The sequence below is a fragment of the Engystomops pustulosus genome, chromosome 3, assembly GCF_040894005.1.
Source record: "Engystomops pustulosus chromosome 3, aEngPut4.maternal, whole genome shotgun sequence".
NCBI lineage: Eukaryota > Metazoa > Chordata > Amphibia > Anura > Leptodactylidae > Engystomops > Engystomops pustulosus.
Window position 1 is genome coordinate 24,841,664 of NC_092413.1, and position 144,179 is coordinate 24,985,842.

The 144,179-nt window shown below is 44.0% G+C and overlaps 2 protein-coding genes across 3 annotated transcripts; one reads left to right on the forward strand and one right to left on the reverse strand.

The window, feature by feature from the left end:
• Nucleotides 1-23,794: 23,794 nt before the first annotated feature.
• On the forward strand, nt 23,795-36,368 carry MSH6 (mutS homolog 6). Its single transcript, XM_072140314.1, has 10 exons — nt 23,795-24,074; nt 26,280-26,482; nt 26,840-27,003; nt 27,858-30,381; nt 30,537-30,802; nt 30,981-31,098; nt 31,846-31,935; nt 32,203-32,357; nt 32,432-32,631; nt 36,195-36,368. The coding sequence occupies exons 1-10, from the start codon at nt 23,896-23,898 to the stop codon at nt 36,265-36,267; spliced, it is 3,972 nt and encodes a 1,323-aa protein (XP_071996415.1). The 5' UTR covers nt 23,795-23,895; the 3' UTR covers nt 36,268-36,368.
• FBXO11 (F-box protein 11) lies at nt 36,294-88,438 on the reverse strand. 2 transcript variants are annotated; one of them, XM_072140316.1, is made up of 23 exons: nt 88,037-88,438; nt 64,201-64,325; nt 58,169-58,250; nt 57,560-57,704; nt 55,821-55,950; nt 54,126-54,209; nt 53,924-54,056; nt 53,176-53,282; nt 51,416-51,527; nt 51,206-51,312; nt 50,982-51,119; nt 48,858-49,075; nt 45,483-45,568; nt 45,282-45,376; nt 42,938-43,060; nt 42,756-42,841; nt 42,227-42,303; nt 42,005-42,148; nt 41,714-41,824; nt 41,065-41,172; nt 40,299-40,407; nt 38,033-38,131; nt 36,294-37,936 (listed from the first exon to the last, which is right to left on the reverse strand). In XM_072140316.1, the coding sequence occupies exons 1-23, from the start codon at nt 88,125-88,127 to the stop codon at nt 37,807-37,809; spliced, it is 2,640 nt and encodes an 879-aa protein (XP_071996417.1). In that variant the 5' UTR covers nt 88,128-88,438; the 3' UTR covers nt 36,294-37,806. The 2 variants fall into 2 exon arrangements, with proteins under 2 accessions (XP_071996417.1, XP_071996418.1); XM_072140317.1 differs by lacking the exons at nt 50,982-51,119; nt 88,037-88,438.
• Nucleotides 88,439-144,179: the final 55,741 nt, after the last annotated feature.

Here is a 144,179-nt window from a genome sequence, read left to right on the forward strand (position 1 = left end):
TATGTGGACCCACTGTACTACAGAATGGACTATTTTAGCGGTATTCACCTTCTCTGTCTGTCTCCCTGTACATGACTGTCTCTGACTGTCACTGTGTGTCTCTCTGTAAATGACTGTCTCTGACAGTCACTGTCTGTCTCTCTGTACCAGACTGTCTCTGGCTGTCTCTCTGTCTGTCTCTCTGTAAGTGACTGTCTCTGACTCTCTCTCTGTACGTAAGTGTCCCTGACTGTCGATCTTTCTGTCTCTCTATATGTGACTGTCTTTGACTGTCTCTCTATATGTGACTGTCTATGACTGTCTCTCTGTCTATCTCTGTATCTGACAGTCTCTCTGTACATGAGTGTCCCTGACTGTTGCTCTGTCTGTCTCTCTGTAAGTGACTGTCTCTCTTGTCTGTATCTGACTGCCTCTCTGTACCTTACTATCTCTCTATCTGTCTCTGGACTGTCTCTCTTTCTGTCTCCACACTGTCTCTCTGAAAAATTTTGGTTCAAAACCGCCGCCTCAGGCACCCGCTAAAGATCAGTCATTGATACCTATAGTTAACAACAAAATGTCAAAAAGCTAAGTGGAAATACATAGCAGCATATACATATACACTTGTGACAATTGTATAAGACTGAAGGATGGTGACGCTTTATATCAATATCACACATCCACATAAACAGCTGCTCTGGTTTGCTGATCAGAGATTTTCCTATGTGAGCCTGAAGATAAGAGGCAAATGTCAGTGTTAAGATGTAATAAGTAGCTGACATTTGCAAAGCGCAGATGATATGGAGAATTGTATTAGAAGTAGTTATTCCACAGTATTCAAGACAAAGTGGATCCTTCCTGTCAATAGATGGGACATTATGAAGAATTAAATATTCTACTCTGTCCAGTCTTAATAGGGCAGATTTACTTACCCCCTCAAAAAGCAATGCCCCCTACAGTGGCCCCATTGCAATGCCCTTGCAATGCCCTCTGCAATGCCCCTATTTCAAAGCCCCAATGTCCCCTGCAATGCCCCCATTGTAGTTTCCCCATTGTAACCCCCCCTTGCAATTCCCCCATTGTAATGCCCCCTGCAATGCCCCCTCAAAAATTAAAAAAACTCTTTACTCACCTCTGATGCTCCTCTTCTCCCTGCATCTCCAGGTTATTCTTTCCCCTGGACTTCCTGGCATGAGGCACTTTTAAAATGATGCTAATGAGCATCAGCTAATGTTACCCTAACCCCTCTATGCTGAAGCTTCACAAGCTGTTACAGTGTGCAGGAGCACTTCCTCCTTCCACTCTGTTAGGTTCCAGTAGGCAGGGGGAGGGGAAAGTACTGATGAGGGGGATGGTGATACAGTGTAACAGCCTGTGAAGCCAGAAGATGGAGTGGCTCTGGCAATGCAAACAGAGACCTTGTGGCTCCTTAGCATAATTGAAAAGTTGATTTTAGAAGGAAGGAGGCCATGTATAACAAATATAAGAAGATACCACAGTCACGGTGTCTGGATCTATGAGTAATGTCCCTGGTTTATCATGATGGATTCTGATGGTAAATTTCCTTTAATGATCTTGAATTTTATTCTTCCCTTGATCTTTTTTCTTTAACATTACACTGGGTAGGAGTAGGGATATATTATTTTTTTTGGTGGTAAAAAAAACTTAATGGTAAAAACTTAATCCTTGGTGGTCTACGGCACTGAAAGCATTGCTAAAGACTTGCCTAAAGGTCGTAAAGCTTAACGTATTAGTATAATATTGAATGGCTGATGGTATAGGGTAGTAAGGAGGTCTGTATCTGGTTGTAAATTAGGGAGTTAATGTAGATCCTCTGGTGGTCTTGAGTAGTGATGGGGTTCATGGTAAAGATCATGGTTGTTTTCAGATTTTTATACCTAATGTCCAGTGATATCTCTCCAGTGTATAGTAATGTTCAGGGTCTCTAGATGATGATCACATACAACTCCCTCACATCTGGACTTTACAGATCATAGGGATCGGACCCCGGGTGGACGACAAGGGAGAACTCTGCAGTGATAGCACAGTCCTCTCTATGGTCAGATACATTTACAATGCGTTGTGAATCATTTCCTAATTACACGGCTGAGACGGCGCTACATCTTCTACTAGGCAAAGACTTATTAGAGAAAATGTCATTTTCAGCCAAATCATATTTCACTTTGATCATAGTTAATCCAATTACTGAAATGTTAATAAACATGAATAATTAATATATCCAGCAGTCAAATTGAAGAGAAGAAACGAAAACCTGTAATTTACTGATACAAAAAAAAAAAGCGCCCTGCAATTTATAACATATGTGAAGCTATAAATCGCCTGCATGAAACTGATAAACGCGTCGCACATTAAGTAATGGCATTTTTTATAATGTAAGGGCAGTATGGGACCATTGTCTTCATTATTTTAATATATAACTAACAATTAAAGAATTTTAAACAATTTGATGGTATATGCGATGTGTCATAATATCATGGCAAGGCAAACTATGGATTGCATGGGTGTAATGCTACATTTCACCTGTAGTGGCCACTGCAGGGAAGTTGTGTGGCTGGATAAGACTTTCCAGGGTGGTAATAGCCGATCACAGCCGAGCAGGGACCAGAGAACCTTATTTTACATAAAGGCTGTTATCATGAGCCCCGATTTGTCTAATGACAATGTAAAAGGGAAAAATAAACATTTGGCAACCAAGAACTGGTTATGTTCATGCTCTAGATAGAAAAATCCAATCTATGATGTGTGTACATAATGAGGAATAGGAGTTGGGCTGATTACCAGAAAAAAATTGTGATTGGCAGAGGTACAGTCATGTTGCTGAACTGACAGCTGCTAATCAGGGCCGGCGCCAGCACTGGGCATACCTGGGTAAGTGTCAGGGCCCAGAGCTGCTGGGGGGGGGCACATAAGGCTGTACATGAGGAATCCATGGTGGAGAAGGAGGCTGTATCTAATGAATTCATAAGGTGTGATAGGGGCTTTATATAAAATAACCATGAGGGGGTATTTGGGATGATAAACTAGGGAGTAGGAGACTGTTTTAGTTTCTAAATTTTGCCACGTGAGTTTACTGCAAAGGGGCCCACCAAGGCTCTGTCGCCCAGGGGCCTACTGAAACCTGGAGCTGACCCTGATGAACACTAATGGGTCCAGAATATCTATTCCTTGAGATGGAGACAGACCATGCAACACCTGTGGTTCAATAGTTACCTACATAGAAAGTTGCAACAACAATTGCATGTTCCGTGGTCCATGGTGCTGATAATAGAGCTGAAGATACTGGATCCAAAAATTATGAACCTCCATGAGAATCTCTGTGTTGATAATTTTTTGAACCAAAACAAATATTACAGATCTGATTACGGCGATCGATGGCAGAGACAATTCTGCTTTACTTTGATATGTTACACGACCCCCTTCCCTTGATCCAATATGTTGGCTTTGAATATGACGGCTATGTTCCGGACATAACCTAAAAGTTAGACCCCATTACTTTTCTCTTTCGTTTCAGAAAGAAACATTTCTGCCATTCATCTGAAAAACTACCAAGAACACCTGCATTTATCCAATGGACACAATTCTAAGAAAATTTCCTAGATCTTAATAAACCATGTCGCCCCGGAGGACGGCCGTAGTTATTAGGGAAGCCGGTCATGTCCCCTCACCACCAGGTTTACACCAGACATCAGAGAAAATTCTTTACTTCATTATTATATTGCAGGTTGTATTCCGAGAGGAGAAGGTGTAGAGTGGACTTGCTCATTGTGTGCAATAAATTTTAATGGATTTGTCTTGTAGCAATTCCTTGGGTAAATTAGGTGTTTCTTAGCAGGTCAAGCCTTAGAAATGCAGCTGAGCACCGCGCTTCAATAGAATCACTGGATAAGCCCTGCGGCACTTCACTTTTCACTAAGTCAGGTTGAACCCTGCAGATATATCTTCCCTTTCAACCCAATTTGCTATGGAACTTGTGTAAATGTACTTTTAGAACTCAAGATCTTCTATGAATGATCTATTACAGCTCAATCTCTGGATATACTGCAGAGGAGAAACTGGGAGCTCCTGAGATGCTCCCTAATGCTGCAAAAGGGTGGGATATAGATATACAGGCGGTCCCCTACTTAAGAACACCCGACTTACAGAGGACCCCTAGTTACAAACGGACCTCTGGAGGTCAGTAACTTACTGTACTTTATCCTTTGGCTACAATAATCAGCTGTTACAGTTATCACAGGTGTCTGTAATAAAGCTTTAGTGTTAATCCTGGTTCTTATGACAACCCAACATTTTTAAAATCCAATTGTCACAGAGACCAAAAAAAAAAAATAGTCTGGAGCTACAATTATAAAATATACAGTTTCGACTTACATACAAATTCAACTTAAGAACAAACCTACAGAACCTATCTTGTACGTAACCCATGGGACTGCCTATATAGAGGATGGATAGAGAGGTAGATATGAGATAAGTAGAGAGATAAACCGAGAAAATGGGAGCACTCCAAATACTTCCATAAAAAATGGTCATTTTTATGTGACATTCAGGTATGGAATAAAAAAAGAACAATAATTTATGGAGTTATTTGGAGAGCTGCTACTTTCTTTGTTACTTTTGCCAGGCACCCACAGTGCTATATAGCTGTGCTGCATGGACTTTCCACAAGAAGATAGATAGATATAAGATGAATAAATAAATACCGTATATACTCGTGTATAAGCCGAGTTTTTCAGCACAAAAAATGTGCTGAAAAAACTCCCCTCGGCTTATACTACATTGGGTGGCTGCCTGGCTGTATACTACATTGGGTGGCTGCCTGGCTGTATACTACAATGGGTGGCTGGCTGGCTGTATGCTACATGGGGCTGGCTGGCTGCATACTACACCCTCGGCTTATACTCAAGTCAATAGGTTTTCCCAGTTTTTTTGTGGTAGAATTAGGGGTCTCGGCTTATACTTGGGTCGGCATATACTCGAGTATATACGGTAGATAATATATGAAAGATAGATAAATAGATAGGTGATAGATAGATAGATAGATAGATAGATAGATAGATAGATAGATATGAGATGATAGATAGATATGAGATAGATAGATAGGAGATACATAGATAGATATGAGATAGATAGATAGATAGATAGATATGAGATAGATAGATATGAGATAGATAGATAGATAGATAGATAGATAGATAGATAGATAGATATGAGATGATAGATAGATATGAGATAGATAGATAGATAGATAGATAGATAGATATGAGATGATAGATAGATATGAGATAGATAGATAGATGATAGATAATAGAAAGATGATCGATAGATGACAGATAGATATGAGATAGATAGTAAATAGATAGATAGATAGATATTAGATAGATAGATAGATATATAGATAGAAAGATGATAGATAGATAGATAGATAGATAGATAGATAGATACAGGCTCGGACTGGCTCACCAATGGACCAGTGGATCTGTCGGTGGGCCCTGACAGTAATACTAACAGTGTTTGATGTGGCCATATCTTAAAAACCCAGATACCATTGACACAGAGAGGGAGACACAACCGGGAGCTTTGCTTTCTCCTGCACACATCACACTCTGACCCAGGATGGGGGTCGCGGGGTTGCAGATCTTTCATTCCATCCCGACTCTTAATGCAGAAAGAAGCCAGGAAGAGGACGTGGGGGCGCAAGCCCGGTAAGTACATTTATTTTACTAACCACAGCTCATAAAGTAACATGGGGGGGCACTTATATATAATAACATCTATAGGAAGGGCACTATGTGAATTGATACTTTGGATGGAGATTCATATTATGGGATATGGATATGTAATCAATTAATCTAATAAAATGGGGGCACTTTTTTGTAAAATAATAAATTGTACTGTCCCTAAAATAAAAGCGATGAAAATTGCAGCTCGACCCTCAAGAACGACTCCTTACACAGGTTTATAAAAAAAAGTATGAAAAATTTATTGGCCTCAGAATATGAGGATACGGGTACAGATAGATATAGGATACATAATGGATTGGGGCATCTAAACTAGCAGGATGTTCCTATTCTGCTTAGATTAAGTGCCCGAAAACTGATGACCCCAGTAGATATTACAACATACTTCAATATTTCACCTCTTTTTGCTATATTTTACAAAACAGGAAGAAAAAAAACAATTACAATTACCGGTAAATGCTGCAAATCGCAGAGAAAACTAATGGTTTGAGTTACAAAGGCTTCTCGCAGCCACAGGGATGTGAGTAATGATTTCTGGAATAGTTACTACACTTTCTACAGCTGGAAATACTTCAGAGGATCCCGCAGCAGAGAAAGACAAGTCATCTATCCCGCCAGCGCTTCTCCGGAGATCAGACGGGGGAGTGCGCTTCATGTAACGTAACTACCACCTACTGGCAGGATGAGACCGCCGCACCCGAGGGCACCGGCCCTGCGCAACAGAGGCTTAGATATTGTTATCGTGATGATTTATTTATTTATTTTTTTCAAATTCAGTTTTTATTGAGATTTTCAAGTATATTCCAAACAAAGATAACGAGATGTAGGATACACACTGGGGCTCATGCTGATGTCTGAATTGTAATTAAGAAACAAAACGTCCATTTCATATTTCAAAGCTTCTTATTTTGACTTGTACTATTGATCTTTGCAAAGTTTGTTGAAAAGTAACAAAAATAAAAAAGTAACAATAGGACCCGATACAATTAAGAATAAGGAGGGGTTTTTTATATGCTGGAATATCAGGAAGCCCAGGTACCAGCCCACTCTGCCCCCGGGCACCCCCCTCACGTGGCATGGAGCTGGCGAATGGAGAAAATAGGCACAAGAATTACTTCTATTTCAGGGCTTGAAATCCAGAAAATTGGGGATAAATCTATGTACAATATAATATCCTTCAAAGAGCTGAATTACTAAAGCATTATTGTCCGCATTATTGTCCAGGTATACAAAGAGTTAATCATAAGCCTCCTTATCTGTTTGAAGGAGCTCAGAAGACTTTTAGGTAGACTGCTCACTACAGGACAAAGAAGAAGAAACAAGGCACAGAGAAGCTGCTTTCAGAAATCCTCTATCTGTCTGAAGGAGCTCTGAAGACTTTTAGATACACTGCTCGCTACAGGACAAAGAAGAAGAAACGAGGCACAGAGAAGCTGCTTTTAGAAATCCTCTATCTGTCTGAAGGAGCTCTGAAGACTTTTAGATACACTGCTCACTACAGGACAAAGAAGAAGAAACGAGGCACAGAGAAGCTGCTTTTAGAAATCCTCTATCTGTCTGAAGGAGCTCTGAAGACTTTTAGATACACTGCTCACTACAGGACAAAGAAGAAGAAACGAGGCACAGAGAAGCTGCTTTTAGAAATCCTCTATCTGTCTGAAGGAGCTCTGAAGACTTTTAGATACACTGCTCACTACAGGACAAAGAAGAAGAAACAAGGCACAGAGAAGCTACTTTTAGAAAGTCTCTTTATCTGTCTGAAGGAGCTCTAAAAACTTTTAGATACACTGCTCACTACAGGACAAAGGAGCAGAAACAAAGCACAGAGAAGCTGCTTTTAACATGAAGTATATTATAAAGTTTACTATTATCACCTACTCTATTCATTTTTTAAATAAATAAAAAAAGAAATGCTTCAAAGGTTTAGTTACTCTTTCATCTATTGAGCCCGAATACAAAATGTGATCTGGGTACCCCACTAATGTATTGTTTATAGCCCTAGTAACTTCATATTAGGATAAGACACCTGACATGCTCGTATGGCTCCTGGGTGTGACTGCACTCCCTTAAAGAGGTTTTCCATAAGTGTAAAGCCAGGTCAGGGCTGGGACTGTGGGGGGAAAAAAATGCATATTTAGCCTTTTCAAGCTGAAGGTTCCTGCGTTTCTCCGGTACTTCTAGTTTTTGAACCCTTGAAGGTTCCAGGGTTTGTGAGATCTGCTTCGGCCAATGAAAGGCCTCCAAAGGAGGTGACATCCTGTTTTGAGAGGAAGTGGCTTAAGCAGGTCACGTAACCATACAACACTTCCAGTTGGGTACATTGCCATAAAAACGGAAACGGTAACCGTGAAGCACCAGACTGGAGTTGGTCTAAAGGGTCATTTGTCAGGCCCTCGGGGGTCACAATGGATACAAACCCCTTAGACAAGCAATGGTGCCCCCTTACCCTTTTTTTGGCAAAACGGCTTAATTAGAAACTGTATCTCTGTGGTCTTCCTGATATAGAATATGGATACATATTTATGCTATATCTACAATGAATCTAAAGAACCCTTGTAAAGAGCAGCCATCATAGAAGATGATTCACAGAGGACATGTCTGAGAAATAATAGATTCCCATCTCCACCTTTGATGCAGAGGGCACCGCTCGCATGGATGGACAGCGGGCAGATAGGTCAGGTCGTCTCCACATCTATGGCCTCTAAGACTCTGAGAAGAGATCTAGGCTCTACATACATCACACATAGAAAATAAGAAGTGACCCTCATTAGTGAGACAGCGCCCCCTCCCCCCCCCCCCCCCGCCTGTGAGTTACACTGCCCTGTGTGTGTACCAGGAGCACCATTACCCGAGCGCTGACATTTAAAGGGTTTTATTTGTGATGTGCACATTCATTAACCATAGCAATAATTGTTGTGTTTATGGACACTTTCCAAACTGCAAATGGTAATGTCTCCCTTATGTTTACTCCCACACTGAATGATGAACATACTGCGCCGCTGACTGCCCTTCCATTCAGTCATAGGGTAATCAGATCCCAATTAAAGGAACAGAGTCTTTAAGGGATGCTATAGAAGAAACATACTGATTATCACTCCGAATTACCAACATTAAAAGACATTTGCCACCAGGATGAAGGATTGTAAACCAAGCACACTGACACCAGGATGAAGGATTGTAAACCAAGCACACTGACACCAGGATGAAGGATTGTAAACCAAGCACACTGACATACTGGTGTGTGACCCCTCTGGCAGGATCTGCTATTCTTTTAGCTTCTTATGCCCTTGTTTTGGGCAAAAAAAGGTGAAAATTATGAAAAGTATGCATATATTATTATGAACATTATGCAAATGAGTCTCAGGAGCTCCAGGCTCCATAGTTGTTAATTGAAGCTTGAGCTCCTCAGGCTCATTTGAATAATTTTTAAAGCCTTTTTGTAAAAACAAAAACATAAGAAGCTAAAAGAAGAGCAGATACTGCCAGAGAGGGCACAAACCAGCATGTCAGTGTGCTTGGTTTACAATCCTTCATCCTGGTGGTAGATTTCCGTTAAGCTCATTTACAATACTAAATCTTAGGTCAGACCCGTAGTCGAGTGGGGGGGGGAAGTGTTACAAACATTTTTCTTATATACTTCAAAAAGAAGTTCTGCTTAGCATGTAAAGAAACAAACAGACTAAAATGGTCTCTATCTCCTCTCTTCTCCTGTTGTTTACACAGCTGCGAGTGTGTATTAACCCTTTCTGTCCTCTCCCTGGCTGTAGTATGCTATAATAAAGCATGGAGCTGAAAGTAAAGGGGTTAATCATGTTCACCACATTCCCCCACACACAATATTAAAAATTATCTCAAATGACAGTTATACTTTAAGGAGCTTACAAGGACCTATAAAGGTCCTGGAAAGGCTTTTGTATACATGTGTGTTAAAAGCAGGCACAAATGTATTCGGGATTTAAGGGCTGGAGATCCATCTCTGCATTATCTTTACAGAGCGGTATCAAATTTGGGTGGGTAGTTTGTGTGTCCATGGTGTCCTAGAACCTTTGGGCCAACACAATAAGGAAATATTCAGACTGTTTTAAAGGGGTTGTAACAGGACTGTTTGTTATTCCCAATCCCCAAATTCATTAGTGGGACCCCCACCGATCACAAGAACAGAGTCCCCAGCAATCCAGAGAAAAGGTTCCCGTTCTCAGTGATGAGATGAGTGGCAGGTCGAGCATACATACTGCCACTCCATTTAATACAGGGGAGTGTAGTAAATTGCAGAGCACAGCGCTTTGGTATCTCCAGCACTATCACATACAATGATACCCGAATCATGGGCTTGGCAATTTCCAATGCTCCCATAATATTGAATGGAGTGGCAGTATGTATACTCGACCTGCGCCTCCATCAATTAGGGAAATGAGAGCCCCTGTTCTCCTGGTCGGGGGGGGGGGGGTAGGCGGGTTGTCCATTCTGTCAGATCTGACTGTTACTTATTCTGTGGATAGGAGTCTCTTCCAGGGTTGTCAGCACGGCTGGGACCTGTGGTGCCTCTTTTGGTCAGTCAGGGCTGATTTCCTCTGGAACACGATCAGTTCTGCTTATTCACTTTATATTAAAATTTTTATAACCTCAATAGATATTTCCTTGGAGCATAAACTCTGTATCACAAAAATAACACTCAAGGTCCATTCTTCTGAAGAGCGGGGACTCCATGTGAATTTATTACTATTTTATATAGAACCGTGTGCACTTGCTTGGAAGAAAGCACAGACAAATCGGAAACGCTGTAGAGCGCCGCTGCGATTATATTCCTTCAAGGGCACCGCTGCTGATTCAGGGGGGAAGGATATACAAGGCGAAATCCAGGGAAAGCACACATTGCGCTTCACTCATTGTATTACATGGAGAGTTAATGCGAGCTTTTAAAACAAAAGCAAATGGAAAAGACAGAGACGTAACTTGAGTGGGTGCAGAGGGTTTGATTGCACCCAGGAGCAGGTGCATTGCTGAAGCCAGTACTATAAGTAATGCATTGTAGTTGGGCCTGGTACAGATTTTGTATTGGAGTCCAGCAGTTTCAAATTAAGCCTCAGGTAGATGGCGCAGGTTCTCTGTTCTATAAGTGAATTGCACCATTAACTAGGGTTGTAATTGTGACTGCTTACCCACTATTTTCAATGTTAGGTCATTAAAGTGATGCACATACAGTTCAATAGAGGCTGCTTTACAGATGCTGGGGCACTTAGAATTTGCTTTCTAGCCCCCACGGTTGCTGATGTATCAGTCCCGGTATCTGACAATTATAATCCTCTGCACTGTCAGAGAAGAGGTTCTGGAGCAGAGGAGGAGGGGGTGTTAGGATAATTTTCTCAGTGTCAGAGAAATGAATAATTTATTTCATATCCTACCTCAGGGGCCTAGTAGTATATTGGGATAAAATTTGGTGCCAGAATCCCTTTAAAGGGAACCTACCACCACGGATCTACCTATTAACGTAGATCGGGTGGTAGTTGCCTCTTTTGAACATGAGGATAGCCCTGTTAAGGGCTAATCCTCCTGTCCCCCTGTATTTTTTTTTACGTTTATTGCCCTAAAATGCGAATTTTTCAAAGAGGCTACTGGGGCGTGGAGTAGCCGGAGCTGAGGTTACACGTCGCGGCAACTCCACGCCCCAGTAGCCTCTTTGATCCCCCTACCGGCATATCTTCAGCGCGCAGCTACAAGGAACTACGTGCCCTCGTCCGCGAAGCTGCTTTTCTGCGCATATATATGTTATTCCTGCCGTTGAACCTCATAATGGAAAATAGCGCCCAAAAGTCCGAAAGGAAACTTTTTTGCCATTCTGCAACATATAAAAAATGTAAAAAAAAAGTGATCAAGGGTTGTACAGTCATCAAAATGGTAGCAATGAAAATAGTTCAACTCTCAAAAAGTGACACCTTTCACAGCTCCGTACAGCGGAGTATGAAAAAGTTATTGGCGTCATGAGATGGCGAAACTAAAATGTTTTTTTTTTTTTAGCACACAAGGTTTTAATTTTTTTAAATGTATTAAAACACAAAAAAACCTGTATAAATTTGGAATCTCCGTGATCCTACAGAACCAAAGAAAACGGCGCAAAGGCGTTTATTTACAGATTTCACCGCATTTGTAATTTTTGGTATAATAACTACCATCAACAAAAAGTGCAATTTGTTAAAGGGGTATTCCGGGAATATGAATGTCTGACACAAAAACCCATGATGATATACATAAATAAATACAACAATACTCAATGTCATTAGTCACAAAATGGAGCTTAAATAGTTTGATTTTATGATTCACAACATTTTATGGCCTCTCTAAAGTAGGTGGAGTTATCACAAAGATGGCCGCCACTGGAAACTACAAGTTCCATGATCCTTTAGTTCTCAGTAACTCCTCCTACCTCTCAGGCTCTGCTCCCAGTGATGATGTAACAGGTTTTCTTGCTCTGTTACCATAGTAATGATGTGTAACTGCCATCACCACAACACTGGCCATACTGGATGCACTGCAACCAACCGACTACAGCCAAACATAGTGGTGATCACATGACCTGCCCAGGCAGCTACAGGACATGTGATGTGGACATGTGACCAGCAGCCATCTTCTGTCCTGCAACGGACCGCGCGGAGGAAATTAACGGACTGATTAAAGGGCCAGTAGCATTTTAATTCTTCATTACAGTCTATGTCATCAGCATTTTCTGCTAAGGGGAGCAAAATTTTAAATAACAACTAATTACACATTAGCTTATATTTTAGGTGCCCACTTGTATATGAATTATGCTGATTCCTGGAATACCCCTTTAAGCAGAAATGAAGTCCTCAAACAGCTTTGTACATAGAAAATTGAAAATGTTTTTTTTTATTTTTGTAGGTGGGGAGCAAAAAATTTACGAAAAATGTACAAAAAAAAGGCTGCATACTGAACCTAATTAGCTACTATAGGTCTTATTGACAGAACTTTCCCATAGAAGTTTGATATATGCAAAGAGAGGCACTCTGGCCACTCCCCCTCTTTCTCTGCCTCTCCACCCCTTCACTCCCATTTGACTTTAAGTCAAACTACGGAAAGAGAGGGGGGTATGCATAACCATACGACGGTGGCGGCGAAGACATAGTATTAGTGGAAGGAAAGTGCTGCCAATATCCAGAGAGCAAATACCGCTACTGCTGCGCATGTGCCGGCCGCCGTGGTTTGACTTCAAATCAAAGGGGAGGAGAGACAGAGGCGGAGAGGGAGAGCCTCCTCTATGCATAAATTTCCATTTCAACAAGTAATGGATATTGTTTGCATAATGAAAAGTTATACAAATTTCCAATACACTTTCTGTATGAATTCCTCTTGGTTTTCTAGATCTCTGCTTGCTGTCATTCTATAGAAAGCTTCATTGTTTATTTCCAGCGGACAGAAATCTATGATACTAATGAGCCGTGCACCTATATGACCATGGTCAGATCTCTGTCCGCTGGAAATAAACAATGAAGCTTTTGAAAGAAGGACAGCAAGCAGAGATCTAGAAAACAGTGGGGAATTGATAAAGAAAGTGTATTTGAAAATTGTATACATTTTCATCACACAAACAATAACATTAATTTTCCAAAGTGAGAATACCCCTTTAAAGGGGTTTTCCCACGAACAAAAGTTAGGCCCTATCCATGGGATAGGGCCTAACTTGCTGATCAGTGGGGGTCTCAGTGCTGAGACCCCCACAGATCATGAAAACAAGGGGTCCAATGGGTGCCCATGTACCTCAGTCGGACCCCTCGTTGCTCCATCAGACTAATGGAGCAGACAGCCACCCATGACCATTCTGCTCCATTAATCTCTATGAAGCTGACGGAGATCGGTGAGCGCTGTGCTCAGCAATTTCTGTCAACTCCATAGAGATTAATAAAGCAGAACGGTCATGCCCGGCCGTCTGCTCCGTTAGTCTGCGGAACGGTGAGGGGTCGGTCGGACCCCTTATTTTCATGATCTGTGGGGGTCTCAGCACTGATCAGCAAGTTAGGCCTTATCCATAACTTTTGTTTGTAAGAAAACCCCCTTAAGTTATAAAAGATGTATAAAACACAAGGACATCTGTGGAATACGGTTCGGTTATGTAGAGAATGGGCTTTCTTTCTCGGTGACAGGAGTCCTTTACCAGCCCCAGGCAAATCTACATGAATAGAAAAGTGAGATATTTCTTTTTGATGTCCTGAGACGACTGAGACACAACCACCAACGCTTCTTGCTCAAATATCTGGAAATACACTCAAATAATAGCAAAAGCTTCTGTAAGGGAGAATAATCTGCATAAATACGTATTGTAGCTAATGGGGCTCATTTACTAAGGGTCTGACCGGCGCACTTTCGTCGTTTCGTCGTTTCTAGAATATTTGCGTTTTGCACGAATTGCCCTGGGATTTTGGCGCACGTGATCAGATTTTGGCGCATCGGCGCCGGCTTGCATGCGACAGAAATCGGATAGGGTGGCCGTCGGACAACCCGAAGGATTCAGACAAACCAAAAATTTTAAAAAGGAAATGTGTCGCAAGATCAAGCACTCACATGCACCAGGAAGAAGCAGGTCAACTCCGGCAGACCTCAATGCAGAAGCAACGGATGCAGGAACTTGGGCGCACGATCTTATTGAATCGCGCCGGACCCGAATCCTCGACAGACAATGCGCCACGGAATTGCGACGGGACCGGGAAACTAAATCTGCCCCAATGTGTCTTCTGTGGGAGAAACAGAATATAAGAGGGTTTTGTCTGTTTTGCTGATGTTTGAGAATATTGTATAATGTCTTTGTAGTTTGCTGGGGGGGGGGGTTATTGGGTGCAGTAAAACGATAACTGCATTTTTTGCTTCTAGAGACTTTTTAGAATTTCAAAAGAAAAACTTGTGTAATTATCTGGAATTGTTACTCTGTCACCAGGAGTGAAGAGGAAGCTTGTCACACAGGCTCTTCATACATTGTAATAGCCGTTGGGCTTTACGTCCGGTCTCCTACGATGGAGTACTTTAAAGGGAGTGCTTAGGTATTGACCCTGGAGATCTGTGTAACCATACTTTATGTGTGTGTGTTGTTAGTAGCAACATGACTGTGAAAAATGCATTTACATTCCAAGATTGTAGCTGGATTTGGAGCACTCTGGTTCACTGGTGTGTGAGATCTCCCCCTGATCACGGCACAGAGCCCTCCCAACCCTGTGAGTCACTGCTATAGCAAGTATTACAGCAAATACTAAGGGGAGGGGTAGCAGTACATTGAAAAAATCTAACATACCGGTGAACCAAGTCCAGCTACAATCCTGGAATATAAATGTGTTTTTGTCAAAGTCTTGCTTCTAATAACAGCACACACGAAGATATGATTACACAGCTCCTACAGTGACAAAACATTACACTGTCTGCAGCTTTGTGTGCTCAAAACTGCTGTAGACTAATTTAAGAACAGTAGATTTTAAAGGGAACCTGTCACCAGGAGACCCATTTTTAGCACTCCCCCAGTCCCCACAGATCATAGTACATACACTGCCAAAGTGTTTTGGTATAAAAAATAGGTTTTACAGAAAAAAAGATATGTTATATTGTACCTTTCATTAGCATCTGCTGTGTGACTAGGCAGTTGCCAAATGGGAGGGGCTGGAAAGGAGCAGTTACCCCCCACTCTTGGGAAACAGCTTCTCCATGTGACCTTTTCAAATATATGAAAACACCCATCACTTGGCTTAGCGACGCCCCCTGCTCCTCTACAGCCAATCCTGAGTGTGGGGAGTAATTCATATATTTGAAAAGGTCACATGTTTCCCAAGGTTGGGGGGGGGGACTGCTCCTTTCCAGCCCCTCCCAATTGGCAACTGCCTAGTCACACAGCAGATGCTAATGAAAGGTACAATATAACATATCTTTTTTTCTGTAAAACCTATTTTTTATACAAAAACACTTTGGCAGTGTATGTACTATGCTCTGTGGGGACTGGGGGAGTGCTAAAAATGGGTCTCCTGGTGACAGGTTCCCTTTAAAGAGAACCTACCACCACGAATCTACCTATAAAGGTAGATCGGGTGGTAGGTGGATGTAAGGGACGTGAGGAGAGCTCTTTTTAGAGCTAATCCTCACGCCCCCGCTAACTTTTGGGAAACTTTATTGACCGAATATGTAAATTTCGTTATGCGGCTACTGGGGCGTGGAGTAGCCGGCACGAGGTTACACAGCGCGGCTACTCCACGCCCCAGTAGCCACATTACTCCTCCTACCCTGTTGTGTGCGGCGCGCAGCTCCTCGTAGCTGCGTGCCCTCGTCCGTCATGATGGCGTTCTGCGCATGAGCAGTCCCAGCTCCGAGGCCAGAGCTACTGCGCATGCGCAGTAGCCGGCTTGTCAGACGAGGGCGCGCAGCTACGAGGAGCTGCGCGCCACACGCAACAGGGTAGGAGGAGTAATGTGGCTACTGGGGCGTGGAGTAGCCGCGCTGTGTAGCCTCGTGCCGGCTACTCCACGCCCCAGTAGCCGCATAACAACATTTACATATTTGGTTAATAAAGTTTCACAAAAGTTAGCGGGGACGTGAGGATTAGCTCTAAAAAGAGCTCTCCTCACGTCCCTTACATCCACCTACCACCCGATCTACCTTTATAGGTAGATTCGTGGTGGTAGGTTCCCTTTAAGTAATGCCTGTATTGCATAGTCTCACAGGATTCTACATCTACTAGAAGCCTCGGACCCTGCTAAGATGTCTCCAGGTGGGAAATGATGAGTAGAAAGCAGTAGGGCTCTTGGGTTTCTGTACCAGCAGAAGGTATAACCTCGCCTAATAGCTGGGCAGAGGGGGACTCACCATTGCCTCTACTGGGAGACATCCCAGTTGGCCACTCATGTCATGGGAGTATTCGATGGGCTAGTGGTGACCTCTGATGTGCAGATTCGTCAGAGCTCTCACATCAGAAGCAAAACAGACACCAGCAATACACAATCCAGACCACATCGTATCTTCATAGCCCAAGGGGGAGATGACAGCCATACTTGGTAAAGTCCACCAAAGATAAGAGGATCCTCCGGTGGGCCCTGGCTCAACCCAATACTGAACCCCAGAGGTCCATCAGAAAACACCACAATTTGGAGGCTGCTTGAGTATATTTCCTGGGGGATAATGAAGTGGGCCCCCAAATTGATTTTCTCTGGTGGACCTAAGGAAACCTAGTCCGACACTGCTTGTGTCCTCTTGACGTTGTGTCGACCCTGACCGCCTATTGGAACGCTACTATATTTATACAGTGTCTGTTAGGGGCACTTTAAGGTCTCAATCCTCAACTAGCGCTTCATGAATACTGTCATACGGTCCTGGCAGGGTGATTACTCATGGACATTTAGAGATATCATGATACTTGATCTCAAATAGATCTCATAGAGGCAACTGACTTGGTGGTTACAAAGACACACGAGGGGCAACTGGCTTAGACGTTGTAAAACTGACTTTAATGAGGACACAACTTACAGAGTCCTTGTGGCAAAGACCATGGCTGTTCTCACTTACATTGTAGCAGCCAGTGATATGGGGGGCCTTGAATATTCTTTCTCTCACCACCAGGGCGGCAACGTCTGGTCACTATCAGTCTCCCTGAACAGGCCAATCATCATCTGTCATACAGGGTCTCTCATAGTGCTGTAGCTTTAGGGTCACTACATGCTTTTCCTCCACTACACGGCTATGGCAGATTTTGATATCAGTTTTAGGGAAATTATAACTGCAATCTTATATCTCCTGCCATAAATACCAATGATAATTGTACCTGCACCTGCTACAGAACAGATGCCGCATGGTAGTAGGATCCAGATTTTGGGCATTTCTTCAAATACTCTCATTCAATAAATATTAACGTTTAGAACCCTGGAAATGTGAGCAGATGGTAAAAATGTATTCATATAGAAAAAGAAGGATATTTTAAGTTAGTCAATACTATAAACATGGGGACATTTCCAGGGAAAACAATTTCCAGGAAAATCAATGGCTAAATGTGAGATTTGACAAGAGCTGACAGGTTTATGTGATCAATTGTAACCCGGCTCTTATGAGGCGGCTTTGTCAATTTAGTGTAAATTACCTCGTTTTATACTAGAACAGCAATGAGACAATATTTAAAGGGGTATTTTGGGGACACTTGGGGACTCCCAAATCAATCTAGTCATTGGTCTCTGGGTGTTTCTGATTTTATCCAAAATTTAGCCTTGAAAGGGCAATAGAAATCTGCTTCCCTGGTAATCATTAATATACATTTTCCTTTTTCCTTGGTGGTCATGATCAGGGCCGCATCTGTCATGAGGCGGGATGAATATTTCACCTCAGGCGGCAGATACGGAGCCCTGAAGGAGGCGGCAAAACAGCTGTGGCCAATTTAGGCACTCGCCCAAATCATTCATGATGGATAAAGCATGGCAGTTCAGTCCCGGTGTGCAGCGTTCAGGCTGGGAGATCTGGGTAGCATGCGTTGCGAGTGTGATGCAAGTTCACTCGCAAGTGTGGAAGGGGCCATAATTAGAGGGTGAGCTGATGGTGGGGGTGGTAAGAGGTGGAGCTTGGGGGGCACAATAAGAGTGGGAGCTGCTGCAGTGGCAAAATAAGAGTGGGAGCTGCTGGGAGGGAAGAATAAGAGGGAGCTTTAATATGAGGGGGAGATGAGGGCATAATATAAAATAGGGAGATGAAGGGCACTACATGGGAAATTATACTGTGTGGGGGTGGGATTAGGGGCGGAGCAAAAGGTGTGGTTTAGGGAAAAAAATTTTTGAGGGCGCACATATAACATAGAGACCCACATTTATCAAAAACAGTGCAGTGTGTACTATGTGCAGTTTGTCTGTGTAATGTGCATGGGCGCAGAATTGTGCAAAAACAGGCGCAGACACTTTATAAACACATGTGCGAGCAGTGCGCACGTTATTTCTAGTGCAAAGTCAGACAGAAAACTGGTGCAAACACTGTAATAAATGTGGGGCTGTGTTCCCAGCTTGTAATGCAGAAAAAAACAAAAAAAGAGCGCAATAGATTTCTTAGGCTTTGGCGCCCTCTTGTGGAAACTCAAACAAACTGCCTTTTGAAAAAAATAAAATAACACATCTCCTTGCGTACGTTATATATCAGGGACGGGACAACAGCCGTAGCAGCTGGTTTATCATGATGGATAGTGATAGTAGCTTCCCTATAAAAGCCTGGTTTGTGCTGACCACTGCATTTAATGGCTTAACACAAGCAACTGGAGCTCACTCTGTCCATGGGTGTTACATGGGGATGCAAGCTAAGAGGCCCCATTCACACGTTGCGTTTTAGTTGCGTTTTGAAACGCATAACAACAGCTGAGGAGGTGTGATTTGCCTAATTACATAACTGTTAAGATGTGTGTTTACAAAACACAATGTAAACTTAATGTTAACACGTATGTTTTGCATGTTTCACTAGCTGCACACTACACTAGTGTTGCGTTTCCTGCGTTTGGTATGGGGACATATTATTTGTGGAATGAGATACAATGTATAGATCATTAATTTTGGGGGTCTATAGCTTTTTCATGAGATTTTATTAACTATTTCAAGGAGGACACAAACAAAATCATCAATTTTTATTTAGGATTTTTAGCACTTTTTTTTCCCCCGCTCGCCATAACATCAAAATAATATTATATCTTTAGTCTCTGGATCACTACCATTGCGGTGATCCCTCATTTATATAGTTTTTCTTATCGTTGCTCAATTTTACTGAGCAAAACCAATATTGGAGAAAATCACATTTTTTTTTACTATCAACAACTTTTCAGGGCCATAACTTCTGTTGTCAGATCTGGTTGAGGGCTTATTTTTTGCGAAAAGAGTGTTTGATGAAAGATTGTATATTACGGGAAGTTTTTTGTGTTTTTTTTTTACGTCGTTCCCTAAGCGGGATTTATCTTCTCCATGCGATCTGCCGGCGGGCGCACACTATGATGCGGCGGTGTCGCTGCTGATGACATCATAGCTAGAGAAGAAAGAAGAAGAAAGAAGAGAGAAGAGGAGCTGCCGTCGCCGGGAACCATGCTGAGAATCGGGAGCTTCACGCTGAAGATCGGGACCCGCGCCATAAGTCCGGACACCGGAGGGTGAGTATTACGTTTTTTTTATTTTTTATGTGCTTGGCAGGGGGCTGGCTGTATACTACATGGGGGCTGGCTGTATACTACTTGGTGCGGTCTGTATACTACATGGGGGCAGGCTGTATACTACAGGGGGCTGGCTGTATACTACAAGGGGGCTGACTGGCTGTATACTACATGGGGGCTGGCTAGCTGTATACTACATCCTCGGCTTATACTTGAGTCAACAGGTTTTCCCAGGTTTTGGTGGTAAAATTAGGGGGGTCGGCTTATACTCGGGTCGGCTTATACTCGAGTATATACGGTATTTATTTAATCATATTATAAAATGACTTAATCTTTTTTTTACTTTTTTACATTTTCTACTTCTTGGCTTGAACAAGCATTCATCCGATCACTTGTTCAAGCTTTTACACTGTAAAACACACAGTGCTGCGCATGCACAGTTACATACAGCTAGGTCCTGCCAGGACCCCAGGGCTGTGGCAGGAGGGATCGGATCCCCAGTTAAGTACACCGGGGAGGGGGGGGGTTGGGTTTGTCCGATCCACGATGGGGACACTTAGATGCCGCGGCATGTAAGGGGTTAAACACCCGGTATCGGAGTTTTTCCGATCCCGGGTGTTAGTGCCGCGTCTGGGCTGTGATATCACAGCCCGACACCAGCACCAGCTAAACCCGATGTCCTGATATCTTCTTCTGACGTGTCGCCGTAGAAAGCCGTCACGTCAGAAGAAGTACCCTTAATGACCGCCGTAGAATCCAGATAGGGCGGTCATTAAGAGGTTAATAGATCAGGTTTATCTTAATAGATATACAGGTTTCTAAGCAGCCAAACGCATGATAAACGGTCAAAGACAGACTGAAAACATATGCTATAAAATGGACCAAAAACGCCATGTGTGGCATCACCCTAAACCGGATCTACAAGAAATCAATATTATGCACTGTCCCTGACACAGGGATCAGTCTGGGCGCCTTCCCACATGGTGTTTTTTTTTGTGTTTTTAACCCCTTAATGACCGCCCTATCGGGAATCTACGTCGGTCATTAAGGGTACTTCTTCTGATGCGACGCCTTTCTACGGCGGCGCATCAGAAGAAGTTTTCGGGACACCGGGTCTCGCTGGTGCCGGTGTCGGGCTGTGATATCACAGCCCAGACCCGGCACTAACACCCGGGATCGGAAAAACTCCGATCCCGGGTGTTTAACCCCTTGCACGCCGCGGTCAAGCATGACCGCGGCGTGCAAGTGTGTCCCCCGTGGATCGGACCCCCCCGGTGTGCTTACCGGGGGATCCGATCCCTCCTGCCGCTGCCCCGGGTTCCGACGAGTGACCCGGGGCTGTCGGCTCCTCTTCTCACCGGGTCCTGCCTTCCTGGCAGGACCCGGCTGTAAGTAACTGAGCATGCGCAGCATGCTCAGTTACTTTCACTATACACTGCAATACAAGTGTATTGCAGTGTAAAGGCTTGAATAAGCGATCGGATGATCGCTTATTCAAGCCAAGAAGTAGAAAATGTAAAAAAGTAAAAAAAAAAAAAAATTAAATCTTTTGATAATATAATTAAATAAATAAATAAAATAAAAGTCCCATAATCTCCCCAGTAACACATAAAATGCAAATAAAGTATATAAAACACAAAACACGTACATATTTGGTATCACCACGTCCGTATTAATCTGTACAATAAATCTAAATCAATATTGAACCCGCTCGGTGAACTACGTAAAAAAAAAAACTCGAAAAACTTCCCATAATATACAATTTTTCATCAAACACCATCACAAAAAATGTTCTAAAAAGTGATCAAAAAAAGTTACGGTACCTAATATGATACGACTGAAAAGAACAACTGTTTTCGCAAAAAATAAGCCCTCAACCAGATCTGACAACAGAAAAATACAGAAGTTATGGCCCTGAAAAGTTGTCAATAGTAAAAACAATGCGATTTTCTCCAATATTGGTTTTGCTCAGGAAAATTGAGCAAAATAAGAAAAACTATATAAATGAGGTAACACCGCAATCGTAGTGAACCAGAGAATAAAGATAAAATATTATTTTTACGTTATGGTGAGCGGGGGGGGGGGGGGGGGGAATGCTCACAATCCAAAATAAAAATTGATGATTTTGTTTGTGTCCCCCTTGAAATAGTTAATAAAATCTCATGAATAAGCTTTAGACTCCCAAAATAAATTATTTATACATAGTATCTCATCCCATAAAAAATAAGCCCTCATATGATCGCATTACCAAAAAAAATAAAAATTTATAGGTCGTACAATGTGACAATACAAATCTGCAGTGAATGGCGCCTCCATTCATTCTATACTTGGCCGTGCGCCCGTACAGAAGTTTACCACCACATATGGGGTATCAGTACACTCGGGAGGAATTGGGCATCAAGCGTTGCAGTGCGTTTCATCATTTAATTTATTCTGAAAATGTCAGTTTTGGCCTAAATGAATGTATTTCCAAAAAAATTCCATAGTTTCTAAATCGCAGGTCCATATTTTTTAACCCATGTGAAACACTTAAAGGGTTAATGGACTTAATAGAAGTTGTTTTACATATGTTGAGGGGTGAACTTTCTATAGTGGGGTAATTTATGAGGTTTTACTATTATTTAGGCCTCTCAAAGTCACTTGAAAGCTGAGTTATCCCTCAAAATGTGAGTTTTGGCAATTTTCATGAAAATAAGAAAAATCGCACCTAAAGTTCTGCGCCTCATAACATCCTAGAAAAATGACCGGAAGCATAAAATATCACCCCAACATAAAGCAGATATTCTGTAAATGTTAATTATCAAACTTTTTGGGTAGTTTTACTTCCTGTCTGGAAACCAGAACATTTCAAACTTGGAAAATGAAGAATTTTTACAAACTTTTGCCAAATTTTCACTTTTTTTCAGAACGAAACGCAAAACTTATCACTTAAATTTTATAACTAACATGAAGTATAATGTGTCACGAGAAAACATTCTCAAAATCACCAGGATATGTTAAAGCGTTCCGAAGTTATAACCAATTATCGTGAGACATGTCAGATTTGAAAAATCGAGTCTGGTCATTGAGCTGAAAACTAGTGTCGGTGATAAGGGGTTAAACACATCCAAAATGAAAGTGGGAGGGGGTTTGACCAAAACGCATATGCGTTTATAGGCAAACCCCCTCCCACTTGTGTTTTGGAAGGCGCCCAGACTGATCACTGTAGTCCATTACAGTGAATCCAGACTAAGAGTCATTTTGACAGACACAAGAGAAGAAACAGAATTTACGGACGTCACGCGCGGTTTCTTTAGCCCTGAGGCCTGTGCACCTGTGTTGTCATACACAACGTCTATAACCACATTTAAATCATTGCTCCCCTTATAGAAAGTTTAGAGAGGTGAAATTTCCCCTCGGTCACAAACTAGAACACGCTGTGGTTTGTCTATGCAAATTAGGGATTCACTTTTTTTTTACAGATTTGATGTGACAAGAGCCAGGATCGGGATGTGCAACATGTTATCACATAACAGTGAGGGCGCATTCATATGATGATGTGTGATGTCACACATGGCGCTTTGAACGCGTTTTTGGTCCGTTTTTAAGAAGTCCGTAAAAAAACGCAACCGTTTTTGACAGGCTTTACCAATTATCTTGATTAAAAATGGTCATAAACGGATACGTTTTTTAAAGGGCTGCTTAAAAACGGACTCAAAACGCCAAGTGTGGCATCACTCTTAAAACAAATGCTTTAAAACGGACCAAAAACGCAGCGTGCAAAATAATGTAAAATAGAAAACTAGCAGGGCCGCAAGAGGTGAATCACGTGATCGCCCGCCTCAGTAACACGGTCCCTCCCGTCACCATGACGACGAGAAAGGCTCCACACGTGCTCGACTCAGCGTCCCCGCCCCCTCCGCCATCCTCTCCTCTCATTGGCTGGCTGTGGCGCCGCGTACTTCCGCCCTGTGACGTGTCTCTCTGGGAGAAGGATTTTCCCGCCAGCAGTTCCCGTGCTGCTGCTGATGCTGAGCCGGAGCCGCCATGTCCCGGCAGAGCACTCTGTTCAACTTCTTCGCCAAGTCTCCCCCCGCCAGCAGCTCCTGCAAGAAGAGCGGCAGCAGCGGCGCCGCCTCGTCCCCCACAGAGGGAGATGTGCCCCCCGCACCCGGGCACAAGGCGGGCTCCTCTCCCAAAGAGTCAGCGGGAGGGAAGACCCCCAGGTACCGCTGCTGTGCATGCTGGGAGTTGTAGTCCAGAACATGAGTTTTCTTAACTGAATTACTCTATACCGCATCGCGCAGGGCCGTGTTCACACCTACCGCTAATTTCTAATGCGGTTTCACAACTAAAAACTTGCAGAACGGTTCCTTTTTATGGTGGTTAAAAAAAACAAAAACTGCAAACCTTCAGGTGTGAGTAAACGCTGACATTGCAGTGCAGTATACAGCCCTGTATAGACACTTCTCATAGTGTAACGGGCACCCAGCTTTCCCAGGAGCAGATCACCCTGGCATTCACTTTAGAGAGAAGTTTTTCTGTATTGATGTTGTTGTATTTTTGCATCTCTTACAACTGTGTGTAGGTGACAACATCCAGATTGATATGTGAACCTCTTAAAGGGGTGTTTGCAAGTAATATTGATACTGCTGGGACCCCCGCACCCATCACAAGAACTGGGGTCCCGTTCTTACTCATGAATGGAGCGGAAGGTGTAGCATATGTCCTGCTGCTCCTTTCAATAGTAAGGGCAGTTAGTTTGTAGAGCACAGCGCTGAGTTATCTCCAGCTCTCGTATACTGAATAGAGCAGTAGGATAAATGCTCCTGCTGCCGTGCTATACATTAGTGAGAATCGGACCCCTGTCCTCTAGATTTCTTGGGGGTCCTGTTCTCCTAATCATTGGGGGTTACAGCAGTGGGACCTCCACCAATCAGTGTTTTCCCCTATCCTCTGTATAAGGGGTAACAATAATACTTTTAAGGTGCCAGGACATCATTTTGGTGACTACAGATGGAACTGTTGTATGTACCGTACTTAGATTACCTGGAATCTGCTGATGCATCCTTGGGATGGATGAGGGTGTGTGATGCTTGCACTTCTGCCCGTGCTTGGGGTCTGCAGCTGGAAGGAAGATGCAATAGAACAAGTAAAACATCCTTTGGCGCCATGTTTAGGGAGGTCGCACCAGACAAGGCTTCTTGGAAGTCAGGTAATAATATATGCGGTGCTACCTTCCTAAACACCCGGCTGTAGGTGCTCTGCGTCCTGTACATCTGGTGAAGATGCGGCGCCTCTTTTCCCCTGGTGCCCCCCATTATACAGACGTACAGCAGGATATCTGTATTTTCACTCTTTAATATAGTCTGTACAAAGGCCTCTGACCTACTAACTTACTGTAACTTATTTTATTAAGCTGTAATTATTTATTTTTTTTTTTTTAAAGGAAATCTACCACCAGGATGAAGGATTGTAAACCAAGCACACTGACATACTGGTGTGTTCCCCCTCTGCTTGGATAGACTCATCATTTAGCTTCTTATGCCCTTGATTTTAAGAAAAAAAAACGTTAACAATTATGCAAATGAGCTTGAGGGGCTCCAGACTCCACTCACAGCTGTGAAGTTTGGAGCCCCTCAGCCTTATCTGCAGAATTTTAAAGCTTTTTTTTTTTTTTTTTTTTTTTTTTTTGTAAAAACCAATGAATAAGAAGCTAAAAGCAGAGCAGATCCTGCCAGAGGGGGCACACACCAGTATGTCAGTGGGCTTGATTTACAATCCTTTATCCTTGTGGTAGATGTCCTTCAAGTTACATTGTATTAGTTTGGTGTCTGTGCTTTCTGGAAAAGCCTCTCATCTATCCACTACAAATCGCTTCTCTTTATTTATGGGTGGTCCATTGGTTCACTTAAAGGGATCAACCAACTTCACTGGAAAATCCCTGGGGTGCATGGCGTAGGGTAAAACATTAAAGGACATCTACCACCAAGATGAAAGACCATATGCAAATGAGACTGAGGGGCTCCATTAACACCTATGGAGCCTGGAGCCCCTCAGAGTCATATGCATACAATCCCACGTACAAACTTCTTGGGGGCTGACACTCTCTTTTTGGTAAATTTGTATTTTCTCCCTCCTTTTTTTCTTAAAGGGAGTGGAACTACTTTTTGTTTTGATGGTCTGCGTGTGTCATTGTCGTGTCATCTCTTCCAAGTCCCAGGCAAAAGAGCAGATTTAGTACATACAAATACATACATGATCTGCATGTGCCGCACCCCCGATCTTCTAGTGGACAGTACAGATCTCTGTATCTAGCTCTGCTGCCGCCTCTTCTTGTATGTCACATAATAGCAATAGTCATTCTAACATATAACTGTATATGCAAGAAATATCATAAACAACCCTCCCTTATTTTCTTTTTATTTCAGCGTTGCCTGTGAATTTACCCCTGGAGATTTGGTATGGGCCAAGATTCCGGGTCACCCCTGGTGGCCCTCCTTAGTGTACAACCATCCCAGAGAAGACACACATCTCCGAGGGAAGGGTAAATCCCTCCATATACATGTGCAGTTCTTTGATGACACTCCAACCAGAGGATGGGTAGGAGCCAAATATACAAAGAATTATTCAGGTATGTTTACAAGGAAGTCCTTCAGCGTAAACCGAACTCCCTGTGACAGTATAATATAATGCATTTACTTTCCTGCACCTTCTGCTACTCACCAGACTCCATCTTGGATTTTACATTTTCTATTTCTCTTCTGTATTTTAATTTTGGTCTCCTGAAGCCTCAGCACATAGGCAGCTATAGCCAGTACCATGTCTGCCTGCTGGGAGGACAGTGTGCTTATCTTACCCAAGTGTTCTTGCCAATAGGTGGTGGGCTATGAGATACACTAATACTATACACATTTGCTTTTTGGGAAGTGTTGGATAGTGGCCATTTATTGCACAGGTTTCAGAATCTTTTCTGCTTCTTGGTTTTTAGGTTCAAAAGCTACGGAAGCCCAAAAGGGAGGGATGTTTTTCAGCACCAGAACCGAGATAATTAGAGCCATGAAAATGGCAGATGAGGCAATGACAACGGAGAGGGAGAAGAGACTGTCGCTGGCGGTGTGCACCGAGCCTTCAGATTCAGAAGAAGAGATGGAGGTAAAAGCTCTGCAGGAATGGCGGCTCAGTGCACTTAGGGTAATGTGCTGAGCTTGTAGTTCTGTTCACATGTAGCAGATTCCTACCAGGTTTTTCAGGTAGATTTATAGCAAGTAACTTTTTTTATGTGCATTACAAAGAAAAGTTAAATGGATAAGATTTTAATAAATCTTCTACAGATGATGCTGAATAGTCTGCATAGAAATTGGCCAATGGTTTCTGTATCTGTTTTCTAGATCTCTGCTTGCTGTCGTTCTATATTAAGCTTCATTCTTTACTCCAGTGGATGAAAATCTATCCCTGGTCACGTGATGTCACACAGGTGCACAGCTCATTATATATCCCTGTTCATGTGACCAGGGCTATATAAAGCCATGCACCTGTATGACATAGTGTGACCAGGGATATAACGAGCCATGCACCTGTAACCTCACGTGACCTGGGATATAATCAGCTGTGCATCAGTGTGACATCCCGTGACCAAGGATAACCAATATACTTTCTGCCACTATTCCTCGTGATTTTCTAGATCTCCACTTGCTGTCATTCAACAGGAAGCTTTATTGTTCACCCAATCTGTCCATGGTCATGTGATGTCACACAGTTGCATGGCTCGTTGTGTGAGTAATCTGAGCCGTGCACCTGTGTGACATCACATGACCACGGACCAGTTTTTATCCACAGGAAGTAAACCAGAATTGATACAGAAAATATATTGGAAACATTTTTCACAAACCATAACATTTTATTTTTTGAAACTGAAAACCCCTTTTTAATAGGATTATAGTGTAAAGTGTGTACATAAACCCTGAGGCAGAAAGTCTCATTGAGAGTTGCCTTTTTGTTTTAATCAGGTGGAAGATGAATCTGTAAGCGATGATCCAGTTCCTGACCGTAAAAACGGTAGACCTATGCGTCAGGCTAGACGTAATGGAAAGGCAAAGAGAAGGAGAATTATGGAGTCGGACAGTGACGAGGAGGGATCGGACGATGAGTTCAAGCCCGATACTAAGGACTCTGTGAGCAGTGATGAAGCGGGCAGCAGTGGGGTAGATGAGGATGACGTGTCTGCCCCAGAGACTGAAGAGGACAGCCCTGTAAAGGTTCCTACTAAGCGCAAGAGAGGAGGCAGCGCCTCAAAGCCTCCCGCAAAGAATCTGAAGAATGAACTTCCAGAAACCCCAAAAAGAGCAGTTGCTGTGTCCGCAGAAGCCAAGCTCAAGCTGTCCTCGTTTTCTGCCCCCGAAGCCTTTGAATCACAGGCGAGCACTGGAGGTGCCGGTGCCGTGTCTGTGTGGGATCATGAGAAGTTTGAGTGGCTTCAAGATGGGAGGAGAAAAGATGTCAGACGAAGGAAGCAGAATGAGGAGGATTATGACCCCGGCACCCTGTATGTCCCAGATGATTTCCTGAATAAATGCACCCCCGGCATGAGAAAGTGGTGGCAGCTAAAGTCTCAGCACTTTGACACGGTTATATTCTATAAGGTGGGGAAGTTTTATGAACTTTACCACATGGATGCAGTTATAGGAGTGAATGAGTTGGGGCTGATGTTCATGAAAGGAACATGGGCGCACTCTGGGTTCCCCGAGATCGCCTTTGGTCGCTTCTCAGATGTCCTAGTTCAGAAGGGATATAAAGTAGCCAGAGTAGAGCAGACGGAAACCCCAGAGATGATGGAAGCGCGTTGCAAGTCCATGTCCCATCCTACAAAGTTTGACAAAGTGGTGAGAAGGGAAATCTGCAGGATCATTACTAAAGGAACTCAGACGTACAGCGTGTTAGACGGGAGTCCTTCTGAGAGTCATAGTAAGTACCTGCTGACATTGAAGGAGAAGGTGAACGACTCATCTGGTCAGCAGAGAACGTACGGCGTCTGCTTTGTTGACACGTCGGTAGGAAAATTCTACGTTGGGCAATTTCACGATGACCGCCATTGTTCGAGATTCAGAACCTTGGTTGCCCACTATCCCCCAGTACAGATCTTGTTTGAGAAGAGTAATCCATCTGTAGATACTAAGAAAGTCCTCAAAAGCTGCCTCTCCACCTCCATTCAGGAAGGGTTAAATTCTTCCTCTCAGTTCTGGGATGCAACAAGAACACTAAAGATCTTGGCAGAAGAAGGTTATTTTGTGAAAGACTCTAAGGAAGACCAGGACGGTGGCACCTTGCCCCCAGTTCTGAAAGCCATGACTTCAGACAGTGACTCTTTAGGACTGACCCCGGGTGAGGGGCATGACCTTGCTCTTTCAGCATTGGGGGCTTGTATTTTTTATCTTAAGAAATGTCTCATCGATCAGGAGCTGCTCTCCATGGCAAATTTTGAAGAGTACGTTCCAGTCGATGTCGACATCGAAAGGGCTCAAACGTCAACCAGTTTCTTTGCTAAAACTAGCCAGCGCATGGTTCTGGACGGTGTCACGTTGACGAACCTGGAGATACTTCAGAACGGGACGAATGGCTCCACAGAAGGGACACTGCTGGAGAGACTGGACACCTGCTTCACTCCTTTTGGCAAGCGTCTGTTAAAGCAGTGGCTCTGTGCTCCGCTCTGCAACCCCTTCTCCATTAATGATCGGCTGAATGCAGTAGAAGATCTCATGGCTATTCCAGGGAAAGTGTCAGAGGTTGGGGAACTGTTAAAAAAACTTCCAGATCTCGAAAGACTTCTGAGTAAGATTCATAGCATCGGCTCTCCGCTCAAAAGCCAAAATCACCCAGACAGCAGAGCCGTCATGTATGAGGAGACCACCTACAGCAAGAAGAAGATCGCAGACTTCCTTTCCACTCTGGAAGGCTTTAAGGTGATGCGTGAAGTTATCACAATCATGGATGATGCTTTGGAAGATTTTAAGTCTAATATTCTAAAACAAATCCTCAGTCTTAAAGATAAAAATCCCAAAGGACGCTTTCCAGATCTGTCTGCTGAGCTAAAGCGATGGGATACTTCATTTGACCACGAGAAGGCCAGAAAGACCGGAGTGATCACTCCTAAAGCTGGTTTTGATCCGGATTACGATGAAGCCCTAAGAGACCTTAAGACGGCGGAGCAGAATCTGACCGATTACTTGGAAAAGCAACGCAAGAGACTGGGGTGCAAGAGTATTGTCTATTGGGGGACTGCAAAGAATCGCTTCCAAATGGAGATCCCTGAGAGCGTCACCGAACGCAATTTACCAGAAGAGTATGAACTCAAGTCCACAAAGAAGGGCTACAAGAGATACTGGACAAAGGCCATAGAAAATATGTTCGGTGACTTGGCGAATGCAGAAGAGCGCAGAGATGCCGCCCTAAAAGACTGTATGAGGCGGCTCTTCTATAACTTTGATAAAAATTACAAAGAGTGGCAAACAGCGGTGGAGTGCTTTGCGGTTCTGGGTGAGTACATCAATACGGATCTGATTTTACACCAATGATGCATCCTACTGTATGTCCTTAGTAAGCAGTAGAGGTTGGTTTCTGCACTTCCATGTTCTCCTGCTCTAGTAGTTGGAGGTGAAAGCATCAGCTGAACATAACCCTTTATGTCATAGATGTCCTAATGTGCCTGGCGCAGTACAGCCGGGGTGGGGATGGACCAGTTTGTAGGCCGGACATCTCATTGCCCGATGACACTGCACCGTTTTTGGAGCTCCGTGGATCCCGTCACCCTTGCATCACAAAAACCTTTTTCGGAGATGACTTCATCCCAAACGATATTGTTATCGGTTGCAAGGACGAGGACGCGGATGATGGCGATGCCCACTGTGTACTTGTCACAGGCCCGAACATGGGAGGCAAATCAACTCTGCTGAGACAGGTAAGTCTGTACTTTGGCTAAGCTGCTTGGATGATGTTGCAGAGCTCCAACCGAGAGCTGATTTCTCTTTACAGGCCATTAATGTTACATATATTTGTAAAATGGTCCATTCGCAGATCAATGAATGTGGCTGACCAGTACCAAGAACCATCAAGTAAACCTAGATCTATTATTTCAGGCTGGTCTTATGGTAGTCATGGCACAGCTGGGATGTTACGTGCCTGCAGAAGTATGCAAGCTGACGCCTATGGACCGAGTCTTTACAAGACTAGGAGCATCCGATAGAATCATGGCAGGTAACACAACTTCTCATACTATGTGTGACTACAGGTTTCGAGAGCTGCATACATGCAAAATTTCTATGAAAGTTCTGGCACTGGGTTATTCCCATCCTAGATGTCCTGTATATATGGTCCTATATGTGTTGGAGATTGGCACTACCTCACATGCCATATACATCGGCCTGGTCACTACAGAGGATGGAGCCTTTGCTTTCGGTTCATTCTTTTGAATGAGTCCAGTTGCTAGTACAGAGTCTGTGAAGGGTCCGTGAGTTGCAATTCCTTACAGACATGTACACCGCCATTTTAGCTAAGATCTGTTTTAATGTGCACAGATGTGTAGTATCCCCATATACTGCCATACTTTAGAATACTTTAGTATGGCAGTATCTGGTAGGATCAATAAAGACAACCTAGGGGTAAACTGCCCTAGGGGTCAAAAAAATTGAATTAAAAATTTAAATAGCCTTCCCCCCTTTCCCTAGAACTGATAAAAATAAGCAGAAAAATAAACATTTTTGGTATCCTGCATCCCAAAATGTCAGATTCTATAAAAATAACGGTTATTTCCAGTGTTGAACCGGAAAATAGCGCTCAAATGTTGAAGACTCCACTTTTTAGCCATTTCACAACATATAAAAATATTTAAGTGATCAAAAGGCTGTACAGTCCCCAAAATGGTAGCAATACAAACTAGATACATGCACTTCACAGCCTTTGATCCTTTATTTTATATTTTACATTTTTATTTTTTTTTATTAGGTGAAAGCACATTTTTTGTGGAATTAAGCGAAACCTCGAGCATCCTACAACATGCGACTGAACATTCCCTTGTTCTGCTGGATGAGCTGGGTAGGTTTATGGGCAGAACACGGTACAGCAAGGTTCTGTTCATATTGGGACAGAGTATCTGTTTTGCAACAGATATTGGTCCAAAGGGGTTGTACAATGATTGCATCTAATCCGCTGTCCACAGGATCCCCCCATTCTCCGGAATGGTGGAGGTCCGAGCAGTAGGTCGCTCATCGCCTTAGGATGGGGGGGATAACATGCAAACTTGGTACAAACCCCTTAAAATTTGTGAATGTAAAATATCTTGCACTGCGGTCTCTCCCCTAGGCAGAGGCACGGCCACGTTTGATGGGACGGCGATAGCCAGTGCTGTGGTGAAAGAGCTCTCAGAGAGGATCAAGTGCCGCACGCTGTTCTCCACACATTACCACTCCTTAGTGGAGGATTACTCTCACACTGCGGCTGTGCGCCTGGGGCATATGGTAAGTGATCGCCCCCAATGTTTGGGGTGTTGCTGTAGTCGCTAGATCTTATATTATATGTCTGTACTTCTCAGGCTTGTATGGTGGAAAATGAATGTGAAGATCCAAGCCAGGAGACCATCACTTTTCTATACAAGTTTATTAAGGGCGCCTGCCCAAAAAGCTACGGTTTCAATGCAGCGAGACTGGCCAACATTCCCGATGACATTATCCAGACCGGACACAAGAAAGCGCAAGAGTTTGAAAGGAACATTGTGTCTGTGAAGATATTCAGGTGGGTCGTCTGATTATACTATAGTTATATTATGCATCGCCTACGAGAACCTCCTGTTTTAGGGCAAAGTTATCAGGACAGGTCCATTACAACTGACTTCCCGAACCCTGTGATTAGAGGCAAGACTTCTCTTTACAGAGACTGCCACTTAAAGCCGTCGTGTGGAGACTTATAGCCATTGACGCTCCACTAGAGGATCCTGGGAAAAATATGTTTTCCAGGATGTAATAAGTAAAACCACACCTCTAGTAATGCAAGGTAGCTAAGTGATGGGGGAGAAGAACATCGGGCTGTGTAACTTCCATACATGTATAGTTGCTCTTTCCCCTATTACTTTTTATGTGTAGTGTAGTATTATTGCTGTAGTATTCATACTACTTGTAGGGGGTTCAGCTTCTGCTATAGTGCATATACCTGCACTCCGCTGCTAGGATGCGTTCACACTTGGCGTTAATGCATGCATTTTGTAAAGTCAATGTTGACAGCAATATACCGTAATTGGAAATTGCATATCTCCTCTTCTGACCTATTGTGGTGCATTTGAAAAAGCAAATGCAATCGGCTGTGGGTCACCGCAGAGCGTTTTAATTCCATTACAAAACCAAATCAAAATGCAAATGTGTTACAGTGCACTAATGGTGTCTTTGGTCGATCACCATTAGGGTGTGTTTTTGACAGAAGCCATTTTGCCTTATGGACACATTGGTTTTCTCTTCCTTCAGCGATTTTACACGGATGCCTTACTGGACCATTGTTTTAACTTTTTTTTTTTTCCTTTTCCACTGATCCCATGTTATTGGTGAACATAAAACAATTTAAAAAAAAAAATGTTCTTAAAGGAACACTAACTAAAGTTACTGATAAAAAAAAAAAAAAAAAAAAATATTAAAGGTCCTGTGCAGTTGTGCTGACATACCTGTATCATGCTGCTGGCTTCTTGCTAGCCCAAGATATATTTGGTATATTTTGACATTAGATTCAGCTATTCCTGATATGGATGGGCACTTCCAGGTTGTGACATCAGCTCAGGGCACTGAAGCCAGAACAGGGCGTCATGTGTGTAATTGGCTGGCCTGAAATGTGATGAGTCACATGCATGTGACATCACTGAAGGTCCTTTGCATTACACAAAGTATTTTCAAATGATGCCGGTTAGTTTGTTGGTAACTGGCCGACCTGAAGCATGTGATATTACTACAGTCTCTCAACAAGCCTCTTGTCATCTCTAGCTGTGCTATATGGTTTCCCATGGCAAATAGAAATTAGCTGGGGGGGGCGGCAAGGTAAAAACCTCTAAACAGCTGCAAATAGGAAATTAGAAAGCTGCTTAGCACAGCCAAGCAAAAGTTTTTATACTTTACAGTTGTACTTGAAGTGTGGAAAAGTCCATAGAAAATAATGATTCCGGAAGGCATCACTGAAGCCAGAAAAAGAAATTAAATCTGTACATGTCCATAAGCCAAAATAGCTTCAGTAAGAAAAAGCCACCAAAACACAAGTAAATGTGCCCTGAGAAAGTGATATCGCCTTGCGTAAGGAACCAGCTTATATTGAAAACAAATGGTTAAACTTAATGGTAATGTGGGGCCCATCCTTAGGTTTATTCAGTAAGATTAAATTCACACTAGTGTTGGAAGCTCTGTTTACATATTTGGAGTATATACTCACAATCCTAGACTATGAGAAAGGTTAATATATATTCTATGCCAGATACTGCTTGGTGTAGAATAGAGCTGTAACCTTCACTTAAATAGGGACAGGTTATACTTGTTGCGTAGGACGGGAACGGCCCTTCCCTTGCACCTATTTGCCGTGGACATGGCCCAAGTGGGTAGGTTGTAACACCGGACACTTTGCCAGGAATGATCCGGCTTTGATCAGTCTCCCACATTGAGATCTTTAGAGTTTTAACTTTTGCAAATTCTTATTGTACAGCACAGTGTGAACATGTCCTAATTACACACCTAGGTCTAAAGGAACAAAGGCCCAAAAAAAAAGCAGTTCCTACGTTTCCTGTGCTCCTTTTAATACAATGGTGGTCAGGCCTCTGCTCTATTTGCTGCAGAAGATGTACATAAATTCTAGCACCATGCAATGCCCACACAGGAAGGAGTAAGAATTGTCAAAAATAAGGCATCTACCACCAGGATGAGGAACAGTATGCAAATGAGCCCGAGGGGCTCCAGGTTCCATAGTTGTTAATACAGACTGGAGCCCCTCAGGCTCTAGTAGACTTGTTGTCCCTATGAGGAATATCCAGAAGGGGGCACTACAGCATACAAATGCATCAATTGAGAGCAGAGACCTTAGGCCAGTGATGGCGAACCTTTTAGAGCCTCAGTGCCTGAACTTTAACCAAAAGCCACTTATTTATTGCAAAGTGCCAGCGCAGCAATTTAAGCAGTAATTTATTTCTCCTTGTTCTTTGACAACTTTTAATCCTTCAGCCTCCTAAGGACACCAAAGCAGTTGAAATGAGGAGGCCAAATTCATCTATCATTGTAGGAAGATTCTTTGAGCCCTGTCTGGTGAAGTTCATACTGAGGTGATGGCCTGGGTGCCCACAGAGTGCCGCCTCTGGCACCTGTGCCATAGGTTTGCCACCACTGCCTTAGGCTATCTGCAGACAGTGCAATACCGAAGCATTAAAGCGAATCCCTTAGAAAAGGAATTTACACAATAGGGGGGGAATTTAACAATGTATTTCAGGTTCCTCAAGTCTTGTTGTAGCAGAAACCCCATTCTGGTGCAGCACAAGACTGTTTGTTCCTACTGTTAGTTGATCTAAACTGCACCAAAATTTTGGGTACAGTGAGGAAATACCCCTTTCATGCAAGGACACGCTCCTTTAGTTAGACAAGTCTTAACCACACGAAAGGCTAATTAAGCACTTTTTTTTTTTTTGGTGCAAAACCACCAGAATTGTGGTACTAGTGTTAAAGGGGGTTGCTTAAGACTTTCCAGAAGTACTTGTTTGTTTTATAAGCAGCCCACTCCCAGCCTCAAACTACCCACAATGTGTGTGTGTGGGGGGGGGGGGGGGGGGGGTTTGTGTGAATGAAGCTTCCTATAGCATGACAGCACGCAGATCTATAAATTGTAACTTTTCAAAAAGCAATTATTTGTTGAACACTTACAACTCATTCAAACACATGCCATCCCTATGCACTTTGTTTGGTATACGCTTCCTAGCAATATTTAAGAAACAATTGACATCTGTATAAAATGTCTGGGGGGGGAGGGGGAGGGACTGGTCTCAAATCAGAGGGTCACTCCTAATGTCATTTCAGTCTACAAAACACAAGTAGCATACTGTCTGAACAGAACCTTAGACTTTATCTTTGAATAACTGCAAGACATCTTGAATTTATCACCACTTTGTTTCAGTTGAGACATTCAATACAATGATCCAAACTGTGGTGATAAATCCGCCTCACAAAGTTTTACATAGAATACAAACTTTAGTTTCCACCGTGTTTTAGCGTTAAATTCCGGAGTAGATAAGATAAAGCTCCTGATTTTAATGTCACCACCCGTGTAATTTCCTGTTTCTTACTACACAGGGCGCTCTATGGGTTACTGGACAGCGGAGCAATGGACCATCAAGCATTGAAGAAGCTCCTGGCAATGATGTAAAAAGAACTTAAAAAAAAAAATACAACTGTGGTTTTTGGTGTTTATTCACAAGGCTGGTTTTCACACATTATGATCTAATAAACTTTATTTTTTAAAAATGACCATATTTCCATTTTTGTCTTTCCTAGGAAATTAAACCCCATTTTTTTTTGTTTTTAATTCATACCTACCCTCTACATAATGGTTATTGAATACTCCACAATATATTAAGTCTAGATGTTATGGTACATGCATACACTTTCAGGCTGTTTTTTTTTTTTTTTTTGATTACCCACTGTCACCAATACATATAAATGGGGTGGGGGGGGGGGGGGAGGAAGGGATAGAGAGAAACCAAAAAAAAAAAAAAAAATTAAAAATAAACCATAATAAAAACAAAAGCTATGAAACTTTTATATATGCTCGTCTCAGCTTCATAAAGCGGGAAATCTCACAAATTTCCAGCATTGTACAAGTTCCAGGCTGTTCAAACAAAAAATGAACAGTAACATTACAGGAGGCGCTCGGAAGAGACTACAGGGAAAAAAAAAACAACTTTCAACCAAAGTCAACACCCGCCACTTCCCGGGGGTAGGAGAAGCTTCAACGTGGAGCTTCAGAGACTCCTCACATGACTGTCCTTGTGTCTAGGAGGAGGAGATGTGGACATGAAAACGGTTGCAGGGAAGGTAACGAGGAGGAAAAGGAGACAACATTCTAACTTTTTTTTTTTTCCCAAAAGGATACCAGAAAAATTGCTGGATTAAAGATTAGTGTTTTTTTTTTTCCTCTTTCATAGAAAGAACATAGATTACTGGGACATGAGTACAGTTTATACAGCGATGCTATTAGGGGGGGGGGGTGCGCTAACAAAAACAGGACACTTTTTTTCAAGTACGATAAATTTTTGCTTGAAATTAAAAAAAAAACTACATGAGATTAAAGCATTTAAAATATCTCAATCTGAATACGTGTTTAAAAAAAAAAACAAAAAGGTCAAAAGAAACGCAGAAGAAGTGCTAGCTCACATTTTTTTTTTCGTTTTTTTTCTTTTTACCATGTTACAAAAAGCAATTGGTACCCATGTCCGTGTGTACTGCAGCAGCAACGACTGCTGCCTGTCTACAGGATAGGACTACTGCACATCAGAGGGGAGGGGAGGGAGGGGCGGCTGCTAGGGGGCGCTAGCAACCTCTATACAAAACAGTAGCTTCTTTCTCGTCACTTCCGTCCTTTCTGAAAAGTTTTTTTTTTTTTTTTTGAGTAATGCTTAAAAAAAAAATGCCCAGTTCTTCCTTAAAAGATCCTGAGTCAACATATTGCCTCGTCCACCAGCTCTACTTCACTTCCAAAAAGGTTATTTCGTTTTTTTTGGCAGGTTGATCACCATCCTCGTCATTCTTCGCTTCAACAGGTTTTTATTTCCAGAAATGGGCAATTTTTTTTTTTTCCTTTTAGCTTTTTCTTTTTTAAATTGTTCCAAAAGAAAGAAGAAAAAAAATACAATGTTTTAAAGAGTTTTTGTTAGAATGGCAGGAACTTTCCCCTTTCTTTTAAAGTTCAGTTGTGTTGCAAAGTATTAGATTCTATAGGCGGAGCAGAGTCATATAATGTATCTGTGTCGTGTGTGGGCTCTCCGGCTAATGTGCAAGGATTAGACAGCGTTCCGGCACCGCAGTCACAGAAGAACCTGCGAAACGGAGAAGGAAGAAACAAAAATGTTTTATTAGAAGCGTCACTCCTATTCATCCTATACGATTACCACCTAGCGGCAATGTGCACTTACCTATCATGTCTAATAAACTCTACATCATGGCCTTGGTGACATTTCTTAATGCAGTTCACGCAGATGGCGTTGCGGTCTGTGGTGTTGCAGGTGTGACATCTAAGGGTTAAGAAAAGACACGTTATATTTTTGTATCTTTCAATATTAGTGTGAAAGACAAGAAACCCAGATTCTAGCAACGGGAAGAGGAGGGGAGGTCACAGATGTTTTCAGATCATGTACACAGCGGAGACGGTTACACAGAAAAGCTTTGATGTAGTTTGTAGTTAAAGGAACGCTCCAGCCACAGCTGATTCAGTGATTTATACCCTGTGAAGGGAGGAGCATTGAAAACGTGTCCTGCTCCTCCCCTTCAGGCCCAAAGTATAATTCAGAGAATTAGCTTTGACTGCAGTGTTCCTTTAAAGCCATCCTCAATTTCCGGCAGGCCCTTTAAGGAAGCTACAATTCTATTACCCTGCAGTGACCCCTAGTGGAGACTTGAAGCATAACCAAACTGGATTCTTAGATAAAAGGGGCTCTGTGACCATATTTTATCCTATTAAACTACTACCCCACCCCCTCAGGTAGATGATAAAATGCCCCTCTTATGCGAAATCTTTCCTGTTTACCCATAGAAAAAAAATTATCCAAAATTATGTGAAAATGAGCAGAAAAATCTGAATTTCATACAAGTACAACACAGAAAAGTGTCCCAAGAGAACTTCAGGACCAAAGCCCGATTCTTAGGGGCTCATTCACACTGTCGTAATAAGTTCCTGAATTACGGACCGCTCAGTGACCTTTATGATACATGCAGCAAGGATCAGAGCAGTGCGAATCAGCACTTATTATGGCGTTTGCTTTACACTTCATGTATCGGGAATGGATAGACTGTTTTTCCCCCTCACAAGAATCATATAGAATAGCAGGTACACGGGAGACATTATCCAGTTAAAATGACATCTATAAATCTAGGTGGAAATAAACCCTAACTCATTTTATTTCAGACAAGGTTGGTCACGTTTAGGTCAGTGGTCAACCAAATGCAGCACTGAGAGAACAAGGCTGCTTTCCTGTACAGCGCCATCCAGGACCATAGGCTGTGTGGGGTATTGCGGCCCAATACAATTATGTTCTATTATGCTGCACAACCAATTTACTTTTTCAATATGCCTGGTGACAGGATGATAATGACTCTTTGCTGCACATAGGTAATCAATATAATGTGCAGTGCGCAATCCTCCTCAGTTTCGCCTATCCCTACAGTAGCTGTGTCTCGTTGCTGTCCTTTCCTATGGGACTGCTGGAGGGGAGTGGATGCTGCTCACTCTGGTGGGGAGGAATTAAAAGTAATGAAATGCTCGGTGTGGAGCTAGGAGGAGAGAGGAGTATGTGCAGAAGTCTTCTGCAAGGAAGCTTCCCCTGTTTCTCATCAGTCCCTCCATCTCAGTTTGTGATCCTGAACAATTTTCTCCTTTCCAGCCCCTTCCACATACACTATCTATACAGCAGGGTAGCTGTTAACCTTTAATGCTCACAATGCACAAAACTATACAGTTTCACTACTGGTTTCTACTTCTATTACATGCTGCATGCTCCTCCTAGTCACTACATAGACTGTACAGACTCAACAATATATCCAGTAAGATTCCTACAAGTAAATCCACAGAAACCCAAAGAGATTTCTGACAAGTATCGTCAGGACAGAAAATGCCATGACTCTGGAGGGGAGGGGTGAAGGGCAGAAAAACTATGCCTCAATGCCACCTCAAATAAGGCAGAGTTACCTATTCATCAATGTGACGTGGGATAACAGAAATCCAAAATGGATAGGATGCTACTTCAGTGTTATTACATCTCATCAGTACAGTGTAGGGAACTGGTTTGGCTAGATATGAGGCCATGAATGCAAGTCAGGAAGGTCATGCACTCTCTGCTGGGGATTCTGGGTAAGGAATATGCCTGGAAAGGTACCCTTTATATTCTTGTGTCCCTTAGGTCAGTCCCTCCTACAAAAAAAAAAAATCTTCCAATGTATCCAAATTCTGCTCACATGAAATATACCATACAAGTGCTTACGTTTTTTTAAGTTGATGAACCCATAAAATACATTTCCACACGGGAATGTCTTGCATTGAATTAAAGGTGAAACAATAAAATGTATAATAACCAGTAGTAAAATCCAGTCCTTTAACAGGCAGATTATTAGCCGAGAATCAGGGGAAAATCTGCAACGTAAACTTGTTAGCTGTGATCCCATAAGATCGAAATGATGAAATGTTACCTGTAAAAGTCATGCATGGGGTAGCTGGTGTAACTTGATATCTTATATAGACACTGGCCTCTATTGACTGCTTTTTCTATGGCATCTTGATTGTTCATTATTTTATTATCTGCAAGAAATACAAAAATAGGACGGGAATACTTCACGGCAACATTCGCCTATAGACTAAGCTGCTCACAGTCAGCAGATCTGAACAATCTGGAGGGACGGCCAATATCCTAAGCCTAAATCATCAGAGAAAAGCAGGGGGAACCCTCACAAAATTCATCCATTGGAAAGAACAATCGCCTGCTTTTCTCTGATGGGACCCAAACCAGTTTTGGGTATAAAATTCAGGGTATTCCCATCTTATGTAAAAGGTGAATAATCCACTCAGCTCCCAGTGCTCTGTCCCTGCCAGGGGTCACATATCAAACATATAAATGGGGAGATCTATGCGAGTCTTATCAGCAGCGCATCCTATTATCTACAAGGCTCTGAGATATCAGTTCAGAATACATTGACAACTTCTTGGGCATCAAATAGGAAGTAAAAATGTTATCAGATTCCTAGGAACTGGAAAAGTGTTAACTGGGAAAACCGATAAACCAAAAATGGTTGTAATTGGTGCCTCAATATCTTGTGTTCTGCAAGGATGTGGTTTGCGCAGATGAAAATCTCTTCCCCCGAAAGAGCACGACAAAATCTTTTGAAACATTTGGAGATGTATACGTAATGCATCATCTTGTGTCTTGTACCAATGCAATAAGCCAGGAGCTGCACGTACCTTTCATGGTAACGTTAACACCAGACGCCAGAAATAGTCCCCCGAATCGGTTGTTGAAGATCTGATTGCCTTCTAGGGTCGCAGTCGCATGGTTTGTGATTTCAATACCTTCAAATAAATGAGATATTAGCATTTGGTATTTATTGTGCCAGATCCTCTGTACATTAGTGGATTATTAGTCTGTACACCAGCAGTTAGTGTTGCTCTATGGCAGGGGGTCAGGAACCTTTATCAGAGAGCCATGATCACCACATATTTTAAAATGCAATTCTGTGAGAGCCCTTCAAAATGCACACGACCCCTCCCCCCAGTAGATAGGTAGCCACACCACATTGCTCCCTCTCCACAGTAGATAGGTAGTCACATCACATGCCCCCCTTCCCTCAGTATACAGGTAGTCACAGCATGGACAGTAGGACTTTTAGGCATGAGGAGGAACAATATAGGGATAGTTGTACTGCTGTGTAATAGTCTGCAAAGATGTGTAGTTAGTGTGGGTTAGCTTAACTTACAGGTACGGTTTAAGGAACCCAATACAACTGTACTGAATCCACCTTTACATGACAGCAAAGCTAAAAACAGACTCACAATTGGGTCTGGTATTTTTGCCCAAATTTTTGCCCTTCTGCAGATTTGACTGTGAACCAACCTGCAGCAAATCCATCAAATATCCTGTTTTTCCGCAGGACAGGGTGGCTGTTGGTACTGATAAGCACGCCGGCCTGAGCGTTCCTGAAGATATCATTCTCTTCCAGCAACCCTGCCAGGGAAACAATTACACAAGTTATCACAATGTGCAAATTATAGGTAGTATACAGCATCATCCCACTTTGTGAGGCATAATACAAGTCCACCACTAGATGGCACTTCAGAAAAAAAAGCTTCCCGGATATTTCCATACACTACATGGGAATTCTTATATGGATAACAAACACTTTACCTCTACCGCCATTGAATATACAAATGCCGCCGTCTCGGCCGTCATGGATTTTGTTTCTTCTTAACGTTGGGTTGCTATCCGTTTTGATCCAGACGCCGGCCATTGCGTTATCAAATATCTCATTGTCCTCAATGAAGCCAAGCCCTGAGCAAGAGCCATCGTGGTCAATACAATAGTATAGCAAAAACACGCAAGTAACATAGTAAGACCACAACAACTCACCAGAATTGTACACTAGTATTCCGCCGTTCTGACCTCCCCAGATCTTGTTGCGTCGAATTTTAGGGTTGCTTCCGGTTCTAGACATCAATGGATTACAGGACATAGACTTAATTACACCACAGCAATACCAAAGAAAGAGGGGGAGCATATAATACTAAAATAGTCAGTTTATTGGATACAGTTTAAAAATAGAACATGTAAACAGGGTGGTTACAAGGCATGAAATATGTAGGTGCTGGGCAGCAAATGCAAATATAGAAATGAGTAATAATTAACATTCATAAAGTGCATGGTGCAAGGCCAGAAGATTGATACATAGTGACAGGTAATATTACATATAAATGGCGATGCATACAGACGCACTAGTGTTACCTGATGGCATATGGTAATACAGCACAAGGGATGAGAGGCTGCCCAGCACCTCCCCGACACGTGTTTCGTCCGGAGAGGACTTTGTTAAGGGGTGGTTAATTACACCACAGACTTGTTAAAAAAGACGATATATTCTTGGAAGAAAACGTCCACTTACCGTATCTGAACCCCGGAATACATGTGGTTGTAGATATCGTTGTCTTCTAGTACTCCATGGCCGTTGTCGTAGAAGTATACACCAACCTACACAATACAAGCATAAACATCAGCTCATGTACTGAGGAATGTACACATATACTTTGCAGTGTATCATCAGAATCCTGTAGTTTCAGTCTGTACCTGTTTCCCGCTGTGTATCCTGTTCCTCCGTAACACTGGAGTGCTTCCTGTCGTCACCCAAACTCCGGCCAAGGTGTTGCTATAAACTTCATTCTCTTCAATTACACCTTGCCCTTTTTCATGCTGAAAGCAAAAAAATCTTATAAGCATCAGGGAGACGGAAGATAAAGTATCTACAGAATATATCAGTCATGTTTATTATAGGGCAATCGTGGTAATCGACTCTCCGATGTTAAAATAATTCATCTGGTATAAAGGACCAGAAAGCAGGGAGTTTACACTGCTCAGTAACAATGTTCATTGATGGTCGTTGTGCCAGTGCAGCATTTGAGCTGGATTCATGGTGCTGAACTGAAGTCGTCCAGCACCGAGTAAGGCCCCTTCCACACTTGCGTTTTTCACGCGCATTTTCTGCGCGTGCTTTTGACGCGCAGAACTTGCATTGCACTCTGACCCATTGTAACCAATGGGTCTTTACAGACTTGCATTTTTTTTTCACAGACTTTTTTTTAACGCGTGTTTAAATCTTGACATGCTCTACTTTTGCAAGTCACGCGCATGAAAAACCGCACCATACAAGTCTATGGAGACGCTTCAAAAACGCATTGCACTCTTAGACACCTGCAAGTGCAGTGCAAGTGCAATGCGTTTTTCACGCATCAATTGCCATAGAAAAGATAGAGCTCAGTCCTGAGTCCGCGCACTTTCTGCGCGTGAAAAACGCATTGAAATTGCATTGAAAACGCGCGTGAAAAACTGAGACACTGAACAAACTGACTGAAAACTGATTGCACTCTGATCGCACCCTGATCAAACTCTGACGTGATCTGCAACGCAAGTGTGGAAGGGGCCTAACAATAGCAGCCAGACCTGTAACTATACAACCTGCAAAGGAAATCTACCATGAATATCCATCATGATAAACCAAGGACAATTACTCATAGATCCAGGCCTTTTTCCTTCTAAAATCACCTTTGGTAATGTCCCACATAGAGCCCTTCAGGCTCCTTTACAATTATACCAGAGACCCCTCCATGCTGCATCTTCACAGGCCGTTACACTGCAAGAGCACAACCCACTCAGTGTGAGATTACAGCAGGCAAAAGGAGGGGGTCGCAGAGTAGAGGGAGTGCTGAAAGAGCAGGGAAGAGTGACAGTGTAACAACCTTAAGGACCCCTTTGATTCCATTTTTTCATTTCCTACTTTCAAAATTCCCAAACTTTTTTTTTTTTTTTTTGATACATTTCCGTGTACAGAGCTGTATAAGGTTTGTTTTGTGCGTAACAATTTTACTTGCCAGTGATGGTATTTAATATCCCATGCCGTGTACTAGGAATGCTTGTCATATTTGTTATCCATGGCCTCCTTCCTTCTAAAATAATCTTTAAATCCCTTGCTGCACCATGATGTTCCAAAAAGTTAATAGAGCAAAAGCTAGTGAATAAGGGCAAATGGATTGCACCAACCAAAAGAATAAAGGGGAGGTGCCATTTGGAGAGCAAAGTGAAAGCCGTAAAAACAGGACCCAGAAGAAAATGGGCCAAGTCTGTTTTTTGTCAATTTCGCCGCATTTGGCATTTTTTTCTCCAGCTTCCCAGTACACAGCATGGGATATTAAATACCATCACTGGCAAGTTACACAGAAAACAAGACCTTATACAGCTCTGTATACGGAAATATCTAAAAAAAAAAAAAAAAAAAAAAAGTTATGGAATTTATGAATTGGGAAATGAAATGGAAACAAAAACTAAAAAAAAAAAGGGCTATGTCCTTCAGGGGTTAAAATTATGCTAATTAGACATAAGGGGTCTGTGGGTGTCAACAGAGCCCCACTGGGCTTCACAGGCTGTTACACTGTTCTCTGCTCTTTCAGCACTCCCCCCCCTTTGCCTGCTGTAATCTCACACGGAGTGGGCTGTGCTTTTTCAGTGAAACAGTTGTGAAGATACAGCATGGAGGGGTGTCTGCCAATGTCCCACAGAGTCCTTCAAGCTCATTGGCATAATTGCAAAATTTGATTTCAAAAGGAAAGACGCCATGGATAACAAATGTGATTACCACAGTCACGATCCCTGGATCTATTAGTAAGTGTCACTGGTTTAACCTGATGGATTTTGACGTTAGATTTTCTTTACTTTGCAGCAAGTTTGTTTGAACCACCTGGCATGTGTGCAGTGCCTACCAAGCCCTAGGCACGGTGTCTGGTTAGACACAAGATCGCGATTTGTATCTGAAATGGCACGACAGACACTGTGCACACACATGCGAGGTGGTTCCTCGGGAGGCTATTGGAAGAAAATAAAGCACAGTAAAAAAAAAAACAAAGCAGAGTTTAAAGCTCACCACATAAATGCCGCCATGCTGACCGTCATGGATTTTGTTGTGTCTGACAATAGGGCAGCTGTTTGTGCGAATCTGAATACCCGCTAAAGCATTTCCTGTAGACAGGGGGGAAGAAAGAAAATTTAAATTTTAAAAAATTATTTTTTTTAAAAATTGATAATACAGATTAAATACAAGATGCTCATGGAGACCACGACTTACCATATATGTCATTTTCTTCTATAAGGCCTCTTCCGTCACCAAAGATATACACACCCCCTTGGTTTCCATTAAAAATTGCATTTCCCCTGGGGGGGAAAAAAAGGGAACAACTTTGTTGGGTATAAAAAAAAAAATTAAAAAGTAATGAGTCTTAAGCAAAGTAAAAAAAGAAAATCAATGCTTCCACATCCTTATGCTGCTGAACATATTTACAGGCAACTCTACATTATAACTCATTTATGTGCAGTGATTGGCAGCTTTTTACCTTGGTTTCCCCCTATTCCCCACTACTGTATATGAGGGTTTTCTTTATTTGTGTCGCCGACGCTTTGGGAACCTATAGCCACTGCTTACCGATGCTGGTTTTGGGTTTTATGTTGGAGGAGCCGCAATCTCAATGTATGTTCAACAGCGGCCATTGCTCCTGTGCTTCATAACCGGAGAGAAGACTGATCTCCTCTTACATTACAAAGCACAGGAGGTGCAAGTGCTGCCGATCTGTTCCCACCTAGTCCTACGCTCCGAACTCTCTCTGATCGCTGCCATCTATGAATGACATGAACCAAAAAAAAAAAAAAAAAAATCACAAGATCACACCAGACCAAGCATCCGACAAATATATGGCAGGCAATAAAGAAAAATTCTTATGAGAATTATATTGTATCCTTTGGAAAAGATCATTCCTACCCACTGCATATTGATCCAGCAGCAGAAACTGTAGACACGTGTTATGTATAAATCTATGCGTTAAAAGGCTGGTACACTGGTAAAAGGCTGGTACACTGGTAAAAGGCTGGTGAACTAAATTTTGGTAAAGACATTTGATCGCACAAAGAGCAAAGAGCAGTAATAGCAAGGGCATCCGAGGACTTGTGGCGAATACTCAACATTGTAATGCATAAGGAGACTATCCAGGGTCTAGTTTGAAGAGGAAAAGGGAAAAAAAAAAAAAAAAAAAAAAAAAAAGTCTAAACTGGACCAAATTTTAAATAAATAAAATCTCCACCGGAACCAAAACTACACAGAATGTGGGGGGAATCCACAACTAAATGCATTGTGCGCCCCTAGTGAAAATCCCTCTGAATGGATGAGCTCTATGCCGGGTCCTGAAGAATGAGCCAGGAAGTCCCCAGGCCCAGTCATCACCCACTTGGCATGGAGGTGTGTGTGTGTGTGGAGGGGAGGGGGGGTCTGTAGTTGCAATTAAGGGGTCCAATTTAAAAGTGTGTGTTGTGTACATTTTGGGTGTCGAAACAAGTCTACTCCACTAGCACATTTATCAATGTATGCACAGATGATATTTTTTACATCTATTTTACAGTATTTAAAATTGTTTTTAGCCCACAGATAAATCAAAAAGAAAATTGTCCATTAGGACACATAAACCCATTAGTCACTAAAAAATAACTTTTATTGGTATTCATTAAAAGATGGGACTAGCGTCATCCAATATTGTATATTAAAATTGCCAGAGTGCAGGGGGCGGCAGGTCTCACTATATCAGAGTGGTGAGTAATTACAAGTTGAAGCACATAGGTCAATGGTTAGATCTCGGATGCTGATGGTACGCATGCAAACGCTGCGTTAGGAATACCGCAGATCGTATTCTATCTTGTATTGTGGGGGGACCCGTGCAGATTTATTGGGTTCAATTAAATAGCCATTTCGGCATCGTATTATCCCTATGATGCACAGGTCAAACTCCCCAGTGAGAGTAGTGCTGAGCTCACACAATGCAATGTGTTTTTTTGAGCATAGACTAACCAAGGACTCAAGTTTATTACTAATACCGCTAGCTAGCTGTATAATATTGCTCCCTAAGTAGGCTGTCCGTCAGCTGCCTCTGTATTAAAATCTAACAAAATAGCCCCCCCGACATGTTTCGCCACATGCCGTGGCGTCCTCAGGGGGATCGGGGCCAATAATGTGGCACATTGGACCCGTCGGTAAGCTATATAGATTTTGATAGTGACATCATCACTGGGGGCCTGATCGCGCTATCCAATGGTAGTGCGGTAGGCTCGATTCTCCTAACCAATCCACTGTGCGCCCATTTGGTAGCCAGTCATTAGGGGTACACCCCTTGTTTTAGTTGGTTGATACTCATCATGTGGTACCGCCTCAATAGTGAGTCAGAAGGTCCAGTGCGCAATACAAGGTCCCCCACAATACAAGATAGAATACGATCTGCGGTATTCCTAACGCAGCGTTTGCACGTACCATCAGCATCCGAGATCTAACCATTGACCTATGTGCTTCAACTTGTAATTACTCACCACTCTGATATAGTGAGACCTGCCGCCCCCTGCACTCTGGCAATTTTAATATACAATATTGGATGACGCTAGTTCCATCTTTTAATGAATACCAATAACAGTTATTTTTTAGTGACTAATGGGTTTATGTGTCCTAATGGACAATTTTCTTTTTGATTTATAACTTACCCAAACCCAGTCACAATGTGGTCTATGCAGTAAAACCCTTTTGAATATTTTTCATAGCACACAGATAAGCGCCAAAGTAATTTTCAGCAAAGCCCCGCATGCATAATAGCTGATATATTTTTGTAAATTTTGGTTATACTTGCTAGCATTTACCTACTCTGCCACTTTCTTAGGCTTCATTGTGTTCAGTTGCTGCTAGGTTCTTACACCCACGCCTTCCCCTCTTCCAAATATTGGCTGCGCACAACAGGGACCACAAAGCGTTTAAGACCTATATGGTTAAACAGATTTGGGCCCCATGACACAAACACATATGGAGGTCTTATGCTAGTTGTACAAATGGCAGCAAGAATAAGGCCGCCATAGATGTGCAGTGTACAGTGAACACGCACACCCCTCATCTTGCTGTAGTTGCACGTCGCCTTATGGAGAGGGGATCGGTGAGGCTCGCTTCCCCCTATCCAGTCAGCGGTATGCTATGCCCGGGTTGCAGTGCAGTGGTAGTATACATTCATCTACATGAATCCTTACTCTAGGCCAGTGGTTCTCAACCTGTGGGTCGGGACCCCAGTGGGGGTCGAACGAGCAAAACCGGGGGTCGCCTAAAGCCATCGGAGCCGAAATTTTACTGTGTTTTTACTGCGAGTTGCATGGTTTGGGTTCACCACAGCATGAGGAACTGTATTGCGGGGTCACAGCATTAGAAAGGTTGAGAACCACTGCTCTAGGCCCTTGTATGATTTACCAGACTGAATCTAGAATCACAGAACTGATCTCAGCATGCCCATTCAGTATAGACATCCTATACATTCTGAAGAAGGACGCAGTAGGTTTGGCAGAGGACACTCACTCGTTGGGCAAAGGGCTTTAAGTTTTCTAACTTGACGGCTCCAATGAAGTCTTGTGAGGCAACGTGCGCAGGTTTGCTTACCGTATGGTCGGGTCACTATTTGAGGTAATCCAGACACCAGCAAAATTGTTTGCATAGATTTTATTCTCCAGGAACTGCCCTCTCCCTTTTTCGTGGACGTAAATCCCTCCGGTTTGGCCGTGGTGAATTTCACATCTGACCACTGTGGGATTGGCGTAGGCTTTAACTTCAAAGCCGGCTATTCGATTTCTATGTATGTTGCAGCTTTCAAAGTAGCCCTGTAATGAGAACGCCATACATGAGCAGCTCTAATTAAAAGGGTTTACATTCTCCACTTTACATAAGGTATGTACAAAGTGCACAGACATGTCTGTAGGGAAGGACTCGTGCTCTGACCGCATTGCATCCACATTTGAACAGCCCATTTTCATGGAGCCTTTCGCTTGAAGAGGTTGTCTAGGCACATCAAGAGGAACAGTAATTCCCCACTATCCACAGTCCTGCAGATCACTACAATGGGGGTCCTTAGGACCACAAATGAAATAAGATGTGTGCTGGCGCTGGCTCTGTTCATTTGGGGGGTACAACAGGCCCCCCGTTTCCCTGATCTGTGAGGTCCCACAACCAATCATCAAGCGGATAGGATAAAACTTGTTGAGGTTGTACAAACCCTCTAATGCCAATTAAATACAGGAAGAGTTGTGAAATGTTAAGACTCAACAAGACTCACATGGGCCACAAACTCTTATGATTTATTTTTGAGTGTTTCACATTAGAAACAAACAAAAAAAAAATCCTATACAAACCATGTCATTTTGTGTGGCAGAAAATCTGACAGCCAACTAGTCCGTCTGGAGAGTAGAAACTTCATGAAAAGTTTCTTCTAGGCCAGTAAAACCATCTGTGTGATTGATAGACTAGAAAATTATATGCAATAGGTGATGAAGGTCTAATTATCTGTGGAGTCACACGCGAAGAGTGTAATTCTCCAGTACATACACGATGGGTTGTAAAATATCCACAGATTATGGTAATCCACAGACAGGGCGTGCTCACCGACAAATACTGGCCATACAGAACAAGTAATCCCAAAATAATAAGGTAGGAAAGAATTTAAGGTGAAGCTGCTTGGAGGGATATTTATGGGAGAGCAGTGAATATATAACAGAACCCATCATACTAATTATGTAATTACAGGCAGTCCCCAGGTTAAGTACAAGATAGTCCCCGGGTCTGTACTTAAGTTGAATTTGTATGCAAGTCGGAACTGCATATTTTATTATTGTAGTTCCAGACAAAAAATAATTTTTTGTCCCAGTGACAACTGGAGTTTCTAGATTTTTTGCTGCCAGGATTATCAATAAAGCTTCATTACAGACACTTTACAGCTGATCATTGCAGCCTGGGACTAAAGGAAAGCATCCAGAGAGCTTCAACAGAGGTCACAGGGGGTCGGTCTGTAACTAGTGGTCGGCTGTAAGTTGGATGTCCTTAAGTAGGGGACCGCCTGTATTGGAATAGTTGCCAACAAAATTCTCCAGAAACGCTCCAGAACTCCCCCACAGTACATCTACCAGGTCAGAGTGACCTTACACCCCGACCTAATATATATTTAATGAAAAATCAATATACCTGCTGCTTCAATTACTTGATTCATTTCCACCCATCTGCCAGCCACTAATAATACCCTCTACTTCCCTGATTTGGGATAAAAAAAGGGATGCCTGCAAAGCAATAGAGATAATGTGGGGATCCAGGGATCTCAACCAATCATCCGTTATATTTCCAGGGCTTGTCCACTTTCAGCAAATTGATATTGTGTAATGAAAAGATATGCATTTTTCCAATATACTTTCAATACCAATTCCTCATGTTTTTTTAGATCTCTGCTTGCTGTCATTCTATAGAAAGCTTCATTTTAATTCCTGTGGATAAAGACTGGTCCCTGTGGTGCGGTCATGTGATGTCACAAAGGTGCACTGCTCTTTATATCCATGGTCATGTGAGGTCACACAGGTGCACTGCTCATTATATCAGTAATCAAAGCTGTGCGATACAATGAGTGGTGCACCTGTGACATCACATGACCAGGGATATAACAAGCAGTGCGCCTGTGTGACATCCCTGGTGCACGGTATATCAGAGTATTCAGAGCTGTGTGATGTGATCAGGAACAGAACTTGCCATGCCATGGTCAAACGTGAACACGCCAACATCTCGGCCATGGTGAATATGGTTTCGCCTAATGATTGGATTGCCGTGATTTTTAACCCATATACCAGCTAGAGCGTTATTGGAGATCTCATTGTCTTCATAAATACCCTTAAAAAAAACAAGAAATCGATCAAACTCTATAATCAACTAAATTTAAAATAAGAGTGAGAAGGGATGCAACAAAACATAGTTACCTCTGCATGGTCAGTGATGTACAGGCCTACGTTTTCACAATCACTGATGTTACAGTGTTTGATGGTGGGACAAGCCCCCTGGCCACTCACACACACTGCCGAGCCGACTGCAAGGAGGAAGCAACAAAAGGCGACAAGATTACTACTATTAAAGATGACACTAGGAGGTATTCAGGGCATCTTCAGCGTAAAGGGAAGCGAGTCACGTACCTGTGCAAGTGCTGCGGATAATACAGTGATCGATGACCGGACTGCAATTCACTGTGATCTCTAAGCAATGGTGGGCGTTGTGGTGCTGGGCAGATTTGTCATCAGGATTAAACTAGATGGGGACAAAATAAAAAGAATTATCCCTCTGCAGAATACATATATAATTAATACAATCTGACAAATATACTACACCTATAATTGTACACAAATAATACAATGTTTTTGTAGTGCAACATAAAACATGTAATGTCTTCAGGTATCCAAAATAAATGCTCTCTGCACAGGATACCCCTTAGTGCCACCTAGCGGAGGTAGATGCACCCACCCCTCCTTGCAGACCTATGAGACCCTTTTTTATTGTTATGATTTGGCTCAACATAGATCGTCTCCTCATGTATAATGAATGATATTGTAAGATGTCCCTATGACTTGACAGCATCTGTACAATATTTTTCTTCATAACACTATAACAAAGTTATTTAAAAAATTAATCCTCCTCCTTAACCCCTCTGCCAGACAACCCACATCTACCAAATTTCTTTTCTTTCCAAGACTGATATACATCTCTGGATTTTAGCATTTTAGGAAATTCTTCTATTAAGATACTTATTTCGCCCGCAAGTCTGAAGAGTATTGCCAAAAAGGCAGGTTGCTTCAAAATCACAAGACCACCATCTACAGCTGAAGATGGTAAGGACTAGACTGATGCCTCGGCACCTCCTGCTATGCACCCACACCCATATGTGATTGGTGCTAATTTGGTTATCATCTGGCATAATATATGCAGTGATTTCCACCCAGCCAAAGCTTATGGGTGTAGCTGGTGTGCCCGTCACACTCGCTGATGCCACCTTGACTTGTTTCACAACTGCAAAACCAAACTGGTACACTTAAAGGGCATCTACCAACAGGATGAAAGACTGTATGCAAATGAGCCAGAGGGGCTTCAGGCACCATTAACACCAAAGGAGTCTAGAGCCCCTCAGGCTCATTTGCATACAGTCCTTCATCCTGGTGGTAGATGCCCTATGACAGTGGTGGCGAACCTATGGCACGGGTGCCAGAGGTGGCACTGAAAGCCCTCTACATGGGCACCCTTGCCATCACCCCAGGGTAGAGCTTGCCAGACAGGACTCAAGGACTCTTGCCATCACAGGCAGCCGAGGACCCTAGAAGGAAGTTACAATGATGATCCAAACTTCTTCTCCTTCTTTCTACTGTATTGGTGTCCTCAGGTGTCTATAGATTTTAAACCTGTGACAGAGCAGGGGGTGAAAAGTTACTGCTTAAATTGTTGCATTGGCTCTTTGTGAAAAAAATGTGGGTTTTGGTTGTAGTTTGGGCACTCGGTGTCTAAAAGGTTTGCCGTCACTGCCCTATGACAATAGTCATACTGTGCACCCCCCTCCCCACCATTCCTTACACATCACTTACCGACCCAGCTGATCAGCACAAAGCAGGAACGGCTGTCAGTTTACTACAAAAGCCCATGCGGTGTATGTGACCTATGTATGCGATACAAAACACAGTGTAACATGATTGAAGTCATTGTTCTGTATGACGACCCTCATGCTCCATACAGTGTCGTTCTGACCACAACCTTTGTATCTCAACGGCAGTCTCATCTCTCCCACCGCGGTGGCCACAGATAACACACTAGCTCGCGTACTACCAGCATTGGCGGTAAGAATCGTACATGTATAGAACCATTTATGATAACTCTATACATGTTTTGCCACAAAATGTTAGAATAACCTTACCCTGATGGTCATATACCCAACATACGCATCTTCTGAGCCTTCCATGAAGACAAATGTCGAGTCTCTAGTGTTTTCAATGATCACCTTGTCAGCAACTTTTCCAGGCGCTGTATGAGGTCAAAAGAAAGAAAATGATCAATTGTCAAGAAATTCTGTACTGACTGCAATATATATGCACAGTATAATACCAAGCAGTACCAAAGTAGTTACAGAAGAGCTCTACTTCATATAGACCACCAGCTTTAACTAGATAGAATGGTAAGGTTTGCAGATTTCCCCTTATTATGTGTGTTTGACAACACCAATGCAAAAACTGAGGTGTGAACAGAGCTCTTCGATATGTACCTAGACACAATGTACGACAGGGAGACCATCATACACCCGTGCAACGTGAAATATTCTGCTCATATCTTACATCTGCAGTGTTTCTTCTATCCTATTGTCATTCACAGCTGCAGTGAAATTTCTGCAAACTCATGAGCTCACACCTTCCCGCAGATCCTACCATTTCAGCAGGTTCTGCTCATTTGCATTCTTCAAGGCATTTTCTTGACACCAGACAATATTACATTAACACACAGTATATAATAAATTAATAAATGTAATAACCCCGTTTTACGCCCACAAAAAAAAAAAAAAAAAAAAAAAAAGGAAGCTGCCATACTGGGTCGCACACATAGCAATGACCTTTTGTGTAGTACGTCCACACACAGTATTGTTACAAAGACATTACAGAGGGAGACATTACCTGCACCGATCATAGTAATAGGAGACTCTATGTAGATCCATTCATCTGTGTAGATGCCAGAATGGACAAAAATGAGTCCGTCAAAGTGAGCTTCCTGTACGCCGCCTAACGCATCCTCAATCGTGTCATAATACTAGGAGAAAAAGAAACATTTAACCCCCGTCCATGTGCGGCGTCCGTACATTCGCGGACAGATACTCACCAACATGTTTTCCCTGCCTTTATATCTGGTCGGATTGCTGTAAAAATGTTCTGCAAAACCTGGTTTAACATGTGCTCCTTTATACTGAAAGGGAAATCCACATTTTAGTCATTGGTAAATGCCCAACATACATTTTGAGGTTATTCATTTCCAAGAGATTAAAAGGGAATCAATTTGACCGCCCAAATCTGTACACACTGAGGTTTTGTCCCTGGTAACCAAACCTGTGCAGGCCTGAGAAAAGTAATTATTCCAAGATTGCAGCAGGGGCACATCCTCACACAGCTGTGCTCTTAGATGTCCGCGTTCAAAGGGAAAAAGTTAGCAGTCTTCTGGTTTAGCACAACCACATTTGTTCAGCACAGGTCAATGCAGTATGTTAAGCGCACAGCAGTGGGAGAACACAACACAAGTGCACCAAGTCCAGCTACAATCCCAGACTATAAATGCATTTTCACAGTTCTGCAGCCATTACCGCCACAAATGTATGGTTACACAGATCTCCAGGACTGCTACCTACCTGCTACCTAAAGTCAAAAACTTTTAAAAGGGAATCTGTTCAAGTTATTTTTTAAGGGGGGGGTCAGAACAACAACAACAAAAAAAATTGAGGTCCTTTCAATACACAGAAAATATCTGTTTATTTCCATGGTGACCCACAGCAGAAACTAAGCAGTCATTGCCTGTGAGTCAAAAATGACTGGGAAACATTGAAAGGACTATGATGCTATGATGCATGGAGAACTGTCCCCAGGGTAGTGTTTGGTCAGGGAAATGCAGCTACCTACACGATCCATGTCTCTGTGACTAAACAGGTTTGTATAATTAAATTGCAAAACGGAAAAAAAAAAACTCACTTTAAAAGGAGTTGTCCAATGTAAGCAGATTATAGACATTACAGCAAATAACATATTACACAAACAATATCATTTAACTCTTCCAATATACTTTCTGTATCAATTCCGCACTGTTTTCTAGATCTCTTGCTGCTTTCATTCTGTAGGAAGCTTCCTTGTTCACTTCATGTAGATAAGACTCCGCCCCATGGTCATGTGATGTCACCCAGGTGTATGCCTCATTAGCGTCACACAGTGTAATCACAACTGTGTGATGCTAACGAGCCGTACAGCTGTGTGCCATCACATGACACACCTGTTGCATGAGAGCAAGCAGAGATCTTGGAAACCATGAATAATTAATAGATAAGTGGATTGGAAAATTTTACACACCACCTACCCAGTTTTCTGTATAGCTTCTTTACATTATTTTGTTGTCGAGCATATTACTGCTGGGTTTCCCTTGCTTTGTTACGCATTAAAGGGGGGGGGGGGTAAATTTCCCCATTGTTCCTATGTAGGCAACTATGGGAAGGGTTACCATTTACCATGAGTATTTTTGCATTCTGTTCTCCTTGACTGGTTTCTGATATGCTTTTCAAGGCAAGAGCAGATGTGTGAACTGAGCCTTAGTAACATGTCACCAGATCACTTCCTCCGAGAGTCCGTGAGAAAGATAGGTGTGAACTAACGCTAATATATGGGCTGGCTAAATATGTCCAAGATATGATTTCTAAGAAGTTGGGAGGGGAAGGGTTGAGGAAGCACGATGACACATGCTTTGATAACTATATCCTATATGTACAGCTACACCTTATAGTCTACAGTAGTAGGACCACCACAGTTGTACACGTCATACCAGCTGCTGGAAGCTCTCCTTCCACGGATTTGGATGCTCGTATTCCTCAGGGTTAATCTGATAGAATTTGCCAGGCTCGGGGTGCATCATGGGTCGTGTATACTCAAACACTTCCATATATAATCGTTTCCTGCAAATAAAACTCCGGCATTAGTATGGACCAAGTTACAATATAGAGTAATGTGTGAGGGGGAATGTATACAGGCTCATATACATCTCACATTTACCCTCCTCGTCTGCCACCTCTCTGCTATAGTTTGCCTCATTAAAGCACCAATCCCCCATATGAATAATTTTGGCCGTGTAGTATTTAGGTGCCAAGAGAAATCCCAACCACAGCAAACAGATGTCCCCCTTACAGTCAAACAACAAGAGTAACACCTAACAAGATAGGAAAGTTCAACGCGGGTCTCATGTAAATGCAATATTTGTAGATCTGATGGTAAAGTTCTTATTTTTAGTTTTGCGGCTTATTTTGGGTTTAGGTGTAAATATCAAATTATAGCGTTTACATCTGTGTCGTATGAGTGGCGCATACTCAGATCTCCAAGATCACAAAATATCCAGGGGTCACATCAGCGATTTAGCACGGAGGTGTTTCCAGCCCCTCCCCCCTCCCCCACATCTGTACAGGAACCTGCAAGCCACCATTCAATAATATAGAGTAGTTTTGTGCGCTCTGTGTGTGGCCGGGAGTATCAGAGCTGGATCAACACTAATCAGGGTTTGAAGAACATGGCTGCTTTCTTCCAGAAGAAGCTTCTCTGCTAACCAAGGGTAGTGCTGGTATCACAACTAAGCTCCATTCATGACTATACAGCTTAGCTGCAATACCGGCACTAACCACGATAAGGTGTGGCAGTGCTTTTGGAACCTCCAGTCAAACCCTTTAATTCACAGGATCACTGCGGGGTCTAGTGGTTGCTTAAATGTCCATTTCCATCTCGGCACAAGAGGACTGGGATGAGAATAGCTCCCTTGTCGCTTCCCTAAGGTGGCTAGGAGTTATGGAGATGACAGATTCTGCTGATCCCTCACAGGAAAAAAGTTAGATCTATAGAAGGATAGAACACCTGTTATTTTTGGTAACACACATCACATCTACAGGACCAGCATCGAACAACCCTGAAATGTTAATACCTGGAGATAGTATAGCCACCACAGTATGAGATAGCAGCACTATTTTAATGGCCCTTTTTGGTCTCCCATTTCATCAGGGATTGGGTGTGAAGTTAAATAGTACAATTGTACATGCCCAAAGAGTCATGCCCTGCCGCTCAGCTCTCCTCTACACCAGTAGTCACTATTGGCAGAACCAATGAGTGAGCACGCCATTTTAAAAATCTACAGAATAGATATATTCTAAATACTAGAATTTCCAATCTATGCATCATCATTGTCTATCCATAGGATTACTGTCTAGCAGGGAATGTGTGGCCAGCGCTGGGCTTGATCATTAATATGAGGTTAGTAGGGAAACAAGCACCCTTTATGATCTATGCTAAGGATACACCAAATTGACAAAAACTCCAAGTAGCACAGGTCCATCTGCAAACATTGCAAATGCCACCTTATCAGGATAGAATATTTAAATTAAAAAAAAATTCTACAATTCATCAAATGTCCTAGCAGTTTGTGCAAATCACTTTCGCACTTTTGCTGCACTGTACCGCTCCTGTACGGTGAATGTAGGCTTAGACTTTCTATAAAAGTATAAAATCAAATTCTCGTGTACTCACCATAAAATAGGATCATTAGCAAGTTCACTAAAGCGCTTGCACACGCAGGCTGCCCTGCAGAGGTCCTGCTCCAGGAGGTAAGAGAAGATCTTCAGTACCACTTCATCTGGCAGCTTTTCTTGGAGATACTGTTCTGCCGGCGCCGCTGTGGTTGGACGAAAAAAAACGTGTCACTCGTGTAATTTGCGATCATATTAAAAAAAAAAATATATCAAATTGAGGTATATAATTTGCATAGGCTGAGTCTCCTCTTTAGGTTATTAGATGGGGAATACAATAGTCAGATATTTCTCAGAAACCATTGGGCTGAGAAAGAAAGTGCTCCTGAACCTGTGAAGGGCTCTACAGAAGGGTATATTCATCACCACATGTGTGAGGTGGTAAAGGGTCCTTTAATTTTGACAAAAGTAAATGACATGGCATGGAAGCAACATCAGTCATAACCCTATGATATATAAATAGGTTCTTTGCTCTTGCTCTTTGGGGTTACAAGGATTAAGGTCATTAAGGGATTAAGAGGTCTTATAACTTATGCCATTGGTGTTAAAATACAACCACTAAGCACAATGGACCACAAAACAACACAGCGATAAAGCAACGCAGTCTTACCGGGCAAATCTTGGGATTTCCCAGATACTCTTGCACGTTTTGCTCTGTGACCAAAGTTTTCAGTTGTCGACGTTGAAGCGCCCTAGAAAAAGAGGAAAAGAGGAGAGAATGTTACGGAGACCCCAATCACTACCAAAGAAGCAGTAAGGATTCACACGTTTAAATAATTTGGAACAGTAAACCACCCACAGTTCCTTCTAGATTGGTGGTTTTGCAATGAGAGTTGTCCATGGCTGGGTAGAGGAAAAATCCAAATGCTTATACTTTCCTAAAAATGTGCTAGATTGGGCCTATTTATGGCGCTCTCAATGCCTGTGCATTGCCTCATTGAGGCCCGGACAGTACACCCCTGCCCCAATGAGTGCCAACACATATGCACTGAGGTTGCGGTGGACTCTGCTGGTTCACCAAGTGCAGAAATCAGGAGCAGGGGATCCATCTCGTCACCATCAATAGGTCCAGTAAATTCGGTAAACTAAACCAGATGCGATCTCTTTCTGCACATATTGATAATTTTTCCCTGAAAACTCTGTTCTCCAGCAATTCAAATGTGAAGCATCTTTTTGGCGACATACAATAAAGAACAAAAAGTCCCATACGCCTTAATTCTGCATAGTGCACGTTCCCCTTTTCTATGGGTGCCGGACATCATTTGCAAAACATGTTCTATGTTTGTGTGTGTTGCCATAATGACCGGGAATGTGCATATACTGAATAATTTGGAAGCTGGATACTACCAGAATCTATGGTTGACATCTGTACATGTGAGACCACAAATCTATAAATCCTTCATGGGAAATAATTTGTAAAGCATAGATCATGAACAAGATGTTTATGTATGCATTGTGTATAGTCTCCATTCATTAGTCTAAAGGAAAAAAAAAAAAATTTGCAAAATTAGAGCAGGAAGCACAATGTGCATGTTGGTCATCAGAGACATTGTCCGTAAACACAGAACACATTACAGCCTGAAAATACTATAACAAGATGGAAAACGCTTTAACCTACTGACCAGGAAACTCAGCGAATAAGTGAAAACAAGATCAAAAATAATAAATGACATAAAATGTAAGTCTTCATTTCTCAGAGCCGTCTCTCCAACCAGGCCATGTCGTCAGGGCAGCATGTGTCCCTGCTGCCTCCAGTGACCAGGTAAAGCGAGGACAAAGCTGTCACCGTGTTCATGGACGTTACAACACATGGAGATTTATGCCATAACAACCTGCATTGTTTTTCATGCCACAAAACATAACACCTAATCACAATGAAGCTATATAAACCAGCTATATACATTGGATATATATCAGTCACATGACGGACTATAATGGTCATGTCATCTCATCACAACATGTTGTGCAGCAGAAGGGACGCGGCTTATTCCCTGTATCAAAATAAGAATCCCCCGAAACAGCACAAAAGTACAAAATAGGAAGGTATTGCGAGGTGGGTAAATATTGCCCTAAAAATAATGAGGCATAAAGTAAAAAAAAAAAATAAAAATACACCAACACAAATAATCACGGATCAACAAAGTCTATATCGATTGTCTATCACTACAATCAGAACCTATTTGGACTCTGTTTAATGCCAGTTTGTAGATTTACTAACCTTTCACCAAACTTTAGTATAAGCAATTTAAGAATATCTTCTAACGTCTTATTAGGGTCTCTTTCTATACTTAAAAATCGGTCTCACATTCACACACACAGTTTGAGCTAAAAAAAGAAAATAGGTTTCTATCTAACCCTAAGGGCTTTATTCACATCAGTACTCATAGCGCCCTATAGGATTGTGCTGCTGCATCTAAGGCCCCTTTTAGACGTATATGTCGGCCGTATGCTAGCTGGATGAATATGTGTCACTGTACGGTCGCCGGAAAAATTTAAGAGTGTGCCCTCTCCATGTACAGCATGCTAGCAGGCCTCCCTATAGAGGGGAGGGGTGAGGAGCACTAACCCCCTTCACCTTTTCAGCCAAACTTATACTACACCAGGGTTCTTCCCGGGCTGAGCATATACTTGTGTGAAAGAAGCCCAAGAGATTTATAAGATTCTGTGTACAGTGTATTGGAAACATAGGGGCTACTAGAACTAGAGTCTGCAGCGGAGAAAACTGCTAATAATACAGAATACAAGTCATGTTATGGCCACAAAATGTTAAAGGAAGTCTTATATCAATATTAGATCACTGTGGAAGTCTACCTCTATTTGTCATCCATGGTCTCCTTCCTTATAAAATCAATGTTTATAATAATGCTAATAAGCCAAAGGGCCACAAGGACAATTCCCAAAGCCCCTCTGTGCAGCATATTCAAAAGCTGTCACACTGTGCAGGAGCTCTCACTCTTCCATTCACTATGTGCTGCAGTGACATTACAACAGGCTGGGGGAACGCGGGACAGTATAAAAGCCTATGAAGCTACAGAACAGAGGGGCTCTGGGAATTGCTATGGAAAACAAATAAGAAGATCACCACAGTCAATGTGCCCGAATCTATGAGTAATGTCCCTGGATAATTCATGCTTTATTTGAATATAGATCTATGGGCAGAATTGCATTAATACGCAGACTTAAGAACAACCCCAGTGCAAAGTACGGGACTCCTGCCAAGTGGTGACGAAGGGAGTCCAGCTGTCAAACATCACTATGATGCTGGGCCTCCCATCCTCAGCACTGTAGTCAGTCCCTGAAATCCAGGCGACCCACGCTCCCCGGTTCACAGCCTGACCAGGGGAGGGTTATACAACATGAGAAGGCACAAATCTTACATTTTACCCCCCCCCCCCCCAATTATATATTTCAAATCCTAATTTAAAAATAGGGGTGAAAAAAAATTGGCTAATCATCCTAAGTATCTGCTCCTACACACAGATCCTAATGCTTTCCTGCCCCTGGTAACAGATTTATGTATATCCACTAATATATCAGCCCAGATATGAGGGAGACCCAAACCAGAGAGTGTTCATCCCAGCATATTCTGAGGTCAGTAGTGGTCGTGGCATCTACACGTCGTGTGACGGAAGGGGCTGCCATGTAGGTAAGCCTTTTAGGCCCTCCATTTGGAATATAAATCTAATAAACTTGTAGGTGGATAACATGAGCGATAAAGTGATTGCATGTGAAAGTCTAATGATGACTAAAAATAAAGTGCAAAAAGAAAATCCTATACAAAATGTACTTTTTCATGCGTAAAGGGAAAAAAAAAAAAAAAAATTGCAAAAAACCAATAAAACCTCTCCAGCCCCCCCCCCCCCCCCCCCCGTCTGTCCTTGTAGAACATAGTTCGTACAATAACATCAAGCGTTAAATCAACCATACGTAAATCAAGCCAAATCTAATACAAGGTCTAAGACACGGTCGTTCAAATTGGGGTGTTAAAAATTGAAGACATGATAAACCATAAAAAGTGGGAACACAACAGGAGTGTAAAGAAGTCTATATTATGAATGCACGCGCAACAATATCACGGACACAATAGCGCTCTGCATACCCAATATAGTTAAAGAGAACCTGTCATGCAAATTAACCCACGCAAATCTAAGGACATCATTACAGGGGTATTCCCACGAAGACAAGCTTCTTATATGTACTCAGGATAACAAAATGACATTCTCTAATTCACTGTTATTAACAAAAATGCAGTAATTCACCAATACAAGTCCAACCTGTCTCTATCAGTCTCAATGTACACAATTTAAGTTGCCCCATCTTGGATTTCTGTGTGAGATGGTGCAGATGAGATTTCTGTCTCTGCTCTGTGCCTGAAGCCACGGCCCATGCCCGGAGCTCAGAGACAATGACTCTCTCTCCTCACTATGTGCTGGCAGGAAGTGAGCAGAGGCTGCAAACTACAAACTAGGAGATGAGAGATCTGGGGGAAGGAGGCGGCAGGAACATGTCTGAGATGTAGCAGGGCTGAAAGTGTAACAATGTAAAAGTCTGCAGCCTCTGTGTAATAGGGATCTAATGCATCTCATCTCTGATCTGTTTCATCGTGTCAGTATGTTAGTACAATGTCAGAAGCCGGATGAAAATTTATTTCCACCTGTACCCTGATAATGTAACAACCTGCACACAAAAAAAAATAAATCACTTTGCTATATTCTGCCGCTAATCACTTTCTTACTTCGGTGTACGGACCTGTGGGTGGTGTCATTTTTTACAACTTTCAATGACGTTTTCAATGCTACCAATTTCATAGAATTATACATTTTTCAAAACGGTATTTTCGATTTTGGGCGCCATTTTCCATTACATGCTACTGCGCAGAGACGATGCCGGTTCAGCTCTGCACAAGAGTCGAACCGGCACCGGGGATCGCGGGATGTCAGCGGTAATCTACCACTGACATCCCCGGCTAACACCCGCGGTCGGAGTGGGCTCAGATCGCGGGTTTTTAACCCGTTAAATGACACGTCAACGCAACCCATTTTCAACAATAGGAGATACCAACCCCAAAATGGTAACACTGGAAAAAGCATCTCATCCCGCAAAAAAAAAAAAAAATAGCCATCACATGGCCCCAATACCGAAAAAGCGAAGATTTTATAGCCTACAAAAAGGTGCCAATGAGGAAACTAAAAATCCTGGCAGCTGCAGGTCCCCCCTTCCCTTCTGCGCCTCGCTGTGCGCCCATAAAACAAGTCACAGCCACATGAGGGGGGTCTCTGTACTTGGGAAAAATTTCATAACAAATTGTATGGTGGGTTTTCTCTTTTTATCTTTTGGAAATGTGTAAATTTTAGGGCTAAATGAACGTATAACCGACACAATTTGACCATTCTAAATTTCACCTCCATTTTGATTCAATTACTATGAAGATCAAGGGGTTAACAATCTTCCTAAAATCTGTTTCTGATAGCTTGAGGGGTGCAGATTTGAAAATGGGTTGGTTATATAGGGGGGTTTTAATGCTAAATATTTAAAATTTAATTTCAAAACAGTATTTATCCCCAAAATAGTCAATTCTGAAAATACGGAAAAATCGCTATTCGATTTGTAAGCCGCGTGACATCAAAATAAATTATCCAGACATTTCAAAAATGATGAAAATGTAAAGTAGACAAATGGGAAATGTTATTCAGCAACTTATTTAGGTGGTAAATCTATTTGCCTGAAAACGCAATGATTTCGAATTTTTCTAAAAATTCATCACTTTCTTTTTTTGTAAATAAACGCACTTATCAGCCAAAATTTACCACTATAATGAAGCACGACATGTGTGTGGGGGGGGGAAACAATCTCCGAATTGTTTAGATAAATAACAGTGTTCAAAAGTTATAAACTATAAAGAGACGCAAGTCAGAATCCAAAATCCCCGCAACTGGCATGTGACGGAAAAATACGTCACCTATCGGTAATGGTTTTAGGTGCAGTTTTGTTAACAAGTGAAAGACAAAACTGAATGGGCGAATTTGATTTTTAAGGCGAAACCTGTTCCAGAGAAATTTTATTCACTTGGGAAAGTAACACCTCAAAACTGATTGCAATGCAGTGTGTGACTGAACCCTAATGGAGTTCTGCATAGTAAATGTTACTTGTATTGCCTAGCCTCCTGGTTCCCAATTGACAGACTGATATTCTGCTGTATGAAGAGCTGTTAGATCATTGGGCACTTAAAGTCATGTGACCAGGATGACATCACCCAAGGTAATGTTAACATCTGCTACATCTACCTCCTGTATCTGATCACATGAAATCACAGCAGCCTCCATGGAGGATGACGACAAGTAGTAATCCACGGAGGATGGGGAGACTAAAGGACCTGTGATTATGTCACCCTGGTCACATGACATGCTAAGAGGCATAGGAAGAAGTAGATGAGAGGAGGGGGGGGGTCGGCCAAGTAGTTCAAGCCTTCTCTGATGCCAAGCAATATAACAGTTGATTTATGTGGATAAAAGGGAAACCATTTTTAGCTAAAAGTGTCAGTGTATATGACACAAAAAAACATGAGGACCCTCAAAATAAATTCAATTCAACCTATAAACTTGATAAAGGCGCGATAAAACATACATAAAGTCACAGTCGTACCTCCATACTGTTTTTTGTTGGACAAGCTGTTCTTTTAGGGACGAGAGTTTTTCTGCGGAGTTGATATGGACTATTCTGTGCACCAGGACCTGATTCTTCTGCAACCATGTCTGCAGGCACTTCATCTGAAAAACAAGACAAAAACATGAGGTTATTTCTGAAACTAGAATGCCAAATAAAAACACATACAACTTTACCAGGAATAGGCAGATCAAAAACTGCTAGGCCTCGTGCACACGACTGTCATTGCTGTTCTGTATATATGGCTGTATTCTGACCGTAAATACAGGATGTATTGCTATAATATATATATTTATTATACATTTATATTACAGTGGGCTGGCAGATGGATGGATGACAGAATGCACCTCCCACTGGTTCTGGATACTGAACGTATATATGGCAGCATACAGTGCACAGCCGTGTGCAGCACTTATTTAGGCTACATTCACACAATGTATGCACATGTATTCACATCGGCGCTGCAGAGAGGAGCAGGGGATGAGCGCTGCTCACCCCCGCCCCTCTCCATAGGAAGATACAGCGCCGTATCACGGGAAAAGATACGACATGTCCTATCTTTTCCCGGGCTACGGAGCGGTACGGTGCCGCACTTGTGCGTGAGCCCATAGAAGTATATGGGGGACGTATATCGGCCGTATATACGTCGGCCGTATATACGTCCCCCATACATGTGTGTGAATGTAGCCTTAGCCTGTATTTTATACATTACCGTAGACTTCTATGGACTGTTCTATATTTTTATACGGCTCCCTTACAGCATGGTAGACCATACAGCCATGTACATGGGTGGCCTTTGTAAAAAAATAAAAAATAAAAAAAAAAGTTACATGGACCTGATAAGTAGGGGTGAGCAGGGTCATGATTGCCAGCGGTTTTACGTAGGTCTGTATACCGTGAAGTGTTGAGGGGGATTCAGATTATTGGATTCTTTTAGATGATTAGCTGCATCCTAATGTGTAAGGAGGCCTTTAGGATGGGCAAATCTTTTTAGGATCTGAACCCCAGGACCTGCACCGATTCAGAGACTACAGGGGGAACACACAACTAGTTTAGTACTACATCACCCCATCTACTTTCTGGCTGCACAATGCTCCTCCAGGCCCCATGGCTATGTAGGGAATAGCATGGAGCTCCATTAACTTCAAACAGAGCATGGACGGCGAGTGACTGGGAGAACAGAGACAAGGAGTATAGGTGGCACCCTCACAGATCATAAAGCGAAGGCACATGCAAGCAATAGGCCACCCCGTTACAAGACAGGACAAGCTCCCTGACATCAAGCCCCCTAATTCCACTACAATGTCATTTAACGTTATTTACAATTTCTCATTAATCCCGACTGCGCTACTGCAATTTCTCGTGAACTTTGTCAACCACATATAACCCCTTAACGTCTTCATCTGATCATGTAGAGTATTTGTGTAAGTGTCGGCTAAAGCCAGAAACGAGCCGCTGTAATTAAGATTTCAAAGCCATCCTGACATCAGCGGGGGACATCTTCGTGGTAAAGCGCGCGGCCGGCCCTGTTCATTTACAAAACAGTAATTGAAGGCGTCAAGTTGAGGGGGGGGGGGGGGGGTTTAATTATTAAAGCAGAAATACAAACTGTAGGCTCGTGAATAGGCAGAGATTAAACTGTAAATATCACTTCATGCTTTCCCTTCTTGATCTAAAAACGGTCTGCACCAATTTATTTCATGACACAACAACTTTATGGGGCGACTGAGCTGGAAAGATAAGTGGCTGCAATATAAGAAATCCGGTCTGCCTACTGCCGCCACTAGGTGGAGCTGCTGAATAATTGTGTATACAGCTCCCAATTCTTTCATTAACGTCTTAGTGACCAGTCTATGAGGCCTTAGAGGGGCTGTCATTACTACAAAGACATCAAAATGATAATGAAAACAAAATAATCCCAGATAAACCCTTTAATTTTTTTGTGTTTTTTTTTTACCTGTGACAAGAATCCATTGTTGTTGTTATTGTTATTGTTATTATTATTATTATTATTATTGGAGCAGTATGAGCACTTGCTTTATTGCAAGATGGCTCCACATAGTGGAATATGTTTAATCAATTTATTTATTCTCTTTGTAGAGAAAAGGGTCAAAAAAGGAATGTCAATGTGAATTTTTATGCCATCAACTGAATTAGAAGGAAAAAAAAAATTGGTTACAAATTTTTTTTGGAAATTTCAATCTCCTTTTGATATATTTTTTTGCATCACAAAATTCTCACACAATGTGGAGGCTGCGGTCACTACTGGGCATGACATCCAAAGGATTGAACACTCAAGATCTCAATTTTTTGGGATCAAGGCTGTTAAATGCATGTCCCGAGCTGTAAAGACTCGGCCCAAACCCCTGCACAAACTGTAAGATGACATATGCACAGTGCTATATAGTAGCCTCCATAAAGGATATTGGTTGTTTCTTAAGAGGTAATTTATTTCATGCCAGTTTCTGGCATTAAAAATATTAAAATAGGGAAAAGTCAAAAGTTTGGAGATGCATATTCAGCAGGACTGTGATATATGGATATATAATCAAGGAACGTAGCTGGATTCTGAGCACAGAACCTTACAGCACAAAGGCGGAGAGGATGTGGAATAGAACTGATGTGAAATCTATTCAGAACGTGCCAAATCCAGCTACAATCCTGGAATAGAAATAGACTTTACAAGGTCCTGCTGCTACAAACACACATAATATGTACGGATGATTATTCAGATCTTCAGGGACAATAGTCAACACTATCTAGATCCTAGTATGGCCAAACGGATGACAGATTGCCTTCTAAGTCACAGGGTTAGTTGCAGGAGTGTAAATTCCTAGTTTGAGTGTAAACAACTTTTAGTAAATCTTGCCCTTTGAACCACTTTTTCAATATTTGCTATTGGTGCTTTGAGGCAGTCATCTAGTCATAGGGAAGGTGCCTTGACCCATGTACATAGAGATATCTTCTTATTGAACACATTGAGCTGCTCAATCGGCTCCTACATGCTGCCTGCAGATAGGACACTATGTACAATGTGCTCAGCTGCTCTACAACATGCTGCCTGCAGATAGGACACTATGTACAATGTGCTCATCTCCTCCTGCTCCACAACATGCTACCTGCAGATATTCCAAAAATGCTCGATTGTCCAAGAGGTGAAACTTGCATCTCCAAAACCCAAGGCCCCTGAATGCTCCAGGCATTACTTAATGGTTAGGGGGCTGCACATGGGCAGGACTCTATACACTGCTATGTGCACATGCCATGAATGCTACCCCTTTAACCTCTGCAAGAAATTCCAACTGGTTACCGAGATGACCCAGACCCTAGATGACCATTTCTCAATTAAAAACTTTGAGCTCTAGTATAAAAAGAGATATATATATATATATATATATATATGAGACAAAAAAAAAAAAAGCGCACAACCATATGCAACAAGACTTCAGCAGCTTGGAAGATACAAGTGATGGCAGCTCTGTAATAATAATGACGCCTATAATTATCCTATACATAGCGGCATTACCTTAGATAATCTCAACTGAGGCTGAAGCTACGCTCCCCGGGAAAACCTGCTGCCGCTTATACGTGAACAATGTGATAAATAAACCTGCATTCAAGGTTGTCGGGAAAACGACTGCACACAGAAATAACAAAAAGAAAGGACAGATGATGTCGCTGGAGGTGAGCTCGCTGCAGAAAACATGCCATGACTGCAGCGGGGCCACGCCAGGTTATTAACCTCCCGTCTCCCTAGACAGTCACGACATTTATGCACCAAATTACAATCCAGTCCTAAGAGATTATCCTGTGATAATACATCACTGACTGCAGCCTTCACAATAGATATGGGGCCGTCCCTTTGAGAGAGCATAAAAATCTGTCATCTGAAAATACATTACATCATCTTATCCCTTCAAGGGATTGTCCACGGTGGATTCGCAATTTACTGTGCCGAAGCTGCAGCAAAACATGCAACAAGAGCTGCAGGGCTTAAAGGGATTATTCAGTATGAGAAAACATGGCTGCCTTCTCCCAAATACAAAGCAGCTCCTACCCGGGTTCAGTCTGTCATTTAAATTCTCATATATGAAAGGGAATAGGAGCTCATTTGCAATACAAGGAGGTAGATGATTGAAATACGCCAGATTTCTGGTGCAACATTAACACTGTAGTAGCCATGCCATCCAAAAGCCTCTGGAATATACTTGGTGTATTGAAAACGGTCTAAATTTTAAACAGAATTAGTAAACGTGTCTCATTGCAAAAGACTTCTATGGGGACAGAGATCTGGTCAAAAATTGTACAGCTAGATCACGGTGCCCATTAGGTTTGTGTGCATGAGGCTTTACCCTTAGATCCAAGCACCGGGACTGTGATTATATTATATTTGTTACCCCTCCTTCCTTAACAAAAAAAAAAAAAAAAAAAAAAAAAAAAAATCAACATTTATGATTATCCTGATGAGCTCTGAAGGGTGTTAAAGACCCTCCATGCTGTAGCTTCACAGGCTGTTACACTATTACCCTCACCCCTGCCCCCACTGTACAAGATTACAGTAGGCAGATCGAGGAAGAGGGGAGACAGGGACCACCTTATAAAGAGACAAAACAGACTGCTCAGCACTAAACTCATACACTTCAATAGCAAACTATGTAGCTTTAAATTGAGACACAGAAAACATCTGTATATTGCACAAGAAAAACGTGTGGAGAGAGGAACCGTGGTCCTCTCCATAACTGTCCAGCCTCCGACACGAGATCACGGTGAGGAGGAATATGACCAGAGAGGTCTCACCGGCTACTGACATCAATAAGGAACACACTGGACATTTTCTCATATAACGCGTGTATGTGCGGGTGTGCTGGGGGCCTCCGGACTCTCCAAAAGGAGGCAGATGTTGATAAGGATAAATCAGAATTTCAGCATGTCCAATTTTCGTGTTCCTAGATCGAGATTAGACACTGCGGCTTACAAGGAGTGTGGAATGTGTATTATTTAAGAGACATACCATATAACAGGTTGTCATCCATTAGAAATAAAGCTCCGCTTCTTTCCCCTAGACCAGTGATGGCGAACCTTTACTGAGTGCCCAAATTATAACCAAAATCCACTTATTTACCACAAAGTGCCAACATTGCATTTTAAGCAGTAACGTATAGCTACCTGTTCTTCCACATCTATCAATCCTATCGGCCCCCTGAGGCCACCAATACAGTTGAAAGAAAGAGGTCAAATTCAGACTCTCATTGTAGCTTCTCTCCAGGGTCTCTTTGTGCAGTAAGAATGTAGGGTCCAGCAGGAGGACCTCCAAAGATAATGCAGTTCTATCAACACCTTCTCACTTTTACCGCAGTTCCAAACAGCCAATGAAGCGTAGTTTTAAAATAGCGCTGATTGCAGCAGCTCTTAAATTGCCTGGGTCTGCAGGAAGACTTTGTGAATTTGGTCCTGTTTGGTGACCTCTGTCAATGGCCTGAGTCCCCACAGAAAGGGCTCAGTGCCACCTCTGGCACCAGTGCCATAGGTTCGCCACCACTGTCCAAGACGAGCACCACTCGCATCTACAGGCCACATTTGGTATTGCAAGTCACTCCCCTACAAGGCAAGAGGGGCAGTGTTGCAATTCCGGGACAGAAGGGGAGAAAAAAAAAAAAAGACGACCTTTTTATCGTCTATTCCTGGACAACCCCAGAAATTCCACATGACATCAAACCTGTAGACGTAGCATCCAGCCACAGCGGGGAAGCATGTACTTAATATATGGTGCCAGACACCCGTTTATTGAATCGAGAAAAGGAGAGAAGTAGTCGGGGAAAAAAAGCTAAGAAGTTGACAAACAATATAAAGAATATGAACATGACTGTCACAGAAGGATAAAGATGACTTGCTGGATTGGGATAATCCCTGCGGGAAGATGCGGGGACGGTCAGTGTGATGGAAACTCCCAGGGTTTATTCACAAAGGGACGTCAGTAGCAGCTCAATGACATGACAAGTCTCACGAGGAAGTCACTACTGCAATAACGGCACAAGACGAGAAGATTTCCCTACTTGCAGGTATCCTCTCCAGCAACGCTTTATACAAATATATACCTACTTATTCTAACCTGGAACTTCCGTTTACAACAAATTTGATTTGGGGAACTTCCCTTTAGACCGATATTGATGACGTTGGCCTAGGACAGTGGTGGCGAACCTATGGCACGGGTGCCAGAGGCGGCACTCGGAGCCCTTTCTGTGGGCACCCAGGCCATCACCCCAGCATGAAGTTCACCAAACAGGACTTAAAGAATCTGCCTGCAATGATAGGCGAATTTTCCCTCCTCCTTTCAACTGCTTTGGTGTCCTTAGGAGGCTGAATGATTGAAAGTTGTCAAAGAACCAGGAGAAATAAATTACTGCTTAAATTGCTGTGCTGGCACTTTGCAATAAATAAGTGGCTTTTGGTTGAAGTTTTAGAAATCAGGCTCCAAAAGGTTCACCATCACTGGCCTAGGATAACTAATATGTGTAGGTCCGATAGCCAGCAAGTCCTCCAAGCACTTATAACTAATTGCTTATTCACTTAAGAGAGGACCGAGAGGGCAATTTTGGACACAAAACCACCCACAAGTCCTTATAGTTTAGTGTCCCTAATCCAACCCATTTGGGAAACTATTTGGTTCATAGAGATCTGTAGGAGGTTTAATTGTCCCAAACTGCCCTAGCAGATCCTCTGTAAATTGGACTGAGCCGCAGGACCATCACTGGCGTGAAAAGCAGTCATGGTCAGAGCGGCTGATCACTGGGGGATAGCAGTTATCAGATCCTCAAACAATGCGATTTGTGTGTCTGAAATTACAAACGGGACAAAAATATTTTAAAAACCTGAACCAGCTCTACCTCTGTCAGTTGAAGTTTACTTACGTTATGGTGTAAAGTCCCTTAAAACAAGGCATTGTGTACATTTAGAAGTAGAGTCAGACGTTATGGTATGAAATCCCTCAGAAATCCCACACATGTAGATGCAGAAGGAGAGGCATCAGACAAATTGACACTTTATTTTGTCAAAATTTGGGACGAGACCTGATCCCAGTTGGAACAGTACAGTGGAAAAGGCCTTTATGACACTAGGATCCCCTGTCTCCCTATAGGACTATTATCCCATACAATAATCTAGATCTCCATACTGGACAACAGACCTACAAAAAGTAGAGTATTCCTGGAATCGTATATTACTAGGACACTGGGAGTACAGGAAGCGGCACACCATGGACTCCAAGAAATACATGTATTACATGTATGAAAATTATAAACACATAGACCAACCCGAAAAAGTTTTAGTAGCAGACGAGCTTTCAAATCTCGAAAATACTGTAAAAACAAAACCGCTCGCAGATTTTTTTTTTTTTTTTTGCTATGCGATTTTAACCATATCGCAACAGCAACTTCTGACCACCATCTCAGGAGCTTATCAGGGGGTAGGAAGGACAACCCTGTTAATAGAGCGGTGTACACTAATAAAGACCCTCCCCCAGTAGCTTTGTACCATCAAGCAGCTGGCCGGGAGTCCAACAATACAAGAATGAATAGGACAAACCCTGCGCTCCAAATCAGCGGAGTCTCCCACCGATAATGCCCTAAAGGCATACTAATCCGATTGAATGCGATGGATCTCAGGACCCGGCTCATCCTAAAGACGCAAAACCCCACAGAAATGATAGAAAGACGGACACTTGGAAGATCTGGGAATCTTCGATTCTGTACTAAGCGGAGCTGCAACACTTTCTAAAAACAAATTATAGGTTATGATCATAATGGCTAATGGCAAAACTCAAAAAGCTACTGCCCGGTTGTATTTCAACCCAAGAGGTGCAAATACACAATGAAGGGAAGAAAAAAAAACAAAAAACACTTACCATGTCCAAAGTTAAAAACTTTCACATGACAGAAAACATTCTACCATCTAAAAAGCGTCAAAGCTACGACAAAGCATAACAACTATATTACATCCTATTAAAACAAAAACCATCACAAGACCAAACTACACAGCAACACACAGACCCTAAAAGATGCCAACTAGCCAGCACCCTCAGCGATCGCCCCTTTAACAATCAGGATTTCCCCAACTCACCAACTTTTTTACTTTGCCAGATATTAATCCTCCTTGCTCGCTCTCCCGAGATGTTAAGGGCCACGTAAGGTTTCTGGGTTAGCTGTGTAGTAGGGCTAGGAAGCAAGAAACTGTGTGAAAAGGTGAAGCCAGCCCCAGTATAATCCAAAATCCTTACTAGACAATGGGGCATTGGACAAGGAACACACAGGGGTCTGAAAAGACAACACAGCGAGGGCCAAGACTCTGCAGGGGGATGGGCGAGCACCAAAAACACAGACAACGGGAGGCTGGAAAGACATTTGTCTCAGCAGGTTATTGACAAAAGCCCAAATATGTCCCCAAAAAAAAAAAAAAAGTGTGCACCTACATTCGCCGCCATGTACAAAGTAGTAAGACGCCGCGAGATCCTGGCAGCCATGTATAGACTGGAGAGCGAACAGCTGTTGTATTCCTGGACTACAACCACCATTATTCCCAGACAGTGACTGGCTGAGGAAGATTGGGGGATGAGCCAGCGACAGCTGGAGTGCAGATGGTGGCCCATTCCTAATATAGGAGCTCTGACACTTAAACATTACTCATCCGCACTTCCCTTACACATTGAATTGAGATTTATAGAAGGTGAAACCTTTTGTTGGAAATAAAAATTTGCATTTTCTTATTCAAAAACATCAAAATCAATGGACGGGAAGATCACCAGTTCCATATTTTTTTTATTTCTTTGTATTGTCATCTGCTGTTTCCTGGTGGTCCTAAACCCTCCAGGACTGGAATAGAAGGACGACCCCACAAGGCCCAAAAACAAACTTTTGTGCAACTTTAAGATCCTGCAGGTATAACCCAAATCCAGGACACAAGATCTGGTGTTATCCTTAAGGAGGCTCCTGAGCTTGTAAGAGGCAGGTCCGGAGGGTTCTCCTTTTCATTTGTTAAGGACCAGATTTCCTTCATCAGTCTTTATACTTCGTTATTGTGAGCCAAAACCAGGATGTGAAACCAGATGCAGATCTTTCTATTTTATTTCTGTGGAGTCTCTGCACCTGGTTTTCTTTTATAACAAAATTAAAAGTAAAAATTCACTTTTTTTTAACCTGGTGTCATGGTTGAAGGTCTCAGTGACGGGACCACCACAGATCACGAGACTGGGCGTGCGTTGTTCACCAAATGAACAGAGCTTAGTGCCATAGACATAGAATATCGTGACAGTACAATCTAGTGTTACAATGTTTTGGGATACGTAGGACACCCATTTTTATTGATCCACTAGTTCCCCACATTCAGAAATCATATGTGGCTGCAATTAAATTGATTTGTTTTTTTGTTTGTGGTACAATAAGAATTATTCCATGTACAAAGGAGTTTAGTGTTAATGCTTATGGGGAATTATTGAGCATCAGGGCAATAATTTTATTGAATATTTGCAGGAACATCTATTTGTCTTCCCTCTTGTTGCTTACTAAAATTTGGGGTATTAATCCTCTGGAGATGTAGAGGTTAAAGTAGCACAGAATTTCTGTCCTAAATGGACCTATCCTTAAAGCGGTTTTCAAGAATGTGGGTCCATTGTACTAGCAAGACTGTTCTGTTTCATCTCTACGGCACTGGCATGGAGAAAGCATGACCTCGTAAACTCCAGCGAACCCCAGTCCACGAGATACATGGGGTCTCTGATCTGCCCGATCCTGTGTATAGGGCCCAACTTGCCATGACTGGAGAACCCCTTTAAAAAGCAATCCATGAGGACTCCAGGAGGCTGTATGACTACACCTTGAATTTTGAACTGGAGGTGGTAGTAGTAGTAGTAGTAGTGAGAACAGCAACAAGACGGCAGGTGTATACTAGCTCGGTGCCTTATATTTCTATAGGTGTGTGCAGATGGAGAGAAATATCCGGTTGGACTGGAGCCGCAGCAATGTTATGAGGATGCTGTAGCGTCACACACCCTGTACTACTACAATAACCCAGATGGGCCCAAGCTCCACTCAGGTATCAACAAGTAGACTAAGGAACTGGTTTGGAAGTAATTGAGGATTAAGGTTATGAGGTTTATAGACACCAACACAGAAGCCCTAAAGGCCTATTATAGTAAGCTACCTTATTATAATCAACGGAAACTGCTGATTTTGTTACCCCCATATACAGTTGATCGATGAAGAGTCATTTTCACCAGAGGTCAAATGAGCCCTGCGATTACCCCAAAGGGTCTAATGTCATTTTGTTGCTGTACAACTATATCTACTTAAGCTGTTAAGTAGTTATATTTATATTGCATTACCATTACATTCAGCCCTTGGAGAGCAACCATAAAGCTTTACCAGAGACACGGGCATGGCTACGATGTGGAGCAGGCAAAAACAGAATCACAAGTAATATACAGGATACAAGACTATAATACAAAGAACAAAACGTCAGCACCAATACATCTGCATCAAGCTCCTTCAGAAAGATCAATAGTAGGTTTAACATTCCCTATCCGTACCCAGGCCTCTACTGAACAGATAGGAACAAATGTCCATTCCATTATAAAAATCCCACAATCCTAACACATGTCATTCCATAAAATCTCACCCCCAACATAAAAACAATCCAAAAACAAGCAAGTATCTGACCTAATAAATAAAATCTAAATCAAGATGCAACTACCTGGAAATCCGGTGCGGACAGATCCCATCCAGCAGTGGTGAGCAGTGACTTTCTATGTCACGCTATGGCAGTGTCTAACATTACAGCTCCCTGAGCCTGGACGCTACATTGTTAAGTAGGTGTTTGTTTCCAGTTGCCTTTGGTTAGTTGGTTGTACAACACAAATCATAATCTGTCCCCAGCTCCCTGTGGCTACTACTCCCATAGCAATGTGTGGATATAAACAGTTACTAATAAACTCCGATGCTAGGAGCAAAGGCTTGCGAGTCTATTAGTAATTAAACAGGGAATTTCTAATGAAAATCTAAATGTTAAGCTGAAGTGATCTTATAAAACACGTGCTCCTTCATTGACGGTGGAGACTATCAGTGCGCTGATCACTGGACGTATAATCTCCAGTATGAACACTACGACATTTGTTATGTCCACCATAGAGTCGCACGGAGCTTGGCGATTGCTTGGGAAGTACACACAACGTAACCCAAAGCAAACTCAGAAGACGACCGCCCAGGTTTAACAATAGGAGGCAATTATTAGGATATTATAACGCAAGTAAACAGGACGGCTTCTAAAAGCTTATGCACAGCAAAGCAGCCGACTCCATCTTATCCAAAATAAACATTGTATGCGCCATACATTTCTGATTAGTAGATTTCTGAGTGGTTACAGCTTCCGGCCACTATATAGAGCTGCCATGTTTAAAACGGGTCCACCAGCTGATTAGTTGGGCAACCCGCCCCACACAGATCAGATATAAAAGGGCTATCCAACTAGAATACCCAAACAGTTTAAATATAGTATAAAAAAAAAAAAACTTTACCAACTAATTGCAAAGTTTACATTCTTTTGGTCATTAAAAATTTCTTCCAAAGTTTGGGCTCCTATGATTCTTCCAGCAATAGTCAATGTCCTTAAAGGGCATCTACCACCAGGATGAAGGACTGTATGCAAATGAGCCTCCAGGTGTTAATGGAGCCTGGAGCCCCTCGGGTTAATTTGCATACATTCCTTCATGTTGGTGGTATTTGTCCTTTAAAGACCTTTGGATGCACTGACACAACCCTCAATGCACCAATCTCCCAGCCCAAGGTCCGGAAGGTACATGGGTAAAATTCGAAATACCGCCTGAGCCAAACTATGAATTTTCAAATGGACACAAGTGACAAGAAATGAGCATAAAATAGTTAACTAAACAAACAAGATATTTAAAAAAAAAAAAAACATTGAAATTCTAGAAGCACGAAAATATACATATAAAAAAAATTAATAAAGAATAAGAATATGTTCATGTACGAGAGAAGCGAAAGCAAGAAGCGTCGTGTGTTGTGATCATAGCGCGACCGGGGGCAGCAGCACAACACTGCCTTATGCAAAACAACTATTTGGTTGCCGATGTCCTCATCTGCCCTGAACACAACAGACGAGAAGTGCTACAACACGGAGCACAAAGCACAGCTCCACCACTTCTACCATCAGAAGTGGCAAACAACCAAAGCACAAAGAATAAATTCAAATTAGATGTAAAAAGAACAAAAGTCAAAAGAGAACGGAGGTTTTTAATCCTCTTCTGCACTCGAGTAGTTACTATTCCATTTATCTAGGTGACAATCTCAGAGCGGTCTTTGGTGGTGGTGGTGGGGGGGGGTGGAATCTGGTGGTCCCAAAGCCAATATGCAGCTCAAGACTTAGGTTAAACTCACACACACGTGTGCCCGCTGTACCGTAGCACGGCAGGCACGCAATGGCGCCAGGGAGAGGAGGAGGGGGTGAGCGATGCTCGCCCCTCTCCATAGAGAAACATGGTGCACGTCGCCGTATTTTGGGGAAAGATAGGACATGTACGTAGGCCCTATGTGCCCACTGCTGGCCTAGGGAAAACGCATATACGTCGGCCCTATATCCGTCCCCCGACATCCGTGTGAATGAAGCCTTTACAGTTGACTCTTTAAAAAGGGACACTTACTCATATATCCAGACCCCAGGACTGTGGTAATCTTAGGACTGTTTAAATTTACTTTTAGAATGGTTTTCATTGTTGAGACAACCCGTCTACAATCTATTCACAGATAAGGGGGGGGGGGGGGGGGGGGGGGGTGTCATAATTGACAACCTGTTTAAAACATAGTATGGTCTCATAGCTGCTATGCTGAGCTACATGTAAGCATGGTAACAGACTAAACTCGCCAGTTCAATCGCATCTCTTGCTTACATCAAATGGGATCTTTCTACCCAAATAAAACACACTACCTGTATAATGCATATACAAAATAAATGGACCTCTGACACAGGAGTAAATGCCCGGCCTCCCGACATGGTGCAGAGTCTTCTCTCAGCGCTCGCAATGCTCCAGAGAGAACTAGAAAACTTGCCTTTAATATTGACAATGAATTCAGGGTTCTTGGTATCAAAAGGTAGCAGCAAAGTGCATGGAGTAGTAAACTCACCTGTCAAAGAGCACAAAATAATATACTGTATTAATAAGTTATATGTACCGTAGATAAAAAAAATCTCCATCTGTATATAAATCAAGCACCGGTAATTTTGTGGCGGGATTAACATTAAAGTTTTATGCTAAACTTATGGCTCTCTGGACTTTGCAGCAGCCTCTGATACCAAGGGACCCAAGTCCAAACTCAGACACATAAAAAGTTGCCCGTGATATTAACCCCTTTGCGACCAATGCCCAACAGGCGTGTCAATTTATCTGTTATGCGCTTCTGTAAAACGTATATCTTTGGAAAATCCCTACATAATGTTTACTTCAGTTTTTTTTCATGACTAACTTCATAGGACACCTCTATGCTCAACCCACTCCCGGCTGCATGATATAGCAAGTGAAGCCGGGTTGTAGGTACAGCGCATACGCAGAGAATTACTCCTGACAGGTTCTCTTTAACCCCTTTCTGCACAATGATGTTGGGGAGCCTGGACTTCCCCAAGGTCATGGAGATTGCACGGGCTCAGAAGCAGAGCCCTTTTGTATGTGACAGCCGAGCCTCTGCACAAACAGCCGGGATTCCAATTCCGAGTCACAATTCCGGCCGTTTAACCCTTTAGGCCCTGCAGTCAAACATAACCGCAGCACCTAATGGGGTCATCCACTTTTCCACCCAGCCACTGGCACCCCCCATGCTGGGTACAGGGGTGCCAATGGTCTCCAAATGAAGGACCCCTGGCAGTTTGCTTGGTCTAGAGGCAGCACCCAGCTGTACAGGTGGCAGCCTATGCACATTGGCAGTGTATTATAACAATCAGCTTTACATCCATAGGCAGTGTATTTCTTGGAAGTGATCAAATGATCACTTGTTCAAGTCCCAAAAGGGAAAAAATAAATAAAAAATCATACACAATATTAGCCCCCTAAATGCACCATATAGTCAAACTCCCAAACACAAAAAGTCAAAATCACCACACAATATATTGGGTATCGTCACATCCATAACCACCCATACAATAAAATAAAAACATTACAGAACCTGAATGGTGTACACCTTAAAATAAAAAACACCAAAAATTAGGATATTTGCGCATCCAAACAAAAAGAAAAACAGCATAACTCGTCCCACAAAAAATAAGCCCTAAAACAGCTCAACATTAGTAGACTGTAATGCCAAATCAAGGGATTTTTCTCATTCAAGTTTATTCTGTAGAACTAGTGAAACAAAAGTATAAGCCGAAGTACCCAATTCTGACAAACAAAAAAAAAGAGAAATGGGAAAACTTATTGACAAGAGCCTTGCATATAGCCCGCCCGGGCCGCCCCTGACCCCACAGCATACGGCCCGCCCCTGACCCCACAGCATATAGCCCACCAGCCCGCCCTGCCCCCCCAGCAGCATTGATGTAAAAGACGACCTGCTGGGGTGTCTGAAGGTGAGAAAACCTGTGTGTTTTTTTTTTGTTTTTTGTTTTTAGATTTTAGTATAAGCAGAGTTATTTTTTTTCTGCCCCTTTGTTGTGCTGAAAAACTCTTTTTATACTCCAGTATATATGGTATATAAATAGTATATTTCCATAACCGTACTGACCCATAACAGATAATTAAGGTTAACCATTTCATTAGCGGGCAATTTTCCAGTTTTGTATTTCCGTTTTTTACTTCCCTCTTTCCACAAGCCATATATTTTTATTTTCCATTTACAGAGACATAGGAGGGCTTGTTATCTGCGGGACAAGTTGCATTTTCTAGTGGAATCATTTATTTGTTTGTTGTTGGGGCCGTGTAAAGCGTCATTTTTTGCAGGACAAGCTGACTTTTCATAAATACCATTTTGGGAAGTGTACAGCCTTTTGATCAAAATTTTGTGTGATTCTTTAACTTTTTCAGAACTCCTAGAGTTACTAAACCCTAGAGTGTCTGATCACGCATACAATATACCGCAATAGAATTATATTGCAGTATATTGGGAATATACAGCTTCTGTATAAGTGTGTATTAGTATTGGTGACCAATGACGCAGGCCTATTCGAAAAATCAGGCTGTGTCCTTAAAAGGGTTAACAGTTGATCTTGAGAGGGTTATAAATATTTCTAGGTGCCAGAGTTGAGGAGATATAGCCATTTGAAGTTGTCCACTTTCAAAATGTTTAGAACTGTCCTTTTCATGAAGGGATTAAATGGTATCTTGGGAGCAGTGAGAGTGCCGAGAGGAGACTGTACCCGAATTAGTGGTAGGGAGTGTGTTCCAGCAGTACCAGAAGCTCATGATGCACAGAATAGGCTGAAAAACTCAAAACACTTATTTTGTACAATGTAATTTATGTGGCTGTTTGCCTACATTTGCCAACAAGTTTTTTTCCACCAGACCAACCCCTGTAAGGGAATGGCATAGCTCACATAATTTTCAGGTTTACTTACAATCTGCACTTTGCAGTGATGGTATTTATTATTCCATGCCTTGTAGTGTAAAGCAGGAAAAAAAATTCCAAATGCGTTGGAAAAAAAAAAAAAATTTCTCAACTTTCACACTCTGTTGTACGGAGCTGTGCAATGCGGCATTTTGTTGCAAGATGAGCTGACGTTTCGTTGCTACCATTCTGAGGACTGCTAGATGATACTTCATTTCTTTAAATCAAATCTTTATTTTTTTTTAACAATTTTTACATATACACAAATGCCACCCCCAACCCTCCTCTTCTTTAATTTTCATAGACAACCAGTGTCCGTCCCCCCCCCCCCCCCAATAACCCCACCCCACCTGTAGCAACAATCCGGACTGTGTTATCCACAAAAAAATAAGACTAACAATCAAAAGCGGTTACAGAAAGGTGGAGAATGGGTTGTGCCGCAAGCATACAAACGCAAACATGAAATTTGAACAAATATGGGGTCCCTATATTTGTTCAAATTTCATGTTTGCTTTTTGTTTTCAATTAACACTTTTTTCCACCCTCATGATGTTATTTATTTTATTTAAAGGCCTCAAGCCCCGATGCAAGGGGGCGGAGCCAATACATAGCAATGAGCTTCCTAGCCTGGTATAGCATTCTGTTCACCCCATCCTCCCAGTTACTCTGACCTAGCAGGACCAGCAGGCAGACCACCGTTGTGGCCAGAACAGTTACTCCAAATACTCTAGCGATTAAATTTTTCCAAAATCTCCCCAATTTCCTACACTCACACAGCATGTGCATCAGGTGAACACCAGAAATGGCACGTTGAGGACAGATCTTCCCCTCGCAGACCAACCCTGTGTAGACAGTGAGGGGTGTAATATATTCCATGTAATAAATACAGTTGGGACAACCAATGAGCTTCACATAGGGACAATAAGGGAACTATACAAAGAGCTTCGGACCATTGTTCGTCCATAAGGGGCCGCAAGTCTTCCACCCACTGTGCACGGGCAGTCAGAGGTATTTCTCATGTTGGGAGAGGACCCACTCTATAAACCTTAGATATGTATCCCTTTGTACAGTCGGTGACTGCGAGATGGGTCTGAGATTATCCCTCCAGGCCCAGTACTTCATTAAGGCCAGGATTACGCCATAGTGGGGTAATCTTTGAGGAGCCCTCTATTTTTAACATGGCTTTGATTTTTTGCCGTAACTTGAGGAACAGTGGGATCGTAGTAAGGTGGTCTGCCCTGTGCAGCTACCTAGATGACCCTTCGTCCTCTCAGGCTAATTCTAGCTGACTTTTTACCCCACATAAGAGCCATGAATAACTTTTGTATTTTATTAAAAGCACCCAATGATATCCATACTGGGGAGTTGGGAGAATATATAGAAACTAAGAACCATCTTACATAGGTTGGTTCTACTCATCACTGACAGGGGGTGACGGCACCAGGTATGTCCCTCAGCTGTCGCTCTTTCCAGCAACTGGTCTAGGTTAAAGGCAATCTAGTACCCTAGGCGAAATCCAGATGCCTAGGTACTTCAAAGTAGAGACCGATTGGATCTGATGTGGGTCCAGGTCAACTGGTACTGATTTGTGCCAGTTGATAGTGAGGTGGGAAAACTGCCCATATTCAGATAGCAAGCTCATAATCGGGCAGAGGGACCTAGCTATCTTTTGATCACTTTTTAGTAAAGTGTCTTATATTTTCCGTTGCGGGGTTCAACGTCGGGAAGAACCATTACTATATTTTGATAGACCGAACATTTTGGGATACCCAACATGTATATTAGTACAGGCAGTCCTCGGGTTATGTACAAGATCAGTTCTGTAGGTTTGTTCTTAAATTGAATTTGTATGCGAGTCGTAACTGTATATTTTATAATTGTAATCCAAGCCAAACATTTTTTTTGGCCTCTGAAAATTGGATTTTTAGAAAATTTGGGTTGTCATAAGAACCAGGATTAACCATAAGCTTCCTTACAGACACCTGTGATAATTGTTATAGCTGTTTATTGTAGCCTGAGGGTCCGGAAGTTTGTTCTTAAGTTGAATTTGTATGCAAGTCGAAACTGTATATTTTATAATTCTAAACAATTTTTTTTTTTTTTTGCCCCAGTGACAATTGGTGTTTCAAAATGTATTGTTGTAATGGGACCCAGGATTATCAATCATCATTACAGACACCAGACATCTAATCAATGAAGTCTGGGACTATAGTAACATCCAGAGAGCTTCAACAGAGGTCACAGTGGGCAGAGGGGTCCGTCTGTAACTAGGGGTTGTGCAAGTTGGGTGTCCTTAAGTAGGGGACCGCCTGTACAGTAAATTACCAAAAACTAGAGGTCAGTTTAACTATGGGTCATCTGTAAGTCGGGTGTTCTTAAATCGGGGAACGCCTGTGCTAGGGAAAGGGGGGTGTTGGTAAAAAATATAAATTAATTTTTTTTTTTAAAGGGTACTTTAACCCTAGGTTGCCTGATTGATCCTACTATATACTATATGGGGATTATCCACAGCATCTATTACAATGTGCAAATTGCACATTGTATTAGGCTAAAACTAGACAGCCTCGGGTCTTTGTATGATCGGAGGTGGTCATGGAGATTGCATATCTCTGATGACATTGGGGAGCAATGATCAAAACAAAGATGGCGGCGCCAACTCTATGCTAATGAGCCACACTGGCTGATTTGCAGACAGTCCTTCATCCTGATTGTAGAGGACTTTAAATGTTGCAAGCAACAATCAAAGGCTTAACACCTGTGATCGGTGCTAAAACTGATCACAGGTGTTAGCTGCAATATGCAGCAAACCCCATGTCTTTATGAAGAGGGATCAGCCCGAGTCCACACTTTTTTTTTTTTTTTTTTTTAAGCACTCCATGACATTCTGGACTGACATTCCAGTCCAAACAGGAGTACAGCGTCCATAGACAGCATTGTACACACTTAGACACTGCTTCAATCATAATGCAGTACCCTCTAATATATTCATAAGGGACCCTCCGATAAAGGGATCAGTAGAGGTACTATGAGCTGGAGTCCCACTGATAAGACAATTCTATCCTATGTAAGTGCTCAGTAAGACTTTTAGGACAACCCCTTAGTGACTGCAGGTTAGATGCTACAATATAGGTTGCTTCCTCAGTATACACACAGACTAGCCACCCCTGAGTCATTGTTGTATACCATCTCATTAACATAGCATCAAACGTTTATTCCATTTGCATTGATGAGCTGTAATTACCAAATTTACTGTGGACTATCAGGAGGCAGAGCGCGGCAGGAAGATGCAGTCACCGGGCCACATGGATCTAGACGTCATGTAAAATATTTTGGCAGGTAAACAATATGCAAATGCTGGGACTCAGGCCAGCCAAGTGAAGATATAGGACAAGGATCTTTAGAAGAATCTGAAATATTTTAGCAGGGATCATCGGAATTAGTATTAACATACAGCAAGAAAAGCTCCATTCACTCCTTGCAGTTTTACCCTGCGTTTCTGCAAAGGGACACAAAAACAATCAAGATTTTCACACCAAAAATCCACATGAAATCTGAGTGAGATTGTTTCATATGACTGTTTGTTCTCTTCAATGTATTTTATTTTTATATGTTCCCTAGAATCTGTAAAGGGCTAAGGAGCTAATGGAGCTATAGAAATAAAGATCATTATTATTTCTAAGGGTCCTGTTCTACAAAAATTACATTTACTCACATCAGGTTCCACAGATGATATGCATCAGGAAGCTCTGTGCGTCAGGCCCAGTTCACACATGACATCTTTAGGTTTATTATGAGCCAAAACTTGGCGTGGTCTAACACACAGAACAGGTATAAGTCTTTCGAGAGACTATACAGAGGTGACGTGCAATGGAAAGACTTGTACCTGTTCTGTGTTACACCACTCCAAGTTTTGACTGACAAATTATGAAAATAATTGAATACCTAACGGTCATGTGAATTTGGCCTTACATGTTCCTTTCCAGGTTCAACGGCATATGGGATAGTATTTAAAGTGAACCTGGGTGAGGTGGGGAGAGGGTAAAGAGGGAGTTCAGCTGCAGCCTGTGTGTGCCTGTCTCAGTCTCCTCCACACTCATGCAGCTCCCTCACTCTCCCTACTTCCTGTAAAGCGAACATGTCACCACACTAAGCTCACCTTGGAGGTGCAAAGCTTATTTCTAGGTTGCAGTTAGAAAAAAAAAAAAAAAAAACTTTCATTCTTTCGTGGATGCAGTCAGACAGTCGGGCAACCCTAAGGCTGTTCTGCCCACTTCATGCACAGGGCCCAGCCCTACCTTATTGTGACTTAATTCTCTGGCCATCTAGAGATCTAGGACTGAGCCAAATGCATGGAATGGACAGTGCAGCCTGACTGCAAGAGGTGGGGCTACCTGACTGACCGCATCCGACAGAAGACGACGATTTTTCTTCCACACTGCAACCTAGAAATATTCTAAAACCACCCCCAGGAGACGCACACATGACAGAAGAAGGTACTGTTTGTACCGTTTCAGAGGGGGGAGGGGGTTAGTGTGGTGACAGGTCTGCATTAAGGTTGGAGACCAGGTCTATGAAGTCCAATCTAAATTGGCAATCAAGTAACCAAAAATTAAACTTTTTTTTAAATAGCAAAACTTGTAATACAAGATATTTACAGTAAAAAAATTAAGATTACAAAAAATAAATAGACAGTGGTGTAAAAGTTTACAGGCTGCAGTGCAAATCGACACCAGATCCTGAATTGTACACCTACAGTCACCTAGCCAAATACAGGAAGTACCCGGGTTACATACGAGAGAGGTTCTTTAGGTTTGTACTTTTGTGTGCAAGTGAGAACTGGTATATTTTATCATTGTAAATCCAACAAAAAATAAAAAAAATGTTGTCCCTGTGACAAATGGATTTTCAAAGTTTTGTGCAGTCATGAGCCCAAGGATTAATAATAAAACTTAATTACAGCTGATCATTGCAGCATTGGACTAAAGTAATACATCCAGAGAGCTTCACCAGAGGTCACAGGGGGCAGGGGTGCCTGTAACTAGGGGGTGCCTGTAAGTTGGGTGTCCTTAAATCAGGGACCGCCTGTACATAAAAGTCAAAGCCTCTTGATGTATGCGGCAGCGCTGGAGGGGTGGGGATAGTTCTGGTGCTCCGGTGTATGATAGATATGCCTTATAGATTGCCTTCTGTCGTTTTATGGAACCATGTAACAACTAGATTTTGATCATGTCAGCGGTGCAGAATATGATGTCGCTATATACAGACAATCATCCTGTGTTTCCCTGGAAGTACCACTGCACTTTAGTCATTGTTCCCATGTGCCCACCCACCAACCTGCAGCACTCATTAGTATACACTAATCATCTACATGACGACTCCTGTGGTGGTAGCACGTGAACAGCGTCGTCCTGTGATATTATCAAGACCTCTCGCAGTCAGAGGCACAGCGCCAAAACCCTGAAACAAAAAAGAAAAATACAATGCCTTGGACGGCCAACACAAATAACAAAAAGCTTCCAACAGAAAGTTGGGCCTAATTCCGACGCTGCGTGACAATTGTCCCTGTCGCGTTGAAGACGAAAAGTAAATTTGTAAAAATATATTCAGACCTTATTTGTCATTGGAGAAGACTGGCATCAGAAATCAGTCTCAAAGACTCATCTGCAATACACCAAAACTTACACCCAAGGCTCATTTGAATGGGGCCTCCAGGTTTATTTAGAAACAAAAACAAAAAAACCCTGTTTGCAAAGTCAAGTTTGGTCGAGTGTCTGTCGCTAAATTACGATATAGCCTGCAGACTTTCAGGACTGTTCGCTACTGATTGAATAGTTCAGGACTTTTACACCCGAAAACCAATTGTACAATCTCCCCCACTGAAAAAACTCAAGGTCCATTCAGTTCAGCGATTCTAGATGCGGTCCTGAAATGGCACAGAGATAGATTTTGAGCCCACTATACGCGGTGCAGTCACATGTGGCGCTGCAATCGGTGGGGGTCACAGGTAGAAACGCAAGCAATTGGTAGCTGATTGCATGAAAGCGCCACACGTGACTGCACCCGAAGACTATCCTCAGAGCGATAAACTGCACACACAAGAAACTGACTACACCCCCAAAAATTTTTAGGGAAACTCAAGCTGTCTATGTCATGATCCTTGGAAAACTTTGAAGGCTGCCTACCATTTCGTCATTCAGCTGCAAGGTCCAAGGTCACCCGTTTCTGTTCCTTTAGGGGTACGCTCACAAAAAAAACCTCCATGAAACCAGAGTCCAATTTGGGCAGGACATGCAACGGAAGAGACGGTCGCTGCATCTTTTAAGTCCACAGCCTACAAGAGTTCAGCCCAAGAAACTCGCTCCGTTCACTTGAGGGTTTTACTGGACTGAGCCTAGAATTGTTGACGTGAAATCAGAATATCCGCCCAGTGCAACAGTTCCAGGTTCAGTCTGATACATCCCATCGCTCATGGGCACTATCATACACCAAGCCACTCACAGGTCCTTATGAGCTGACTGTTTAGTGTCACAAATCTTTATATGGTCCATCTGTGGCCACCTTTAGGGCGCATTCACACGATGTGTTGTGTCACGTTGCGTTTTGATGCGTTCCACTGGCTTGAGCCTTGATTACATGCTAAGGTTACATTGCGTTTCCACTGTATCTGCTAATGTAACCTTAGCATGTAATCAAGGCTGAAGCCAGTGGAATGCATGAAAAACGCAACGCAACGTGTAAATGCGCCCTTACACTTACCTCATTCCAGATCTCCCAGCACCTGGAACACAGAGACGTGTCTGATGCATCTCATTAAACACATCTCAAGGCAAATAATTTTTTTTTTTTTTGCATAGTGGGCACAGAGGATCTAGGTAAACAGTGATTTATGGATCGGTTGTTTGGTTTCCCAAATCAGCCTGAGGCCACGATCACACATAACAGCCGAGGAGGTGTGATTTACCCAATTACTGTCAATTGCGTTTACAAAATGCATCATAAACGCACTGTTAACATGTGTTAACAAATGTGAACAGGAATTCGGCAAATCACCTCTGCTCCGCTGTTGCAATGCTTTTCAAAACACAAACAAAATGCAACGTGTGAACGCGCCCCACTGGTTCTCTTTATAGTAACGCCCTGATATGACCTCATCAAAACGATCATCTGAACGTACTACAAATACGTATCACTCGCCAAAAAGCCAACAATCCATCAAATTATTACTTTGTCCTAAACGGAAAAATTGACAACCGGATGCATCACTATCCTATTATCCTCCAATAAAGGCCGTCCTACCTTGTCATCGCGTGGCAAGGGCCTGTCACATTTGGGCAAGTTCACACATTTGACAGGTGTGAACTGGGCCTAAGAGTAGCTCACGGCATCATCTGAAACGCTATGGGACGGGGTCCACATATCTCATCCCACGGAAACATGTCATCAGGAAAGAGCCCCACATGTTTTGCGTGTAAACGCGGCGCTAGTCCCCGATTGCTTGCGCTTCAGTAAATCACATGTGATCATGACATCACTTTGGGTTTCAAAACACAATCGAAACGCACTGTGTGAATGCGACATGATGCGTCTATGATACTCCTAGTTTACAACCCCCCCCAAAAAATTTTTTAAAAACCACAGAGCTGGAGCCCGATCCACGACCGACTCCCACCGCGGCGGAACCTCAAGCCGTTACCCGGTACAATTTATTTTTTTTAATTAAGTAGAAACCGTCACATTTTCCTGTGTGAACAAAGACTTACTAGTCGCAGCATTGCGTCCGGACAACGACTGCTACGAATTTTGCGCCGTTTACCTGGCGAACGTCAACGACATCAGAGGAGAATTGCAACCGTTTAACGGTTGAGTTTGCTTATATACGTTGCGATGATTGAACCAAATTTAGACTTTGCTACTTATTGCTATTTATTTATATGTTTGGGTCTAGCACAGGAAGGGGGGGCTGAGGTGGTGCCTGGGCTGGAGTCTGGGCATTGTGTGTGTGTATGGCTGCTCTTTGTATGGGGAGGGGAGCAGCTCAGCGCCCGGTTTGGACGCCGTTCACACACACATAGATACACAGGGGTTAGTGGGCCGCGGTGCGGGGCAGACAAAGCGCGGCCTGAGGCCCAGTAGAAGCCACGCACTTTCCTGGCAGCGCCCCCGGAGGCTGCACAGGGACTAGGCCGCGGCCCCCGCTCTCCCCTCCCCCCGCCGCCCCCTCCTCTTACCCCGCTCCCCGGCGTTGTTTCTCTCCGGCTGCACCGGGCGCGGCCTCGACACTCGCCTGGGTCTCCTGTTCGCTGCTCTGACCGAGTTCATTTGCTGACTGTCGGGGGGGAGGAGGGCCGGGTCCTGGGCTGCTCGCAGAGCTGGGCTCGCCCCTGTGTTTCGGTTTGCGGAGTGATAATGTGCGCTGCTGCTGCTGGCGGCTGCTCCTTCTTCTTCTTCTCCTCCTCCTCCTCCCTGTATAAATTCTCCCTCCCCGTCCGCTCCGGTGTGTGGAGCTCTCTCACAGGAGCCCCGATAAGATCCCCTCCCGTAAGCCCCGTCTGTCCGCGGCAGGAGGAGCCATTGACACCGCCAGAGACACAGTCACACAGCTGAGGAGGAGGGGGGGAGGGGGAGAGCGCACTCGCCAAAGCCTGCCCCCACCGCGGCCAATCACAGCCTCCGACACAACGCGCTGACAAACCCGCGGCCAACCGCGCGCGCCGAGGCAAAGCGCAACCCACTGGCCGGCCAATCAACGGCGGCGTCTCTTTCTCCCTCAACACTTTACACACACCGAGCCGCTGAGGGGAGAAGATGGTGGCCGGGGTGGAGTTGTGCTGCTGCTGCCGCCTCACCACACATTACAGGGGACGGTTACATGTATTTATAGCCGCTTCCCATCACCTCACACCCCGGGAGTGTTGTGTACACAGCGGCCGTGTATGGCGGCCTCCCCTGTCACCAGTAATGGCTGGCGGGGTGAAGGTCTTGCTGGTGACGCAGTGCCCTAGGACGTGACTCTCCTGACAGGGGGCAGCCATGGAGGCCCAGACACCTGTACAGCAGGGAGAGCTGTGCCCTGGGGACTCCATGACAGGGTAGATTTAGGGAGGTTTGGCTCTAAATGACAAGTCTATAGCACCAACCTATTATGCAGCGCAGTACAAAGTAATAACAAAGTGTTAGTGGTCTAATGTAAAGCAAATCCTGTCATGATCATTTACCACATAACCACTGAGCCACTTACCTAAGGGGTTACATGCATATCATTGGGAGCGGCTCAGTGGTCACGTGTGCAAGGTGAACGTGACACGGGCTCTTAGGGCGCGTTCACACGTTGCGTTTTCCTTGCTGTTTAAAATGCATTACAAAAGCGGAGGAGAGGTGATTTGCCGAATTACATAATGATTTACATTTGTTAACGTACGCTGTAACATCACGTTTACAATGCACTTTGTAAACGCAAATGATAACAGTAATGTAATTGGGCAAATCACCTCAGCTGTTTTAATACGTTTTAAACTGCAATGAAAACGCAACGTGTGAACGCACCCTCAGAAACCGTCAGGGCAGGAGACGCTCCTCAAGAAACATAGAGCCCCTTTAACTCTGTTCACACGAACACAATCCGAAATTCATCCTCCGTAACATTCAGGTTGCGTTCACACAATGTTTTGCGTCATACATTTTTGTTGCGATTATGGCGCATTGCAAAAGTCTTCAGCCTTGATCACACCCTGAGATTACATTGCGTTTTAGCCAATCTAATAGAAACGCAATGTAACCTCATGCTAAAGCTTTTGGAACTCCTCAAAAACCTGACGCAACGCATCATGTGAACGCAGCCTCAGAACCTGATACTGCATCGCAACAGTAACAACCACTGAGCCAGTAGGACTCAGAATAAGGAATGAGGCCGCGTTCATACATTGCGTTTTGAACGTAGACAAAGACCAGTTTACTAATGCGTTTTATAAAAATAATCAGCTGAAAGCAATTGTCTTCACCTTAGAAAACGTATTAAAGGGAACCTGTCATCAGAAATTGACCAAATAAACCACTACCAGTATGTTGTCAGGCAGCTGAACGCCTTCTAGATCATGTCTTTTTCATGGTCCAGTGTGGTGGAATCATCCAGTATATCCACTTATATGTGAGATGTAAATTGGTTGTATAAAGTCAAGGAGGCGGAGATTTTAACACTGAAGTCAAGCTCCCTCTTCTTCAGAAAGCCCCTTCACTGTAATGGATGGTCCTGCGTCTAGATACATCACTTACTAGATCTCCTATGGTTTGATGCATTATGTTAATCACAGAGGAGGAGGCGACCACTGACTTCAGTGTTAAACTCTCCGCCTCCTGGACTTTATACAACTAATTTACTGCTCACTTTAGGGCGCGGTCACACGGGACGTTTTGGCTGTGTGCGTTTCTACGAAAACGCCTGTGATCGGGAACGAGCCGCTGGTGTTTTGCAGTAAAGTAAAGAAACGCTGATGCGATCAGGCCACGGCCCGCCCTGTGGGTGGGGTTTGGTCTGCGTTTGCAAACGCAGCCAAAACGTCCTGAAAGTTGACTTTCTGGATGCTGCCACCACACTGGACCATGAAAAAAAACTAGAAGGTGTTACCCTGTTGACAATATTCTCCTCACCTTTTGTAATGCATTTTGAACGCAGGCCAGAGCGCAACGTGTGAATGAACGTGACGCTAGCGCACAGGGGGTGGGGCTCGGGGCAATCGCATATGTGATCGTCACGAGCCGTTTTGTGCATTAAAATCTGGAACCAATAAAAAAACAACTCCACAAAATACGAGCCCTCGCACAGCTCTGTCAGTGGAAAAAGAAAAATTTAATGGGTTTTGGAACAGTATGATGCAGGAACAAATTTAGTTTTTTGTTTTTTTTTTAGGCAGGACTTGAAAAACTAAAATCAAAAGTTATATGAATATTTGGTATTGACCAAGAGATTTTATATATTCAGTTTCGCTGGGTCTTTTTCAGTTCTCCAAAGAAATAGATAGTAAAATGTAATTAACCCACAAGTGTCACCTAAAATGTTGGCATTCAAATCTACAAACCGAACAGGAAAAATAAAAATTTTATCACCCTTGGCATGCAACAAGGGGTCATGGGTCATTTTAACCCCTGATGCCACACATGGCGTTTTGAACCCGTTTTTGGTCCAATTTTAAGCAGTCCGTCCAAAAATGCATGCGTTTTTTGAAAACACATCTGTTTTTGACCAGTTTTAATTAAGATAATTGGTAAAACGTGTCAAAAACACATGCGTTTTTGGACGGACTGCTTAACCCCTTCGGGACTCCGCCTCTTTTGGCCTTAAGGACGCAGCCCCATTTTTCAGATCTGCCCTGTGTTACTGTAAGTTGTTATAGCTTTCCAGGGGATTTTGAGACTGTTTTCTCGTGACACATTGTACTTCAAATTAGTTTAAAAATTTGGATGAAATCTTTTGTGTTTAGTTATTAAAAAAAAACTAAATTTGGCAAAAATTTTGAAAAATTCTTCATTTTCAACGTTGTAAATTCTCTGCTTGCAGATAGTCATAGCTCCCAAATAAATTCATAACTTGCATTTCCCAAATGTCTGCTTTATGTTGCCATGGTTTTTTAAGATTCCACATATTTTACTAGAATGTTGTGAGGCTCAGAATTTGGGTGGCATTTTTCACATTTTTTGTAAAATCACCAAAACCCGGATATAGGCCGCGGTCACGTGATCCGCTAGGCGTCCGTTCATAACGCGACGCTAGCGCACAGGGGGCGGTCCTCGGCCCCAATGCACATGCGTGCATCGATTGCATGCGTTTCCCTGTTAACGCATGTGCGTTCGGGCCGAGGACCGCCCCCTGTGCGCTAGCGTCGCTCTATGAACGGACGCCTAGCGGATCGTGTGACCGCGGCCTTAGATGGACCTGCTCAACTTCTAATTGACACTGAGAGGCCTGAATAATAGCTAGTCTTGTAAATTATCCCATTATGGAAACTACATCCCTCAATGTATGAAAAAGCATTTTTAAGAAGTTTGTTAACCCTTTAGGTGCTTTATAGGGGTTAAAACAAAATGGAGGTGCAGTCTACAAATTGTAAACATTTTTCACAATACACTCATTTTGGTTAGAAAATTAAACATTTACAATGGATTAAATGAAAAAAGGCTCCACAAAGTTTGATACCCAATTTCTCTCGAGTACACGGATACCCCATATGTGGTGGTAACCTGCAGTACGGGCGCACGGCCGGGCATAGAAGGGAAGGAGGCGCCATCCAGTGCAGATTTGCTATGTCACATTATATAGGCTATAATTTTTGGGCTATAATTAATTTTTTGCTATAATTAATGTGGGCCTATAGGGGCCTATTTCTTTTGCCACATGAGATGCACTTTTCTGGTAGGTAATTTTGGGGCATCTATATCTAATTGGTGAGATTTTATTAACTCTGTTGGTGGAGGAAATGAAAATCATCAATTTTTAGGAACATTTTTATGTGTTTTTTCTTTTTTGGCCGTTAACCATACCATAAGAATGGTATATTATTTGTATTCTATGGGTCGCCACGATTACGAAAATACCTCATTTATATAGATTTTTTTATTTTTTTCCCATTTTTACTGAATAAAAAGTAATTTGGCAAAAATGTTGTTGATTTTAGCATCACCGTCTTTCATATGCATAACTTTTTTATTTTTTGCCTGTTTAAGGGCTTATTTTTTGCAAGAAGGATCTAATAACGATTCTGTTTTATTATGCAGATTGTTACGGACGCAGGGATACCAAATATGTGGGGGTTTTGTGTATCTTATTCAATTGTACTAAATAAAAACTAATGTGGAGAAAATCTTGTTCATTTTAGCATCACCATCTTTTCATATGCATAACTTTTTTATTTTTCGGCTGACAAATCTGGTTAGGGGCTTATTTTTAGCGAGTTGTTCTTTCTAGTGGGCTTATTTTATAGTGCATAACATTTTTTAAATCACTTTTTAGAGCACTTTTTATAGGGTATTAATTACAGGGGATCCGATCCATAGTGGAAAGACCCTTACACTCTGCAGTCAAGCATGATCGTGGCGTGTAAGGGGTTAACACCCGCGATCGGAGTTGGCTCCGATCGCGGGTGTTAGCGCAGGCTGTCAGCTGTGATAGACAGCTGACAGCCACTGCTTCTGGTACTGGCTCCGATCGTGACCCAGTGCCAGAAGCAGGACGTTATAGCACGTCCCCGTGCGCTTAGCATCTAGCCCCAGGGACGTAGTATAATGTCCTGGTGCGCCTAGGGGTTAAGTAAGAATCACACCACTGGACACTTTAAAAGGAGGCTGGTGCTTGGCATCATTGTTTCTCTTCTGTTAACCATGGTTATCTCTAAAGAAACATGTGCAGTCATCATTGCACCACACAAAACTGGCCTAACAGGGAAGAGTATCGCAGCTAGAAAGATTGCACCTCAGTCACCAATCTATCGCATCATCAAGGAATTCAAGGAGAGAGGTTCCGTTGTTGCCAAAAAGGCTCCAGGGCACCCAAGAAGGACCAGCAAGCGCCAGGACCATCTCTTTAAAGTGTTTCAGCTTCGGGATCAGGCTACCAGCAGTGCAGAGCTCAGGAATGGCAGCAGGCAAGTGTGAGTGCATCTGCATGCACTGTGAGACTGTTGGAGCCAGGCCTGGTGTCCAGGAGGGCAGCAAAGAAGCCACTTTTCTCCAGAAAAAACATCAGGGACAGACTGATATTCTGCACAAGGTACAGGGACTGGACGGCTGAGGACTGGGGGAAAGTCATTTTCTCTGATGAATCCCCTTTCCCATTGTTTGGAACATCTGGAAAACATCTTGTTGGGAGAAGACCAGGTGAGCGATACCACCAGTCTTGTCTCATGCCAACTGTAAAGCCTCCTGCAACCATTCATGTGTGGGGCGACTTCTCAGCCAAGGGAATCGGCTCTCTCACAGTCTTGCCTAAAAACACATCCATGAATAAAGAATGGAACCGGAATGTCCCCCAAGAGCAACTTCTCCCAACCGTCCAGGAGCAGTCTGGTGATCAACAATGCCTTTTCCAGCATGATGGAGCACCTTGCCATAAAGCAAAGGTGAGAACTAAATGGCTCAGGGAACAAAACATCGAGATTTTGGGTCCATGGCCTGGAAACTCCCCAGATCTTATCCCATTGAGAACTTGTGGTCAATCATCAAGAGACGGTGGACAAACAAAAACCAACAAATTGTGACAAAATGCAGCAGTGATTGTGCAGGAATGGACGGGATTAGTCAGGATCTGGTGAACGAGGTGAGTGAGAGCTGCCAGGGAGAATTGCAGAGGTCCTGAAGAAGAAGGGGCAACACTGCAAATACTGACTCGCTGCAGTAACTCATTCTAACTGTCAGTAAAAGCTTTTGTTACTCATAATATGATTGCACTTGTATTTCTGTATGTGATAAAAACATCTGACAAACCAGAGGGCAACAGATCATGTGATAATATAATATTTGTGTCATTCTCAAAACTTATGGCCATGACTGTAAGCGCTGGGAGATTGTGTTGGATGGGAGCTTATGGCCGGCCGGAAGCTCCCTGTGCGTCTCTGTATACAAACCGCCGCATAGAGGGAGACGGACCGCGGCGCGGGAGATCAACATCACCGAAGGAGGTAAGTAGATGTTTATTATGTTTAAATAGCCCGGCCCTCAGTAATTTTTAACACCCCTTTAAGGCTCCGCCCCATTTTTTGTGTTCTGACTTCACTTTATATGGTTATAACTTTTGAACACTTTTACTTATCAAAGCTCAATGATTTTGAGATTGTTTTATCATCACATGTTGTACTTCATTTTAGTGGTACATTTTAGCTGATAAGTTTTGCGTTTATTTATATTAAAAAAATATATTTAAAAATTGTTTTATTAGACCCCAGGGTTGCCACAGCAACGATCAGCAACTACCTCAAAAACTCTGCGGGAGTCAGTGATCGAGCAGGGAATATCCCTGCAGCCATTTGATTGCCTCGGCCGCGCTGACCGCGACGTTTAAAGGTTAACACCCACAATTGAGCTCCCTCCGACCTCCGTAGATTACCACTGACATCCCGCGATTCCCGATGCCGGTTCGGTCTCGAAGCAGAGTGCTACTAGCCGGACTCTGTGCTATACTATAATGGCGTTGAGCGGGAAACAATTAAAGGGGTTGTCCGAAGGTTGAAAAACATTGCTACTTTCTTCCCAAAATAGGTTGGACACTAAGAGGTTAATAGGGGTAGTTTTTTCATTGAACTTTTTTTGATCTGGGCGCATAGAGGATTTTTTTAACAAAAAGGGATGGTCTTACCCAATGAATCTCGATGTCCTCAATGCTATAAAAATTCGGGAAGCTACTTACAGTATTAGGGTACATTCACACGCGGTATGCCTGCCATGTGGGCATACCGCCGTGTGCTGGTGAGGAGGTGGCCCCTCCTCCCTCCATAGGAAATAGCAGCACACGGCCGCACACACGCTGAAAGATAGAGCATGCTCTATCTTTTTGCGGTGTGCGGCCCATGTGTGGCCCCGCAGATGGCAGTGTGAGTGAGCCCTTAGGTAGGTGCATTGCAATAGAGAATGTGTCTGTAAATATTTGGTCATACACTACAACCATCAGTTATTCCTTGCACCGACCCAATGCACATGCACATATAGCTGGGTATGCAAGTGTTCAGAATGTTAACTGCTTAAAGAGAACCTGTCACCAGCTAAAAAGTACATTCCTGGTGACAGGTTCCCTTTAAGCAGTTAACATTCTGAACACTTGCATACCCGGCTATATGTGCATTGGGTCGGTGCAAGGAATAACTGATGGTTATTTGTAGTGTATGACCAAATAAAATTCCTAAAAATGTCAGGTATCGTCACATCCCAAAAATCCTGATCTATCAAAATATAAAAACAGTTATTCCCGCTGATGAATCCCGTAACAAAAAAAAAAAGGGGCCAAACGTCCTAATCACCACTTTTTGGCCATTTTACAACTCGTAAAACTGTGATCAAAAAATCCTACAATCCTACAGCAGTGAAAATGTCAACTCATCCAGCAAAAATATTCCACGGTACAGAGCTCTGTACACTGACGTGTGAGGAAGTTAATAGCATCAGCATAGGTCAAGATGAACATTTTTTTGTACATAAGTTTAAAAAAAATGTAAAATCTATTAAAACATAGGAAAAGCTATGCAAATATGGTATCCTCACGATCGTACCAAAGAATACACGAAAGTTGTCACTTGGAGAGCACGGCAAAGGCCGTAATACAGTGTAGACAAGAAATGGCGCGTGGGATATTACATACTGTCACTAGGAAGGACACGTGACCGCGCAGCACAGTGTCCAAAACAGACGCCTTGGTGACAGAGTTACAGTCATGCAACATTTGCACTGACTGCTGGTAACTGGGATGCAGCCTCCTGGGCCATCAGAACAACATGCAAACCATCTCCCTGCTATGCCCTGTTATAACACCCTCATCCACAACAGTGATTGTACCCCGTGCTGATAGATGGGTGTCCTGAGCAGCACTCCTAACTCTGTGACACTCATGTGGACAGTTTTATAGAGGGCAAACACTTATTATTTTAAGTAAGGAAAGTTAGAAAGGCACTGTCTATCAACTTAAAATGGACTTTAGCTTTATTATAATTGGAAGTACCCGCTGATACAAATCAACACTACCCATAAAAGCCAAAAACATATACTCCATCACCCTAACATATAAAAATACTCCTTTAGTTGTAATAAATTGGACACCACATAAATAACATTTAAGCTAGACAATAAATACTGTATATACTCATGGGGCATTTCATTACTGGGGGAGGCTGCTGAACATTACATTACTGGGGGGGGGCTGCTGAGCATTACATTACAGGGGGAGGCTGCTGAGCATTACATTACTGGGGGGGGGCTGCATGGGGCATTACATTACTTGGGGAGGCTGCTCTGGGGGGGCTGCATGGGGCATTACATTACTGGGGGAGGCTGCTGAGCATTACATTACTGGGGCAGGCTGCTGAGCATTACATTACTGGGGAGGCTGCTGAGCATTACATTACTGGGGGAGGCTGCTGAGCATTACATTACTGGGGGAGGCTGCTGAGCATTACATTACTGGGGGAGGCTGCTGAGCATTACATTACTGGGGGAGGTTGCTGGGCATTACATTACTGGGGGAGGCTGCTGAGCATTACATTACTGGGGGAGGCTGCATGGGGCATTATATTACTGGGGGAGGCTGCATGGGGCATTACATTACTGGGGGAGGCTGCTGAGCATTACATTACTGGGGGAGGCTGCATGGGGCATTACATTACTGGGGGAGGCTGCCGAGCATTACATTACTGGGGAAGGCTGCTGAGCATTACATTACTGGGGCAGGCTGCTGAGCATTACATTACTGGGGGAGGCTGCTGATCATTACATTACTGGGGGAGGCTGCTGAGCATTACATTACTGGGGGGGGGCTGCATGGGGCATTACATTACTGGGGGAGGCTGCTGAGCATTACATTACTGGGGGGCTGCATGGGGCATTACATTACTGGGGGAGGCTGCTGAGCATTACATTACTGGAGAAGGCTGCTGAGCATTACATTACTGGGGGAGGCTGCTGAGCATTACATTACTGGGGGAGGCATTACAGGGCATTTCATTACTTGGGGAGCCTGTATGGGGTATATCATTACTGGTGGAGCCTGTATGGGGTATATCATTACTCGGGAGGCTATATGCGGCATTAAATTACTGGGGGGTGGGGGCTGCATGGAGCATTACATTACTGGGGGAGGATTTATGGGGCACACAGTATTGACGGCACAGTCCCTCCATCTGCCAGAAGGACACAGGACGTCGCCTCCAAGGAAGGTTTAACAAGTAAATATAATATGGATGACCCTATTAGGGTAACTCCATTAAAGGGGTTGTTTGAGGTAAAGTAAAAAGAAAGAGGTGGCCGGGGGTGGGCTGCGTAAAAATAAAAGAACTAGTACTTGGGCTATATGCACACTAATGTATGCCCGCACGGCTATGCCTGGGCAGCTATACATCAGCCGCAATGGAGAGGTGACCCCTCCCCTCTCCATAGTGATGCATTAAGTATGGAGCCATAACATGGGGAAAGATAAGACATGTCCTCTCTTTTCCGTTTCGTGCGGCTATTACCGTCTATGGGGGACATATGTGAATGGGGCCTTACCTAGTCCTGCACTCCCAGTGTCCTGCTCCTCACTCTCTTTTGGGCTATGCCCCTGTTTGTTTTCCTGTTATCAGGAAAAAGAAGTATGGGGAATACTTGATTTCAACACGTTTGATCCTTTGGTTCCCAGGGAAGATAAACCATTACTAGAAATGACTATCCATCAGGGTCTCAGGGTCAGCAAAAAGGCGCCTGCTTATTTACTTGTCCACATAGTAATCTATGTGATGTAACATATTAGGGGCAATATATGAAGACCAGCGTTTCTCTCTGATGAAAAATCAGAAACCTAGTAAATCCGGCTGTGCCCATTGGCCCTCCGTCACCTTGCCCACTTTAGGTAAGTTGCGATGTCAGCGAAAACTCAACCAACAACAAATGATTTTTACACCTTTCAGTTCGTATACATGTATGTGTCTGTATATGATTTGCATTGTAAACATGGTGTCAACAGATATATGAGCCATTCTGCACACGGGTGTCTGAGTCCCTGTTTGAAGCACTATGTCGGATGCCAGGTGACCCCCGCACATCATGGATCCCCTCCAGGTTTGCAGCGAGCCCAGCCAAGGAGCAAGTCTTGGAAACCTCTTCTCTCGCCTTCCTTCACAAATTAATGTTATTGTTTATATAATGAAAAGTTATACAATTTTCCAATACACTTTCTATATCAATCCCTCACGGTTTTCTAGATCTCTGCTTGCTGTCATTCTTTGGAAGCTTCTATGTTTACTTCCAGTGGATAGAAATCTGACCATGGTCACACAGGTGCACGGCTCGTTAGTATCATAGAGAGTAATCAGTGCTGTGTGATATAACGAGCCGTGCACCTGTGTGATCATGGTGAGATTTCTGTCCACTGGTAGTAAATATAGAAGCTTCCAAAGAATGACAGCAAGCAGAGATCTAGAAAACCGTGAGGGATTGATAAAGAAAGTATATTGGAAAATTGTATAACATTTAATAATTCAAAAAAAATAATGGGAATACCCCTTTAACTTCTAGGACTTCATTTCTTTTCATCCATGAATGACAGTTAAAAAATATATTAACTAAAGGTCATAATTTGGAAAAATTTCATACAATTATAAAATGTGATTCTAAACTTTATTATAAGCAATTTATGATATATATATTTGTATATTCTGAATATACAAGGATCTTGCACTTTACATGGCTTTACACACCACTCATGGGCGCCGTCCTGCAAGTTTGCATCAGTCAATTCCAGTAAAAGTTGCAGGAGCGTTAAATTTTGCATTTTGGGAATCTGACTCTAAAAGACTGCTGAAATATGCACCATACAAAATGCAAAGTATAGGGAATTGCAGTCCAGCACATGTCCGTATTTACTGGTAGAGGTGTTTGATAACAAATGTTTCTATAATTGGACACGTTTTTGTTCTATGAGTCAAAGATCTGAAATTCAAGTGACTGATCAAGGAAACTTCCAAAATATGAACCAGCAAAGAGCATCAGATAAAAGTACTGACAGGTCCAGTCCTCTATCTATTGCATACACCTATTCATGTGGTAATAAAAACTGATACCTCCAAAAAATATGTTTGGTTATTTGGAATGTAGTTAATTCACATGACCATTTTGATTTGTTATGTGTGCGATGCTGCCTGCACACTGACCTCGAAGCAGTAAGTGGATGGAGTCTATTGGCTGCTGAAGTGGGGGCACTCTGACTATCGGCTGCTTGAGTGGGGCCACCCGGCCTGTTGGCTGCTGGCGCAGGGGCACTTTAACTATTTGCTGCTGGTGTAGGGGCACTCTGGCTATTGGCTGCTGGTGCAGGGGCACCTTGTTTATTAGTGCAGCGGTATTACGACTATTGGCTACTGGTGCAAGGGCGCTCTGACTATTAGATGCTGGAGTGGGGGCACCCTGACTATTGGCTACTGTGAGGGGGCGCTCTGTCTATTGGCTGCGGTGCAGAAGCACTCTGACTATTGGCTGCTGCTGCTGGGGCACTCTGACTATTGGCTTCTGTGTTGGGGGCACTCTGACTATTGGCTGCTAGTGTAGCACTCTGTGGTGTTACGCCCCTGACAGGAACTGTGTCTACTGGAGGGATCACTGTGACTAGTGGCTACTGGGGTGATCACTGTGACTACTGGCTACTGGGGGGATCACTGTGACTACTGGCTACTGGGGGGATCACTGTGACTACTGGCTACTGGGGGATCACTGTGACTACTGGCTACTGGGGTATTCACTGTGACTACTGAATCCTAGAGGGATCTCTGCGACTACTGGCTACTGAGGGGATCACTGTGACTACTGGCTACTGGGGTATTCACTGGGATTTCTGTCTCCTAGAGGGATCTCTGCGACTACTGGCTACTGGGGGGATCACTGTGACTACTGGCAACTGGGGGATCACTGTAACTATTGGCTACTGGAGGGATCACTGTGACTACTTGTTACAGTAGCAATATGCAAAACAGTTATGTAGTAATGAAGTAGCAGTAAAAATAATTTTATAGTTGGGGGTCACCACAACTGGACTAAATGGTCATTAAACTGTAATAAAACATATAAATATAACCCAGATCATTCCTTACCAAGTTGTTGCAAGGTTGTTCAGAGCTTGTCTGTACCTCTGTCCCCATAACAGCATCTTAGCTCTTGGCAGATCAGTGTTGACGTAGGGACATGTGACTTCATAGGAACTAGTTAAATGTATTTCTTTCTCTTCTTACGAGTGGTACCAAAGCTGAGCATACTAAAGCTGGAGTGTTCTTGGGCCCATTATCTGTTTGATGAAATATGGAATATGGTTCTGCTTGGAAGAAAATATGGAAGAGATCTCTATTGTATAAACTTCGGTGCATTTCGGTGTTTTGCTGACACCTTCATTAGGCCATTGCATTCCAGATCCCTAAGGACAATGCTAGAAACAGAGTCCAGAAGATGCCCACTAAGTAAGTTTGGTTCAGCCGGTGAAGTTGGTCCAGAACGTATTACCTGGACGTATTACCCGGACCACACAAATCCATCCGAATTCACTCTTACGCTTCTCATTGGAATCCTGGATAGAATCTTATAGTTCATTTGAACCTGTACTTGGATGCAGTATCGGACTGAGGTTCCTTGAAAACAGACTCTTATGCTGGGGGTCCCACCATCCATCAGCTTCTAGAAAACAGACTCTAGTAGCTTCCAAATTCGATTGTATTCTGCTGCACCTCTGGGGTCCAGTACTGGTTTAGAGCCTGGGCCCACCGGAGGATCCTCGGGTACTCTGGTGGGCCAGTCCGACACTGCTTGGATGATACGGACCAGATGTTTGGTTATACTTCTGGATATAATATGTCTGCTATGAATGTAGGATGAACCTCATGTGGCCTTGTCTGTATTAGATCTGCTATAATTGAAGCTCCTATAAAGAACTTGTGCCGTAATTGACCTTCATAAACACTTTATTATCAGGAAACAGGTTGTAAATTCTTCTGGCTGCCCACAGAAACTTAGTACTGCCTGAGAGTGAGCAAAGACTCCCTACAGAAAGTGACGATACCTTTGTTGTTGTGTCCACGGCATGATATCACGTAGCAGTCATATGGGTGCGTCCACATTAACCTGCGCTTGGCATTTAGCAACTGGAGTCAAGGTATTCAGCATAGCTTGTAGGACGTACAACACAGAAGCGTTACTACAATCCAGGCACCCAGCCAACCATTGTGGCTCCTCTGTGCATGTGAGGGCTCATATCTGCTTCAATGTGCCAACTTCTAAGATTCAGGTATGTTTATATCAGTTCTAGGGAAAGGAGGGTTATTAGAATAAAAAAAAAATGTTTACATTAGTTTTAAAAAAAATATTTTTCAGACCCCCTAGGGTACTTTAACCCTAGGTTGTCTGATTGATCCTATCATATACTGCCATACTACAGTATGGCAGTGTATGGGGATTTTACACATCATCTATTACAATGTGCAAATCAGACATTGTAATTGATGAGATAAAACCAGACAACCTTGGGTCTTTGTGTGAACCACTCGTCGCCCCTTGATGACTTCACAGGGGGCAGCGTTTTAGCCCAAGATGGCGGCGCCCATGCACCATAAGAATTTAAATGCCTCCGACAGCTTTGCCTGAGGCATTTACAGGGTTAACACTCCGGATCGGTGCCAGCACTGACCGTGGGTATAACAAGTGGGTGTTTGCTGCAATATGCAGCAAACACCCACCTTGTATGGAGAGGGCTCAGCCCATGAGCCCTCTCCATATACCCACAGCCGATGTGTAACATACACATACCTCACGCGATGGTAAGGAGTTAATCGGGGAGATTGCTGCGTCATTTTACAACTGGTGACAGAGGCTCAGGAGTAAAAATACAGCTAATCATCAACAGATGAACTATCCCTTAGGGCTCTTTCATATTGGCGTTGGCGCTCAGCTTCCATCGTTTTGCATCCGTTCCATTTTTGTCTCTGTTGTGTCTCCGTTTTTTTCTTCTGTGATGCATCCGTTTTGTCTCTGTGTGGCTATTGCTGCCTATGGCCACGAGGCTGCTGTACAACATATGACTATAGGCTGGTAAGAGAGCTCAGGAAAGATGATTGACAATCTTAGAAAATACAATAGATACATAGAAAGCCATATATTTTGTTATCTGATGCTGAGACCAAATTAAAACTTGGCAACACATTCCCTTTAATAGAAGAATAGAGAAATTTTATATCCGTGTACAGGCTGTCCCCGGGTTACATAAAGGATAGGTTCTGTAGGTTTGTTCTTAAGTTGAGTTTGTATGTAAGTTGGAACTGTATATTTTATCATTGTAATCCCAGCCAGAACTTTTTTGGTCTCTGTGACAATTGGATTTTAAAAATGTTGGGTTGTCATAAGAACCAGGATTAACAATAAAGCTTCATTACAGACACCTGTGATAACTGTTACAGCTGATTATTGTAGCCTAGGACTAAAGTACAATAAATTACCAATATCCAGAGGTCCGTTTGTAACTAGGGGTAGTATGTAAGTCGAGTGTTCTTAAGTAGGGGACCGCCTGTATTCACAGCATATCCCTCTTTATACTGTTGTGCTAGTAATGGAGTCTAGGAAGTGCCGACAGCTTAAAGGCAGGGGAATGTCATGGATTTTTGGGATGACATGTCTAGGAGAGAGGAGGTCCTGGTGCTATGGGCAGAGCTGATAGCGGATAATGCCAATAGCCGGAGCCACACAAAAAATGAATGTTTCACATAAAGCGATCACCATCTGAGGAACCAAAGTAAAATACAGGCGGTCCCCTACTTAAGAACACCCGGCTTACATACAACCCCTAGTTACAAACGGACCTCTGGATATTGGTAATTTATTGTGCTTTAGCCTTAGGCTACAATAAACAGCTGTAACAGTTATCACAGGCGTCTGTAATGAAGATTTATTGTTACTCCTGGTTCTTCTGACAACCCAACATTTTTAAAATCCAATTGTCACAGATACCAAAAAAAATTTGATTGGGGTTACAATTATAAAATATACAGTTCCGACTTACATACAAATTCAACTTAAGAACAAACCTACAGAACCTATCTTGTACGTAACCCAGGCACTGCCTGTAGAACTATTTAGCAGCTACTGATGTGGGGCTGCGCTATAGGAAGACAACGAGGTGCAGACATGGCAATATATTTGCTTTTCATGTTATCATGTGATTGGGAAGAAGCAGGTGTTACCATATCAAAAGGCGTTTTTATTATTTTTTAGGCAGTAGTTATTGAGCAAAAAAACGAAATCTCCTAGGCAACGCACTTACAGAACGCACCGTTCAATGGTGAAGGCATCTCAAGTCACCTTGTATTCCAAATTCTATGTCAGGTAGATAATAGCGACTTCAGCGAAACATCTTCAGGGACACACACAATATGATGTCTCTGTTATCCTATAGGATGAAACATAGATGATAAGACTAAAACGCAATGTAAACATGATGTTAACACACCGGTTGACAATATGTCCTTATAAGGTTGCTCAACAGTCTAGGGCAGTGATGGTGAACCTTTTGGAGACAGAGTGCCCAAGCTACAACTAAAATCCACTTACAGTGCCAACATCTATCTACCAGGGACACACGTTACAGACTCTAAGGGCTGCTCCAGGGAGAACCAGTACCTCAGCCTCTCCTTCCATATTTCTTGCACACACCACCTGCTGGAGACCTGCCAGGCTGTAGGGCAGCCCTCCGGTCTCCATACCAGGCACCGTGACACTAGCGTGCCTAGGCCGCAGCCGCCAGCCACTCCGGTATTCTGGGCCCCGGCTGTCTCCAGGCCCCGAGAAAAGGCTAGGCCCCGGTGGGGGATGTTGCATTTCTCTTTAAAATAGTGCAGAGAGCAGCATCACTTAAGTTGCCTGTGACAGCAGGAAGATTTGGTGGATTTGTTCCTGTTCTTTGACAACCTGAGTGCCCACAGAAATGGCTCTCAGTGCCACCTCTGGCACCCGTGCAATAGGTTCGCCACCACTGATCTAGAGGATGGGGGGACTGTTTTTAACACATTTTCCCCTACTTTATTAATGAAATAATAACTTTGTAAAACAGACGGAGGCGCTCAGGCAGATGGCGCTCGAGCGCCTTTTGGGCTTTCACGATTTTTAATTTGTACACACCCCCTGCTGCAAGCCTCCTCCTGCTGCCAGCAGCGAAATTAGGAGAACACATAGGGGCGTTAACAGAAAGTACACTAAGATTGTGCGCCCGATATCCTGCATGTGTCTCTTCCCCGCTTAGGTCCGCCGGAGTTCAACTTCTTCTTCTTGGTGCATGTAAGTGCATTGTCTTGTGACAGAATTTGAAACTTAAATCCCGCTCTCAGCCCAAATCAGTCGGATCGTCCGACGGCACGCCCCCCCCTCCCCCATATTTCTGTCGCATGAAAGCCGGTGCACACAATCCCAGCGCAAACCCTTGTTAAATACCTGTCAAAGCTGCGCAAATGTGATCTGCCACCCTTAGTGAATAAGCCCCATAAATTAAAAGCCGGGAAACAGAGAGGCGATCAAGTGCCGTCAGCCTGAACTCCTCTGGCTGTTTTACAAAGTTAATATTTAGTTAATAAAGATGCTGGAAAACAAGAAGCCTAATTAGGACAGTAATTAGGATGTTAACGTTTTGTGGACATCACGTTGACGGATGCGAAGGGGTCCCCTACTCAAGAACACATGACTTACATACGACCCCTAGTTACAAACAGACCTCTGGATGCTGGTAATTACTGTACTTTAGCCCTAGGCTACAATGATCAGCTGTAACAGTTATCACAGGTGTCTGTTATGAAGCTTTAGTGTTACTCCTGGTTCTTATGACAATCCAACATTTATTAAATACAATTGTCACAAAGAGTCTGGAGTTACAATTATATATGTAAGTTCCGACTTACATACAAATTAAAATTAAGAACAAACCTACAGAACCTATCCTGTATGTAACCCGGGGACTGCCTGTAGTAATGTAATTAGGCAAATCTCTCCTCAGCTTTGTTTCAAAAAGCAACGTAAACGCTACTTAAACGCAGTGGGGCGGCTCATTTACTAAGGGTCGCATATCGCACTTTCGTAGGACTGTGCGCTGTTTTTGGGACTTGCATGTCTTGGACAGGTATTTAACAGAGGTCTGCGCTAGGATTGTGTGGCACACGATCGGATTTTGGCCCAGCTGTGGCATTCATGCAATAGAAATCGGGGGACGGGCTGCCGGACGATCTGACTGATTCGGACTGCAATACTGTACTGTACTACTACTATACTATACTACTATATGGTAGGATCAATCACAGAGGCGTAATTACATAACTGCGGCTTTTACAGGGTCTGCAAGATCCATAGGCCTGTGGTGCATGGGCCCAACGCCCTGTGCAAAGGAGAGGGGAGTGTGGTTTTATGGATGGATTTTATGCCCTCCTCTCTTCCCCCAGAATAGGGAATGTGGGGAGTGAAAAATGATATTGCAAAATCGAAAAAAGGGCCTCTGAGGGAAAGGGTTAATGGTATTGTTTAAGTTATACATTTTCAGGCATAATTTCTGTATCAATTCCTCACAGATGTCTGCATTCTTTCATTCTATAAAAAGCTTCTATGTTAACTTCCAGTGGAAGGAAATTTGACCATGGTCATGTGATGTCACACAGGTGCACGGTTTGTTATGTTCCTGGTCAGGTGATGTCACACAGGTGCACGGTTTGTTATGTTCCTGGTCATGTGATGTCACACAGCTGCACGGCTTGGTATATCCCTGTTCGTGTGATATTACAAAGATGCATGGCTCATTATATCCCCGGTCATGTGATGTCACACAGGTGTATGGCTCGTTATATCCCCGGTAATGTGATGTTACACAGGTGCCTGGCTCATTGTATCCCTGGTCATGTGATGTCTCACAGGTGTCCCCGCGATCCTGGTCTCCGCGTCTCTGCCCCATCCCCGGACTTAACTATCCTGGCTCCTGGTCACTGGCGTGCAGGCCGCATGTCTCCTGCCTTCCAAGCTTCGTGCCCCCGCTCCTAGGGCACGCACGCTGACTCCTCAGAACTTAAAGAGCCAGCGTCCTTTCCATTGGCGCTGGTCACTTCCGGGTTTCCTATATAACCTGGCGGTCTCCTTCACTCCCTGCTGGATCTTCAAGTCTTCCCAACTGAAGTGAAAGCCTCCTGTGTATCCCGAGGTCCCGTATCCTGTGGTTCGTGTCCGGTGGTCAGTATCCTGTGGTCTATATCCTGTGGTCCGTGTCCAGTGGTCCGTATCCTGTGGTCTGTATCTTGTGGTCCATGTCCGGTGGTCCGTATCCTGTGGTCTGTATCCTGTGATCCGTGTCCGGTGGTCAGTATCCTGTGATCCGTGTCTGCTGGTCCGTATCCTGTGTTCCGTTCCCGTACGGCTCTGCTCCTGCTGTGCTGTCCAGGGTTCCAGCCCAGTGGTGACCTCCTGCCTTCCTGTGCTTCTGCCGTGCCTTCCATGGTCCCAGCCCAGCGGTGTCCTCACTCCGTACCAGCGTTACCAGTGCTCCTCTGCGTTCCTGCTGTCATCTCAGGTTGTGACTGTTTCCTGCATTTATTACCTTGTCTGCCAGCGTGGGTCTCATACCATCCCCTGCGGTGGTCCAGAGGGTCCACAGACTCTTCCCAAAGAGACTCTCAGACAGTTCGCCCCTCACAAACCGTGACAATATCACACAGGTGCACGTCTCACTATAAAACACACCTCTGATTACTCTCTCTGATTCCAAGGAGCCGTGCATATTTCCATCCACTGGAAGTAAACATAGAAGCTTTCCATAGTATGACAGCAAGCAGAAATTCTACATTCAATTTGACACAATTTCCTTCCTGTTTGCTTGTGACGCTGAAGGTGTTAATGCTTTGCAGTAACATGGAGTTTGGGGTGAGTCATTCTTTTGTAGTAGGATTGCTCACAGATTGCTGCCTGGAATGGGAGAACAGTTTACAAACTATGTCACGCGTCTTCATCACAAATTAATTTATTGGAGAGGCCAGACAGTGCATGTCAGGAATGAGGAGTACAGCTGTCGCCCCCTAGTGGATACAGTCATGCACTGCAATTATATTACTGCAATGTTACTGCACAAACCCAACTCAGAAGTGACTACAGTGAGAAATTCTGGTGGACTTGTCACTCAGGAGTCCAGTCCACAAGTGACATAATGGGGGTCATTTACAAAAAAAAAAGTGTCGCGAGACACGCGCTTACCTTCACCCAGCAATGGATCGTGAACTCCAGTGCGTTCCGATGGTCTTCAGCGCAGCAGCGACACCTGGTGGACGTTGGAGGAACTGCCTTAGTGAATCGCCGGAAGACCCGAATCCACTGTAGAGTACGCGCCGCTGCATCGCGAATGGGCCGGGTAAGTAAATCTGCCCCAGTGTTTTCCCCCCAATTTACAGATTCTAATAATTTTAACCAAAGCCAACAGAAGATAAGAAGACCCGAGCAGGTAGCAGTACCAGGTCCTGTACACAACCAAGACCTAGGAGACATAGCAGAGACTATATACTAATACTTGGTAGTAAATGGTCCACCAGAGCTGGAGACAATCTTCACAACGGCTCTCTATAGTGCATTAGTCAGTGTGAGAGCGCCATCTATCAGAAATAAATTCTTCTGCTCAAATTTACTAAGTACCATCAATATTAATCAGTAGTAATTTTTCAATTCCCTACCCCCACCACCTGTGACTTTAACCACTTCTGCTGACTGTGCTTAATTTTTGTGGCTTAAGACATGCCCCTAACCCCCACACAGTATAATACCCTCTTTAGTGGCCCTTATGGCAAATAATTCCTCTCTTAGAGTCCATTAAATGGCATAAAGCCCCTTTGTGACCCCTGCCTTACCACCCTGTATAATGACCCTTTTTCTTGTGGACCCAACAGTATATATTGCCCACCTATTGGTACCCACTAACTGGATAATCCCCACCTTTCTATAGCTCCCACTGAATAATTCCCCCTTTACTGTGTGCCCATACTGTATAACCCCTTATTGCTGCCCCCAACACTCTGTAGTGTCTTCTCACCATATTGTGCTCCCCCTGCCCCCTTTTTTGTCCGTCACTTACAACCCATATTGTATTGTCTAATATCGCCTTACTGTTGCTCTCCACCAGGGCAGCCATCAGGAAATTCGGGGCCCCATACAGCAAAAGTGTCTGGGCCCCAACACACCCCAAAACCGAACAAGCCTCCTGCCCCCCGCAGTGACCTTTCACAAACAGGGTTTGAGGCCTGTTGCTACGACAAGGCACACTCTTCTGGTAGATTGCCAATAGGAGTCATACTATTGAACGTCACGTGCAATTTTTCACATTTTCATAAAAAAAGCTAAATCCTGCTATTGAGGGACCTGCTCAGGTTTCAAGTCACTTTGAGAGGCCTAAATAAAGTAAAACCCCATAAATTACTCCATTATAGAAACTACACCCCTCAACGTACGTAAAACAACTTTTATGAAGTTTGTTAACCCTTTAATTGGTTTACAGGGGTTAAAACAAAATCGGATGCAATTTCGAAATTACATTTTATTTGGCTAAATTAATGTGTTTTTCATAAAATGTACAAATTCTCAGTGGATAAAATTCCAAAACGCTCCTCAAAATTTGATCCCCCATCTCTCCCACGTATAACAATACCCCATATGTGGTGGTAACCTGCTGTATGGGCACACGCCAGGGCATTGAGGGGGAGCTGCGCCATTCAGAGCAGATTATGCATTGTCACTTTTTATTGGCTATACAATCTTTATTTTTTTGGCAATTTGGACATTTAAGGGCTTATTTTTTGCGACATGAGATGCACTTTACAAATACTTCATTTAAGTGGGTCTATAGCTTTTCGATGAGATTTTATTAACTCTTTAATGTATGGAGGAAAAGAAAATTGTCAATTTGGGGTTTCTTTTTTTTGTATATTTTGGGGGTCGTACACCATACACTAAAAATACTATAATATTTTCATTCTATAGATCACTACGATTACGGTGATACCTCATTTATATAGTTTTTCATTTATTTTTACAATTTTACTGGAGAAAAACTAATACAGAGGAAATCTTATTTGTTTCTGCATCGCCATCTTTTCGGGAACTTAAAGGGAACCTACCACCACAAATCTACCTATAAAGGTAGATTGGGTGGTAGGTGGATCATTGGGACGTGAGGATAGCCCTTTTAAGGGCTAATCCTCACGTCCCTGCACTTTTTTGAGAACTTTAATTTGATATTTATTCAAATTTACTTATGTGGCTACCGGGGCGTGGAGTAGCCGCTTATGAGATTACACGAGGCGGCTACTCCACGCCCCGGTAGCCACTTTACCCCTCCTACTCACCCATCTTTGGCACGCAGCTCCGCGTAGCTGCGCGCCCTCGTCCGGGGAGCCTGCCGTCTGCGCATGCGCAGAAGAGCAGGCCCGCGCCTGTTTCGGAGTTGTGACCGCGCAGGCGCGGGCCTGCTCTTCTGCGCATGCGCAGACGGCAGGCTCGCCGGACGAGGGCGCGCAGCTACGCGGAGCTGCGCGCCGAAGATGGGTGAGTAGGAGGGGTAAAGTGGCTACCGGGGCGTGGAGTAGCCGCCTCGTGTAATCTCATAAGCGGCTACTCCACGCCCCGGTAGCCACATAAGTAAATTTGAATAAATATCAAATTAAAGTTCTCAAAAAAGTGCAGGGACGTGAGGATTAGCCCTTAAAAGGGCTATCCTCACGTCCCAATGATCCACCTACCACCCAATCTACCTTTATAGGTAGATTTGTGGTGGTAGGTGCCCTTTAACCTTAATATTTTTTGGTTGACAGAGCTAGTTTAGGGCTTATTTTTTACGTGTTGAGTTGTTCTTTCAATTGGTACCATTTTGGGGCACATAACTTTTTTTGATCACTTTTTAGAACATTTTTGTAAAGGGATTTTATGAAAATTTATATTTTTGGTGAGTTTTTCGGGTTTTGTTTTTACGGCGTTCACCGTACGGGTCCAATAATGTTTCTGACTTATTGTACAGATTGTTACGGACGCGGTGATACCAAATATGTGGGGGGTTTTGGTGATTTTCAGGTATTTTTACTTTATTAGATGTGTATAGGGAATGTTTGTGTTTAGGGGACTTTAACTCTATTTAATTAATTATTTTTATTAAAAATTGTGTTTATTCAGTGTTTTTAACTTTTTTTTCTTTACTTTTACAGGTTAGCTTGAACAAGTGATCCACTGATCACTTGTTCAAGCTATTCTTCACCTAATACAGTGTAATACAGATGTATTACACTGTATTATGTGAAACACTGAGCATGCTGCGCATGCTCAGTGTGTCACAGCCGGGTCCTGCCAGGAGGCACGGACCCGGCACCCGGAAGAAGATCGCGCAGCCCCGGGCACCGGCAGTCCCGGGGCTGCGATCAGAGCAGCGGGACCCCCCCGGTAAGCGCCGCGGGGGGGTCCGAATCCTGTTAAATGCCCCTAGCACGCCGCGGTCAGCGCGACCGCGGCGTGTTAGGGGTTAACACCCGCGATCGGAGAAATCTCCGATCGCGGGTGTTAGAGGAGGGTGTCGGCTATAAAATATAGCCGACACCCGCAGCTTCTGGCCCCGGCTCCATTCAGGAGCCGGGGCCAAAAGTTTGACGTACTATTACCGCATATTACCCCACCGGCCGGGCCCCCCCCCCCTAGTGTCTTAGAGTCCGGGCCCCATAGGGCAGTACCAGTTGTACTGCCCTATCGGCGGCCCTGCTCTCCACCTATACCTGCCCCCCTATTATCCACCTGTCATGCCACTTATAATGCCCCCTATTGTAGCCCTCCATGTACATGCCCCACTATTGTGGCCCCCTTGCTTATAATCGTCCCCTTTTGAGGTCCTCCGCTTATATCAACCCTCAATTGCGCTACCAAACTGAAACTGAGGCTTTTATCTCTTGCTTCTCTGTGAAATTGCAATCTATAGGAATGCATTGACAAGCGTGAAAATGGTGTCAAGATCACTACAATCAAGGGACGCCACTTCTTATGCTAGTGTAGGCCCCCTAACCAAAGATGTCACCTCTACCTCAATCATGGGTGGGGAGCTCCCCATAAAACCACCAGGCTCGTAGTTTATAAATAAAGTGCGTTGGTCAGGTTCCGAAAAAGATTGTGACGATTTTATAGAGAGCCAATGTCACAAACAGGTGGCATGTGAAGCCCCTAAATTTTCGGTCCTACTCTACTACATAAGAAATATGGTCGTCTATACATGTTTTTCCCTATTTTCGTAAAAAAAATAACAACCCAACCCCATCTACTATCTGTACCTTCCACAGCAGATTTCAGTTCTTGCTGTTCAGGCACATGTGATAGTTATTGTGCCAAGGACAAGACGACGCTGAGATCTGAGATCTGAGATCATCAGAAAATCAACATAAAGTAGGAAGAAAAAAAAACCTAACCGATCTCTATCCCGGGGCTCAGCCCTATAGTCCACATGATGGCCCTAGTCAATGGCTGAATGTGTGACCATTGACAAAAGGTTTACAAAGTATCAGGGGACAAAGTGGCTGAACGCCATATGCATATACACCATGAGTCTGTCCTGAGGTTAGCCCTGCCTGCATCTTACTTGTAATGTAGACCAACCCCTTTAATACTTATTGGGGCACATTTACTTACCCATCCCGTTGCGTTTCGGAGCTGCCGCGATTCACTTACAGCGCGTGCCCAATTTCTTTAATTTGTCGCTTCCCCGCTGAGGTCCGCCGGAGTTCAGCATCTTCTTCCCGGTGTATGTGAGTGCTGATCATGCAGAAAAATTTGACTTTTAAATTCTGCGGTTTGTCCGAATCAGTCGGGTTGTACGGCGACCATGCCCCCGACGGCGACCCATGCAAGCGACGGAAATCAGGGGGCGTGGCCGAACAAAAACCCGATGGATTCAGAAAAACCTCCACATTTAAAATAACTCGCACTTACCTTCACCAGGTATAGGCCGGTGAACTTCAGTGCATTCCGGCAGGTCTCGGGGAACTTCAGTGCATCAGCGCCACTTGGTGGACGTCGGAGGAACTACCTTAGTGAATCTCGGCTGGACCCGAATCCACCGCAGAGAACGCGCCGCTGGATCGCGAATGGACCGGGTAAGTAAATCTGCCCCAATGACTCCTGTGTGCAGCACATCAGTGAATGGAGCTGAGTTGGTAGGATGTATGGTGCTATGCTTTGTGAGTACTGTAAGGGATTAGCTCCGGGGATCGTCGTCTCCTAAGCAGACGACCAGCACACACAGGGAATTCACACAATGGGAGTAAGGTTAAAACTGGCCTCAGCCAGCTTTATTTGGCAGTACACAAGCTCAAAACATAAAATAATACCTAAGCCTCTCCGGCACTAACTAAACATCGAGGTTCCCTACCTCACCAGGTGCTGGCCTACTGCCAGCCACCCCAAAAACACAGTAACAGTTCACTGCCGCCGCTCCACAGGCCTTTGCCGTAGTCTGTCTCTTCCCCAGGGTGGAGCCCAGTGTGAAGTCTGCCCCATCTATTAGTGCAGCCCCTCCAGCTGAAAACTAATCAACTTAATTAGACAGACCCAACTTTTCCAAGTCTGTCTTCTACTCAGCTTTTCATAAGGCAAAATGCACATTTTATGCCCAAAAGCTTCTCTAGTGGCAGCCACCCTGCCACATATCCTCCCCCTGTGATCAAGGCCGTAGGCCTGATCAATAAACTTAATTCTCCCTCCGGGGTCAAAGCTCCTATATTGGGGTCTAATCCCTACGGTTCCTAGAAGCACTGTAGAGACCCTACTATCTACTACATCTTCTATACCTGGAAAATGACAGCTTTTTTCCTTAACTGCAGGAGACACAGACAGCTCAAAATTAGTCCCAGCATTTCTTCCTTCACACAACTGATCATCTTCAATCATGTCTCTATTAACAATGATAGATTTTCTTCTCCTCTTCCATTTTACTGGAGACTCCACATACCCCTCAGGGCTTGGCATGGTTAGGCCCCATCTCTTCATCACCTTGTGGATGCCGTCACACCGGTTACCATCCACTGAGGCATATGCACTGTGCTTTTTCCCCTTAGCATTGCACACGACACGCACGGGTTTGCCCGTTTTCCAGTCTTCAGCTTCGGCACCTTCTTTGGTATTGAAGGGGGCATTACCGTTCAGAACCAGGGCACGATTCACATTGGTGAGCTTCTGGTCACATGTCTGCAAAGCTGTGCGCTTGCTACCTCTGAGGTCACAACCTCCGCTCTCGGTGTAGGTGAAACTCATCTCAACATCAGCATCATCCTCATCACCTCCAGCTAACACTTTGGACTTCGGACCCAAGTCCTGGCATGGACTTTCCACAATGGCAGCCTTAAGCTCTTCATGGCTTGCACTAGGTTCCTGGCTGACCTTTTCCTCGGTCAGTCCGTCATACGCCTTGCTGGCCAACACCTCAGTCTTCACCGAGTCTTTCCTGTGTAGGAATTTCGAGGGCTCTGTTGACATTATATCAGACACCTTCTCCTCACATCCACTGCAGTCATCACCCGGTATATCTTCAAGGCACTTCTCACCATCCAGACCATCTTCACTTTCGCTCTTCAGATGATCAGGCAGATCTACCGTTGGGTGCAGCTGTGCTGGAGTCTCTGTAGGGCCCATCTGGGTATTCCTCCACTTGCCCAGAGAATGCTGGCATGCACTATGACAGAGACGAGACGACAGAGCTTCCACACGTACACAGCAACTCGGCTGGTCCCTTTGTTGTAGACTTGGCGCCACTTCAACCTTCTCCACAGGTTCAGCAGGCTGAGACAGCTCTTCACCTGTCTTCGGGAGGTAACCATCAACCCATTCTTCGGATTTTCCCAAGACTGTATTCAGACTACTGGTTATAAGCGATCCCACTTGGGTGGCCATCACGGTTGAGACTACAGACTTAGTCACACCCACACCGCCTTGTACTGCACCAGCTTCCCAGCCCAATATATCGGACGTCGCACCTGTAACAGTGTCTCGGGCACCAGTCACTGTATTTGTCTTCAATACGGCTTTTCCAGTTGGCTGCTGAAGAAAAGCCAGGTTGGACTCCTGTTTCCCCAAACCTTTGCAAGCAAACTCATTACTTGTGGCAACCGGTGGCTCCAGAATGCCTATGAGAGGCCTTGATCCAGTCACTGTAACGTCAGTCAAGGGCTTCTCCTCCTTCTCAGCAACATCACGATCACTGCGGATGCATGGGCGACCTTCCCTCACAGAGTTGTAGACTGCACTCACCACACTGCAGGCAGAACTACCAAAGGGCTGGTGCATCACATGTTCCACCACCTTCTGGGGATCTGGGGTCCCCTCATCCGTAGGTGTATGATTAAGAGTGGCGCTTCCACCCTGTTCACACACAATTTCAGTCAGCACGCCATCATGCGTATTCTGCGGTTCATCAGCAGGTGTACAGGGGTCTGGTTTCCGCCTGGTCTCCTTCCTAGGACACTTCTGGTGCCACATCACGACAGAACACACCTGGAGGTCGGCATCACCATTTTGGCACTTTCTTTTGTTCCCCGAACACGTACACATGTGAACCTCCCATTCACTTTTCTTTGCAAACACTGTATCACAGAAAGGACAGTACGAGATATCAATCTTCAACTCATGTTTCTGTAATATATGTCTCTTTAGGTCATCTTTTCTTCTATAAGACACGTGACAATTGTAGCATTTATACCAGTTATTCCGCAAACCAGTATTCACATGACGCTTCAGTTTATTGATGCTTCTTCTGGCCTTGTTCACACACGAACTCAGTACATCAATCTCCTCAGAAGCCTCAGGTGTATCAGATGTCTGGTCTCCCCCTGACATTTCCTGAACACTGATGTGAGACTCCTCCACAGGTGACTGACACAGGCTATCCTCACCTCCTGCAGGTTCTGAGCGAGTAGCTGCTTCTCTAGGGCTCTGTTCACACTCACTGTTTGTGTAACTCTGGGCTGAAGGGAAACCACTAACAATCAGGATCTCATTATCTTCACCTGCCCTTGCTATGGCGGTATCCCTATCTGAACTGCCATTAGCTACATTACACATCTCAGGCTCGCTACCTGTGTCATTACAACTCACAACCTCTAGGGGCACCTCTGAGCTAACTCTCTCAGTATCTAGGGCTGCACCTAGTTCACACTCTGCATAATTCTGAACAGACATTGTAACGCTATCAGATGTTATCGGCATTGCAGAATTGTCACATGTTACAGGTAGTGTCATATAATCACAGTTAACACTATAATCACAGGTTAGAGGCAGATTATGCACAACATTACACTTTTCTGGTTTAACTTCAGAAATTAAGGCATCACAAATATCATCATCACATAGTCCATCAGACTTTATCAGTCTCAGTGGCAGAGTCTCCTTCTGTGGGATCAAGACCCCTTGGTCACAGTTCAGACTGCAACCTGTTGAGACTCCACCCACCATCACCTCAGGTCGCTGAGACTTCTCCAGATCGTCCTTTGGGGAGATTGGGACTGTACCCGATCTCAGAGGGGTCTCCCAGGAAAAGCAGCTATTCCCACCACTTGGAATACTTTCCCACAAGTCCCAGAAAAAAGGGAAGTTTTTCCCCAGGATGAACTCCACCTCCAGATCTGCACAAATCTCCAGCTTATGTGTCACAATCGCAATATCACTTTCAAAGTCAATCCAGACAGTCTTACCCCTCCCTGGCTGGTACTTCAGGAACAATAAGATGTCCGGATTAACTCTGGAGACATCCTGAGAACAGTCCAGTTCCACCATCAGCGGGATTCCACCCACTATCATCTCACAGGTCTTGACTGGCAACTTCTCTGGTCTCCTGACCAGAGGACAATGAGGTGCACTGACTTCACATGGCACAGCCGCATGCTGTCGCCGTTGGTTGCCCCTAGCAACCACATCTCTGCGCTGCTGCATACACGCTGCAACACGTGGCCACTTGGCCGCAGGACATTCCGCCACACACCGGCTCATCCGTAGACATCTGCAAAGCTGCTCCCGTCGGTTGCCCCCGGCAACGGCACATAGCAACCTCTCCTCAGGAACTGCAGACCGATCACAGACATCTCGAACCATCGGCTGGGATCCGCTCGCCTTGGCAGTTGGGGTCTCCATAACCCGAATGGCTTCTGGCATTCCAAGGTCCTCCCACATCATCTGCCGGCAGCGTCTCTGGAACTCATCCATCGGACCCATGGCGATTACTCCCACAGCAAACAAGCAGTCTCTGTATATCTCTCACACCAAGACAAATCTTCCCGTGACCACAGCGCCTCCAGCAGCAGGAACAACAGTCTCTCACATGAGGGTTACTGGCCCTTTAAATCTCGCTGTGTGTGCTGATTTCCATGCCATAGCATACCGCCACCATATGTAAGGGATTAGCTCCGGGGATCGTCGTCTCCTAAGCAGACGACCAGCACACACAGGGAATTCACACAATGGGAGTAAGGTTAAAACTGGCCTCAGCCAGCTTTATTTGGCAGTACACAAGCTCAAAACATAAAATAATACCTAAGCCTCTCCGGCACTAACTAAACATCGAGGTTCCCTACCTCACCAGGTGCTGGCCTACTGCCAGCCACCCCAAAAACACAGTAACAGTTCACTGCCGCCGCTCCACAGGCCTTTGCCGTAGCCTGTCTCTTCCCCAGGGTGGAGCCCAGTGTGAAGTCTGCCCCATCTATTAGTGCAGCCCCTCCAGCTGAAAACTAATCAACTTAATTAGACAGACCCAACTTTTCCAAGTCTGTCTTCTACTCAGCTTTTCATAAGGCAAAATGCACATTTTATGCCCAAAAGCTTCTCTAGTGGCAGCCACCCTGCCACAGTACTAAATACTGCGCTTCCTTCTACAGGGTAAATTATCAACATTTATGTCTAGATGTGTCTGAAAAATTGTGAAAAAGGAAATTTTTTTTCGATCCTAAAATAATGTAGAACTCAGCTTAAAAAGAATGACGCAAGCTACCTTTACATTGTAAATGCAACATGGGTATTAAAAATGTTGAGTTGCTTCGGTGTGGCATCTATTTCTCATGGATCCTCATGGAGGAAGATAAACTAGGATGCACTCTGCTCTTTACCGGTTCACCCCACTTTTTATCTATTTAAAGTTTTTACCCCATTAAAATAGCAGCCTCCTCAGCTAAGGTGTGAAATGTCCTTTCTAGAATTCCCTCTTATATGAAATCTTTTCCATTTACCTATAGAAAATCACATTTATAGTCATGTGAAAATGAGCTGAGAAGAGTCACTTTTGCCTCAGATGAGCCACTGGAGGGGTAGGGTCATTTTAGACATCCTGGGGCACATTTACTAAGAACAGTGCGGTGTGTACTATGTGCAGTGTGCCTGTGTAGTGTGCAGGGGGCGCCAGATTCAGGAATTGTGGCGCATATTCTTCATGAATCAGACGCCCCCTGCACTGTTCCGACAGAGTGCACCAACTTATTTTTTTGGTGCACCTTTAACATAGGGCGTGCAATACACTTCTGTCAGACTTTGCATGGTAAATATGGCGCACGGTCCCACGGAACACCAGAAATTTGTGTCACGTGTAGAATTGTGCAGAGCGACACACAAGGGTCATATGCGACACATATGTGGTGGGGACACTTCTTAAATAAATGTGCAAGCAGTTTGCACATGAAAGAACGTGCAAAGTCCAACAGAAAACTGGTGCACGGAGCTTAGTAAATGTGCCCCAATGGGGGTCATTTACTAAGGGCCCGATTCGCGTTTTCCCGACGTGTTACCCGAATATTTCCGATTTGCGTCGATTTCCCCTGTATTGCCCTAGGATTTTGGTGCACGCGATTGGATTGTGGCGCATCGGCGCCGGCATGCACGCGACGGAAATCGGGGGGCGTGGCCGAGCGAAATCCCGACGGATTCGGAAAAACCGCCACATTTAAAACAATAAAAGTGACGCTTGGGACGCACTTACCTTCACTTGGTCCGGCTCGGTGAACTTAAGTGCGTTCAGATGCTTTTCAGCGCAGCAGCGCCACCTGGTGGACGTCGGAGGAACTGCCTTGATGAATCCCGGCCGGACCCGAATCCACCGCAGAGAACGCGCCGCTGGAACGCGAACGGACCGGGTAAGTAAATCTGCCCCAATGTGTCATTATACAGATAAGCTTCCAATCTGTGAGCTACAAAACCAGAGAAACAGGCTGTTAAAAAACCATAGATGAAAAAGCAAGCTGCAGATCCATTTCCCATCTATGTTTTAGCTCCCGTATTCCTGATTTTGTAGCACATCCACAAGACTAATGCCTTTAAAACTAGAGATTCCTATCTTGAAAATTACACCAGAACTATGATTCTAGCTGCTAGAGTCCAAGACAGGCTGAAGTGATGCTTCCTCTCCAGTCTCTAAAAGTGTCTCATGATTGTTTGTATAGGTAAAAGGGTAAACGTGAGTTTTAACATATAACAGAATATTGGAAAGGATATCTCATACCCTATACGAGGCGGGGCTAGTACAGGCGGTCCCCTACTTAAGAACACCTGACTTACATACGACCCCTAGTTACAAACAGACCTTTGGATGTTGGTAATTTACTGTACTTTAGCCTTAGGCTACAATAATCAGCTGTAACAGTTATCACAGGTGTCTGTAATGAAGATTTATTGTTAATCCTGGTTCTAATGACAATCCAACATTTTTAAAATCCAATTGTCCAAAATAAATTTGGCTGGGGTTACAATGATAAAGTATACAGTTCCGACTTACATACAAATTCAACTTAAGAACGAACCTACAGACCCTATCTTGTATGTAACCCGGGGACTGCCTGTAGTTTAGTGGTGTAAAAAAAATGGATCACAGAGTCCCTTTTAGGTTGGACTATTACTATACATTATGTGACTGCACAAAACAGGTCTTGGCAACTTGTATAGTCATTGTCAGCGTTATTCCAGTACGGTATACAGGGACCCCAGTAGTGCCGCAGCCAGTGGGGGATTGAAGGCTCCTCTGCACAGAGAGGTTATGAATGGCGCATGGAAGGTGGGTGGACCATGGGCAGGTATAGCATTGGGGTCCGGTAACTTCACAGTAAAAAAGGAATTAAAACATGAAATGAATTAGGAAACGGAAACAATATAAAACCTGCAGGAATGTCCCATCTAGACACACAGGGGGATATACAGCCATCTTTCTGTGACAGATCACAAAATAAAAGCCGTCTAAAATCCCTTGTGCCACATTTATCAATAGGATTAGACAGTTTTTAGACACAAAGGGTAACACTCACCAGTCGTATCAATGGGGTTATCAGGTGTCGCATTTCTGATCTGATAATGATATATACGATCAATAGTTGAATCCTTTACTTCTACCCACAATGACAAATCTACCCCAGTGTATTGTGAAAGTTAATCAACAAAATCAACATTTAATACCTAAAATAAATACAAGTACCATTCTGAGTAATTCTGAGTAATTCTGAGTAATTCTGAGTTTTCATTTCTAATTTCATAGAAAATATTTTCATCATATCCTGCGTGGCCACTAGGTGGCAGACGTGTAATTATTATTGTGCTGCCATAGGCAATAGCCCGTTCCTCAGGGTCATAGAGAAGAGAGGAGGTAAAACTGTATACTCTGGGAATCCGTGTGAGATCAATACATTAACAGCAGCACAAGTCTTTCTCTTGTGCTGAAGGTTTGCTACAGTGTATCAGTTTACATACATTGTTACATAGAGTTATTATTGTTATTATTAGAGCAATTTTGTTTCAAAGACATAAAACTCTTGAAGCCCCTTTAAGGAACCAACCAACTCAAAACCGATCTCCATTTGTCTCCATTTACCCAGACCAACTGTTAGACACACATACAGGCAAAGACATGTATGTCCGATTTCCTTGCACACAATCTATGATGTCATCAGACAACGCTGTATCATACAGTGAGAGTGGACAGAGTACATAGAAGCAGGGGGGAGCGTCAGAGAAATATTTTTAAAATGTTGAGGGGCCCTGTGAAGATATTTCATTAGTGGGGGGAGGCTGCTGGACATTTAATTCCTGAAGGGAGGCTGCTGGACCTTTAATTACTTGGAGATGGCAGCTGGGCATTTCATTACTGATGGAAGGCTGCTGGACATTTCATGAATGAGGGGAGGCCGCTGGACATTCCATCAATCAGGGGAGGCGCCTGGACATTTCATCAATGAGGGGAGGCTGCTGGACATTTTATTATTGAGAGGAGACTGCTGGACATTTCATTAGTGAGGGGAGGCTGCTCGAGTATGTGTTGGCAGCAAGAGGGCATGTACATGGGGCCACTGGTGTCTTGTTAATGGATACCAGTTTATTGATACCGATGACCTGTCCTTAGGATAGGGCATCAATATCAGATTAGAAGTGGTCACACCCTACTGCAAGGGTATTCAGCCTCTGGCACTGGAATTGACACAGAAATTGGAGCTGAAAGCACATTGATGCCTTTGGAGAGATCTTCAGCATCTGATTTGCAGGATGGCTGGAAGTAGTTTGTTGATTTCTGAAACAGGTCTTGTCTTCTATTATATGCTACATGACCGCCTTCTCGCTGGAAAACACTAGGCATTGAACCAATATGGCGGCTTTCAAGATGGTGGTTCCAGACATGAAAAGTTTCCAGCCTAAAATATAAAACCCCTCACCTCTGGCATGACATTTAAAGGTAATCTACCATTAAAATAAAGCATGATATACCAGGGACTCATCGATCTAGGCACAGTGACTGTGGTAGTCTTCTATTTTAAAATTATGCTAATGAGCCTAAAGGTCTCCAGGGGTGTTAACAGAGCCCTTCCGTGCTGTAGCTTCACATGCTACCTTGTCTTACCCTGCTCCATCTGCACTCGCCCCCTCCCTCTGGCTGATGTAATCCCATTGCAGAGCAAGAAGTTTCAGTACATACTGGGAGGGGAAAGTGCTTCTGCACAGTGTAACAGCCTAAGAAGCTACAGCACAGAAGGGCTCAAGTAACAACCCCCTAGCACTTTAGGGTCTTTAGCATAATTCTAAAAGTTGATTTTAGGAAGGAAGGAGGCCATGGATAACAAATATAAGAAGATTGCCACAGTCACGGTGCCTGGATCTTTGAGTCCCTTTGAATGTCCCTGGTTTATCATGATGGATTTTGATGGTAGATTTCCTTTAACAACCAATCTACATAATAGAATAAATTTGTGACACATCATTAGTTAGTGGTCATAAGCGGTACTGCAGTTTTATTTCTTCTTTATCGGGTTTTTATCCCTCAAAAACGTAATAACGTTTAGAAGATTTTAATGCCAAAACTTGTTAAATATATTCAGATATTTAAGGGAAGTCCCTGTGAGGATTTGTCAGGCCTAGAAATAGTCACAATTCCTGGTGCTTGACTCTTTTCCCCCTTATGTCACCTCTACCTCTAGTGAAGTGGGCCGCGTCCTATGGCGAGTTGGCAAGGGGGCGGTCCCACACATGAGCTATAGTGCAAACCCAAATTCGGCAGGACCTGACGTAGAATTGTGCAACCACCTGCCAGGCGTATTAGGGGGTGGGAGCCCCTAGATATATCCAGCGCATGCGGACGTGTAGACCATGCGCCAGTGTATGATAAATCCCCCGCCCCATGTATATGCAGTGGAGACGGCTCTCAGACATGGCCCTTTCCATCGCCTCTGAGGTTAGATGGGAATGATCCTATACATAAACACAAGATAAAACCGAATTCTGCATCCCGTTGCCATGGATTCGCCCTACTTATAGCACATTAAACTGATTCATGTCTTTTTCTCATCCCTCTGTTAATAAATTATTGCGGCTGATGGGGGGGGATTAAGCCAGCTGGAACGGATACACGGTATAGATAATTGATTTGTCACGTCATTCCTAAAAATAAAAAAAAATCCTTTCTATTTTTACATCCTGCTTTACGCAGAGCAGCCAGACTCTGGTGATAATCGATAATCGTCATAGCAAAACGTTGCTATTGTTATTCTAACTATAAATATTCTTACAGTGAGAGATGGCAGGATTAGGGGGGGGGGCAGTTACCAGGGGCGTCATATACTGTCAGGAATTCGTCGATTAAGTGATTGTTTAACGAAGAGGAGCGATTAGGAGAAAGTGGGAGATGAGGTGTTCCCTCCAGGAGAGGGGCCTCATTCTTATTTAGCATCACAAAGGGGTTTTGTCACGTAATGAAGAGGTATTTTAATCCCGCTCCGTTTTTTTTTTTTTAGGTTTTTCAATTGAAATTGATTTTTCTCGCTCCTGGAGTGCACTTGACCCCTTACGAGTTTATTATAAATTGGTTTATGGATATAAGGCAGAGTACTCCAGCGCCGGCGTAATGTAAATGTTTATGACATTTGCAGAACGTATCGCGGGGCGCAGAGGAGTTCTGCAGATAATGGATATTTTTAGCTCGTAAACGGCAAGGTCATTCAAGGTAAAGTTGAAATTATCCAGCGTTTTTGCTGAGTGTCTGTAACGTGACTCTAGCAGTGACACCGGCGCTTATATTACAAGATTGACTCCTCCATAGATCAAGCTACGTGCAGGGTAATTGTCTAACGTATAAACTCCATGTCAGGTAATCCTTACGGCTGAATATAGACGGAGGGGATAGAAGGATTACTGCAGATCACATTAGGTTGCCCATAGCGAGCGATTGAGTTTCTGCTTTAAAGGGGGTCCAGGGGCGTAACTACAGGGGTAGCAGCCATCGCAGCTGCTATGGGGCCCACAGTGTCAGGGGGCCCAGGCAACTGGGGTATTGCATGTGAATATTCTATATGTGATGTGTATATGCTCTAAATGTGTATGCATAAGTGATGTGTATATGTTGTATGTCTGTGTATATGATACGCTTTAAAACATACGTAGCTCCTTTCACTTTCTTAAGTGTGTACACTGGTCTCTCACACTCTCACACTCGGAGTCTCTCACACTCCTAGTAATCAGCATCTAGTAGTTAAACTTAAGACCACCATAAAACTTTTTTTCAAAAATACTTGATAATTTAGTAACATCAACAATGGTACATTTGGCATTAGTACTTCACCCCTCTTCGGTTGTAGTATGCCGTAGTCCTATTAGAAAGTCCACACTTAATTTTCATGGCTTCCACTGAGACGTTGAACGCCACTTGGAAACTGGAGAAGTAGTGCAGTTCTGTTCTCTGTGTAGGGGTTGGACTTGGTTACTGCAGTTCAGTTCTTATTCACTTAAAGGGATTATACATTGGTAGTGGTCCGAATTCTGGGAACCCCTACAATCATGAGTACGGAGGTCCAGTGCTCACTGATTGAATGAAGTTAAAAGGTCGAGAAAGCATCCTGCTGCTCCAATCAATACAATGGGGCACATTTACTTACCCGGTCCGGACTTTCTGACGACGATGAAGTCCGACACGATTCACCAAGATCGTGCGCCTGATATCTTGCATGTGTCGCTTCCCCGCTGAGGTCCGCCGGAGTTCACCTTCTTTTTCCTGGTTTATGTAAGTGCGTGTCTTGTGACACAATTTGAGCTGTTGAATCCCGCGTTTGTCGTCCGATGGCCCGTTCTCGATTTTTGTCGCGTGAAAGCCGGTGCCAATGCACCATAATCCAATCGTGTGCGCCAAAAACCCCAGTTAAATGCGGTGCAAAACAGAAAACTTCGGGAAACCCGACAGAAATGCGTTCCGCGGACCCTTAGTAACTCTGCCCCAGTGGGAGTGTTGGAAATATGCGCTCATAGACAGGGAATGGGAGGATTTTGCTCAGGTTTGTTTTCTGATGCTTCTATAGAATTGCATGGAGCAGCAGGTAGCATGAATTAATAAAAACGTGACCCCCATTCTTGTGCGTAACCAGAAAACTTGGTACAATCCCTTTAAATGGGAGTTGAGCCACAATGTCATCTGTCATCTGTGCAGAAACAAATAATGAAACTTATTTCCCTTGTAGTTTTGATAAATTTCTCCAATGATTATTTTGATGGGTAAAGTTGTCCATACTCCTTCCATAGCTGTTGGGAACTACCTACCATAATTGGTTTGGTCACTATTCCTAGCCCCCAACTTGGTTTGGCAAAGTGGGCTTGTATTCCAAATGGAGAGAATTAATGGCAATGTGACAGCTGATTAACTATGGAGCAGCTCTGGTTCACGTCTTCTTTTTAAGGCACTCAACATCTTCCAGAGAAAATACAATGATTTCCATCTCTCAAAAAGGAAAGAAAATAGGTGCACCAGGTAACACTTGCTATCACCGATCGTGGGTGTTAATCCTTTAAATGCCGTCTGTGACGTCACAGGGAGCGACAATCTGGTGATTTGTCTGCTTGTCTTTATTTCTCAAATTAATTAATTATGAATTTTCATTTTTAAATTGTGGCCACTTTAAGCTCTTTCAATTCTCAAAATCAAGTGTGGTATCTGTTGTTGTCAGTGGTTTGTACTGGAGTCATTGGGGCACATTTACTTACCCGTCCTCTGTAGCTTACCGAAAGTGCATTGTCCGACGACAATACACTGTGGCCCGATTCACTAAGATCGTGCGCCCCATATCCTGCATGTGTCGAGGTGGGGGTACAGAAGAGGTAGAGGTGATGTTACAGAAGAGGTCAATTTGGTGTTACAGAAGAGGTTGAGGTGGTGTTACAGAAGAGGTAGAGGTGGTGTTACAGAAGAGGTAGAGGTGGTGTTACAGAAGAGGTAGAGGTGGTGGTACAGAAGAGGTAGAGGTGGTGGTACAGAAGAGGTAGAGGTGATGGTACAGAAGAGGTAGAGGTGGTGGTACAGAAGAGGTGGAGGTGGTGGTACAAAAAAGGTAGAGGTGGTGGTACAAAAAAGGTAGAGGTGGTGGTACAGAAGAGGTAGAGGTGGTGGTACAGAAGAGGTAGAGGTGGTGGTACAGAAGAGGTAGAGGTGGTGGTACATAAGAGGTAGAGGTGATGATACAGAAGAGGTAGAGGTGGTGGTACAGAAGAGGTAGAGGTGGTGGTACATAAGAGGTAGAGGTGATGATACAGAAGAGGTCCAGGTGATGATACAGAAGAAGTAGAGGTGGTGTTACAGTAGAGGTAGAGGTGGTGTTACAGTAGAGATAGAGGTGGGGTTACAGAAGAGGTAGAGGTGGTGGTACAGAAGAGGTGGAGGTGGTGTTACAGAAGAGGTGGAGGTGGTGTTACAGAAGAGGTGGAGGTGGTGTTACAGAAGAGGTAGAGGCGGTGTTACAGAAGAGGTACAAGCGGTGTTACAGAAGAGATAGAGGCGGTGTTACAGAAGAGGTAGAGGTGGTGTTACAGTAGAGGTAGAGGTGGTGGTACAGAAGAGGTGGAGGTGGTGGTACATAAGAGGTAGAGGTGGTGGTACATAAGAGGTAGAGGTGATGATACAGAAGAGGTACAGGTGATGATACAGAAGAAGTAGAGGTGGTGTTACAGTAGAGGTAGAGGTGGTGTTACAGTAGAGGTCGAGGTGGGGTTACAGAAGAGGTGGAGGTGGTGTTACAGAAGAGGTGGAGGTGGTGTTACAGAAGAGGTAGAGGTGGTGGTGCAGAAGAGGTGGAGGTGGTGTTACAGAAGAGGTGGAGGTGGTGTTACAGAAGAGGTGGTTTTACAGAAGAGGTAGAGGTGACGGTACAGAAGAGGTGGAGGTGGTGTTACAGAAGAGGTGGAGGTGGTGTTACAGAAGAGGTAGAGGTGGTGTTACAGAAGAGGTTGAGGTGGTGATACAGAAGAGGTAGAGGTGAAGGGGTAGAAGCGGTGTTGTAGATAAAGTAGAGGGGGTGTTATAGAAGAGATGCGTAATCTGTGTGCACCATATACTGTAAATAAATAATTTACTATATAATAATTATATATAAATGTCATATAATAATTATTAAGAGGTAGAGGTGATGGTAAAGGAGAGGTAGAGGTGGTGGTGAAGGAGAAGTAGCAGTTAGTATTAAGAGAGATACTTGCAATAGACCACATCCGGTTACCCTTTTTGTATGACATACTGCATTTTTTTTTATGCCCTAAGGTTAGAAAAACCGATTTCAGGATTGAGACCTTGTTCTTATTACAACCAGATCCCAGTCACATACATAGGAATTCTTATTCGAATCTCCCGCCTGCTTTCCCTCTAGGGCTGACACGGGGCTTACATTACGACACATGAGTTGCAAGTGGTTAGTGACCAGCTCGCTCCCCCCGGCCTTATGACACTACATTGGTAATTAGCATCTCTGTGCCATCTGCCTTTAACGAATGTGTTTTTTTTTCTCCTAGGGTCAAAATGTTCTGTACAGTTGCACTGATGCCACATTCACGTCCTGAGACACAGCTGCACATTTCCTATTCATAGAGGAAGAAATGCACAAAACTGTGTCCCGTTAATGGTAATTAACCATCTGCCAAGCCAAGCCACTCCTGCCTACACAAACCCATGAAAGAAGGTGAATGGATAATTGTCTCCCTGACTGATGGAAGAATGCTGAGGCCGAGGAGGAAGCGCTGCCCCGCTCATCTGTCCGCACTGAATACCTCCAGACATGATAAGACAAGTACCCACAATGCCCGGCATCTAATACATTCTAATTATCATAATTACACAAACAGATAAAAATCCCAAAACAAGAGATTTTTTTATCAAATCGTATTATGAATTGCTTTTCTCCAGGACACTCCCCTTTACCCCCTTTAACCGGTTCAGGATCAGACACGATTTCTTCTTTTTTGCACATGTTCTTTTAATAGCTCTAACTTTTTTGACATGATTTTTGCAGCATTTTTTTTCAGGAAAAATACAGGATTCTTATTTCGATTTTTTTTTTTTTTGGTTCTGCATTTTCACTTTAAACTTCATTTTAGGCTTAAAATTTGTAATATAGAGTTACCCTAAAACAGACTTTTTTTACTAGGGTATGGCACTTTATGGCTCAAATTGTGTTATATCACATGTCTGTTGTCACAGGTGCCCCTCCCATGTGCCTCCGTGCGCCCCACCATGCCAGCTACAGCCTCACTTATCTGTCCACGTTCCAGCGACGTCTCCTCTGGTCTGGCTTCCCCATCACCTTCTCCTTTATGAGATTAAAGGGCCAGCGCACCGCTAATTGGTGCTGCCAGCCGCCTGACCTGATAAGTAGCCGGCCTCTTCCTGTGACCCCTGCCGGATCTTTGTGCTCCAAAGCCTAAGGGTGATGCCACAAATGGCGTTTTGAACCCGTTTTTGGTCCGTTTTTAAGCAGTCCATCAAAAGACGCATGCGTTAAAAAAGGCATGCGTTTATGGAAAACGCATCTGTTTTTGACAGGTTTGACCAATTATCTTAATTGAAACTGGTCAAAAACACATGCGTTTTTGTCGGACTGCTTAAAAACGGACCAAAAACAGGTTGAAAACGCCACGTGTGGCATCACTCTAAGAGAAAGCTTTATAAAGGCAGTCCCCGGGTTACGTACAAACTAGGTTCTGAAAGTTTGTTCTTAAGTTGAATTGTACATTTTACTATTGTAGCCTGGGCCAAATTTTTTTTGGTCTCTGTGACAATTGGATTTTAAAAATGTTGGATTGTCATAAGAACCAGGATAACAATGAAGCTTCATTACAGACACCTGTGATAACTATTGTAGCTGATTATTGTAGCCTAAGGATAAAGTACAGTAAATTACCAACATCCAGAGGTCTGTTTGTAACTAGGAGTCGTCTGTAAGTCGGGTGTAATTAGGGGACAGCCTGTACTGTGATTCCTGTGATTTTTCCATTGTGACCTCTGCTTCTATTCCTGACCTCAATTCTCTGCCACCTGTCTTGACCTTCTGCTATGTCCCCGATTCCTATCCTGTGCTGCCTGTCCTGACCTTCTGCCTGACCATGACTCTGATTCTGCCTACTGATTCGGTTACTCGCCTTGGCCACCTCCACAGGCAAAGTCGCGTCTGCATAGCGACCTGGTGGTATCCCGCCACAGCAAGTCCAACCCACATTGCGGCGGGCTCCCAGGCGTCGACTTATATCATCATTAGTGGCGGTTCAGTGGGTCCCCCACCACCACCACTGACCCTGACATCTGTTTTAAGGTAACTGGGTGTCATATAGAGTGACATTACTCACGGAACACCTTTTTTGGGATATACTATTTTTTTTTACTTTGTGTACCTCAAAGTTCATAATACACCTTTTCACTTTCCCACTATAACTGGGTTGATAAGGTGAAAAGGTATAACCTACCAAAATTGTAGGTAAAGAGAGTATCTACACCTATAATTTCTGCAAGCTATCATCCGAATCCTGGTTCGGCATTTCCTCTGTGCACTCATGATTATCAGAGACGGAAGAAGTGAGCTGTGGTCTTGTTCTATGTGGTTTTTTAACTGCTATACATTACGTTATAACCTTCATAGCCTACAATTGTACTGGGTCTAGACTGACAATGCCGCATACTCTCAGTACCGGCATCCCGGCTATCATGAGTTCAGTCATGTGATCACTGCTTACATAGAAGAAGCGGACCAGCTAATCAAGTATATGAGAAAATAAGAAAATAGAAGTGGTTAATATTGTTTTGTCGAATCCCCAAGGGTCCCAAGGCCAGTAGTGAGGGTCCTAACATTCACTAGGGCAGCTCCTTAAAGAGGTCCGGTCACCCAGACTAAACCCGTCTTAGCCGCTAGCTTTATTGGAACATACGGATAAGCTGGCAAACACTGCACTACTTAGCCCTCCGAACGCCGGACCAAGGTTACAGCGGTCAGGGATATTCTTGAGGGGGCGCTCCCCTCTCTGTAGCTTCTACCCCAGACCACCCCTCCTACGCCATAGGCCGACAGTGACTGCAAGGCTCTATGCGGTAGTCACTGCCTCCTCGGACCTCCACATCATGACTACTTTCCCTGGGACTCGTGGGGATTCGACGTAAACAATATTAACCACTTTTATCTTCTATCCTCTAGGCCAGTGATGGCGAACCTATGGCACCCAGGCTGTGGGCACCCCCACCTTGTGGGCACCCAGGCTGACTCCCCAGGGCTGGACCAGGAAGGACTTGAATCTTCCAGCAGACCCTGACAACTTGAGATGCTACTCCCAATGCTCTTTTAAGGTGACACATCCTTGACTGATTGGAACTGCAGAAAGAGTGAGAAGGTGTAAACAGGGCCCCCTTGCTGGCCCCATGATTCTTCCTGTATAGAGAGACCCTTGGGAGAAGCTACAATGATGTCTGAATTTGCCCTCCTGCTTTCAGCTGTTTTAGTGTCCTGTGGGGGGGCAAACGATTGAATGCTGTGGAAGAAAAGGGAGCAATAAGTTTCTGTATAAATTGTCATGTTGCCACTTGATGATAAATAAGTGGGTGTTGGTTGTAGTTTGGGCACCCGGTCTCTAAAAGGTTCGCCATCACTGCTCTAGGCCTAGAGGGTTTAGTCGGGGTGTCAGGTCCTCATTAATGCCTGAGCATTAAATATGACGCAGACTTAAGGGACCTGGAACGCGACCCCATCATAAATATACAGCAGGCTAGAACCAGTTAACTCCTTTCTGGCAGTTTTTTTTTTTTAAAACAATTTTTGGTATTTTTAGACCCCTCTAAAGTACCGTACTTTTAAGGAAATCTACTTTAATGAATCTACCTATTTATAGGGTACATAATAGAAAATAATAAATGCTATAATGGGATTAGGGATATTTAGGAAATCTACTGTCAGGATCTACTCAGTAAGTAGTATCCTGAATGGTAGATTTCCTTTAACTCTAGGGGGACTGATCATCCGTAGCATATACTGCAATACTTCGGTATTACAGAATATGGTGAGTTTGCCACTGATCTGTAGTAGTGTGCCATCGGCACATTGTTACAGATCGGGTGAAATGACAGGTCCTGGAGACTACAGGCTGTCATGGGAATGGGATGACATCACGGGGAGCAATGATCCTCGGGATTTAAAGGGTTATCACCCGTGATCGGCGCTTGCAACCATAAGGGGGTTGTTATCGACACTCACCGATATATTAGTACAGATTTTTAAGGAGGATGTCTGAGATTTAAAAAAAAAAGAACCTTTGGACTGGGGATTGTGATTCTTCAGCTTTCCCATTTAGACCGTGATGACATTATATATAATGCTATATCAGGCACCACTTAATAATTATAATAATAATTATGGTACAGTTCAGGAATAAAAATAGACTTTGTGTTTTCCCCTAAACAATACTTTTCATTTTATCCGTAAATGAAAAACATGAAGGTTGAGATTAGGTCTATTCAGTAAAGTAGATGTAAACACTCCACCATTATATAGTCCACAGTCACTCTATAATTACAGGTTGCGTTCATTTTTCTCGAAGCTTTAAATGAAACCTTAATTATGGCATGAAATGGCCATAAATTAAATAACTATATTGATAGACTCGGTAATTAGGTAGTAATTAGTTTAGATAGGGGTCTTTTTGAACTCGGTAGACAAGTTGAGTGATTGGTCACGCTTATTTCTATCATGTGTGGCCTATAAATGACTCCAGTGCAGGTAGCCGGATATTGTGGAAAGCAGTCATGGAGACAGTGGGGGATATTGTGGAAAGCGGTCATGGAGACAGTGGGGGATATTGTAGAAAGCGGTCATGGAGAGAGTGGGGGATATTGTAGAAAGCGGACATGGAGACAGTGGGAGATATTGTGGAAAGCTGTCATGGAGACAGTGGGGGATATTGTGGAAAGCGGACATGGAGACAGTGGGGGATATAGTGGAAAGCGGACATGGAGACAGTGGAGGTTATTGTGGAAAGTGGTCATGGAGACAGTGGGGGATATTGTGGAAAGCGGACATGGAGACAGTGGAGGTTATTGTGGAAAGCGGACATGGAGACAGTGGAGGTTATTGTGGAAAGCGGACATGGAGACAGTGGAGGTTATTGTGGAAAGCGGACATGGAGACAGTGGAGGTTATTGTGGAAAGCGGTCATGGAGACAGTGGGGGATATAGTGGAAAGCGGACATGGAGACAGTGGGGGATATTGTGGAAAGCGGTCATGGAGAGAGTGGGGGATATTGTGGAAAGCGGTCATGGAGACAGTGGGGGATATTGTGGAAAGCGGTCATGGAGACAGTGGGGGATATAGTGGAAAGCGGACATGGAGACAGTGGGGGATATTGTGGAAAGCCGTCATGGAGACAGTGGGGGATATTGTGGAAAGCGGACATGGAGACAGTGGGGGATATTGTGGAAAGTGGTCATGGAGAGAGTGGGGGATATTGTGGAAAGCGGACATGGAGACAGTGGGAGATATTGTGGAAAGCGGACATGGAGACAGTGGGGGATATAGTGGAAAGCGGTCATGGAGAGAGTGGGAGATATTGTGGAAAGTGGTCATGGAGAGAGTGGGAGATATTGTGGAAAGCGGACATGGAGACAGTGGGGGATATTGTGGAAAGTGGTCATGGAGACAGTGGGGGATATAGTGGAAAGCGGTCATGGAGACAGTGGGGGATATTGTGGAAAGCGGACATGGAGACAGTGGGGGATATTGTGGAAAGCGGTCATGGAGAGAGTGGGAGATATTGTGGAAAGTGGTCATGGAGAGAGTGGGAGATATTGTGGAAAGCGGACATGGAGACAGTGGGGGATATTGTGGAAAGCGGTCATGGAGAGAGTGGGGGATATTGTGGAAAGCGGACATGGAGACAGTGGGGGATATTGTGGAAAGCGGTCATGGAGAGAGTGGCAGATATTGTGGAAAGTGGTCATGGAGAGAGTGGGGGATATTGTGGAAAGCGGTCATGGAGACAGTGGGGGATATTGTGGAAAGCGGTCATGGAGACAGTGGGGGATATTGTGGAAAGCGGACATGGAGACAGTGGGGGATATTGTGGAAAGCGGTCATGGAGAGAGTGGGGGATATTGTGGAAAGTGGTCATGGAGACAGTGGGGTATATTGTGGAAAGCGGACATGGAGACAGTGGGGGATATTGTGGAAAGCGGTCATGGAGAGAGTGGGAGATATTGTGGAAAGTGGTCATGGAGAGAGTGGGGGATATTGTGGAAAGCGGTCATGGAGAGAGTGGCAGATATTGTGGAAAGCGGACATGGAGACAGTGGGGGATATTGTGGAAAGTGGTCATGGAGACAGTGGGGGATATAGTGGAAAGCGGTCATGGAGACAGTGGGGGATATTGTGGAAAGCGGACATGGAGACAGTGGTGGATATTGTGGAAAGCGGCCATGGAGAGAGTGGGAGATATTGTGGAAAGTGGTCATGGAGACAGTGGGGGATATAGTGGAAAGCGGTCATGGAGACAGTGGGGGATATTGTGGAAAGCGGTCATGGAGAGAGTGGGGGATATTGTGGAAAGCGGACATGGAGACAGTGGGGGATATTGTGGAAAGCGGTCATGGAGAGAGTGGGAGATATTGTGGAAAGTGGTCATGGAGAGAGTGGGGGATATTGTGGAAAGCGGTCATGGAGACAGTGGGGGATATAGTGGAAAGCGGTCATGGAGACAGTGGGGGATATTGTGGAAAGCGGACATGGAGACAGTGGGGGATATTGTGGAAAGCGGTCATGGAGACAGTGGGGGATATTGTGGAAAGCGGTCATGGAGAGAGTGGGGGATATTGTGGAAAGCGGTCATGGAGACAGTGGGGGATATTGTGGAAAGCGGTCATGGAGAGAGTGGGGGATATTGTGGAAAGCGGTCATGGAGAGAGTGGGAGATATTGTGGAAAGTGGTCATGGAGAGAGTGGGGGATATTGTGGAAAGCGGTCATGGAGACAGTGGGGGATATTGTGGAAAGCGGTCAGGGAGACAGTGGGGGATATTGTGGAAAGTGGTCATGGAGACAGTGGGGGATATTGTAGAAAGCGGTCATGGAGAGAGTGGGGGATATTGTGGAAAGTGGTCATGGAGACAGTGGGGGATATAGTGGAAAGCGGACATGGAGACAGTGGGGGATATTGTGGAAAGCGGTCATGGAGAGAGTGGGGGATATTGTGGAAAGCGGACATGGAGAGAGTAGGGGATATAGTGGAAAGTGGTCATGGAGACAGTGGGGGATATTGTGGAAAGCGGTCATGGAGACAGTGGGGGATATTGTGGAAAGCGGTCATGGAGAGAGTGGGGGATATTGTGGAAAGCGGTCATGGAGACAGTGGGGGATATTGTGGAAAGCGGACATGGAGACAGTGGGGGATATTGTGGAAAGCGGTCATGGAGAGAGTGGGAGATATTGTGGAAAGTGGTCATGGAGAGAGTGGGGGATATTGTGGAAAGTGGTCATGGAGAGAGTAGGAGATATTGTGTAAAGCGGACATGGAGACAGTGGGGGATATTGTGGAAAGTGGTCATGGAGACAGTGGGGGATATAGTGGAAAGCGGTCATGGAGACAGTGGGGGATATTGTGGAAAGCGGACATGGAGACAGTGGGGGATATTGTGGAAAGCGGTCATGGAGAGAGTGGGAGATATTGTGGAAAGTGGTCATGGAGAGAGTGGGGGATATTGTGGAAAGCGGTCATGGAGACAGTGGGGGATATTGTGGAAAGCAGTCATGGAGAGAGTGGGAGATATTGTGGAAAGTGGTCATGGAGACAGTGGGGGATATTGTGGAAAGCGGTCATGGAGACAGTGGGGGATATTGTGGAAAGCGGTCATGGAGACAGTGGGGGATATTGTGGAAAGCGGACATGGCGACAGTGGGGATATTGTGGAAAGCGGTCATGGAGAGAGTGGGAGATATTGTGGAAAGTGGTCATGGAGAGAGTGGGGGATATTGTGGAAAGCGGTCATGGAGACAGTGGGGGATATTGTGGAAAGCGGTCATGGAGACAGTGGGGGATATTGTGGAAAGTGGTCATGGAGACAGTGGGGGATATTGTAGAAAGCGGTCATGGAGAGAGTGGGGGATATTGTGGAAAGTGGTCATGGAGAGAGTGGGGGATATTGTGGAAAGTGGTCATGGAGACAGTGGGGGATATAGTGGAAAGCGGACATGGAGACAGTGGGGGATATTGTGGAAAGCGGTCATGGAGACAGTGGGGGATATTGTAGAAAGCGGTCATGGAGAGAGTGGGGGATATTGTAGAAAGCGGACATGGAGACAGTGGGAGATATTGTGGAAAGCCGTCATGGAGACAGTGGGGGATATTGTGGAAAGCGGACATGGAGACAGTGGGGGATATAGTGGAAAGCGGACATGGAGACAGTGGGGGTTATTGTGGAAAGTGGTCATGGAGACAGTGGGGGATATTGTGGAAAGCGGTCATGGAGAGAGTGGGGGATATTGTGGAAAGCGGTCATGGAGACAGTGGGGGATATTGTGGAAAGCGGTCATGGAGACAGTGGGGGATATAGTGGAAAGCGGACATGGAGACAGTGGGGGATATTGTGGAAAGCCGTCATGGAGACAGTGGGGGATATTGTGGAAAGCGGACATGGAGACAGTGGGGGATATTGTGGAAAGTGGTCATGGAGAGAGTGGGGGATATTGTGGAAAGCGGACATGGAGACAGTGGGGGATATAGTGGAAAGCGGTCATGGAGAGAGTGGGAGATATTGTGGAAAGTGGTCATGGAGAGAGTGGGAGATATTGTGGAAAGCGGACATGGAGACAGTGGGGGATATTGTGGAAAGTGGTCATGGAGACAGTGGGGGATATAGTGGAAAGCGGTCATGGAGACAGTGGGGGATATTGTGGAAAGCGGACATGGAGACAGTGGGGGATATTGTGGAAAGCGGTCATGGAGAGAGTGGGAGATATTGTGGAAAGTGGTCATGGAGAGAGTGGGAGATATTGTGGAAAGCGGACATGGAGACAGTGGAGGATATTGTGGAAAGCGGTCATGGAGAGAGTGGGGGATATTGTGGAAAGCGGACATGGAGACAGTGGGGGATATTGTGGAAAGCGGCCATGGAGAGAGTGAGAGATATTGTGGAAAGTGGTCATGGAGACAGTGGGGGATATAGTGGAAAGCGGTCATGGAGACAGTGGGGGATATTGTGGAAAGCGGTCATGGAGAGAGTGGGGGATATTGTGGAAAGCGGACATGGAGACAGTGGGGGATATTGTGGAAAGCGGTCATGGAGAGAGTGGGAGATATTGTGGAAAGTGGTCATGGAGAGAGTGGGGGATATTGTGGAAAGCGGTCATGGAGACAGTGGGGGATATTGTGGAAAGCGGTCATGGAGAGAGTGGGAGATATTGTGGAAAGTGGTCATGGAGACAGTGGGGGATATTGTGGAAAGCGGTCATGGAGACAGTGGGGGATATTGTGGAAAGCGGTCATGGAGAGAGTGGGGGATATTGTGGAAAGCGGTCATGGAGACAGTGGGGGATATTGTGGAAAGCGGACATGGAGACAGTGGGGGATATTGTGGAAAGCGGTCATGGAGAGAGTGGGAGATATTGTGGAAAGTGGTCATGGAGAGAGTGGGGGATATTGTGGAAAGCGGTCATGGAGACAGTGGGGGATATTGTGGAAAGCGGTCAGGGAGACAGTGGGGGATATTGTGGAAAGTGGTCATGGAGACAGTGGGGGATATTGTAGAAAGCGGTCATGGAGAGAGTGGGGGATATTGTGGAAAGTGGTCATGGAGACAGTGGGGGATATAGTGGAAAGCGGACATGGAGACAGTGGGGGATATTGTGGAAAGCGGTCATGGAGAGAGTGGGGGATATTGTGGAAAGCGGACATGGAGACAGTAGGGGATATAGTGGAAAGTGGTCATGGAGACAGTGGGGGATATTGTGGAAAGCGGTCATGGAGACAGTGGGGGATATTGTGGAAAGCGGTCATGGAGAGAGTGGGGGATATTGTGGAAAGCGGTCATGGAGACAGTGGGGGATATTGTGGAAAGCGGACATGGAGACAGTGGGGGATATTGTGGAAAGCGGTCATGGAGAGAGTGGGAGATATTGTGGAAAGTGGTCATGGAGAGAGTGGGGGATATTGTGGAAAGTGGTCATGGAGAGAGTGGGAGATATTGTGGAAAGCGGACATGGAGACAGTGGGGGATATTGTGGAAAGTGGTCATGGAGACAGTGGGGGATATAGTGGAAAGCGGTCATGGAGAGAGTGGGGGATATTGTGGAAAGCGGACATGGAGACAGTGGGGGATATTGTGGAAAGCGGTCATGGAGAGAGTGGCAGATATTGTGGAAAGTGGTCATGGAGAGAGTGGGGGATATTGTGGAAAGCGGTCATGGAGACAGTGGGGGATATTGTGGAAAGCGGTCATGGAGAGAGTGGGGGATATTGTGGAAAGCGGACATGGAGACAGTGGGGGATATTGTGGAAAGCGGTCATGGAGAGAGTGGGAGATATTGTGGAAAGTGGTCATGGAGAGAGTGGGGGATATTGTGGAAAGCGGTCATGGAGACAGTGGGGGATATTGTGGAAAGCGGTCATGGAGAGAGTGGGGGATATTGTGGAAAGCGGACATGGAGACAGTGGGGGATATTGTGGAAAGCGGACATGGAGACAGTGGGGGATATTGTGGAAAGCGGTCATGGAGAGAGTGGGAGATATTGTGGAAAGTGGTCATGGAGAGAGTGGGGGATATTGTGGAAAGCGGTCATGGAGACAGTGGGGGATATTGTGGAAAGCGGTCAGGGAGACAGTGGGGGATATTGTGGAAAGTGGTCATGGAGACAGTGGGGGATATTGTAGAAAGCGGTCATGGAGAGAGTGGGGGATATTGTGGAAAGTGGTCATGGAGACAGTGGGGGATATAGTGGAAAGCGGACATGGAGACAGTGGGGGATATTGTGGAAAGCGGTCATGGAGAGAGTGGGGGATATTGTGGAAAGCGGACATGGAGACAGTAGGGGATATAGTGGAAAGTGGTCATGGAGACAGTGGGGGATATTGTGGAAAGCGGTCATGGAGACAGTGGGGGATATTGTGGAAAGCGGTCATGGAGAGAGTGGGGGATATTGTGGAAAGCGGTCATGGAGACAGTGGGGGATATTGTGGAAAGCGGACATGGAGACAGTGGGGGATATTGTGGAAAGCGGTCATGGAGAGAGTGGGAGATATTGTGGAAAGTGGTCATGGAGAGAGTGGGGGATATTGTGGAAAGTGGTCATGGAGAGAGTGGGAGATATTGTGGAAAGCGGACATGGAGACAGTGGGGGATATTGTGGAAAGTGGTCATGGAGACAGTGGGGGATATAGTGGAAAGCGGTCATGGAGACAGTGGGGGATATTGTGGAAAGCGGACATGGAGACAGTGGGGGATATTGTGGAAAGCGGTCATGGAGAGAGTGGGAGATATTGTGGAAAGTGGTCATGGAGAGAGTGGGGGATATTGTGGAAAGCGGTCATGGAGACAGTGGGGGATATTGTGGAAAGCGGTCATGGAGAGAGTGGGAGATATTGTGGAAAGTGGTCATGGAGACAGTGGGGGATATTGTGGAAAGCGGTCATGGAGACAGTGGGGGATATTGTGGAAAGCGGTCATGGAGAGAGTGGGGGATATTGTGGAAAGCGGTCATGGAGACAGTGGGGGATATTGTGGAAAGCGGACATGGAGACAGTGGGGATATTGTGGAAAGCGGTCATGGAGAGAGTGGGAGATATTGTGGAAAGTGGTCATGGAGAGAGTGGGGGATATTGTGGAAAGCGGTCATGGAGACAGTGGGGGATATTGTGGAAAGCGGTCATGGAGACAGTGGGGGATATTGTGGAAAGTGGTCATGGAGACAGTGGGGGATATTGTAGAAAGCGGTCATGGAGAGAGTGGGGGATATTGTGGAAAGTGGTCATGGAGAGAGTGGGGGATATTGTGGAAAGTGGTCATGGAGACAGTGGGGGATATAGTGGAAAGCGGACATGGAGACAGTGGGGGATATTGTGGAAAGCGGTCATGGAGAGAGTGGGGGATATTGTGGAAAGCGGACATGGAGACAGTAGGGGATATAGTGGAAAGCGGACATGGAGACAGTGGGGGATATAGTGGAAAGAGGTCATGGAGACAGTGGGGGATATTGTGGAAAGAGGTCATGGAGACAGTGGGGGATATTGTGGAAAGTGGACATGGAGAAAGTGGGGGATATTGTGGAAAGAGGTCATGGAGACAGTGGGGGATATTGTGGAAAGCGGACATGGAGACAGTAGGGGATATAGTGGAAAGCGGACATGGAGACAGTGGGGGATATAGTGGAAAGCGGACATGGAGACAGTGGGGGATATTGTGGAAAGTGGTCATGGAGACAGTGGGGGATATTGTGGAAAGAGGTCATGGAGAGAGTGGGGGATATTGTGGAAAGCGGTCATGGAGACAGTGGGGGATATTGTGGAAAGCGGTCATGGAGACAGTGGGGGATATTGTGGAAAGCGGTCATGGAGAGAGTGGGAGATATTGTGGAAAGTGGTCATGGAGAGAGTGGGGGATATTGTGGAAAGTGGTCATGGAGAGAGTGGGAGATATTGTGGAAAGCGGACATGGAGACAGTGGGGGATATTGTGGAAAGTGGTCATGGAGACAGTGGGGGATATAGTGGAAAGCGGTCATGGAGACAGTGGGGGATATTGTGGAAAGCGGACATGGAGACAGTGGGGGATATTGTGGAAAGCGGTCATGGAGAGAGTGGGAGATATTGTGGAAAGTGGTCATGGAGAGAGTGGGGGATATTGTGGAAAACGGTCATGGAGACAGTGGGGGATATTGTGGAAAGCGGTCATGGAGAGAGTGGGTGATATTGTGGAAAGTGGTCATGGAGACAGTGGGGGATATTGTGGAAAGCGGTCATGGAGACAGTGGGGGATATTGTGGAAAGCGGTCATGGAGAGAGTGGGGGATATTGTGGAAAGCGGTCATGGAGACAGTGGGGGATATTGTGGAAAGCGGACATGGAGACAGTGGGGATATTGTGGAAAGCGGTCATGGAGAGAGTGGGAGATATTGTGGAAAGCGGTCATGGAGACAGTGGGGGATATTGTGGAAAGCGGTCTTGGAGACAGTGGGGGATATTGTGGAAAGTGGTCATGGAGACAGTGGGGGATATTGTAGAAAGCGGTCATGGAGAGAGTGGGGGATATTGTGGAAAGTGGTCATGGAGAGAGTGGGGGATATTGTGGAAAGTGGTCATGGAGACAGTGGGGGATATAGTGGAAAGCGGACATGGAGACAGTGGGGGATATTGTGGAAAGCGGTCATGGAGAGAGTGGGGGATATTGTGGAAAGCGGACATGGAGACAGTAGGGGATATAGTGGAAAGCGGACATGGAGACAGTGGGGGATATAGTGGAAAGAGGTTATGGAGACAGTGGGGGATATTGTGGAAAGAGGTCACGGAGACAGTGGGGGATATTGTGGAAAGCGGACATGGAGAAAGTGGGGGATATTGTGGAAAGAGGTCATGGAGACAGTGGGGGATATTGTGGAAAGCGGACATGGAGACAGTAGGGGATATAGTGGAAAGCGGACATGGAGACAGTGGGGGATATAGTGGAAAGCGGACATGGAGACAGTGGGGGATATTGTGGAAAGTGGTCATGGAGACAGTGGGGGATATCGGATGTTCCTATTTAGTGGTCGGGCTCATCTACTCCTCACCGGTGCCATACAGGCTCCATCACACTCATCATGTATGGACATAGAATAGGGTTGGGAGAGTGGACTGGGCACTATGGGAGAGATGAAATGGGCTGCACAACCACAACCAACAAAAACCTCTGTTTGTATTTCATCTGCTGATTGGGGATTGTCCCACAAAAATATACAACAAGTGCAACCATAATTATAAACATTTTTTTTTTATTTTTACACTTGGCCACTTATAGCAAACTTTAAAAGGGTAAATATAAGACCCTGATAGGGTTACCCATTTTATACTTACTAAAGTTTACCACCGACGGGAGTTGACGGTCACGTGGCTGCTGATGGCAGGCAATAAACTTTCACCGTAAAATATAGGTGACTCTAGTAGGGTCTTATATTTGAGACAAATGTATGCTCACCCGGACGTAGCATACGGCTGGCTGGAGAAGGGAGGACTACTTACCTTCTCCTCTCCATAGGGAACCATGCAGTTGTCCGGATGTATGGCAAAGGATAGTTGTAGGATAGGACGTTGTGGTCACCTTCCCGTGCCCTTTGTCACGCACTGGGGTGTGGGAAGAGTCTCTTGTGGCCAAGAGTCAGTGGACTGCCTGGACCACCGCGGGGGATGATGGCACTGGCCACAACCTCGGTAGCGGAGTCTAAGTGGACTCCTGTTCTTCGACAGAGCCCGCCACAAAGTGGGACGGTCTTGCTGCGACGGGGAGCCACCAGGTTGCTCCACTGGGGCGACTAAGCCCGCGGTGGCAGCCAAGGTAGGGACACAGGGTAGGCAGGACCTCAGGATGGCCACAGGAGTACAGGACCGCCACAGGAGTACAGGACCGCCACAGAAGTACAGGACCGCCACAGAAGTACAGGACCTCCACAGGAGTACAGGACCGCCACAGAAACACAGGACCGCCACAGAAACACAGGACCGCCACAGAAACACAGGACCGCCACAGGAACACAGGAGCGCCACAGGAACACAGGAGCGCCACAGGAACACAGGAGCGCCACAAGAACACAGGACCGCCACAGGAAAACAGGACTGCCACAGGACTGCCACAGTAACACAGGACCGCCACAGGAATGCCACAGGAACACAGGAAAAACACAGGAACACGGGAAACACAGAGGCATCTGGAAACGCTCAGGAAACACGGAGGGCTTTCTCTTCAGCAGAATGACTTGAAGATCCGGCAGGGGATGCTGGGAGCCGCGGGGTTGTATAGTAGAGCCGGGAATGCCAGCGCCAATTAAAATGATTCAGCATTCTGAATCATTTTAGTACTTTATAAAACTTATTTCACATTAACTAGCTCCCTGTCAGCAGCCTATGGTGAGTTCCAGGGGGAGGGGACAGCTGTAGCAGTCTGTGTGCCTGTGCCTCAGTCTCCTCATGCATTCTCTCTCTCCTCCTCACTGATCAATGCACATGACAGGAAGTGGGGAAACGGGAGGGAGCTGGATGAATGTGGAGGACAGGAGACTTAGACCCAGGCTGCTGCAGCTGACCAACCCCCCCCCCCCCCTCTTTCCTCAGGACCCACCACACACTACAAGCAGGGAGCTAGGTAATGTGAAATAATGTTTTATAAGGTACTGAAACTCTGAATAATGATTCCTGACAAAGGCATTTTTTAAAATCAGCATAGAATAGGCAATTGGCAGCTATCACCAGCCAAAAGTGAAACTCCTGGAGACCGGTTTACATATGAATATATGTTCTGCATGTCCCTTTCACTAAAGCAGCACGGTGGCTGAGTGGGTTTCACTTCTGCCTTGCAGCACTGGTGTCCTGGGTTCGAGTCCCCAACATCTGCAAAGAGTTTGTATGTTCTCTCCGTGTTTGCATGCTTTGTGCAGCTCTGTGTGCGCTCATTTCATAAGGAATGCAGTTACTTACTAAAACAGACATATCAGGTGAGGTGACAGCTGGTCTTTAAGGTGTTGTGCTTCCACAGCTCCACCTAATCCCATGTTAGAAAACTAAATTTGGAGGAATTTAACTTTATCCATGCATTTATATCCGCCAATAAATCATTGTATTTGATTGAATCGGATATTGGATCACTTTGCATCCATTGATTAGGAGTGTACCAGAGTGAAACTGCAGCACTTTTGGACAAGCTAATTAAGGTCAAAGAATACTAATGGATATATATATATATATATATATATATATATATACATCGTTCATCACAAAAGATGACATCATATAGTGCCCGTACATTCATCTTGACATAATCCATAGCCACAATGTCCCCTTTCTGCAGTGTATTGTGCAGCGTGGTGGAGTAGTAATGATGGGAACACCCAGGTGTGCTCCGCCACGTAATTACAGACTCCGGGTTAATGTAATTAAAGGTGTTTAACCGGTTGCTACGATATACATATGTAAGATGTGCCGTGAGCGTGATGAAGCTGTTTTGCTGCTATATTTTGAATTCTCTGATGAGTCTCATGGTAAATGAATAGGAGTCAGGGGAAAATCATTTCATTAGTCATAGAAGGTAATTTTGCGGATTGGCTGCTACTGTTGAAGATGCACATAACATATTGTTTAAATAAAACAGAGAGGAGACAATTACTCTTTCATCTACAAGTAATGCGTAGAGATAGAGCCAGAGCAAAGATCTATCTTATGTTATATGGTCGGAGCGATTGTATCAGACTGGGAGGTTACGGACATGGCTGTGTCTCAAGCTCCAGCCGATTATGGAAACGTGGAGATAGACGTCTCAGTCCAAATTGATTGTTATAGTCTTAATATGGACATAGATCTAAAAAATGTTAAAGGGGTTGGCCAAGACTTTATAGAGACATAAAGGGTAAGCCATTAATATCTGACTGCTCAACCCATTGCAAATGTGGGACACGGAGTCGGCTTTGTGTCCCCGTGGTGGTTGAAATATGTCACTGAAACTGGAAGTGCATGTAGTTCCTGGCCACTACAGAGACATGGGGGGTTATTTATCATTGGTTTTCATGGGGGAAGGGGGGGTTGGTGTAAAAAAGTTGCATTGAGTTTTTTTGGGACTTCTCACTGGACTATTTCCACCTCTTCAGTAATTTGGTGTAAACATAGAACTACTGCTAGTGCAACGCTGTGCAAAGCCTGACTCCCATAAAAAGTCTCATCATTAGTCCAGTTCCCTGTTGGTGGTGGGTTCTGGGACTTTTTATGTTTTTTGAGACTTTTTGGGGGACTTTTTTTGGGGAAAAAATCCCAGATAGAATGTAGACCATAGCAACATTTCTTAAAGGGCCAAAGCCACTTTAATGAATCTGGTGGGCTGCAGAGCTCCAAAAATACACATAGAACTGCCCCAATGATAAATAACCCCCGTGGAGTCAAATAATTTCTGCTCTTTCACTGCTATGTTAGTGTCTATCTCCTATTTCTCTCACCTCGTCAATTGCCAGAATTTGGAAGAAACAGAAGGAAAGATCTGTTAACTTCAGTCTGTTTTAGCATAAATCAATGAACCCCCAGCCCCGTTATTATCTTTTTTCTCTAACTTTCTGTGACTGATAGATGTCAACAAAATAGGGGATACTGTATTTATTATTATGGAGGTGCCTAGATTTCACTCTGGCAGTCAAGCCCAGCTGGCGATTTACAAAGAGGCCAGAGCCGAGCAATTCGCCCACAGGGAAGGGGGGTAACATGCTGGCTTTTATAGGGGTTGCGCCAATTTTGATTATTATCCTGTTCACAGAAAAGGGAATAGAATAAGAGAATAGAACCTCACTCACCCATGTGTCCCGCTGTGGGAGCACCAGAAATTTAGAACCTATGAGAGTGGCAGAGATATATGTGCACTCTGCTCTGCAATTTCCATCTCTCCTTTGTTAGGGCTCTTTCACATTGCCTTTGTTTTTCATATCCGTGGTTCTGTGATATCCGCGGATGGCTCACAAAGTCATTGATTGGCTTGTATTTTCACAGATCCGTTGTCTCTGGACAAAATTATGAAAGATGTCCTATTTTTTGTCACTGATGCGGATCACCGAAGGCAATAAAAGTCTATGGGGGTCATTTACTAAGGGGCCGATTCGTGTTTTTGCGATGGGTTAACCGA

What these genes read in the sequence shown, in the direction of transcription:
- MSH6 (XM_072140314.1), top strand. Translation starts at nt 23,896, where the DNA reads ATGTCCCGGCAGAGCACTCTGTTCAACTTCTTCGCCAAGTCTCCCCCC. An exon ending in GGAGTGCTTTGCGGTTCTGG is followed by an intron (nt 30,382 to 30,536) that starts GTGAGTACATCA and finishes TTTATGTCATAG; the next exon opens with ATGTCCTAATGTGCCTGGCG. An exon ending in GTGTCTGTGAAGATATTCAG is followed by an intron (nt 32,632 to 36,194) that starts GTGGGTCGTCTG and finishes CTTACTACACAG; the next exon opens with GGCGCTCTATGGGTTACTGG.
- FBXO11 (XM_072140316.1), bottom strand. Translation starts at nt 88,127, where the DNA reads ATGAACTCGGTCAGAGCAGCGAACAGGAGACCCAGGCGAGTGTCGAGG. An exon ending in AGGAGAGCTTCCAGCAGCTG is followed by an intron (nt 54,210 to 55,820) that starts GTATGACGTGTA and finishes TTTCCCTTTCAG; the next exon opens with TATAAAGGAGCACATGTTAA. An exon ending in TATTCCGGGGTTCAGATACG is followed by an intron (nt 42,304 to 42,755) that starts GTAAGTGGACGT and finishes ATTGATGTCTAG; the next exon opens with AACCGGAAGCAACCCTAAAA.